Source organism: Dama dama, chromosome 20, assembly GCF_033118175.1.
Source record: "Dama dama isolate Ldn47 chromosome 20, ASM3311817v1, whole genome shotgun sequence".
Lineage (NCBI taxonomy): Eukaryota > Metazoa > Chordata > Mammalia > Artiodactyla > Cervidae > Dama > Dama dama.
In genome coordinates, this window is record NC_083700.1 from 2,203,310 (window position 1) to 2,324,445 (window position 121,136).

The 121,136-nt window shown below is 42.6% G+C and overlaps 1 protein-coding gene and 1 pseudogene across 1 annotated transcript; both read right to left on the bottom strand.

Moving 5' to 3' along the window:
- Positions 1–9,256: 9,256 nt before the first annotated feature.
- LOC133040036 (calmodulin-1-like) lies at positions 9,257–10,293 on the bottom strand (annotated as a pseudogene).
- Positions 10,294–39,134: 28,841 nt separating this feature from the next.
- On the bottom strand, positions 39,135–98,513 carry ILDR2 (immunoglobulin like domain containing receptor 2). The gene is made up of 9 exons (XM_061121770.1): positions 98,321–98,513; positions 81,371–81,703; positions 80,002–80,121; positions 56,035–56,181; positions 54,814–54,990; positions 46,334–46,447; positions 42,277–42,493; positions 40,491–41,166; positions 39,135–39,243 (listed from the first exon to the last, which is right to left on the bottom strand). Exons 1-9 carry the CDS (start codon positions 98,511–98,513, stop codon positions 39,208–39,210), a joined length of 2,013 nt encoding a protein of 670 aa, XP_060977753.1. The 3' UTR covers positions 39,135–39,207.
- Between the last annotated feature and the right edge of the window lie 22,623 nt (positions 98,514–121,136).

Genomic DNA, 121,136 nt, shown 5'->3' on the forward strand with positions numbered 1-121,136 from the left:
CCTTATCCTCTGGATTATTATGCTTTATTGTCTTTCTTTTTTCCTTTACTGGAATTTAAATTACTGAACCAAACACATGCTCATTTTAGAAAACTCAGTGTAGATATTTACAGAGTTAAAGTAAATATTTTTCACTTCACTAAAATTCTAGCTGCATCAATGTTTTAAACATAAAAATTAAAGTTTTAGAAGAATTTATAATTTGTGATAAGCAAGGCCATTTTAACTAAGAACATAGTCCAAAGCTGTTAAGAAACAAAATTAAAGTATTTGATCGCATAATCATTTTAAAAAGCTGTATGGAGGAAAATGTCATAAACCAAGACTGATGGAAAACTGGAAAAATGTTTTTACAAAACAAATGGTAAAAAGTTAAACTTCCTCAATTATCAAAGAGTTTATATGTGTCGGTTTGAAAAAAAAATGACTAATCCAGGAGAAACATGGTCAAAAGAAACTAATGTTTATAGAAAAAAGCACACGACCATCCACTAAACAAGTGACAAGATATTAAACTTCACTCATAATTAAATATATGCAAATAATAGGAACTACAATGACAACAAAATAATTTTTTTTTTTTACTGATCTGATTGGAAAATAGAAATGTTTGATGACTCCTAGTACTGCAAGCCTGAGGGGAAAATGAGCAGTCTCATAAATAATTAGTGGAAATGTACATTGGTGCATTCTTTCTGGAGGATAATTTGACAACACCTGTCAAATTAAAAATATCCCTCCCCTTTCACTAGTAATCCTTCTGGCAGAAATTTACCCAATACATATAGTTGCAATTATTTAGCAAAAGTATGTTCAAGAATGTTTATTGCTACATTGCTTTGCAATACCAAAAGGCTAGAAAACATCTAACATTCAAAAGAAGGGGACAAGTTAACTAAATTAAATATGGTGGAATAAGAACACCTTCATGGAAAGAGCATGGTAGTTCTGTGTCATCAAAAACAAAAGAACAAGCAGCAGCTCAATGTGTAACATTTTTATAAGAACCAATAAATAGATGCAGATATTATGAATATATACATTATATATATAAAGTATAATGAATATATACATGTGAATATATACATTAAAATATTTTTTCTGGAATGAGTTACAAGAAACTGTTATCAGTGGGGTGGGAGCTGGTGTTAAAGAAAGAAAGGCGCGCTCACCTTTATTTTCCATCTTTCACTCATTACATTTTTCATCTTATATGTGCTTTGTATATGACACTAGAAAACTATCAGCTGCAGTTTCCTTTTCTCTGCTTCTCCCAATTGCAGTGCCCAGAGATACGTTTTACTTTTAGGGTTTTTTAATGTATACAGTCCTGCAATGTCCTTCTCCTTTTTTATATACCATTCACATCTTTCCATGTAAAGACATACTGAATAAGATTTCACAGTAAAAATATACGATAACATGGGGACTTCACTGATGGTTCAGTGGTTAAGACTCTGTGCTTCCACTGCTGGGGGCATGCATTTGACCCCTTGTTGGGAACTAAGATTCCATATGCCAAACTGTGTGTCCAAAAACAGAAATTTTTTAAAAATCAGAAAAAAAGAATATACTATAACTTATTTACCCTTTCTTCTATTTAGGTTCCTTCCTTTTTTTTTTTTTTTTTACCTTTTACAATCAATTCTATAAGACTATCATTTTGCATAATTTATTTGTATACTTCTGTATTTCTATAGAATCAAGTCCCCAAAGTGGACTTCTAGGTGTAAAGGTAGATGACATGAACACAGAGACCAAGTCAAACCACACAAGTCATTTAAAGGCTGTGCTCCCATCACATATTTTAACTTTCCATTGGACAAAAGCAAGTTACTTAATAGTGTTACACTCTGCTCATCATTCAGCCATGGCAAGGAGAGAAGAAGGAAGACTTTTGGAGAATACATGCAATCTGACTTAGTCTGACACATAAATAGAAAGGAAGTCTATATTTTTTGTTTTGTCTTTTTCTTTAATGATTTTAATTTCTTTAGCAGATGTTATTCAATGCCCCACCTCTAATCCACTTAATATTCAGCTTTACAAGACAGAGCTGCTTACTGCAAGTATCCACAACTCTGTCTGAGGACTTGTCTTCAGCCCAGCAAGGGGGACAAGCAGGATATTCTGGGAAGTTAATGCCCTGGAAGGAGCTAAACCAAAGATGGGAAGGGAATTTAATGGTACATAGAATTCTCAGATCTCAGTTGGGATGATGAGGCATTTCTGTAAAATCTTCCAGAAGCTCCCACCAAGACTGATTGCCAATGGCAGGAAATGGTAACTGCCCTGACAATGAACTCTTACTGGCTTCCTTCCTCTCCCTGAAGGTCACCTCTCCAACAAAGTACTTATGCTTAAAGTCCTGTTTGGGGGACCCAAATCAAGACTGTTCGACCACAAATGTTCCCAAATTAATTTCTTGTGGTTTGAAAGTTGAGTGTAAAAATACTTAGAATCTGTTTATAGGGATTCTAACTTAGTAGATCAAAGGGAAGGCTCGAAAGCAATACTTTTTAAAAATATTCCAGATGACTTCACTATTGCTGTTGCTATTCAGTCGCTAGATTGTGTCTGACTCTTTGTGACCCCATGGACTGCAACACGCCAGGCTTTCCTGTCCTTCGCTAACTCCCAGAGGTTGCTCAAACTCATGTCCATTGAATCAGTGATGCCATCCAACCATCTCATCCTCTGTCATCCCCTTCTCCTCTTGCCCTCAATCTTTCCCCGCATCAGGGTCTTCTCCAATGAGTCAGTTCTTCACATTCAGGTGGCAAAGTATTGCAGCTTCAGCTTCAGCATCAGTCCTTCCAATGAGTATTCAGGACTGATTTCCTTTAGCATTGACAGGTTTGTTCTCCCTGCTGTCCAAGGGACTCTCAAGAGTCTTCTCCACCATCACAGTTCAAAATCATCCATTCTTCAGTGCTCAGTTTTTTTATAGTCCAACTCTCACATCCATACATGACTACTGGAAAAATCATGGCTTTGACTTATTTGGACTTTATTGGCAAGGTGATGTCTCTGCTTTTTAATACACAGTCTAGGTTTGTCATAGCTTTTCTTCTAAGGAGTAAGCATCTTTAATTTTGTTGCTGCAGTAACCATCTGCAGTGATTTTGGAGCCTAAGAAAATAATATCTGCCACTGTTTCCACTTTTTTCCCATCTATTAGCCATGAAGTTGATGGGACTAGATGCCATGATCTTTGTTTTTTGAATGTTGAGTTTTAAGCCAGCTTTTTCACTCTCCTCTTTTACTTTTATCAAGAGGCTCTTTAGTGCCTCTTCATTTTCTGCCACTGGAGTGGTATCATCTGCATATCTTAGGCTGTTGATATTTCTCATGGAAATCTTGATTCTGGCTTGTGATTCATTCAGCCTGTCATTTCCCATGTTGTTCTCTGCATAGAAGTTGAATAAGCAGGGTGACAGTATTCAGCCTTGATGTACTCCTTTCCCAATTTTGAACCAGTCAGGTGTTCCATGTCCAGTTCTAACTTCCTGACCTGCACACTGGTTTTCTCAGGAGGCAGATAAGGCACTCTGGTATTCCCATCTCTTTAAGAATTTTCCATAGTTTGTTGTGATCCACACAGTCAAAGGCTTTAGTGTAATCAGTGAAGCAGATGTTTTTCTGGAATTCTCTTGCTTTGTCTGTGATCAAACAGATGTTGACAATTTGATCACTGGTTTCTCTGTGTTTTCTAAATCCAGCATGTACATCTGGAAGTTCTTTGTTCATGTACTACTGAAGGCTAGGTTGAAGAATTTTAATCATAATTGTGCTAGCATGTGAAATGAATGCAGCTGTACAGTAGCTTGAGCCTTCTTTGGCATTGCCTTTCTTTGGGATTGCAGTGAAAACTGCCCTTTTCCAGTCCTGAGGCCACTGAGGAGTTTTCCAAATTTGCTGGCATATTGAGCACAGCAGTTTCACAGCATCATCTTTTAGGATTTGAAATAGCTGAGCTGGAATTCCATTACCTCCACTAGCTCTGTTCATAGTAATGCTTTCTAAGGCCCACTTGACTTCACACTCCAGGATGTCTGGCTCTAGGTGAGTGACCACACCATTGTGGTTATCTGGGTTATTAAGGCCTTTTTTGTATAGTTCTTCTGTGTCTTCTTGCCACCTACCTGTTCTTAATCTCTGCTGCTTCTGATAGGTCCTTGCCATTTCTGCCCTTTATTGTGCTTATCTTTGCATGAAATATTCCCTTTGTATCTCCAATTTTCTTAAAGAAATCTCTAGTCTTTCCCATTCTATTGTTTTCCTCTATTTCTTTGCATTGTTCGTTTAAGAAGGTTTTATCTCTCCTTGCTATTTTTGGAACCCTGCATTCAGTTGGGTATATCTTTCCCTTTCTCCTCTGCCTTTCACTTTTCTTTTTTTCTCAGCTATTTGTAAGGCCTCCTCAGATAACCATTTTGCCTTCTTGCATCTCTTTTTCTTTGAGATGTTTTTGGTCATCACCTCTTGTACAGTGTTACAAGCCTCTGTCCATAGTTCTTCAGAGCACTCTGTCTGTCAGATCTAATCCCTTGAATTTATTTCTCATTTCCACTGTAAAATCATAAGAGATTTGATTTAGATCTTACCTGAATGGCCTAGTGGTAACTCCAATATACTGGACCTAAATGTCCTTTTGGAGATGACGTTAATTTCAGGTGAGTCCTTAACTTAAACTGATTATAACTTTTTGTTTTCACACTGCACTATAACAATGAACTTTGAAAAAGAATCCTGGAAAAAAAGGACCAAATATGAGATGGTTCTTCTTTAGAGAAAAACATAAAATTCACCCTTTACCTTCTTGCTTGACTTGCATCCTTAAGATTTCTATCCAAGGTCACTTTTACTTCTTGCCAGTTATTTTCCAGGTATATAAATTTTATTCCCACAGTCTTTTTTGGACTAGAAGGATATCCAATTACTCGATCCCTTAAGGTGGGGTCTCTGAGTCTAGCAAATCATGGAAAGTCCTTACCACTCCTAGGGTGAGATAGACACAGAGGGACCAGTGTGACCAAGCACAGCCAGACGTCTCTCTTCCACATGTCTCTGCTTTTACCTGGGCACAGCATCAGGGCCAATGGAGGGGATTAAACTGTGACACCCCCAAAGATATTCCCAAGTCTAATCCTTGGTGGGCTTTCCCTGGTGGCTCAGTGGTAAAGAATCTGCCTGCCAATGCAGGAGACAGGGGTTCGATCCCTGGGTTGGGTAGATCCCCTGGTGGAGGAAATGGCAACTCATTCCAGTACTCTTGCCTGGGAAATCCCATGGGCAGAGGGGCCTGGTGGGCTGCAGTCCACGGGGTCACAAAAAAGTCGAATATGACTTAGGGACTAAATAGCAATAATCCTTGGCACCTAAAAACGTGACTGTTTGGAAATAGGGTCTTGGCAAATGTTTTCAAATATCTCAAGAAAAGATCATTTTGGATTTAGGTAGACACCAATGACCAATGTCCTGTTAAAGATTAGAGAGGGAGACTTGAAACACAGAAACACACAAAGGAAAGAACCTTGGGAAAATGGAGGTGGAGAGTGGAGTGATGCATCAAAAAGCCAAGAAATGAACACCAAAGATTGCCAGGAACCACCAGAAGTGAGGAGAAATGCATGAAAGGCATTCTCCCCAAGAGCCTCAGAAAGAATCAACCCTGCTGACACCTTGATTTCAGACATCTGGCCTCCAGAACTGTGAGAGGGGAATACATTTACAATGTTTTAAGCCATGCAGTTTGTGGCAATTTGTTTTAAGATCCTTAGAAAACTAATATAGCAGAGAAAAAATAGGGAAGAAATACCTGGTCTTTGCGTTTCCCAGTGGCTCAATGGTAATGAATCCACCTGCAAGATAAGAGATGTGGATTCTATTCCTGGGTTGGGAAGATCCCCTGGAGAAGGGCATGACAACCCACTCCAGTTCTTGCCTGGAGAATACCATGGACAGAGGAGCCTGGGACTCTACAGTTCAGAGGGTCACAAAAGTCGGACACAACTGAAACGACTTAGCTCACTTAGATGAGCCATGGCCTTTCCCTTCTCCTGCCCTCCTGATCTCCGCCAATGCTTTCCACTAACAAAAGTCAAAAGGCAAGTGAACCACAGAAGATGCAGTCTGCAGAAAAGGGTATAAAATGTCCTTTAATCTAGGGTGAGGTGGGGGTGAGGGCAAACTGAGAATATGAGCACTATACAAGAAGTAAAAATCATTATAAACAGTTTTTAACAAGGAGAGGAATGGAAGCATAGCAGGAATAGCTGGTAAATGGCTTCAGGGAAGACATAGGCCATGAAGGCTAAAAGCATTTCATTTGCTGCTGGGCTGTACTAAATCGCAAAGTTAAAAGAGAGCTTCTGGCTCGTCCAACCCAAGTGTTTGCTCATTCTGTTTACAAAGAAGCAAGTTCACAGACGTGTCCACCTCCACACAGTCAGTGAGGGAAAGAGTTGGGCCTGAAACTAGGTCAGCCAGATCCTAGTCAGTTTTTCGTTTGCTGGTGTAATGTATTTCTCATCCAGAGAGGAAGGCCAACCTGGTGCTTTAACTTTCTCTTTTTTTTTTTGAGATATTTTCAGAAATAGCAGCTCTCTGTTTCAGGTGGCATCTCAAGCAGAACTCAAAACAATACCACCAGAAGCAGTTGCCCCATCTTCTCAGGACAGAGTGTTACTGATTCAGAGGACTCTTTCCCAGACGGCTGTGCTGTGAGGCATCCAGTCAAGTGTGTTTCAGGGCAGCTCTGTAGCTGCCCACACTCTGATTCAGGGAATAAGCATACTTACACTAAACATCTAGTAGGTACCAGGCAATGGGGATGCAATGCTCAATCACACACAGTCCGTGTCCTTAAGGGGCTTGCAGTCTAGAGGGGAGATGAGGAAGTAAATGAATGTGGTAGGGATGGTCAGTGAAACTGAGTACCTACCTTACCCAGTGAGAGATGCAGAGAGGCTGCTTAGCCTGGGGGATTGCAGAAGCTGCTTTTTCCTCAAGCACCAGAGAAGCTCATGTACAGAATTTTCTTCATTTTACAGTGTTTGTTTAACACACTTTATTTTTTTTTTCTTTCTTTTACTTTTATTATTATTATTTTGGCCCTGCCATGAGACATGTGGAATCCTCATTCCTGGGCCAGGGGTTGAACTCACGCTACCTGCATTGGAAGCACAGAGTCCCAACCACTGGACCACTAAGGAAGTCCCAGACTTTAATTTTTAGAGCAGTTTTAGGTTCACAGAAAAACTGAGCAGAATGTACAAAGGGTTCCCACATATCCCTTGCCCTCATACATGCATAACCTCTCCCACTATCAACATCCTGCCTTAGAGTGGCACATTTGTTACAATACAGAACCTAAGTTGACTCATCCCTGTAACCCCAAATCCATAGTTTACATTCACGTTCACTCTTGGTGTATATTCTATGGGTTTTGACAAATGCATAAGGACATGCACCCATCATTGTAGTACTATGCAGAATAATTTCACTGCCTAAAATATCCTATGTGTTCTGCCCATTCACGGCTCCCAACCCCCAACCTCTGGCAACCACTGAACTCTTTACTGTCTGTATAGTTCTGCCTTTTCCAGAATGTTATGTGTTTGGGATCAGAGAGTATATAGCCTTTTCAGATTGTCTTCTTTCATTAATAATATGTTTTTCATATCCCTCCATGTCTTCTTGTGGATTCATAGCTCATTTCTTGTTAGTGCTGAATAATATTCCATTGTATGTATGTGCCACAGTTTATTTATTCATTCACCTACTGAAGGGCATCCTGGTTGTCTTCAAGTTTTGCCAATTCTCTGTAAAACTGCAACAAAGATCTGTGAGCAGATTTTTGTGTGAGATAAGTTTTAAATTACTTTAGATAAATAGCAAGGAATGTGATTACTGGAGTATATGTTCAGACTGTTTAGTTTTGTAAGAAACCTTCAAACTTCAAAAGCAGTTATACCATGGTATATATGTATTTTAAATGACTTAATCTTGAATCCAGCAGTACCTATATGAGGTGTGTTTTCAGAGACTTCAGAAAACTTCCCTGATCAGCCATTAGTTGGAAGATGCCTCTCATACTGTCCTCATATTTCATCTAAATAGTTTGAGTTTTTGAACTCTGTCAAAATACAAACTCTTGTATAATTGGTAACAATTTTCATTGTCATCGATTGTGTATACCTTGAAGAGGAACAAATGTTCTAAGAGAGCTTTGATTAAGCAAAATACAGTGAAAATTAAGGGGGAAAACTGCAGTATATATAACAAACTGGTCTGTATATTTCCTCTCCCAGGAGTATTTGCTGTATCCAGGGTTAGAGATCTGTTCGCTTAATCTAATAAGTGGAGAAGGAGCCAACAGCCAGCAGGCACTGGACTAGAACTGGGCACGCAGAGGTAAAGAGAAGCAATCTGTGTCCTTGAAGAGCTAGCCACCCAGGCATGTACAAACACAATTTCGACATAACATGATACATACTATAATCACAAAACTGATTTTCAAGTAGTCTGCCTAGTTGTCAATTGATGTGTCAAATCATGTCTTGCAATCTGTGATGCAGAAAATATGGTTTGCTCAAATAGAGGTGTTAAAGCACCATCGAGGCTCACCGGTGAGCATGACTTACTCAGCCTGGAGGGTCTGAGAATTCTTCAGAGAGGAGACAAAGTTGGGGTTTAATATTCAACAATACATGTGACATTTCTTGGCAGAGGAGAGAGACAGGTTTTAAGGCAGACCGTTAAGTGCGTGTGAGTGAAGATGTGAAGTAGGAAAGAGTTTGGACTGTTTGAGGGAAGTGCTTCAATGTGGTCAGAGAAGAAAGTATCTGAGCTGACGGCAGGAGGGGTGGATGGGAGGAAGCAGGATGAAATGCAGGCAGGAGGCAGCATGTGAAGGACTTTATATCACAGGCAGGAAGCTAACCTTGCAGTAGTCCAGTAGGATAGCCATGAACCGTATGGCTCTTGAGTACATGAGATGTGTTCAATGCAACCGAAGGGCAGAATTTTTTGTTTTACTTCATTTATGTAAATTAAAAATGGAAATAGTATAAAATAGAAAGATGCATAGGTAACACGCTGAAGTGATTATATTTTAGATGGGTTGGTTAAATACAGTACACTATTAAAATTAATTTCACTTGTTCCTTTTCAGTTTTTAAAAATGTGGCAACTAGAACCTTTATTTTTTTTTTAATTGTAATTTTTTTATTGGAAAATAAATATACAACTTGGAATGGATTTGAGGCAAATTGTGCCATAAGCAGATTTTCTTTAAGTGGCTAAAACAAAGTTTAAAAAGCAAATTAACAATAAAAGAAAGTGTTTCTGGTATAGGACCAGCAGTACAAAAAAATAGTGTACGGGTACCTGGATAAAACACCTGTTTTGCAATAATGCAACTTTTAAGTACATATTGTTGACTGTCCGTAGTCCATGCAGAGTTACAACTCCACACTTCAACAACAACATGCTGAAAATTCCTAAAGAAAATTACTCAAAAAAAAAAAAAAAAAAAGGCACAACCCAGATGTTCCCTCATTTGACCAACTCCATCTAAGTTTAGATGTGCAGAAGGGCTTAGATATATCCAGAGTAAGCCACACGCAACATGTTAATTGATCAATTTTCTAAAATAAGGTTTCAGGACAATGACAGTAAGATAAGGGAAGAAAACTTGGAGGAATGAAGTCCTAATTACTATACATGCACATTTTTTTTGACAGTAGAGGGAAACCTTTTACAAATAAGTTACAAACAAAGAAAAGGCAAATAAACAATTTTGTGCAAGAAATTTAACACATTCTGTACAACGTCTTCACTTTGCTGTCATCATTTGTACGAACTCTTCATAGTTTACTTGGCCATCTCCATCAATATCTGCTTCCCTGATCCTTTCATCAACCTCTTCATCTGTTAACTTCTCTCCAAGGTTTGTCATCACATGGCGGAGCTCTGCTGCACTAATGTAGCCACTACCATCCTTATCAAACACACGGCATGCTTCTATAATTTCTTCTTCACTGTCTGTGTCTTTCATTTTTCTTGCCGTCATTGTCAGAAATTCCGGGAAGTCAATTGTGCCATTGCCATCAGCATCTGCTTCATTAATCATGTCCCGTAATTCTGCTCTGTGGGATTCTGCCCAAGAGACCTCATTACAGTCCCCAATTCCTTTGTTGTTATAGTTCCATCACCATCCTTGTCAAATAGTGAAAAAGCTTCTTTGAATTCTGCAGTCTGCTCTTCAGTCAGTTGGTCAGCCATGCTGCAAGCGCTACCCATCTCCGGGACGCAACCACACAACCACTCAGCTCGCTCAGTCCACTCGGACTCTGCTGCTGCTGCTGCTAAGTCGCTTCAGCCGTGTCCGACTCTGTGTGACCCCACAGACGGCAGCCCACCAGGCTCCCCCATCCCTGGGATTCTCCAGGCAAGAACACTGGAGTGGGTTGCCATTTCCTTCTCCAGTGCATGAAATTGAAGAGTGAAAGTGAAGTCGCTCAGTCATGTCCAACTCTTAGCGACCCCATGGACTGTAGCCCACCAGGTTCCTCCGTCCATGGGATTTTCCAAGGAAGAGAACTGGAGTGGGGTGCCATTGCCTTCTTCACCACTCAGACTCTAGAACCTTTAAAATTATGTGTTCAGCTCACATTATATTTTTGTTGGACTATGCTGCTATAGGCAGTTGGAAGCCACTGAGAAATTTTGTGCAAGAAATGAATGTGATCAGATTGGGGTTTTATTTTTTAATTAATTTTTTAAAATTTTTTAAATTATGAAAGTATGGTGACACATTTACAGGAGACTTGGAAAATACAGAACAAAGTTGCATGTAGTTCCCCTATAACAACTATTATTTCAAGTAGATAAATTAAGGTTTTTAGTTGGAGTTTCAATATCAAACCCTCAAAAATTAATAGAATGAATAGACAGAAAAGTAGAAGGATATAGTAGACCTGAAAAGCACTATGAACCAATTCAACATAATTAAGATTTATACAATTTTCACACAACAAAAAGGTACAAATGTATTCAAGTTTCCATAGACTATAAACCAGGAGACACAAAACATATCCAGAGACATAAAAGAAGTATATACAGTCTGTTCTCTTATCACTGTGTAATTATGTTAGAAATCAATATCAAAAGATACTTGAAAATAAACCACATATTTTCAAGTGCAATGTGAGATCTTTGGTTTAGCCACAGAAATCTTTGATTTAGCCAGAGAGATCTTTGATTGAGCTATTGAAAGCCTCAAGAAGGTTAAAAGACTGAAAAACCACAGAGAGCAATTGCAGAGAAAGAAACATTTAAATGAGAGATTAATATAAAAAATGAGAAATTAATATAAAGATACTCCAAAAACCCCATGTATTTGGAAATTAAATGTCCACTTTTAAATAATGGGTGTTTCTAAGGAGACATAACAAGGAAAATTAGAAAATATTTGTAACAGAAGAAAAATGAAAAGAGAATGGACACTAGTATAAAATTTTCTGAAATTTGAACAAAATCTGTACTTTAGTTAATAACACTGTGAAAGTAAAAGTGAAAGTCGTTCAGTCATGTCTGACTCTTCGTGGTCCCATGGACTATAGAGTCCATGGAACTCTCCAGGCCAGAATACTGGAGTGGGTAGGCCTTTTTCCCTTCTTCAGGGGACCTTCCCAACCCAGGGATTGAACCCAGGTCTCCACGTTGCAGGTGGATTCTTTAGCAGCTGAGCAACAAGGGAAGCCCAAGAATACTGGGGTGGGTAGCCTATCCCTTCTCCAGCAGATCTTCCTGACCCAGGAATCGAACCAGGATCTCGTGCACTGCAGGCAGATTCTTTACCAACTGAGCTATCAGGGAAGCCCTAGAAGTTTCTCATTCAAATATTTTTTAAAAAATCACTAAAATAATACATTTTCTAGACTTTTAGCAGTAATACTAGATGCCAAAATAAATGGAACTATATCAAAGTTTTGAGTGACTATAAATTACAAATCTAGTATTCCACTTATATTAAGTCAAACAAGTAGACTCAAAATGTCATAAATTTTTTAGCTAGGTAAAAATTTATAAGTTTTCTAAAATATATATATATTATACTTACTATATATATATATATATATACACACACATACATATATAAAAGCTTTTCTACTACACTTGATAAAGCCTTGAGAAAGAACAACAACAAAAAAAGATGGAGAAATTGGAAAACATAAACTTAATGAAATGGGAGCATTGAATATAAAATAGAAAAAAATGAAACAAACTAGATAAAAGTAAAAGGTCATCATATAGTCCAGTTGTTTTTAAACATGACTGTTCATTAGAATTACCTCTGGAGCTTTTGAGAAAATAAAACAATACCTTGGCATTTGTATTTTTCAAAAATTTCCAAGATAATTCTACTGTGCATCTGGATTTTTAAAAGTGTTTACAGGTTTTTCCATTAAATGGTTGTTTTAGTGATATAGAAGTCAATTATTTTCTGTTAACCAATCATGACACAATGGTATTAAAATGAGTATTAGTTACATAGTCACAAAATTAAACTCAACACTTAGAAAACTAAGATCATGGCATCCAGTCCCATCACTTCCTGGCAAATAGAAGGGGAAACAATGGAAACAGTGACAGACTTTATTTTTTGGGGCTCCAAAATCACTGCAGATGGTGACTGTAGCCATGAAATTAAAAGATGCTTGCTCCTTGGAAGAAAAGCTCTGACCAACCTAGACAGCATATTAAAAAGCAGAGATGTTACTTTGCCAACAAAGGTTTGTCTAGTCAAAGCTATGGTTTTTCCAGTAGTCATGTATGGATGTGAGAGTTGGACTATAAAGAAAGCTGAGCATCGAGGAATTGATGCTTTTGAACTGTGGTGTTGGAGAAGACTCTTGAGAGTCCCTTGGACTGCAAGGAGATCCAACCAGTCTATCCTAAAGGGAATCAATCCCGAATATTCGTTGGAAGGACTGATGCTGAAGCTGAAGCTCCAATATTTTGGCCACCTGATACTAAGAGCTGACTCATTGAAAAAGACCCTGATGCTGGAAAAGATTGAAGGCAGGAGGAGAAAGGGACAATAGAGGATGAAATGGTTGGATGGCATCACCAACTCGTTGGACATGAGTTTGAGTAAGCTCTGGGAGTTGGTGATGGACAGGAAAGCCTGGCGTGCTGCAGTTCATGGGGTCGCAAAGAGTCAGCCATGACTGAGCAACTGAACTGAACTAAACTGAATCACAAAATTAAAAGTTTTCACAGTTAATAGCCAGACAAAAGATAAAAGATAATTACAGTATACTGTCAGGCTAATCATGTTTCCATTATGGCTTGCAATTATAATCCGCCTGCAGTGCAGAGACCTAGATTCAGTCCCTAGGTTGGGAAGAGCCCCTGGAGAAGGGAAAGGTTACCCACTCCAGTATTCTGGCCTAGAGAATTCCATGGACTGTATAGTCCATGGGGTCTCAAAGAGTCAGATACAACTGAGCGACTTTCACTTTATAAAATAATTACACACAATTTAGGGGGTTAGGTAGAGTGATGTGGTAAGTAGAAGTGTATACCTGCACATGTTTTCATCCACCTAGCCAGTCTATGTCTTTTGGTTGATGCATTTAATCCTTTTACATTAAGGTAATTATTAATATGTATGATCCATTTTCTTAATTATTTTGGGTTAATTCTTTGTAGGTCTCTTCTTTCTCTTGTGTTTCCTGCCTAGAGAAGTTCCTTTAACATTTGTTGTAAAGATGGTTTGGTGGTGCTGAATTCTCTTAAATTTTGCTTGCTGGAAAGCTTTTGATTTCTCCATCAAATCTGAACCTGAGTCTTGCTGGGTAGAGTAAACTTGGTTGCAGTTTCTTCCTTTTCATCACTTTAAATATATCGTGCCATTCCCTTCTAGTTTGTAGAGTTTCTGTTGAGAAATCAGCTGATAATCTGATGGGAGTTCCTTTGTATGTTATTTATCATTTTTTCCTTGTTGCTTTTTGTCTTATCTTTAACTTTTGTCAGTCTGATTATTATGTGTCTCAATGTGTTCCTTCTTGGGGTTATCCTGCCTAGGACTCTCTGTGCTTCCTAGACTTGGTTGATTATTTCTTTTCCCATGTCAGGGAAGTTTTCAGCTATTATCTCTTCAAATATTTTCTTGAGTCCTTTTTCTCTTCTTCTCGGACTCCTGTAGAGTGAATGTTGATATGTTTAATGTTGTCCCAGAGGACTCTTAGGCTGTCTTCATCTTTTTCATTCTTTTTTCTACATTCTGTTTTATGAGTGGTTTTCCACCATTCTGTCTTCCAGGTCGCTTACCCTGGAAGTTATTCTTCTATTGATTCCTTCTAGTGTATTGTTCATCTCTGTTTGTTTGTTCCTTAGTTCTTCTAAGTCTTTGTCAAACATTTCTTGCATCATTTCCATTCTTTTCCCAAGATCCTGGATCATCTGCACTATCATTATTTTGAATTCTTTTTCTGGAAGATTGCCTATCTCCACCTAATTTAGTTATTTGTCTGGGGTTTTATCTTGTTCTTTCACCTAGGAGATAATCCTCTGCCTTTTCATTTTGATTAACTTTCTGTGGTTATGGTTTTCATCCTGGAGGCTGTGGGATTGTAGTTCTTCTTACTTCTTCTGTCTGTCCTTTGGCGGATGAAGCTGATGGGAGGAATTGGTGGTGGAAAAAACTGGGTCTTGTTCTGGTGGGCAGGGTCATGCTCAGTAAAATGAATCTGATTATCTGCTGATGGACGGGGCTGCACTCCCTCCCTGTTACTTGTTTGGCCTGAGGTGACCTATCCCTGGAGTCTATAGGCTCTATGGAAGGGTTAACGGCAATCTTCAAGAGGACTCACTTGACAAAGTGCACCTTCTTTGTGACCCCCAGGACTGTGGCTGCCAGTGCCTCCATCCCCACAGCGAGCCACAGCTGACCCACGCCTGCAAAGGAGACCCTCCTTCACGAGCAGGTAGGTATGGTTCAGTCTTCTGTAGGGTCACTTCTTCTTTCCCCTGGGTCCTGGTACACGCAAGATTTTGCTTGTGCCCTCCAAGAGTGGAGTCTCTGTTTCAGCCAGTCCTGTGGAAGTCCTGTAATCAAATCCCACTGACCTTCAAAGTCAGATTCCCTGGAGACTCATAGTCCCCTTACTGGATCGTCAGGCTGGGAAGCTGGAGATAGAGCTCAGAACCTTCACAGCAGTGGGAGAACTTCTTAGGTATTATTGTTCTCCAGTTTGTGGGTTGCCCACACAGCAGGTATGGGATTTAATTTTATCATAATTTCACCCCTTCTACCATCTTGTTGTGGCTTCTCTTTTGTCTTTGGAAGTGGGGTATCTTTTTTTGTGGGTTACAGCATCCTTCTGTGGATGATTGTTCAATAGCTAGTTGCACTTTCTGTGCTCTCACAAGAAGAGATGAGCACACGTCCTTCTATGCCACCATCTTGATTTAATCTCCTAGGTTTGTTGTTGTTCAGTTTCTCAGTCATGTCCAATTCTTTGTGACCCCATGGACTGAAGCACTCCAGGCTTCCCTGTCCTTCACTGTCTCCTGGAGTTTGCTCAAACTCATGTCCATTGAGTTGATGATGCCATCCAACCGTCTCATCCTCTGTCACCCCTTTCTCCTCCTGCCCTCAATCTTTCCCAACATCAAGGTCTTTTCCAATGAGTCGACTCTTTGCAACATGTGGTCAAAGTATTGGAGCTTCAGCTTCAGCATCAGTCCTTCCAATGAATATTCAGGGTTGATTTCCTTTAGGATTGACGGCTTTGATCTTCCAAGGGACTCTCAAGAGTCTTCTCCAGCACCAAAATTCAAAAGCATAAATTCTTGGGCACTCAGCCTCCTTTATTTATTTATTTTTTTCATTTATTTTTATTAGTTGGAGGCTAATTGCTTTACAATATTGTAGTGGTTTTGTCATACATTGACATGAATCAGCCATGGATTTGCATGTATTCCCCATCAGCCTCCTTTATTGTCCAACTCTCACATCCGTACATGACTACTGGAAAAGCCAGAGCTTTGACTACACGGACCTTCGTTGGCAAAGTCTCTGCTTTTTAATATGCTATCTAGGTTGGGAAAATCCTCTGGAGAAGGAAATGGCAACCCACTCCAGTACTCTTGCCTGGAAAGTCCCATGGAGGAGCCTGGTGGGCTATAGTCCATGGGGTTGCAAAGAGTCAGATACAACTGAGAGACTAACACTGAACACTGAATAGTAGGTTTGTCATAGCTTTTCTTTCAAGGAGCAAGGGCCTTTTAATTTTGTTGCTGCAGTCACCATCCACAGTGATTTTAGAGCCCAAGAAAATAAAGGTTGTCACTGTTTCCATTGTTTCCCCATCTATTTGCCACAAAGTGATGGGACCAGATCCCATGAGCCTCGTTTTTTGAGTGTTGAGTTTTAAGCCAGCTTTTTCACTCTCTTCTTTCACCTTCATCCAGAGGCTCTTTAATTCCTCTTCACTTTCTGCCATTAGGGTGGTGTCATCTGCATATCTGAGTGGCCTTTTATAATTACAATTCTGATAGTAGAGCAAAGGATGGCTTGGTGAGAGAGTAAGGTGACCAGTTAGTAGACTATGGCTATAGTCCACATAAGAGCCTACAAAGGCGTAAAAGAGCAGGGATGGAATGAAGGAGCTCTATTGCAAAGATATGTAGGATGGAAATCGGCATGGCTTAGTGATGGGCTGACCACGGAGGTCTCTTGTACAACGAAGAATTTGGTTTTTGTCCCTAGTTTCTTGCAGGTAATCTTGAAGTCTGGAATTTCCCAAGTGAGAGTAGTGTCTTTATTCTTCACGGTGGGGCCCTTGAACCACAACTGAGTTATGCTAATAAGGTGACTCATGGTAAGCCCCTAGAAAGTTTCAAGATAGGGACTGGCCACACCAGAAGGACCAATCATGCAGTTTGGAGGTTGAGGCTTTGAGCCAAGTGATATATGCTAGACCTCTGAACTTTGGGGAGGGGAAGAGAGATTAGAGTTATTTCAATCACATGGCCAAGGAGTCCAGCAACCATGCCTCTCTAAAGAAACCCTAATACCAGTAAAAACTCTGGACACTGAGACTTTCATGAGTTTTATGGCTAGTGATGCACATTGATGTACTGGGAGGGTGAGGCATCCTGAAGACACAGAAACTTCACATTTGGGGTCTTCATCTGTGGTTCTTCTTTGTGCTGGTCCTGATTTTTATCTTCTTATCATGAACTGTAATCAGAAGCATAGCACTTTCCTGAGGGTCATTCTAGCAAACGATCAAATCTGAAAAGGTCATGGGAGACCTACCAATTTATAGCCAGTTGGTCAGAAGTGCATGTGACATCAGTCAGTTCAGTTCAGTCGCTCAGTCATGTCTGACTGTTTTTGACTCCATGGACTGAAACACGCCAGGCTTCCCTGTCCATCACCAACTCCTGGAGCTTACTCAAACTCATGTCCATTGAGTCAGTGATTTCATCCTACCATCTTATCCTCTGTCATCTCCTTCTCCTCCTGCCTTCAATCTTTCCCAGCATCAGGGTCTTTTTTAATGAGTCAGTTCTTCACATCAGGTGGCCAAAGTATTGGACCTTCAGCATCAGTCCTTCCAATGAATATTCAGGACTGATTTTCTTTAGGATTTGATCTATTTTCAGTCCAAGGGACTCTCAAGAGTCTTCTCCAACACCACAGCTCAAAAACATCAATTCTTCAGTGCTCAGCTTTCTTTAGCATGTGACATAGTAACCCCTGAACATGTAGCTGACATCTAAAGTAAGGATAGTCTTGTGGAAGAATGTGCACCTAGCCTGTTAAATGTAACTTGTCTAGCTAGTGCAGGATTGTGTGGCAGGGTGAAAGCAAATAAGTCAACGATGACTTTAGTTTTTAGATTAAAGGTATAACAAACCCAATAAGAGATGCAGGTCTGAGTCAGAGCAGAGGAAGGTGAATTTGGTATTATGCTTGTCAACTTTGAAGAGTCTATTGTCCTCAGGGTTGATATGTCTAGAAAGCAACACAAGTGGGGTTCAGGAGAGTATGGGTTGGGGACAAAGATTTGATGGTGCCCAACTAACAGGCTGAAATAGGAATCTTTCTGCTTTATTGTCCTCTAAGGCGCCTTGCTCCTTCCATTCACTTCCCTCCCACTCTACAGTCTTCCTGTGTCTTTGTCTTTTCTACACGTCCCCTCACCCCTCCTCCACCTCCAAGTTATTCCTTTCTCTTCCCACTCTGGCCTGAAGTGGCCCTTGGAACTGCCTTCCTGCCCAAATTTGAGCCAGTGATCTGGAGAGGCTTGACAACCAGAAGGCTCTAAGCACACCCTCCCCCACCGTGTGTGCAATTAATCCTCAGCTCTCGCTGATTTTTATCTGTTATCTGCTAATGACTTTGCCCTTTCTACCTTTTCTTCTGCCTGGGGAGGGCACAAGTGTGATTCTTTGCAGGTAGAGTTCGTCTTATCACTTTTGCATAATATAACATGATGAAAGGTCGTGTTTTTAAATGCCAAAGACATTCTTTTTTCTTCCCAACAAATATTTGAGCACCTAGTATGTGCTTAGTATTAAGAATATGAAGATGGAAAGACATGATTGTTTACAGTCTGAAGGAATTTGAACACTTACTTGCAAACCAAATGTTTCTGATCATGTGACTATGTGTAAATTGTAATTGAGGAGGTAACCATCTTAGAGTTGACAAGGGTGATACAGTCAAGATGAGTCATAAGTCTCTTTACTGTCTCAAGTGTTTGTCCATAGGGACTTCCCTGGTGGTCCACGGCTAAGACTCCACACTCCCAATCCAGGGGGCCCAGGTCTGAACCCTGGTCAGGGAACGAGACCACATGTCACAACTAAAAGTTCTCACGCTGCAACTGGAAGATCTTGCACACTGCAACGAAGACTGAAGATCCTGTGTGCCACAGAACAGACCTGGTACAGACAAATAAAGAAAATACTAAAAAAAGTTGTCCATAGGAAGAAACTGGGTTTCAGAAAATAAAATATTTCTCCGTTTTTGGACTTTAAATATTTGGACTTTAAATTTTTATATTTTTAAAACATTTTTTACATTCTTTCATTTATTATATTTCATGTACATGTATATTTTTATGTGAATATATATTCACATTTTATGATATGTGTTTTACATATTATATATTCTATATCAATAAACTTTTCCCAGGTGGTGCAGTGGTAAAGAATCCACCTGCCAGTGCAGCAGATGCAAGAGACATGGATTCAATCCCTGGGTCTGGAATATTCTCTGGTTTAGGAAATGGCAGCCCAGTCCTGTATTCTTGCCTGAAAAACTCCATGAACAGAGGAGCCTGACAGTCCATGGGGTCACAAAGAGTCAGACATGACTGAGTGACTCAGCATGCACAAACTTTTCCTACACAGCTCTCTTTCCCCTTGCTCTGACACTTCTGTGAATATGGAATGTGGTCTAGGGAAAGAGGAAGAATTATTTGGGACAAGCTCTATGAAGGTAGAATGCAAACAAATCTATAGGAGCTCCAAATATGGTCACTTGTCACACTTGTCATAGCACAATGCAAGGACTATCTCTATTTCTTGCTACTCTGAACCATTCAAAATCTGACAACATTATGACCTGGTAGCCAATTAGAATGCAGGATCCCAGGTCCCAGCAAGACCTACTGAATTAGAATCTGCATATTTAATAAGAAACCCATGTCATTTAAACTCACAATATAGGCTCTTGAGAGTCCCTTGCACTGGAAGGAGATGAAACCAGCCAATCTTAAATGAAATCAACCCTGAAGTTCATTGAAAGAACTGATGCTGAAGCTGAAACTCCAATACTTTGGTCACTTAATGCGAAGAGCCAACTCACTGGAAAAGACTCTGATGCTGGCAAAGACTGAAGGCAAAAGAAGAAGGGGGCAGCAGAGGATGAGATGCTTAGATAACCAACTCATCACTAACTCAACGGACATAAATTTGAGCAAACTCCAAGAGACGGTGAAGGACAGGGAAGCCGGGCATGCTGCAGTCCATGGGGTTGCAAAGAGTGGGACACGAGTTAGCGATTGAACAATAGCAACAGTTTGAGAAGCACTACTCAGAGAGTTCCACATGGAATTTTCTGAAATGCTATCATTACACAAGGGGAATTAGATTTCAATCGCTCTGTAAACACTGACTGCCTGGTAAAGACTCGATGCCATGGTTGGCATGTTTAATGAGCTGGTGAAAAGACCTGAGCCCCTTTGGCTTGAGCACATCCTCCCACTTCAAGTATGGAGAAGACTCTTGAAAGAGGGACCTTTGTTCAGCATAGTTGTGCAGAGATGGGCTGTGTATTGGTGGTGGACCTGAGCAAAATGTTGATACTTCAGTTTCTTTGAATGGAGGCTGGGGAGAAATGTGGTCCCATGAGAAACAATGCCTGTCCATCAAGGACTGAATGGCAGGACACTTATAGAGCCCAAAGTTTCCCTCCCTTCATGGTTTAAAAGGCAACTTTCCCTGGATTCAGAATTCAGATGATCCCTATTTAGGTTTCAGCTTTTGGGGTTTTGTCAGGGATTGAGATTGGTGTCTTTAGACTTGGGGACTAATGGTTGGGTTGTCATCTGGAACTTGGTTATATTGTAATTATTCATAGTCACCTGGGGAACTAGGTGCTCATGGAAAGTACACTGGTTAAGAAGTACGGCTGGTAGTTCCTTGCCAGGGCCCTCCCTGTGTTAATTTTCTGTGGCTGCACTAATACACTACAACAAATTTGAAGGCTTAAAACAGAAGTTTACCCTCTCCTAGTTCTGAAGGCCAGAAATTGGAAGTCAGTCTGTCTATAGGGTCATGCTCTCTCTGATGGCTCTATGGAAGAATCTTTCCCTGACCCTTCGGTTTCTGATGGACTCCAGGTGTTCCTTGGCTTTTGGATGCACAGCTCCAATCTCTTCCTCCTTCTTCAGATGGACTTCATTTCTATCTTTCTGCATCTTCTCTTCTGTCTCTTACACTTGTCATTGGATTTAGAGCCTACTCAGATAATTCAGGATAATGTCATCCTGAGACCCTTAACTTCATTACATCTAGAGATTATTTTTCCAAATAAAGTTACATTCACAGGATCTGGTTTAGAATACAGGTATATTTTTGAGGGAATCCACAAAACAATTCACTATTGACTCTAATAAGCTGTGTGGCTCTGGACTGTTGTTATTTAGTCACTAAGTCATGTCTAACTCTTTTGCAATCCCATAGACTATAGCCCACCAGGCTCCTCTGTCCATGGAATTTTTTGCAGGCAAGAATACTGAAGTGGGTAGCCATTTCCTTCTCCAGAGGGTCTTCCTGATCCAGAGACTGAACCCACGTCTCTTGCATTGGCAGGTAGATTCTTTACTGCTGAGCTGCTCTGGACAGCTAGCTACACAAAAGACAAGCCTCGGGTTTCTCATCTATGAAATGAGATCTGCATTAACAATAGTGCTAATATTTTCTGGTTCTTTTACTTGAGTGCTCTATCCCTAGGACAATTAAAGGGAATATCATTGAGTGTGTGTTTTAAATAGCATCATCCTTATGGTTCTGGGCTTCCCTGATAGTTCAGTTGGTAAAGAATCCACCTGCAATGCAGGAGACCTGGGTTTGATTCCTGGGTTGGGGAGATCCCCCTAGAGTAGGGACAGGCTACCCACTCCAGTATTCTTGGGCTTCCCTTGTAGCTCAGCTGGTAAAGAATCTGCCCACAATGTGGGAGACCTGGGTTCAATCCCTGGGTTGGGAAGATCCCCTGGAGAAGGGAAAGGCTACCCATTCCAGTATTCTGGCCTGGAGAATTCCATGGACTATACAGTCCATGGGGTCGCAAAGAGTTGGACATGATCAAGCAACTTTCACTTCACTTCACTTACGGTTCAGTGTTTTTATATTAATTCTCTAAACAAATATTTGCCCAGGACACAATTCCCAGAAAGGTGTTGGACTCCAGTGATGAACAAAATATAGGATTACTGTCCTCGTGGAGCTTATATTCTATGGAGGTTTACATTCTCTCCTACTGGAGAAGAGACCCCATGAAGAAGTAACCAATAAATACTCAAGTTAATTAGGTAATACTATGTTCCATGAAAGAAATTAGGTCGACAGGCTGACTGGGAAGACTTCTCCAAAGAAAGGACATTCAAGCTGAGATATTAAAAATGAAGAAAAGTCAAGAATAAGATGGTTCAAGAAAATGAAAGGAGGCCCGTATGACTGGAATAGATCTTTTGAAGCCTCCATGTGAAAAGTGATCTATGGAGAGCAAAGCTAGCAGCATCGCTGACAAAGCTTGGAGGGTTTTGATGGACGAGATGTCAGTAGCATGCCGTGAGTGCCCCTGTAGTCCTATAGTCATGGACTGCAGAGGCATAAGTCTGGTATCTGGCTCAGGGAAGATGTTGGTCTTCATAACTTGCCTAAATCCAAAGAGTTAGAAAATAGCAAGAATGGGATTTGAACCCCAGAAGTCTGACTCTGGGCCTGGACTTCACCGCTGTGCTAGGGTAGAAGAGTGAGAGACGTCTGTGATGATCTCCTAGGACTCGGCTCCTAGGACTCAGATGAGGCCATCAACACAGGTAGAAAAAGCAGGTGAAAAAGCAGGACTTTTGTTTTAGGGTTGATGTGGTTAGTGCTAAGTTATTTTTACTCCTATGTTAAAACTCCCAGTTTATCTCTAAGGGAATGTAAAAAAAAATTGCTTCTTTTCTACTTTCCTACCTTCTTTATTATACTTTGTAGTAATGATTAACTCTGATTTTTCGAAGGCAATACACCAAAGAAATCTTATAAAGAAATTGTATAAAGTGATAGGTGGAGGGAATTCCCTGGAAGTGCAGTGGTTAGGACTCAGTGCTTTTGCTGTGGTGGCCCAGACTCAACCCTGGTTGGGGAACTAAGATCCTGCAAGCTGTGTGATGTGACAAAAAAAAAAAAGAAAAAAGAAAAGGAAAAAAAAAATAGATGGAGGACATCTAAAATAGATTGAAAATCAGAAATGAAGCTTCATAGCTTTGTCTGATCTATTTGGCCACCTTCTATCCTTAGCAATTGGAGTTGATGGCTTGTGGTGGGGCGGGGGGAGCGGGTGTACAATCTAGGACTAGCGGGAGTTCAGACTCCATGTGTCCGATGCAAGCTAATTGGCAAGCGCCCGGGTGTTTCATGTCCTCTGAGTTTGCTAGGTTCTTGGCAGCCACACCTATGACTGGGCATAAACCCTGCTCCCTTCCTCCTGACCCACATCAGTCTTGCAGTCATTGGGTGCTCCAGGAGTATCACAAAAGTTAACCAAGAACTTCTTCAAACAGCTTCTTCTTCATCCGTAGCTAATGGTGAGCAGCTTTTAAACAAAGCTGCTTATTCAAAGCTTATTTAAAGCTTCTTATTCAAAGAATCACAAGCAAAAGAGCTGCCAACCCAGAATCAGTCTCCCTGGATAGCAGGTGCCACTTAAGATATCACATTTTTCTTGCTGGTTCTCTCCCCTTATGTCCCTCATCCTGAACAAAGGCTGCTTTTGCCCCTTATGGCCCAGGCAGTTTGTTTTTTGTATTCAAGGCCTGGTTTCTGAAAATATCAGAGGTTTGACTCACAAAGGAGAGACAGTTTTAGAATCTTTTATGATCATTCTCCAGTCCAAAAAACTGGGTTTCTAAGACACAAACGGAGGACCAGCAAGAGTTTTCTTTTGTATCTTCTCTGACCCTCTCCCAGGGTTGCTTGGACTCATCAGTCTCAGATAACACATTTGTGTTATCCAAATAAAGTCAGTGACATAGAAAATAATACTATAATCACCAAAGAGGAAGGGAGGTGAAGGGTTAAATTAGGAGTCTGGGATTAACAGGTATATACTACGCTATGTAAAATACATGAACAGCAAGGGTCTACTGTATAGCACTGGGAACTGTATTCAATATCTTTTAATAACCTATAACCCTTTCTCCCCTCTCCAAAATCTCCCAGCTCATCTTGACTGTTACTTTTACTGTCTTTTCTCCCACACTCTGCTCATTCCATGTGAATCCACCACGCCAGGCCAGGGTTCTCTGGGTTCTGCCCTCACTCATTGTGTGCATCAGTCACTCAGCTGCGTCTGACTCTTTGCAATCCCATGGACTGTACCCTTCCAGGCTCCTCTGTCCATAGAATTCTCCAGGCAAGAATACTGGAGGAAGTTGTTATTTCTTTCTCCAGCAGATCTTCCTGACCCGGGAATCAAACCTGAGTCTCCTGCATTGCAGGCAGATTCTCTCCCGTCTGAGCCACCAAGAAATGCCTCACTCATCACCTTGTTTTATATCACAAGTTGCAGACACTGAGCTGACTGTTCAGAATTTGGTGCAGATTGAAAGAGAAAGAGGTTAAGGGGTGCTCATAATCCTGATATATTCAACAGAACACACTGATTTGTTGAATTTTAAACTAAAAGAAACTGAGGCTCAGATATGGTGGAGAGGAAGGGGGCAGACCTAGAGACTGTCAGTGACTGAGCAGATTTCTCTAGCAGCTCAGGCTTCATCTTCCCCACAACCTGGACAGGATGTCTTCCAGGCCTCTTGAGCTGTCCAACCCTGCTGTCTCTGTCTTGGATACACAGCTTATAATCTTTCATGGTTCTCATGAGCTTGGGGATAGTAATGACTGGGCTAGGCGCTGATGGAGACACACACAAACATCTTGGGGCCCAAAGGCTGGCTGCTTCTTTCATGTCTCAGTCACAGCAGCATAAAAAATCCTCCATGGATGTAAATCCTCAACTGGAGTGAAGAGCTGAGGTTGGCAGCCAGTATATAGCATCAGGTGTTTCTAACTCCAAAATATTTGGCCTGTCACCCATGGCTTATAGGTGAACACAATCCCGATCTCCTGCCTTCCAAACATCTCTAGGTTTACATGTCACCAAAAAAGAGACTAGTTTCTTGGCAAGTCCCTTTCAGAAGTTTTCAAACTTCTGTTTTAGCAAATGGTTATGAGGAAAGCCTCAAGGTGACCGAGATCATCTGCCCTGGCCAAGCTGTGACCTGGGTATGGAAAGGTTTGCACATATTCAACCAGCATGAGAGTAACTGCTTTCCAGCCCTTCTGTATTCAGAGCTTTCAGAACATCATAACATGAGCTCACTTTGGTTGGTTTAGTTCAACTAACACTGGGAAATTTATTGTGTACCACATACCAGGATGATTAGAAGGAAACAGGAAAAGCATACTTTCAAAAAACTTGCATTTCAGTGGGTGGACAGGCACAAAAAGGAATCATTTTGAATTCATGTTGATTGCAGTGACAGCTTCACTGACAGAGAAGCTTGGATCTGGGGCTCTTAGCTCAGCCTGGTGAGAGCAGGGATTCCTAGAGGGTGTGACAACCAAAATGAATCTTAAAATGTGTGTAAGGAGGTGCCCAAGGAGGAGGAAGAAGGCATTCTACAATAAAGGCACAAAGATGCAAAGCAATGCAGTGCATTTGAGTCCTACAAATGATTCTGCATATGAGAGCACAGCAAAGAAAAGAAAGAGAAGTCCAAGTAGAAAATGGCAGTGAAGCTGCAATGGCAGGAAGAGGCTGGATCACAGAGCCTTGTACTTTCTAAGGCACTTAACCTTATGCCGAGAAGACTGTGGAGAGCCAGAAAAGCTTTAAGCAGGGAGCGACAAAGTCAGACTTTGATCTTGCCGGGTATCTTGATTTTAACTGAACTATTTATTTTAGTTTTTGGATTAGGAAATATTTGCATATCTGGACTTTCGTAACTGAGGGTCATTATCAAGGTGTAATATGGCTTGTGTGAGAGTGTTTGGACTCTCCCTCTTGGATGAACTATGTGTGGCTGATTTTTTTTTTTTTTGCCTGGATCCAGGGGCTCTGGTACCCACCCGTTGCTGGCACACAGCCCAGTACCCCATCCTCTGTGCCGGCCGGCTCTGCCTACTGTCAGGCTGCCTTCTACTACAAGCCAGAGTTGACTGGCTCCTTTTCATCCCTTACAGTTCCTACAGTGAGGGTCTTTGGGTAGACCTTTTTCTTTCTTATACTCTGAGGAGCATTTGGCAGCTATATGTATATATACATATATATATATATGTATACATGTATGTATGTATGTATATGTATATATATATATATATATAACAAACCTAGGTCTCCTTAAGTCAAGAATTGAAAACTTTTGTTTGTTTGTTTGTTTGTTTCAAATTTCCTTGAGAGAAAAACAGTTTCTTGGAATGAGAGATACATTTGCTGTGATGAAGAGTTGTTTGCCAGCTCTTGAAGATTTTTCCTTCTGAAGCACTGAAAGTAGACACAAGAGCCCTCAAACACCCGGAGAAGAGGTTTCCTTTTGAAAATGCCCGTGGCCTGCTCTGAGTGATGAGAGTTTGGATCACTGTGAAAATCTACCTTTGTTCAATGGACTTATTTAAATCTGAAGAATCTCTACGGGTGCTCTCCAAGTTCTCCTCATGGGGAGATCCTGGACATGGCATTCACTTTTCTTGAGGCAACATCTCTCAATAAATGGATTTTCCCCTCAAGAACCTGCTGCTTTAAATCTGTTAACACTTGGTTCAGTAAGTATTCTGTTTCAATTTCTGTGTCAAATGCTGAAATGGAAAGGAAGAGCAAATCTGCGGTCAGATGTATGTGAGATATTGGAAGCAATAAGTTTTTTGAAAAGATATATTTAAAGTTACATAATATAATGTAAAAGTTGTTTGTATAGACAACACACTTCCGTAAATTTTCTATAGCTGTACAAATATCAACAAATGTCTTAGCAGCCTTGGAGGTCTGGAGAGGCACGACCCTGTTCACCTGTGGCTGAGACCACATGCATGCACACAGGATGAGCAGAAGTCAAAGGAGGGCTCTGAGGGACAAATGTGAGAGAACATGTGAGCGAACACAGCCGTGGTCTGAGGTGGAGACGCCTGGTGCCGGTTCAGCCCACGTGTGCCGCCCCCCACGAGGGAGGGAAGCTCAGAGGTGCTGGGCATCTTGAGAAGAGGAAATGGAAGAGGAAGCGGGACCAGAAAAGTGTGTGCGGTCCGTGAACACTCACCTTTATGCATAAACTGTGGCGTGGTGAGCTTCAGGGATTCTCAGTAATCCAGTTAGTTCTCCTTTCCCGCTGGTACAGAAAAGAATGAAAGTGCACAGAGAGACTAGAATTCCCCAGCTCTGCGAAAAGGAAAGGAAAGGAGAAGGCATTTTTGCCCAACATCAAGTATTTCTCTTAAAACTAGCTAGAATTTCTGACAACAAAGAAGGTGAATTATGAGGGGGACAACACTGGAAGCAGGAGAGAATAAAGAGGGAATATTAGACTGACTCAGGACAGAGAGGAAAAGTCTTCACTAAGGCAGTGACCCAGAGACAGATTTCTGAATTTAGAATGAGTAGAGGGTAACCAAGGAGATACACCAGTATGTGGAAGGCTCTGGCGGGATTTTCACTGAATTGCAAAGAAAACAGCCTCCCTAGTGCCCTGCATAGGGATGTTACACCCAAGGGGTTTTCAAGGCTCCATGACTATAGAAGAAACTTCCAGGATGCAGGAGTGGATGCCTGTCCTTCTGGTGTCCTGTCTGCCCCACATCCCTTTTCCCACTTCTGTTAGTAACACCTTCTTCTTTCCTCTGGAGAAATATTCTTATCCCGTGATCCAGTCCATCACCAAATCTCAACTCCCCAATCAAAAATGGACTTGCTGTCTCTCCGAAATGGACTTGCCGTCTCTCCAGCCACAGGATGAGCTCAAAGAAGGGCACATTCCTCACAACGGTTCAGTCAAGCCTTTCCCCAGATCATTCCCATAAGGAAGGCCCTTCATCTATCTGGGGCCACATGAGCTGAAAAATTGTAACTCTTGAATTGCTTTTGGATATATTCCTGCCTTGTAGAGAAGGTCTGTCCTCAGTGGGAAAAATATAAACATAAAAAGTCAAATAGATGTGAGTGATAGATGGAGAGAGAATCTGAATACATACAACGCAGATTTACCCACAGTTCCTACAGCTCTTTTCCATCCCTTGATCTATCCCAGGGTCTTTCTGATAAACAGCCTCTCTCTCTTCCTTTTTTTCCCTTAAGCTAGTCTGAGATAGCTTTCTGTTATTTTCCACCAGAAGATTTTTTACTAACACTTGTGCAAAAGGAAAGTAACTTCAACTAGAACTTCAGCGGCTCTGTCCCTGGCATGATGGAATAAGAAAAGCCAGTTGCCTGACCACAGAGGTTATGGGGGAGGGGGGAGGGAGTGGTAGTCATGTCCATTATAAATGGATTCATTCAGTGGAACAAAGGGCTTTTATAAGAACGGTGCTGAATAGAAGTTGGCATCTCTCTCTCTATGGTTTTGCTCTACTGGAGACCGAACATCTCATGAAAAACCAAAACAAGCCAAGAAAACATTGGTGCTAGGCTGCTTCACAAAATATGTAAATAAAATACAAGAAAACATGTCTTGAGAGCAAGGATTGCTTTTTATAAAAAGTGCTTTCATGTAAGAGACTATGGAACTTTTTCCACTTGTTTTTTAGAGACAGCATAATAGTGAGAGCAAGAGCAAGTGAACAAGCAAAGAAGAAAGAGAGAGAAATATTGATTCAAAATTTTTTCAGCCAAAAGCCAGGGAATAGACTATCTAGATCCTTTGGCTGCACAGTTCAAGGATATAATTTTTGCTTGCTAATGGTAAACTGACTTCACTATAACTCTGTAGCCACAGAAGTCCACCCTGAAAATATAACAGGGCAAGATCTAAACTTGCAGAACATATACAAGGACTCATCACTTCTACATAAATAACTCCTAATGCACTTAGTTTGATTTGCCAAAAGTGAATTCATACACGGTGTTTTAAGAATACATCTCTCAGACAACGTGAGGCACAGTTACTTCAGCCACTCAGTCGTGTCCGACTGTTTGCGACCCCACGGACTGCAGCACGCCAGGCTTCCCTGTCCATCACTAACTCCCGGAGCTTACTCAAACTCATGTCCATCGCGTCAGTGATGCCATCCAACCATCTCGTCCTCTGTCGTCCCCTTCTTCTCCCGCCTTCTATCTTTCCCAGCATCAGGGTCTTTTCCGACGAGTTGGTTCTTCACATCAGGTGGCCAAAGTATTGGAGTTTCAGCTTCAGCATCAGTCCTTCCAATGAATACTCAGGACTGATTTCCTTTAGGATGGACTGATTGGATCTCCTTGCAGGCCAAGGGACTCTCAAGAGTCTTCTCCAACACCACAGTTCCAAGAGCATCAATTCTACCTTGAGTCCTGGAAAGTTAGCACCCGAGACGCGCCTTTAGATGTCTGCCACTAGATGGCGTGTCAGGCTAACTCGCTCCCCTTCTCGGAGCAACTTGCTAGCCGCCTCTACACCTCCTGCCGTGTTTGGTGAGTCATTTCAGGCCACCTGATAAACACTCAGGAAATGCTTAAGACCAATTCTGCAGAAAACATAACTCACCTAAATGGTGTGATGAGTATTATTAGGATGCCTCTGCCAAGATTTTTTTCAGAGCCTGAAATCAGCCTACTTCTTTGTTTCTTGAATTGAATGTATTTAAAAATATGACTTTGGGGGCTTTTCTGGTGGCTCACTGGTAAAGAATCCACCTGCCCAGGCAGGAGACAGGGATTTAATCCCTGATCCGGGAAGATCCCACATGCTACAGAGCAACCAGGCCCGTGTGCCCCAGCTGCTAAAGCCTGTGCACCCCAGAGCCCGCGTTCAACAAGAGAAGCCCGTGCACCGCAAGTATAGACTAGCTCCTGCTCACCACAGCTAGAGAAAAGCCCACAAAGCAATGAAGATCCAGCACAACCAGAAATAAATTAAATAAATTAATAGAATTATTTTTTAAAATATGACTCTTACATTAAGCAAATGGAAATCAGTAGGGTTAAAACATTAAATAGTTGATTTTTTTCCCCACAACTGCCTAATTCTAATCCTACGGGTCAAGCCCTTCCTTGCTTCATGAATGAAATCTAGATCCGTACTTTCTTTGGTCACTCTTGAATAATACATGGCATTCTATTCACCTTCAACTCACCCAAATAGTTTTAGTTCTATAATTCAAAAGATGATTCTTTTATAAAGATCAAACCAGATAATTTGTAAAGTTAAGACTTCTTGCTCTCCCCTATTGTAGGATCATTTTACTTTAGAAGTTTGCATTAGAGAGAAATGCATATACTTTCTAGATTTTCCCACTTAGCACTTCCATTCCTTCTTCCCTCAATCACTTATTCTTTCTGGATCCTCCAGGGCTGCTGTGTATATGTATATAGATGTGGAGTTACTATGGAGAGAACAGGACAGGTAAAGAGAAGGAGCAAGAAATATTTTTCTTGAATGGCATCAATATAATGTGACATTTTACCAAACATGAATTCGCAATCAAAAACTCCAAAACATGTAAGGAGATGAGAAACCACAAGTGAGAATGAGCAGACCCATGAAGACTGCAGATATTGGAATTACTGGGGATAAAGTGTAAAATTAATACATTTAATATATTCAAAGAAATAAGAGGAAATTGTATAGCAGTAACAGCAAAACACTATTGCCAATGACCATACTGATTTGAAAAAGAACTAAGTTGAATTTTTATAAATGCACACCTTACAGAAATTTATTAATTAAAATTAAAACTCAAAGGAAGGAGATTAGAGGAAGCTAAAGAGAAAAAAATGAAATGGAAGATAAACTTGACGGAATTACCCAGAAGAGAGCACAGAAAGATAAAGAGATGAAAAATGCAAAAGATAGATTTAAACAATATGAATAGAATGAAAAAGTCTAATAAACGCTCAAATCAGAATTCTCAAAAGAGAGTTTAAAGGGGAGAAGAAATAGCTGACATATTAATGCCTGAGAGTTTTTCATAATTAATGAAAAACCCACAGATTCAGGAAGCACAACACATTCTAATGTAAATAAGTAAATAGAAATCCACAACCAGTCACATGTTGATTAGGCCAAAAAACACTAGAAACAAGAAAATCTTAAAAATAGCCAGAGGCTGGTTATTTATGAAAGAAAGATAATTAGATTGGTAACTGCCTTCTCAAATCAACAACAAAAGCCAGAAGGCAGTAGAATAATATCTTCAGTTCACTGAGAGAAAATAACTATTGATTTAAAATTGTATACTTAGTGAAATTATCTTTCAAGGAGAATGAAGTAAAGATTTTGTTTTAAACAAATACATACTGACAGAATATCCTACCAATAGACCATTACTAAAGAAAACTTTCTTCAGAAAGAAGGAAGAAGACTCTTACACTATCATTGGGAATGTAAATTGTCACAGCCACTATGGAGAACAGTGTGGAGGTTCCTTAAAAAAGTAAAACTGGAACTACCATATGACCCAGAAATGCCACTTCTAGGTATATACCCGGTATATACCATACTTCTAGGTATATACCATAATTCAACAAGATGCATGCACCCCGATATTCATTGCAGCACCGTTTCCAGTAGTCAAGTCATGGAAGCAATTAAAATGTCCATCAACAGAGGAATGGATGAAGATGTAGTACCTATATACCATAGAATACTACTCGGTCAGAGAAAAGAAGGAAATAATGCCATTCACAGCAACATGGATGGACCTAGAAATTGTTATAATGAATGAATGAAGACAGAAAGAGACAAATGGTATATGATATTGCTTATATGTGGGATTTTGAAAAGGAACTTATTTACAAAACAGAAGTAGAGTCACAGATATATAAAACAAATTAATGGTTACCAGGGAATATAGAGGCAGAGGGATATACTGGGAGATTAGACTGACATATACATACTACTATATATAAAATAGGTAACGAATAAGTAACAACTACTGTATAGCACAGGGAACTCTACTCAATACTTTCTTTTGTGTGTGTGTGTGTGTGTGTGTGTGTGTGTGTGTTTCTAATGGTCTCTCTGGGAAAGGATCTTGAAAAAAAGAGTAGGTATATGTATATGTATAACTGATGCAATTTGCTGCAACAACACAATATTGTAAATCAACTATACTCCAATAAAAATTAAAAACAAATAAATACAAAAAGAAAAGAAAGAAGGGAGAAGATTTCAAAAGCAGATCTGAAATGTAGAAAGAAAAGATGTAGGTGATTCTAAACAAACACTTAATAAGTCAATACCATATTTTAAAGTGGAAAGGAAAGATAGAAATTTAAAAATGGATAAAATAGCAGGAAGTTCAAAGGAGGTAATCAAAGTTAAACTGTTTTAGTGTCTATCTTTAAGTTAAATCTACATGTAAACATTTTTAGTTAACTATTAAGAGAAATGAGTCCAGATGCTTCAAGCAAGGACAGAATTTTCATTCAACCAGGCCCCTAAAGTCTAGAACTCCTTTGAGAGGGCCTGGCCAAGAAGAGAGGATTAAGAGTTCTCTGGGGGTAATTATCACTTATTTTGCTAACAAAGGGCTTCCCTGGTGGCTCAGCTGGTTAAAAAAAAAAAAAAAAATCTGCCTACAATGCAGGAGACCCTGGTTCAATCACCGGTTTGGGAAGATCTCCTGGAGAAAGGGAATGGCAACCCACTCCAGTATTCTTGCCTGGAGAATTCCATGGACAGGGAAGCCTGGCGGGCTACAGTCCATGGGGTCACAAAGAGCTGGACATGACTGAGTGACTAACACTCAACTTTCACTTTGCTAACAAAGGTTTTAAGTTGCCTTCTTTAAATTAGGATGCTGTGGAACTTTCCAAACCTCCTCAGAATTTAATCTTCCCAAGACGGTTTACTTCTTCCCTTCCCCAAATGCCATTTCTAGCAGGCAAATGCTTGGACCCTTTTTGCAAATGAACTAAGAACCATCCCATTGTCCCATCATCTGTCCTACTCCTCACCTCCTGAGTGTTAGTCTGTGCAGACTGGTGAGAGTGGCCACAGAAAGCTTATTAAAATCTATAAAAACATACACTGCACTTTGTCAGTACTTGCCTCTAGTCCCGCAGTGTTCGTTCTCCATTACAGTACTTAAGAAAATCTGAGGAGGTCATGTATTGTATGATTTTTTTTTTCTATTCAGATCATTTAATGATAGATCATGATTAAACATAGTTATGATAAATCATGAGTTCTTAATAACCAATGTAGGTGAAAACGCTTTATTTAAACATTACCACCAAATTCACTTTATATGTCTGATATGGAAAAAAAAGTCATGGGCAACAGTGATACAGACATTTCAGTTTTGATGCCACAGACAAGGCTCAGAAACAACTGGGCAGGCAACTATCATGAAGTGGCTTTCTGACCTTTCTTGACTTGTTGTCACTTCTATTCCCTTGTCCTTTATTCCCACAAAGAAAAGTTTCATTGGATAGTGCTTAATACACTTGTTAATATAGAGTGACTTTTTTGGAAGCCAAGGTAAGAGACAAGCTATTTGTAGCTCTTTTAGCCTTCCCAAAAGAAATGGGCCAGACTACATGGACCTGTATCCAGCCTCACCCCAAGCCTTGGAATTCTGAGTCTACAGGAATTTGTTATTTGGCTCAGAAATTCCTTCTCAGGAAGGATTCTAAAATCTAAAGCACATTTTTATCAAAACCTTTTCTCAGCTCCAGCATGGCTAATGAAAGTCTCCTTGAGTAGAACTGACTTCCTCTCACAGCAGCATTTGAGGGCCGATGCTTGGCAAGATGAAGAACCCACAGCGCTTGTCTCGACAGGTTCATTCCAGTGATCTCATGAGTGAGCATCACCTCCAGGACTCTTCTCCCAGATGTTGGGCTGATTCCAGTCCCACAAGTATTGTAGGAATTGGAAAGAACCCTTGAGAGACAGTCAGAAGGCCTGGCTCTACGATTTAAAAAGTCATTTGACAATAGGCACATCGCTTGGCCTTTGTCAGTTTCAGTTTTACTTTATGTTTGATGGGACCAGCACATCCACCCTGCCTTTACCATAGAGGTCACTGTGAGGAATCAATGAGATAATGCATGTGAAAGTGTTTTGTAAACAGTAATACACCACAGAAAAATACAAACTTTATTCCTATCACCCTCCGGCAGTGCTAAAACTCAGGCTGCTGCTTAAAGCAGCTCACACTATCTTTGCTCCATCCTCACATTAAAAGTCCCTTACTCGAAGCTTCATTGAACAGTTTTCCAGGTGAAAAGGAGGAAGGATCCTGACAGGAAAAAACTAGGTACTTTTTTTAAGTACCTGGCCCCCATTTTGGTGAATTTGGATCTCTACATTCTATAAATCAATTTCAAAATCCTATAAGATTGTGGCAACATTTAAATCTGATGTTGGAAGGATATGTAACATAGATTTTATTATGTTTGCTCATTCAATTTGGGTCTTAAGGAGAAAGTGTTGACCAGTCAGGCTGCGATCTGAATCTTTCAAAAAATGATTTCTTTTTGCCATTCCCCCAAGGTCTTGTTTCTTTCTATTCATGATCTAAGTTTTGCTCAGAATGACATCAGGGGAATGAGAAAGTTACCTGCAATTCCTGTCAGATCCGAGACTGTCACGACAGGATCTCTATTCCAGGACTGGAAGCGTTGGGAACAGCCTCCTAGGGTGGGTTCCTAGCCATCCTTTCTCTCTGCCTTGCACAGTGCTCCTACCCCTGGACCCTGGTAAGCCAGTCACCGCCATCCTCGTGAGACTGCTGGGGGCTTCACCACTGTCAGGCCCAAGGGAGGGTGAGTGACTGCACCAGGACATCTGAAGAAACATATTCAAAGCCCAAGGAACCCTCAGGACTAAGTGTTTGGGGCACATGATGAGGTATGATCTAGTGTAAGATTTTCCAAATACATGTGATCACAGGACTGTCCTGAAATAATGTGTTAAAAGTACAAATCCTAGCTCCAGACCCATCCTATTAATCTTCTGGGCAGGGCCCAACACTACATTTTTAGCAGCAATCAGGTAACTTATATGGTTAGACAATTTGGGAAAATGCTAATCCAAAAGAAAAGACTCAGTTAGGTTTTTGACTTCTCTAATGGCAGCAGTGGTTTATTTCTCCATCTTTAAAGAAAAGAGAGGCTGGGTTACAGCACAATCAGTGGCCTCAGCCTCTCTCAAAGGCTGCCTAAGGATTACCTGTATGAAGTCTTTCAGGCTAGAAATATTTACAGGTGTGGCTAGGTCTAGATGTTTCTTAGGCTAGAGTGACAGCCATTTCCGATGCCCAGTTTGCACAGTCTGCCTGGTGTGGAAAGGGAGATGGGAAAACCATCATCTCTGCAAGATATTCCCTGTGTGAGTGAAGGTGGGCAGCAATACTCCATGGCTGCAGAACTGAACCCCTGGAGGAGCAGATGGAGAGCACCCCATGAGCGCCAGGTCCATGGCAAATGCTCCCAGCTTCCTCATGAGTTTCTGCATGAGAAACTAAAGAAGTTCATCTACCTGGCACCTGCCTCCTTGCCCCCTCATCCAACACGTCCCTGACTCAGCTGTGACTCACAGGCAAACACTCTCCGGCATCATCCTACCCAGCCCTCTGCCTCTCACCCCTCCCCATTCTAACGCACCTCTTTCAGCTCAGATTTTTTAACACTGGCTTTTCAGATCACTAAGCATGTCTTTAAATAGGATGAATGGACAAATACACACAACACTTAGATATCAAAATATACCCATTTAAATAAAAAAAAACTTTAATTCTCTGGGTTTGTTGTAATTTATCCATAGCAATATTTCATATTATACGTATAAAATCTCCCAATTCTTTCTTGGGGATTTCTTGTTTCCTCTATTCAGTTGCAGGGTCCCCATGGACAGAGTGGGCTTTCCGGGTGGCTGTGGTAAAGAATCCAACTGCCAAAGCAGGAGACGCAGGAGATGAGGCTCAGTCCCTGGGTCAGGAAGATCCCCTGGAGGAGGAAATGGTGACCCACTTCAGTATTCTTTCCTGGGAAATCCCAAGGGCAGAGGCGCCTGGCGGGCTACAGTCCATAGGGTTGCAAAGAATGGGACCTGACTGAGTGAGTGAGCACACACGCATGCATGGACAGAGATCTTGTCTTACACAAGCCTAATCTTTTACCCCCAATAAAACAAAGGAAGGAAGCTAACATGTGTAAGCACTTTCTACACAGGACTAGTCAGGGGGAAAGGAACAGAAGGATGTGCTGAGAAAAGCCAGGGTGCTGAGGATGGCCAGCTTTGCCTTTACTTGTCCGGTCAGACTTGTCTCCTGTCCACATACCCAGAAATGACTGTTTGCTCTCTTGACCAGAAACCTGGAGGTCTGAGTGATGTACGCAGCCCTTCCGAGGACAACCTGGTCCCATGGACCCAGGTTACTTCAGTAGCCTGTTATCATCTTTGTATTTTTTATTGTCTGCCAGTAGTTTTGTTGCCTTCAGGTTTCCGATTTTAATTCTTTCCCATGGCTCCCTTCACCAAAATCACAAATGCCCCCGGCTAACGAAAGCAGTATTTTTGGTCTCTGCAGCTGGTGCTACGGGGCTCTTTGGTGGTGAATAGCCTGACACAGTGCTCAGTATAAAGAAATAATAACTACTTCAGCTACCCAAGATTCTCCAAAATTGCCTGAGCAATTTAAAATCCAAAGCTGGTGACTAAGAATTGGTGTTTTAATCATCTTTTCCAGTGGAAATGGGGCCCAAACAGACAGATGAGACCTAGGCTTTCGGACGACAAGGACACTAGCAAGTCTATAAGCTCAGCACCAGGGTTATGGCTTGTGTCTTCCAGCCCTTGGAAGTGCCAGCAGTGGGCTGAACTGTCCTCCTGGTTCAACTCATACAGGCCAAGGCCATTATGAAGTCCTTTGGCAGGCCAGTTCTACCCCCAGCAATGATATCAACTCATCCTTTTGACCCTCACCCAGCCACTTATTTATTTCATTGCACACACAGAACTGGTTTGGAAATGCCATGAATTAAATGGACATCAGTGCAATGGTACTCTGAGAAAAGGGCCTAGCCCCAGTCAGGTGGTTCCAGAGAAGACCAAAGAGATGCTCAGGAAGAAAGTTTCTTCAGCAGTTGTCCATGGATCCACAGACAGAGGATGGAGCACTGCTGAAGCAGAGGGACAGAGAGACCAAGCAACACTGTCTACCAGTGATCTGACCTAAACAAGTATCCCATCACAAGAGTGTGGGGTGGAAAGCTTTGACAAAAGTCTACCCAAGAAAGTAGGGACTCACAGTCACCTAAGGTTAGACAGAGTCTGGGGTTTGGGGGTTAAATATTCACACAAGAAAAAAAAAGTCAGCTTTTTCCTTGAAGAAAAATGAACATTTAAACAGTGGACCAGCTTCTCATGCCTTGAGTTACAATCAGCAGTTTGGGCTGGGCTCAGCTAGGCAGTTCTTCTTTTGGTTTTGGCTGGGATCACTCAAGTTTGCAATCAGCTGAGAGCTGATAGGCTGCCAGTTAGGGTGATGGGGGTAACTGGGCCGTTTTTCTCATCATGCAGCAGGCCAGCCAGGCTAATTTACCTGGTGGTGATGCAAGGTTCCCCAAAGCAGCAAGAGAGGACAAATTTCCTCATGCACAAGAATCTGTCAGTTTCTACTTCTGTCACATCTGTTATTAGGCCACTGGCTAAATCAAATCACACGGCCAATCCCAAATTCAAGGGGTTGAGAAATAGACTGCACTTCTTGATGAGAAGGGAAGAGTTTGTAGCTTTTCTAAAAAATTTAAACAATCTATACAAATTATGAAATCCAAAGAGACCTAGGCAAAATCTATCCTTTAGGCAGGGGTGGGAGTAGAAAAGGGCTTCGCAGGTGGTGCTAGTGGTAAAGAATCCACCTGCACTGCAGGAGACATAAGAGAAGCAGGTTTGATCCCTGGGTTGGGAAGATCCCCAGGAGGAGGGCTTGGCAACCCACCCCAGTATTCTTGCCTAGAGAATCCCATGGACAGAGGAGCCTGGAGGGCTATGGTCTATGGGGTTGAAAAGAGTCAGACACGACTGAAGTGACTTAGCATGCACACACGGAGTAGGAAGTGCTCCTTCCTGAGAAAGCAGTATCCCTCATCTCCGAAGAGCATCTAGAGTGGCAGCCTGGTGATGCCCGTTCCACACTCAGGTGTTCTGGAATGATGAAACTGGGATGGGCAGGAACAACTCATGGTAAATGAAGTATAAAACACACAGAAGAGCCAGCGGAGCCTGTGGAGGAAATGGCCCATATTCAACATATAGTGAGACCATACATTCTTTTCTTCTTAGATTCTTTCTCATTTTTCTTTCTTTTGCATTATTCTTTTCTCCTCCTTTTTCTTCCCCCTCTTCTCTTTCATATGTGTATCTTGAGCATTTATCAAAAGGCACCTGATGATAACCTAATCAGAGTGCAGAGGGACATGGGGCTCTGTGTGTGGCACCAACCTGTGGACAGCCCAGGAAAGGGGAGGACGAGAAGAGCCCTTGATGTCCAAGACTCACGTCGCTATGACAAAAGAGAAAAAGCAGTTCATGTTCTCAGAGTGGAGAAAGAAATACCACTTTGACAGCTCTTGTTTTGTTCCAGCCAAGAACTGTCATTCAGAACAGCAAATTGAAGTCATTTCTGTGATTGTCCAGCAGGTCATGGTCACTGAGCTCACCACAGGCCTGAGTGCACTGTAACAACAGTCATTGACTAGTGACTGGGAAGTGATGGGGCTAAAAGGTGTATTTTGCCTGAAGCTATCTTCTGCTGTGGGTAAAGGCCTTCTAATAGTAGTAATCGATTCTGTCTCTAAGCCCAGCACAGGAGGTATGGAAAAGCAGACTGTAGCACAGGCATTATCTGGAGATTAGCAGTCCAGAGCTGACTCTCTTTCAGAAATGGAAAAGGAATCCTGCTTTGGCTAAGGGAGGAGACAGGGCAGGATGAACTCTGGGTGATAAACTCCATGTGTGGGAATGTGTTCACCTGTAGTTGTTTTCTTGATAAGTTTCTCAAACTAGTTAGATGGGCACTGAGGTTTGGAATCAGCCTCCCTTAAAGGCTGCCCCCCCATCCCTTGCCAAAGCAAAGATCAGCAAATCTTCCAAGGTGGTGGCCCAAGAAGGTCCCGGGCCTGCTGGCTCTTGGATTTGTGTCTTGTCCCCATGTTCTGTTTCCAATTCCCAGTCATTCAGAGAGTTGTCTTGAAAACAAATATCAGACCACAAGGGACATCCTGGTTGGAAAGTCACTCTGGGGAAAGAACAGAAAAGGCTTGATTAAAGAAACACAACAAATGGCTCTCTGGGAAGAATCCACACCTGTGCAGAGCCTAGCACACTCTGACTTTTAGGACATTTCATTAAGCTTGTGACTACTGCCCCTAAGCCTCAATTGGTGCTGAAGCCAACATGCATCTCATAGAACTTAGTTCCACGACCACAGAAAAACCTCTCACCCCTTTAGAGATATCTAAAATGTTTACAGTTCCACAACAGTTGGTGTGGATGGTGCACCATAAATCTGACATCACCTGAAAGTTCCTTCTCTACTCACAATACTTGGGTCATTGGAGGTTTTGTTTTGGAGGGGTTAATAATCATGCCAGAACCTTTTTATGTCCATGTTCTCTCCCTGTATTATACACTAAAGCAAACGTGCTGCTGGGAACCGTGAGAAAAACAAAACGACGAGAGAGGCAGGCAGTAGCACCCAGCCTTGGAGAGGGCCTCTGGAGCACAGAGGCGCCCTGGAAACCCACAACAACCTGTGATTTGTCTGCCAACAATCTCTGAGGTTCAGAGCTCACATTAGGCGGCTGCAGGATTCACTGGGCAGCTCTTGGTATTTAGAGGGAAAACAATAAAGGCTAAATAAGGCCACTTACACAAAAGACAAATGAGTTGGGCAGGGATGGAAAGATTTCCTTCACATATACAGGCATAGTACAGTTTACACTCAATAAAACGTCAAAGGAAAAAAAGAAGTGAGCTGTCCTTCATAAATACCAACGGCTACTGACCTCTGGAATGTGGACTCTTCCGGCATTTGATGCAAGTTACAAACCCTCACTCTAAAGGGAGGAGGCGGTAGGGAGGAGCGCACATATAAGCATGCATAGAGCATAGATAGTCCCACCTCAAGGCCTGTGGTGGGAATGACCCCCTAGAATCCCTGATACCAAATGCTTCTTAAAGCTGGCCATTAATGCTAATCTGCTGCACCTACATATCTGCTATTTCTGCTTTTTTTTTTCAACGCTCCGGGCTCCAAGTCCAGTTACTTCACCTGGTCCTGCCTAGGTAGAAGGAGGTGGGGGACAGAGCAGCCTAACATTCGGATTCCCCAGGCAGGAGGGCCTGCTCTCTCCACCCGGGCCCCACCCGGCGTCTGCGCATCTATGGCGGGCCCTCCCGCTCTGTTCTCCTTCCTCCCCAGCCCCGCGGCCCCGGGATGGCGACTGTGCCCGCCGGCCCCCGGGGAGGCCGCCTGGGCCTCACCGTCTTCTTCACGGGTGTCTCCTTCTTCCTCTTCTTCTCCGAGTTGCTGTGGTAGGGCAGGTCGCGGCCGCGGTAGGACGGGCCCCGGCTGAGCTCGAGCTCGCTGTAGGGAGGCAACGTGTCGTCGGGCGTGTCCTCCTCGTCGCCCGGAGGCGCGCCCGCCTTGTAGGTGGCCGGCGGCGACCAGGCGTAGTAGGAGGCGCTGCGAGGGCCGAGCTGCGAGCTCAGCTTCGACGGCGTCTCGAGGCTGCCGCCGCGGCTGGCGCCCTCCGGCCGCACCTGCCTCTCCAGCCCGGATCCGCGGAACGAGTGGTCGTACTTGGGCGCGGTGCCCGGCGTGCGGCTCACCAGGCGCGGCAAGTGCGCGTCGTCCGGCGGCCGCCGGCGCGGGGGGCTGTAGGACCAGCCGCGGTCCGCGTCGGTCAGGGGCTCCCGGCTGCGGCTCCGCGGCCCATAGTACTCCTCCAGCGAGCCGTCCTGATAGAGGCCCCCGTGCGCCCGCGCCTCCGAGCGCTCGAAGCGGCTCCCGCATCGGAGCTCCTGTTTGTTGCCGTCCGCCCTGCTGGACCGCGGGCCGTAGGAGTCGGCAAAGGCCGCGAGCTCATCCATGGAGACGGCCGGCACCCCAGCGGCGAAGTTCTTCCGGGACAGCATCTCCGATTTGGAGCGCTGCTGGCTGCGGGCAGAGGAGGCGCCGGTCAGTCCTTGGAAGGCCCAGGTACCCAAGACCTGTCAGACGCGCGAGGCAGGGAGCTTGCGCTGGGATCTAAGGATCCCATCGTGTCGGGCCTCGCTCAGGAGTTTGCGCGGCCCGAGACCCGGCTCTGCTCCTGGCTGGATGCATGACCCCAGGCGCCTCTCACGCCTCAGAATCACAGCCAAGTCAAGGCGTCCGTCCATCTGGTGAGTTAGCCTTAAGGATTAAGGGGTTGTGTGAATAAAACTACTTTGTGATCTACACGGTGCTGAAACACACGTGGGGCCTCCTTTTGGCCACTATGGTATGTCCTGACTCACTTCTCACACCCTCAAAGCCGGCATGGGCGATGTGGCCTGCTGTCCAAACAGCTGTGGCCCACGGAGCCCTGTGATATTTGGTGATAAAGAGAGGCCTTTTCCTTCCTCAGAGCGGAGGGCAGGTTACCTCGCGGGGCAGCAGGCCAGAGGGACCCCGCAGTTGGTGCTTTGAGAGAAGAGCAAATCTACTGTCCTTCAATATAAAGGACAGGTGAGTGGGGAAGGCGCTATCAGTGGGCATCAGCCACACCAAACCAGGCACACATCTTGTCCCTTCACATTCACTGACCACATGACCCTGTGTAAGTTCTCAGAATTTTTTAAGTTTCAGCTTCCCCAACTTAAAACTGGGAGAACATTGATAGTGCCTGCCTTTTAGAATTATGAGAATCAAATCCAACAGTATAATTGGCATTTGACCTTTCACAAAACAAATGATCAAAAATGAGAGAGATGATGGGTGGGGTCTTTTAGAGGTTACAAGATAAAACATGAGAAGGGCAAAGAAATGTCAGCAGGGCTCATTAAGGGGTCTAGAGTACCCTCTTCAAAGAGCCTTGACTGATTACTTCTGCACATGGTGCCTCGTGTTCCCTTGCTTAATACATGTGGGAAAGGGATGTTCAATAGCCACAGGGAGATGAGGCAGGATAACCTAGAAGGGCAGACAGAGCCTTCTTGGATCCTTGCAGCCTCAGACCCATCCTGCCTCCCAGCTTTTGCCTCCTCGCGCCCAGCACCAGAGCTGCCTTGCCACAGTTACCCTCACCTGTGCCTGAAGCTCTCCCGATCCTCTTTGTCATACTCCACGGCCGAGGGCCCCCGGCTTGCCCCACTGCTGCCTCCCACGACACCTGACCAGTAGTCGGGATTGCTCTCCAAGTCCCCAGACACAGGGAACTGCTTGTTTCGCATCTGATGGTAAGATTGGCGGAAACTGCTGTCCTCCTCATGCAGAGAGCTGAGTTCCGAGATGGTGTTGTTATCTGCAAGGACAAAAACGAAGCATGACAGAGCTTTCTTCCTGGAGGACAGATCAGGAACTTGGTTAAGGGCTAAGACTGGAAGCTTTGGGAAACTCCCACCCGAGGGTCTCAGTCCTGTCCAGGGTGGGTTGTAGACCTGAACTAATGGTATTTGTGTTCTCAGCTCAGCAGGAACTGGCTTCAGTTGGAAGCCTAGTTGCCTACAGAGAGGGAGGCTTCCCACATGCTCTGTTCTTGGAATAGGAAAACAATTGTTGTTGTTCCACCTAAGGCAGGCTTTCCAGAACTTAGGCTCTCTGCAGCTGGTCTCCTCCTAGTATATCATCATCCTTGCTCAAATGTTTTGCTTCTTCTTGTTTAAATCAGTGATGAGCCATGATGATCCCAGGCATGAGGCAAAAGGAGCAAAAAGAGAGAAAAGCCATGGATCACAGTATCTTCCCTGCTGTTATCTGCGTCCCAAGATGGAGCCTTCAGAGTCAGTCCCATGCCATGCTTCACATGCACCCCATCCCAGCTGCTGCTGTGCCCCTCCCCACAGAGCATGGAGTCCATAGGACGAAGAGAGTGTGCACACCCTGCTTCTGGATGTTCATCCAGGAACCTGGAATATTTTCCCTGAACAGTACCAAGTCCATTTCTGTGGCCTGAGTAGACCTCTTCACTCCCCAGACTATTCCAAGTATATGTGGCCTTGGATGGCCAGGATAGCTGTTTGGAAGTGTAGGAAGAAAACGGGAAGGTTAGGCTGCACTCATGGTCTATGGGCCTCCACTTATGCTCTGGTCCCAGCCCAAAAATGTAAAAAGGGAGGGGATGGTCATAACTTTCTCATTTTTTAGGGTGGCCAAAAGCACTTGTGAATAAGGACCTTTCTGGAAAGGAGAAAAAAAAAAGAAACTATTTATTTATAAAACTTTGAAATGGATTGAATTTCACATTACTTAAAAAGTAAATCTAGCAAATCTATTTGTAATGTAACTGAATCCATTTGTTTTCTAAAAATCCTTTGAACTTCAAACTATTATCAAAATCAACAATTATAAGGCGTAGGGCCTGGCTGCCGAATGAGAGGTACACTAAGATCAGATGTGGGAAGCACAAGTGTGCGTCAGGTTCCCCTCTACCTTATCTCCTCCCCATCCCCAACAGTCCTTAGAGGAGCAGAGGAATTTTGCTGGTTCCCACCCATGAAGGGAAGGGAGGGCCTCCCTGCATGGTGTAAACACAACTTCCTTGTCCTGTTTGACCAGGACACAGGGCTGCCCAGGAATGCCAATTCAGTTTGGTCATGTGATCAGTTGGTTTTGAATTATAATCTAAGTCTTTTGCTCCTCGCAAGGAGAATGGTCTAGTGCCTGCCTACTTTAAAGGGAAATAACTCAGATCCTATTGATTAATAAAATCTAGATTCTTCCTTTTCTCACGATGCCAGTGAATTCCAGTCTTCTGGGAACCATACAGAAGAGAACTTTAAAATGCACCAAGTGTGTTTATTGAAAAATTACATTATTGGCTCAGAATTTGCCTTAAACTTCAGGGAATAATGGACATTTTTCATCTCTTCAGATAGTGAGGAAGAGCTGTTTCTCCATTCATATGATGGATGGTCCAGGCTGTATGCTGTTCTGAAACTTCTGCCACAGTGAACATGAACATCAACATCCCCCACTTCAGAGACACCTAATAATGGAACTCTAGGGCAGGAGAGGCAAACTTTTCCTGTAAAGGGCCAGATAGTAAATACTGTAGGCTTTGCAAGTCTTACTGTCACAACTGTTCAACTCTGCTATTGCAATATGAAAGGAATCATAGATAAGACAAGTAGATTGGCATGGCTGTGTTCCAAGAAAATTTACTTCAAAAATAGGAGGTGGAACATATGTGCTCTGGGAGCTGTGGTTTGCTGATTCCAGACTAAAATATCCCCAGAGTAACCCCCTACTTAAAAAGAGTAGGTGAATGAGGATCACACATTCTGGGAAATTCATGGGCCTGACCCTGAAACTCCCATTTCTCACAGAATCTATTAGTCCTTTGCCACACCTGAAACTATGTGTGGCTCATTTTATGAGATGAGTTCTTCAAGACTATCCCATGGCCACGATCCACCCCAGGGTTTACTTTGCTCTTTAGGGATAGAACCTCTCAAAGTAAAGAGAACTTAGATTTCTACTTCATCTCTGTGCAGTTATTATAATGTGAACCTGCAGGTTCCAGGAGCTCTGGGCTCCAATTCTGGCACTGGCAGTAAGTACCGGCACTGGGTACTTTCCCTCTCGGCCTCCCTTTCCTCCTCCATAAAATGAGGGAGGTAGATTCAACAATCTCAGTCTCCTCCAGCTCCAACATCCTAAAGTCCTAAGAGTTAGAAGGCTGTGATCTTTGAATATAAACTGCTACTGCAGCCATGGCACCATCCACAGTTGGCTCCAAAGTTTCTAGTTGAGCAGAAAAGCACAGGACGGCAATCCGCAGACCTCGGTTGTAGTCCTGATATTGTCACTTCAACCTTCTGGGCTTTTGTTTCTTCATCTGTTGACCCAGGCCACCCCTTGGACTCTAAGATTCCTTCTGGCCAGCCAGGCCTCTGGAGACCACTTTAATCCAGGCTGACGGGAGACATCACCTAAAGCGGGATCTACCCTTTATTTCTAACCTCTGTTTTTCCTCTGAGCTGTGAGTTCACAGATTTCCTCCATGGGCTCTTTCTCCGCGAACTCTGACTATCTCTACTGTCTGTCCCCTTATAGGGATCCATGACAACACTGTTACAACTCGCTTGTCAAGCGCAGTGACATCTGCATTCCTGACACTCCAATCTGGAGATGGTCTTTTTATAGCCAGTGTGGTGGGAGGAGGTAGCAATGGATGCAACTCAGACAGGATGAAATTAGAGTTGCAAACTGGGAGGAATATGTTGTCCTTAATCTGAATAAAGTTCCTCTAGTCTGGGACTGTTTTCCCAACAATGCCATTGAGTCTCGGGTTGGTTCCAAGGCAAGGAGGGTTCAAAGAGAGAAGCGTAGTGACCACATTCCCACTCCTGCCAGCACCTCTGGTAATTAGCCCATCCATGTCAGACCTGCCCTGTGTTGCTTTTCATGATAGATACTAATCTGGAGTCCAAATCAAGAATCAGCTATGTCAGCTGCAAAGTCTCCAAGGTCTGTGGGTGAGTTAAGGGTTGGGGCCCTGCTGCCTACAGACTCAATAAGTAAAACATTCTTTTGACTTTTTGCTTGCCCCTCAGTCTCTGCCACTGGGTATCTGAAAGGAATGTAGGCATCTTTTTTACGAGATTCATTTGGCAGACTTGTTCTTTTACTTTCATTGATACGGCAAGTTGGCAGCTGGACTGTCATTCGAGGCTAGGGCCTTTCATGTTGGAAAAAACTGGGCCTTTCATGTTGGAAAAAACTGATACTGAAGCTTCCACATTGTAAGCCATTATTTTGAATATATTTTAAAGGAAGTAGTAGGGAAAGGCTGTTTTAATAAAATGGTTCCAACCCCACTGCACAGCCCAGCAATACTGACTGCCCCATGGAAAGAGGCAACAGAAGCCAAGATGGTACATGATTGCACTGTTCTTTTCTTTTTTAAATCCTATTATAGTTTATTACAGGATATTGAATATAGTTCCCTGTTACCACCCTATTATTCATACCAGAACCCCTTTTTTCTTTCCTCCGTGTACTCAAAGCTACTTTCTTTAGGGTGGTGTCACCAGCACTCCTACTAGTTCTGACCCTGAAAGCTGAGGGCTCCCCATGTATGGTCACCCCCAAATCCCTTTTAGCATGATGCACAGATCACATGAAACTAACAGATGCTCACATCTGCTTCTCATCCTTCTGGCTGGATCAAACTGGGCCAGCTCCTTCTCGACATAGTATAAGACCTTCATGGAGTCTCTCTCTTTATCAGCTTGGATCCGGTAACCTTTGCGAACTGTTGAGAAACAAACAAGATAGCAAGCTGAAAAAAGTCAGGAAAAGGTGACTTCCATGTAACTTACTGGTGAAAACATGGGTCCCAGATATAACAGCTCTTTCTGAAATCACCCAGAAATAGTAACCTATTCTTCTATATATGGAACCATACCCTTTACCAGATGGCTCCATTAGAATGGAGGATTGGCACATCAACGAAAAATTCCGTTCCAGTAACCTGACCTCTCCTTCCTACTTCCTGACCTCTTACTGCTCCACTTAAAGATCATCTTCTCAAAGTCTGGGGGAGTATACTCACACTAAAAAAGACCACTTTCTAGACTAGGGATACAGATCACTCTACAGTCTGAGGATCATACCTTCACTTGGTGGAAGCACATGTAGCTTTAAGACAGATACCCAAACGTCAGAGACCGTCACACAAGTGGCCTAAAAACTTGTAGTTGCCTGGGAGATTGTACAAAAATTCCATAACTAGGTGATGCATACAAGCTAATATTAGATATGCAGGCTTTACACACATTAGAACAAAATAAAATGCAAAATACATGGATTACTAGTTATGGTTCCATTATTATTTCTTTAGCATTTTCCCCTTAGGAAAGGGAATACCATATTTTAGACATGATTAAGTCAACCTGCTGCAGTGTGGTTACAGGCAGGTGCTATTTTCAGGGCTTAATAAAAACAAAACAGAAATAAAGCATGAGAGAGAATACCATCCTCCACATTCTCATCACTCATGGTGTCAGAGACAAAGGCTGCTGAAGCCCGGTATCACTTAAGCATCAATCTAATGCAATACCAGCCCCAAGGGTGATCAGACACAGGCAGATCTAATACTCACAGATAAGACAAAGAGAAAGCAAGAAAGAGAAAGGACTGGGGTGGGGACAGAACAGCAATGGTGACAGACGACACTCGCGGGCACTGGAACGTGCCAGGCCCTGTGCTGCATGCCTTCCGTGGTCACTGAGTCCTCAAAACTGCAAAAGGAGTTAGCTGTCAGCAGCCACATCTCACGGACGAGGAAACTTTGGTTCAGAGAAGTTTTATAACTTGCTCAGCAATAAGTGGCAGTGCTGGGACTGGAATGGAGTCTGAAGGAAGCCCAACCACACTGGGCTTCTTATCTGTCTGGAGTCTGGGGCCAGAAGCAGCAGAGAGAGACAAAAGAAAGACAAAAAGGAAAAACCCAGAGGTGGACCTTGGGCATCTGAGGCACTATCCTACCATGTGGCCAGTCAGGACCATACAATGGGGATGGAAGCAGATGACCCACCCGCAACATTCTCTATTCCCAGAGCAGGGAAAATGCCATAAAGAAACCAAACAACTGCATGCATCTCTGGAGAAAGTTCTGCGTTCTGCTCTCTGCTCTCTGGTTATGTTCCCCTGCTGTGGACATAGCCCCCTACACAAGCATGTATGTGAAAGATTAAAATATCATCTTTCACCGACTCTAATCACAGCCTTGGTGTTGAAAACTGGGAAGACGCCCACACACCCATTTGCAGGTGCACTGGTTTTCTATATAAGCACAGGATGGGCAGTCCACATGCAGCTTCAACTGTGGAATTACTTAAAAAATTAATGAATCTCAGCACACGCTTTTTAGTGACACCTTCTCCCAGAGGTTAGATCCTTAATCCTTATGCAGAAGCAATTATTAGCAGAAATGGTTTTATTTATCATCCTCCGCACCCTTCCATCTCTGCAGGGGCGTTTACAGAGAGGCACAGACAGTTCAATTAAAATGCAATTATCCCACAGAACTATGCTATGTCTGTTCTGAGGCATTTGTGCCTGATGGATAAAACACAGGGCTGGGGAGTGGGGAACTGGGCACCCTGTGGACCACAAGGACCTCAAATAAGTGGTGACCTATCCAGGACTCAGTTTTCATGCCTACAAAATACAACTAATAATTTTCACCTTTTAAATAATCTTATAAGTCAGAGAAGACAAATACATAAACCAAAAAAGGAAAAAAAGAAAGAAGACAACAAAGACCAACTCAGTGGAGCACTTTGCATTCTTTGTAATTATCAGGGGCAGCACAAACAACATCTCATCCAAAAGTCTTTCTTTTTCTCTAGCTAGAAAAGTTTTCTCTTTTCTCTCTCTATCCAACCCCCAAATTACAAATCATTTACTTTGAACTTTCATCATATGTCCCTTAATATATTCCTATTTGTTTCAAATGATTTGTATAAATGTCTAATCTTCTGAAAGATTCTTGAGGGGAAAAAATGCTTATCATTCTAGCTCAGTGTAAAGCCCAGGATGGTGCTCTACACAGAGTATATTCCTAAATAAACATAGTATGTTTAGTTGAGCTGAAATGGTGCCAGCCTGGGGATGGGTGTGAGGTTAATGCTTTCTTAAGAAAGATTATTTACAGTAGAATTTCTCTCTCTAGATTGTAAACTTCCTGAGATCAAGGACCAGTTCTCTCTGTGTATCTATGATTCCTGAGCACCTAGCCTAGAGCCTAGCACATTGCAGACACCCCAAACATGTGAGTTTGTATGAATGAATGAATGAAAGGAAAATCAGGAATAGAAACTGCATTACAAGGAATTACAAAGTAAGGCAGAAGAGACATGCAATGGGTTTGTTGGAGAATTTTGAACACGAAGGGGAAGCCTTGAATGGTAGCTTGAAGGAGCAGCAAGGTTTAGGCAAGTTTTGTTATTTTTATTGATGATTGTATTTTTAGTCTGCTTCCCTAGGGGCTCAGAGGTAAAGAATCCACCTGCCTGTGTAGGAGATGCAAATTTGATCCCTGGTCCAAGAAGATCCCCTGGAGAAGGAAATGGCAACCCACTCCAGTATTCTTGCTTGGAGAACCCCATGGACAAATGAGCCTGGCGGGCTACAGTCCCTAGGGTTGCAGAAGAGTTGGACACAACTTAGGGAATGTAAACAACAACGTTTTTAGTTAAGAAAAGGAGCATGTTTACAGGCCTTAAAGAAGGGGTCTACTCTACCTGCAGCTGTGTCTTTATCTAGGTGTTCTTAATATGTGAAGCACTGTTAAGGCAGACATTCAGTAATACTTAAAGGGGGAAGAGTACTGCTATATGTGACGATGTACCAGCCGTCCCCTGGTGGTGAGAGAAGGCCGCCACCTCAAGCAACAGTTGGAAATCTCCCTTAACTGCAACTTGGATTGGAGCTTAGATTGCTTTCTGTGTCATTATAACAATTTATGCTCCTAATTATGACACAGACTGATCATGTATGCATAGGTTATTGTGCCTCTGAAAAGTTATAGTAACCATTTACAGTCTCAGATGAAGATGTCAGCTTTGCCTTTCAGTACTGGCATTATAAAGAGACATTACTGTGCTATGTATTGGCTTGGCCAAAAAGTTTGTTTGGATTTTCCTGTAACATCTTATGAAAAACCTGAACAAACCTTTAGGCCAGCCCAGTACTTTCAGCTTTTATTCTCAGTCACACCAGCTCATAATTTCAGAAATCTAAATCAGTCTCCTTTGTCAAAAAGGACAGAGTGGAGCACTGGTAGACTCCAGAGGCATCGTCCGTCTGGTTTCAGCAGTTAGAAAGCTGGGCCCTTCTCCCTTGAAAAGATTTTTTTTTTTAATCAAAAGCTGTAAATTTGATTGGGCAGCACACTATAACTAATCCTCTCATTGTGGTAGGAACTGACTCTGCATCACATATATGGTCAGGAGCAGAGAAAACATCAGAAAACCTTTCTTGATCCCTCCAAGCAGATGAGCCTTTGCCTTCTCTGAGCTGACATCAGACATCAGTCTTATCACATGCTCCTTTCTATTTTTCACTCATTTTATTTCCATTCACAAGCCCCCCAGAACCATTCTGCTGGACTGTAAACTCCTTGAGAAAAAGTTTGTAGGCATTCATTAAATTTTTCTTGATTTGAAAACAGAATGGTGTCGGGCTGATTTTTATCTGTAATTTAGATCAGAGAACTCTCTGAGGTGTGGTGATATTTTAAAAAGAAATATCCTACAATATTTAATAACAAATATCCTACAATATCTTTATTGGCCAAAGACCAGCATTTTTTGGAAAATGACTTTTTTTCCTGGTAATGTTTCAGTTCCGGGTCAGTGGAAGACTTATTTCTGTTTTGAATTTCAGCCTGGTCCAAGTCCTTTGGTTGGTGTGGTTTTCATACTTCAGCTCCTCTAATTTACTAGCCTCACCAACTTTGATTTTTACTGGAGAAGGAATATTGGGATATTCATTTTGATGCCAAATTTAAAAAATTCTTATTGTTAAAAGATTAGAGCTGGAAAAAAAAAAAAAAAGATTAGAGCTGATAATTCTGATCCAATTAAGATTCAACTATTTTTCAGCTAATTTCCCCTTTAACACCAAATCCAATTTGTAGAACTTGCAAAAGTGTCTGAGGCAGATATCCATGGGTTTATAGCCTTGTTCTTCCTGTCCTACCTTAATAAGCTAAGGAAGACTGTTTATGGATAATGGAACAGCTGCCAGATTCCACCCCCAGGGTGATAGCAGCTCAGCTGTGGGAGAAGTGATGCTTAAAATTTGCATATTCTCTGTATACATACAGTAGGCATATATCCTTATTAGTTTGAAAAATGACATTTTAAAACCCTACTTGCCTATTCAGTTCTTTTGTAAGAAGGATGAGTGGAGACCAGGTAGATATGAAAATAAAATGGATTCAAGCAAGGGAAGAGATGATGGCAGCAATGACTAGGACAGTTGAGTAGAGATGGTCCAATTCAAAGTTATTTTGAGAGCCTATCTGAAGGACTTGGTGACCAATTGGATGAGAGAAGTGAGGAACAGGAAGGAAAAAGGATCAAGTCCCTGCTTCTGGTTTGGGCTACTAGGTGGATAACAGTGCCATCCGCTGAAATAAGAAATGCTGGAGTTGGTCTGAGGTTGAGAAACAGCAGATGAATTCCCTTTCCTAGATAGAGGTTGAATTGGAAATGCTTGAAAGACATTCAGGTAGAAATGTCCAGAAGGCAGTTGGATATGTGGGACTGAGGAGCAGGAGAGAGGATGCACATAAAGACTGGCAGTCATCAGCATACAGATGATGACTGAGGCCATGCACAAGGTAAGATTTCCCAGGGAGAGGACCTTGGACAAAACAGAGACACCAACATCTAGGGGATGTGCAGAGATGAACAGCCAGCATATAGCGAAATGGCTAGGGAAAGCTACAAAATACAGTGTTGAGGAGGGCAAAGAATATGAATGTATCATCAGGGGTGGCAAATGCTGTTGAGAAGTCAAGAGGGGCAAGCTTTGAGAAGCATCCATTAGATTTAGCAATAAGCCAGTCTTGGCAAGAGCTGGTCTTTGGAGAGGTAAAAGTGACAGCAAGACAGAAGTTAGCTGAGCAGAGGAAAAGGAGACATTAAATATTCAAAACTCTATCAAGAAGCTTATCTGTGAAGAGGGGAAAGTGGACAGGGACACAGCATTAGAGGACTAAGGGGTTTTGCAAATTGTTGTGTTTTTATGCGAGAGATCTGAGCATGTATTGAATGCTGACAGGAAGAAGTCACTAAAGAAGGAAAGGCCAGACACATGAGGTGGGAATGGGGTGGGATTTGGAGATTCAATAAAAAGAGAACCAAAGCAATGGATCCAGAGCAGGGCAGAAGGATACAGTCCTTTTTTTTTTTTTTTTTTTTTGTAAAGAGGTAATAAATAGCTGCTATGAAGAATGGGAGGAGGAGTCAGGATTCCTTTTCTCTCTCCCCCATTTGGTAACTAACTGGCTATACTATATATAGCTCATCAAAGATGCCTTTTCAACTATACAGAACATTCAAAGAGTATTGTGTACAAATGTAATCTGAAAAATTACTGCTGCTAGATGATTACCCTAAAATTGAAGTAGCATAAAAATATAAAAGAGGCTAAATTTACATCTTTTAAATCAGCATTTCTTAACACTTCTAACATTCTTTGAAAAACAATCTACATGGAATGCTGGCTTAAGCCACCTTTCTTAAAGGAGAAATAGCTAAATGCCATCAGTAATTCTGTCCATGGGACAATGAGTACAGAAATGTGCCTGGTAGGGATCATGAAGAATTCACTTCTGACTCAGTAAGCCAGGTAACATGAGCCAGACTAGCTGTGGCCAAAGCTGGTTGTGCATCCTCCCCTTTTTCCTGGCTAACAGAATTCTGACTGTTCATTTCTGAGGTGAATAGGTGTTTTGGCCTCAGAGATGAGACTTGGTGGGTCCAAGTCAATATGGTTTAGGAATGGAGACAGGACATAATTCTTGCCAATAAAATGACATGTAGAAGTCTGCTGGAAGGGAAGGAGACTTAATGGAAAAGCTTTCCTCCCTCTTGGGCAAAGAAGCAAGGAAGAAGCGTATCTTTTCCATCTCTTAATGCATATAATATCTGAGACTATGGCAGTCATCATGGGATCTGGAGGGGAACTAGTCCAGGAGAACAGAGGATGCACTCAGGATGCTGAACGAAAGATGGAAAGAAGCAGGTCTCTCAGTGATGCCACTTGAACTCTTCCATTAACCAACCCCAGAACCACCTTACCTTGGAATTTCTCACTATGTGAACTCATATTTTTTTCCTATTTTTTTTAAGCCACTTCTAACTACAGTTGGTTAGCATGGCAGGATGGAGTCAAAATGATTGAACTGCAACAAGCAGGAACTGGAAAAAAGTTGAAAACAGGAGAGAAGTATTTGCCATCCTATAAATAATAATCATTTTATTAAGAGAATCTACTCAATAAAAACTAAGGGGGAAGGGTCCTGGTGGGAAGGAAAGAGAAAGAAGATTGGGAGAAAAAGGCAGAGACAAGTCCTATTAATGCCTCTTTTGCCCTCTGCATCCTTTGGGAAAATGGACTGTATTGTTTTTATTTCTCTAATGCCCTGTGTGTCCTTGATGATTAACTTTTACTTCTCAGTCTATGACTCATTCCCGATCTCATACATCAGAATTCTACTAATAGTTTCTGAGAGAGAAAAAACACAAGTACCAATTACTCACTGAGGATACCCACCCCTTCCATGGTGGAGCACTGACAGGTCACTAAACGAACTAGACATTCTCCCCCGCTTCCCACTGAAGTCTGTCCAGAGCCCTCCAGGGGAGAAACCTCTGTTTCACCAACCCTGTGGCTCATTTACATCTAGGGATTTAAAAGTCACCTCCTAAATATATTCCGTACACAGTTCTGACTGTTAGTTCTCTGTATAGTCCTGTTCAGATGCCTCCAGGAAAGCTCCATTTTAACGGCCCTATACGCTTCTACCCTTGCCTATAACAACAAATTTATCATGCCTTCAGTGGCGCTAATCATCATCCAAATAAACTCTCCTTACCAGGTATTTCTTCTCTGTCTAGGATATACACCACTAGACAACTTGGGCTCATCCTAAATATTTCCAACATCCGATTGCTTGCTCTGTCAAAGTATCTCTCAGATTTACCACTCAGCTCCCTCTGTCTGCATCATAATGTCCCACCTGAAACCTATTAATCACACCTCGGCTCAAGGTCTCTGGTTCTCCTCTGTCCTACTCAGCACTTTGTCAGCATGTCACCTCGCCACTCAGGAGCCTGGCTGCAGGGGTTCTCAGTTACTATGGCACCAACCCAGGCTCTTCTGGAGGGGCTCCAAGGCCCTGCCTAGTCTAGCTCCACCATATTCTTCCATGGTCTGCCAGTCAGACCAACAAGCTGGTCAAACACACACACTGTTCTTTTAGCTCTGGGTTTCCACTATGTTGGCCTGTGAGTGTCTCTGCTTTCCTAATCCTTCTCACTCCTCTAAGCCCGGGTCTAATCTCACCTCCTCCCTGAAGACTTTGTAAGCATTCCAGCTCTTTCTTCTTTGAACTCCCAGTACATATACTGTAGCACCTAATTGTCTAGGAAAGGTCCATTCTCTTTGCCTGGCTGGGCCATACTGCTGGTTAGACAAACCATGTCCTACACTTCTGGGTGTTCCTCAGAGGACCCGGTAAAGTCCTGAGCACTAGGCCTGGAAGAGATAACTATTTATTAACTGAATGATCAACATTCAGGGATCAACATTCAGAGACAATGATCAACACTGTCTCTCTTTCTTATGATTTTAGTTATTGTGGGGCCCAGGAAGAAAGCAAGGGGCAACTATGTCCTATAGCCCTTGGCAAGCTTGACATGCATTTCAGGAGATATCTGATCCAGCTGTCAGGATCCCATTTCCGGAATGGAGATACTCATTGTCCACAGAAGCAGTGGACAGTTTGGATGCCCACTGAGCTGACGGTTCTTATCAGCAAGGAATCAGAGCGGAAGCCCAACAGGAGCAGGGGGCAGAACAGTCTGGAACTGCATTTACCACTGTGGCTTCCTCCAGTGGAGTCACTTGGTGCCAGGGGAGGTGGATGCGGCTTGTCCATCAGGATGCCAGATGAGGGGGCTCCTCCCAAGGGGACAGAGGGGATGGAGTAAGGGCCAGGGACACCGGAGACAGAGGGAGGGTACCCGGCCTTTGCTGCTTTCCCTGCTTCATACACTGTGGAGGGAGATGAAGAGCAAGAGAGATTACATCGTTCCACCCTCCACAACCCTCATATCAAGAATCCCTGAAGATGCGCTTAGGGAGCTCCTGGATGTATGTGCCGGCGCGGGCTCACGTATGTATGTGTGTGTTCTACTAGGCCTGACTTGATTCATTGGAAGCACGCTCCCCAACTCTCTTGGACTCCTCCAGCAGTGACATAAGGGATTATAGTGTTTAGTGGTACCTGGCAACTGAGTAATTCAGTGGTGCTGGGAGCTGTCACAGCATCCTCCCCTGGGGCAGCAGCAGCCCACTCAACCACCCTGAATGTGGGCTGCCTCAGCCTCTGTAGAAGGCCTAGCACTCGGACTGCCCAGAGGATCCAAACCTCTTCTAGAGAGGTGAAGCCAGCCATGCGCTGACACATGGCCCTGCTCTTTGAGTTCAAAAGCAGAGCAGATAACCTGATGCCTCACAGAATCCACAGTGTTCCTAAGGATACTAAAGATACATATTGTGTCTCTCTCCTTCAAGATGTTTACGGCAGGGGTGCCAAACTTCATGCCTATATGGGCTGCCAGGGAGGTAAAATTGTGAACCCCCAAATGAGGACGAGTTCCTTTGTGGACCATTTTGTCATAGGAGTAAATAAGACTCCTCTGTGGCTGGAGGGGACCCAAAGGCTGTACTTTGCACATGCTGCTGGTAAAAAGAAGAGTTCTCTGCACGTGAGAGGCATGGCCAGGGAAAGTGTTCTCTAGTTTGGATGCCCAAGGAAAGGGCAAAAGCCTTACCCCACAACCTCACCATCCTGAACCTGCTCTTCCTTTCATCAGTAGTGTTAAGAGAACTCCAAATGTAGGGACATAAGTGTAGATCAGAGGCATGGAGAGGTGCCTGTGTGTGAGAAGACAAACGGGAATGGGCATCGCAGGAAGTCAGGGGCTCCCAGCAGAGGGCAGTCTGGGATGATGCGTGCTGGGGTGGAAGGACAGGTGGCGGACGAGGCGCTCAGGGCACAGAGCTGTCTGGTGGAAGGCGGCGTTTCTTACTCACAGGCCCGAGGGCAGCAGCAGGAGTCGGGGCAGCATGGGCAGCGGACGTAGCAGCAGCAGCTGTGAGGACAGCACTGGCACCAGCAGATCCCCACCAGGACGAAGGACAGGACGACTCCCAGGACCACCAGGCCGACAAACACCCACTCTGCAGGGATGCACAGAGAGACCTGCACTCGCGGCGGCCCCCGCTGGGGCCTCCCTGGGAGAGGGAGCGTGTAACGGGACACAGAGCCCCCAGACTCAGGAGGGGCTCTGACTCTGAGAGGTGCAGGCCCTCCCAGGGCTGGGCTGGGGCATGGAGGGCAGGGACGGTTACCCAGGTCATACTGAGCACACATCATGTCCACTATAAAACGCTAGGAGCAGTTTCAGGACCCCTTCCCAGGGAGAGGGCTTACCTTACTGACTGGTGTCAGAATAGGTAGGGGACAAGAGCAGAGAAATTCCTGGCTGGGGACAGGAGACTTTGCTTGCTGAGCTACAAAGTGGTGATTTCCCTGAATATGTATCTTTTGTAGTCAAATTAATCTTATCCCTTAATAGTGTAAGTCCTGAGAAAAAGTTCTCCATGTCTATGTGGTCTAAATCAGAACACCTCTAGGCGGTCCAGGTCCCTTATGTAGCCATCTGCTTTCTCTGCTGACTGCCTCTTGACGCCTTTCCTGTGCTCAGCATCCGAACTGAGATTAAAACCATTTCCTAGAAAAAACTAGAGACATAGGCTCTGATAGAGAAATGCTGTCCCTGTCCCCTAAGAATGGTTTGATCACAGGCAGGCTGACCGCGCTACGTAGCCAGCAAAGCCACGGACTACAGTGGTTCAGGCTGTGTGACCAGCAAGGCTAATGTGTATATCTGACCATGTTTGTTAACATCAGCTATTTTCACAGCTCTGCCAGAGACTGAATATAAATTTAATTCATTTGTCCATCCAACAGATAAAGAGAAAGGAAACAAATTCTATTTGGCTTAGATAAAAATGACTGTGGCCCTCGAGTGACTTGATGTCATGCTTTTGGGACTTGGCTATAAGACCTAATGTCCTGCTGGGGGCCTGGGATGGACTGGAATGAGCCATGATTTCCTTTCAAAGCAAAAGATTAAAGCAATTCATTTTGATTGAAAACCATCTACCAAAAACCCCTTTGCAACCAATTTCAAGTATACATTATTTTGTTTGAATTTTGATTATTAAATATTTCTTCAACAAAATAGGACATTCATTTAGAGCTTGAGAATATGACATTTTGGTTAGATAAAGGGTTTTGTGATAATGATAAAGTTATTTGACCTTTGCTTAGAACATAATTTTCTCAGAGAAAACACACAACTTCGATTTCCTAAGTGTCCCTCTTCACTCACCCAATAGAAATACACTCAAATTAACCAGGTCACCCTCTCTTCAGGGCGGAAGTGAGAAGGCCAGAATGTTCTGGAAGAGCTTCTTGCTGAGGACAGTAGATAGTTGAAGGCTTTGGCCTTGCCTTTGCACTAACATAATAACACAATGTGACCTGAGATAGATATGGGCCCTGAGGACTAGAAGAGCTGTGTGGTATGGTAGCTACAACTTGGGTCAGGCAGTCAAGGATTAAAGACTGGCAGGTTGCCCTGGAGAAACAAAAAATGTTAGCCATGAAAGGATTCTTGGAGTCAGAAGGGAGGGAAATTCAGAGGACCAGGACCAGATATGAGAAAGACAATAACTTTTCCTTGGGACTTGGAGATACAACATGTAGTTTGAAGCAATGCAGTGTAACACTGTGGGTTTTTTTCTGATGAAAAAATAAGTACAAATTGACTGAACTCTGGATAAGGTGGATCACAAAGAAATATCTATTTGTGATCTTGGGATCAACATCAGTAAGAAGAATGTCTGTGTTTGGGTTAACCCGCTAATGGGAAAGCATCTGAAGATTTCACAGAAGAGTGAAGCTCAATTGTGAGGACTCTGGATATTTCTTAAAACTTGAATCAAGTCTAAAACAATCGCCAGGATTATTTTATATCTTTCTGTTGCTCTCAATTATTAGTCAGCTCTTAACCCTTTGGCAGAAGCCCTCCAAAGCAAAACTGAATCTCACCCTTTTCTACTTTCTGTGTTTGGATATGTCCTCTCCCGTAGTTCATTCTTGTTTCTCTCTGAGCTCCTTCCATGATGGGCTATAGTGCAGCATCAAACTATTGCTGGCTTGTCTAGCTGATATGTTCAAAAGAAGCTACAGAAAAAGACAGAGGTGTGCATTTGGTGCAGGTGTCCTTCACATAGGGTCCGTGGACCTCAGGGATTTAGGAGGTCAGAAAGTCCTAAATTGCTTTGTTATTGCTTTGTAATTGCTTTGTTATTATATACAAAGCAATATAGACTGTATAGAAAGCAATATAGATCTGTAAATGTGTACTTTTCAAGGTAGGAGGGGTACATAGCTTTCATAAGTTTTGAAAAAATGTTTTGGTGAAGTTATAAAAGGCAATTCCAAGTAACATGGTTGTACAATAATGAATGGGTAAATATTAAACTTGGGCTTCCCTGATAGCTCAGTTGGTAAAGAATCCACCTGCAATGCAGGAGATTCCAGTTCGATACCTGGGTCGGGAAGATGCGCTGGAGAAGGGATAGGCTACCCAACTCCAGTATTCTTGGGCTTCCCAGTGGCTCAGCTGGTAAAGAATCTGCCTGCAATGCAGGAGACCTGGGTTTGATCCCTGGGTTGGGAAGATCCCCTGGAGAAGGAAAAGGCTACCCACTCCAGTATTCTGGCCTAGAGAATTCCATGGACTCTATAGTCCATGGGGTTGCAAAGACTTGGACATGACTGAGCGACTTTCACTTTCACTTTCAAACATGAAACTTAGGGAACAAGGAATGCAGATAAATAACAACTCCATTAAAGATACTTATAGCAACTGGGCGCAACTAAGATACTGAGACTGTCAAAGGGCCTGCATACCCGACATACAAGGACTGGGGCCCCATCTCAGCCTATTTTTAATCACCATTATTCTTTTAGGGCCTAGTAACAGAAGCAATACAGTTTCAAGACTCTTCCAATGGGCTCAGTTCATCCTGGAAAATACCACAGACATATATAGACAAATGTGCAAATAAGTTAAAGGAGCAATTAGTAACTAATGCAGAAGCAAGACAGATGGAGGGGTAGCAAATTAAGCAAATACAGAGTTAAATGACTGAATACCTGGCATAATCTCCACAGCAAAACTGGGCAAGAGATCAGCAAGCAGCCCTGTTCTGCCTAGAAGAGGTGGAAGGAAAAGAAGAAAAGCGGTTACTCCAAAGGCAAATACAGCCTGAAACCTGGCTTTAGTTGGTACCATCCCTACATGGGGCCACTGATCCCTGCTCTTTGAGTGATGAAAGGCACATTCCCAAGGCTGGGCTCAGTCAAGACAATGACCTTCTCCATCAATCCTTAGCAGCCATTTAGGAGAAATCTGCACCTAAACCAGGCAGAAGCAGAAACAGAACTTTCTTTCCAACTATTATAGAAGGAGGAAATCTTTGCTTCAAATACAAAAAATCCTGCTTGACACATACAATCTCCATTCATCTATACATCCACACATTTTATTGGAAAGTCAAACACATCTGTATCTAAATGGTCAACCTACATCTTCATACATCCATATACAGCCCCATGTCCATATAAAAACAAAAGTACATATTTGGTTTTGACTCAGAATTATCTCCCTACATGATTCTATTTATTGACTAAAGATATGTCAATGATTAAAATTTTCAAAGGGAAGGAAAAGATACAGCTAGATCAATTACACATTCTTCCACATTCCTTCTGGACTCAGAAACACTCTGTACAGTGTATATGGGACGGCTTTTCCATATGGCGCCCACAGCTGGTGTGGTGTGGGACCAAGTGCCTTCTGCGTGACATGGCACAGAAGCCTCTGGGTGCTGTCAGACTCGGGACTCTGGGAAGCAAAGAGCTGTGCAAGAAACAGCACCCTGGGAGATGTGGGGAAGGCGATCAGTCTTTTAAAAACTGGCCTGATTTATCCAGAAAGAAGGGCTGAATGCTTCCACCATGTTCTCATATCCAGGTAAATGTAAAGGCCATGATAGAACTTGTGCCCCTACCAGGTTCTATCACATGCAGCCTTGTGAATAAACAAGTTCTATTAGGTAACTACTAGCAAACTCTACTCATTTCAGACTTGTGACGGCAAAGGTCACTATGGTTCTTAAGCCTGCAACTGAATCTGACTTCATTTATGGGCATGACATATGCTATAGAATAGCTCTGTCCAGTAGAAATTAATGTGAGTAACTGGCAATTTTAGCATTTCTGGTAATAGCATTAAAATAGCGCTTTTTTTTCCCTTAAAGTTGAAATTAGTTCTCCCTCTGGAAGACCCCAGCATTGGATCCTGCCGGGGTCCCGGCCTCATGTCCTCCTGCAAGAGGAGATGGCTGATCCTTGGCACGAATGCATTGGTTATGCAGTAACCCTAGCAAGACAAGCTGGAGAGGTGGTTCATGAAGCTCTAAGAAATGCAATTAATGCTATGATTAAAAGCTCCCCAGTTGATTTGGTAACTGCTACTGGCTTCCCTGGTGACTCAAATGGTAAAGAGTCTGCCTGCCAATGCAGGAGACCCAACTTTGATTACTGGGTTGGGAAGATGCCCTGGAGGAGGAAATGACAATCTACCCCAGCATTCTTGCCTGGAAAATCCCATGGACAGAGGAGCCTAGCAGGCTACAGTCCATGTGGTTGCAAAGAGTCAGACATGACTGAGCCACTAACACAAACATACACTGATCATAAAGTTGAAAAAATGCTTATCTCTTCCATAAAGGAAAAGTATCTGTGGTGTTGGAGAGACTCCTGAGAGTCCATTGGACTGCAAGGAGATCCAACTAGTCCATTCTAAAGGAAATCAGTCCTACATATTCATTGGAAGGACTGATGCTGAAGCTGAAACTCTAGTACTTTGGTCACCTGATGCAAAGAACTGACTCACTGGAAAAGACCCTGATGCTGGGAAAGATTGAAGGCAGGAGGAGAAGGGGACGACAGAGGATGAGATGGTTGGATGGTGTCACCGACTCGATGGACATGAGTTTGAGCAAGCTCCAGGAGTTAGTGATGGACAGGGAAGCCTGGCGTGCTGCAGTCCATGGGGTCGCAAAGAGCTGGACATGACTGAGTGACTGAACTGAACTGATACATCTCACAGTTTCATTGGTGAGTAATCTGTGGCAGTTGGGGGAAAAAAAGGTGTCTTAACTGGCAACCCTACATGGATCATTGACCCTACTGATAGAACAACTAACTTTGTACACGGGTGCATACTAAGTCACTTCAGTTGTGTCCAACTCTTTGAGACTCTGTGGAGTGTAGCCTGCCAGGCTCCTCTGTCCTTGGAATTCTCCAGGCAAGAATCCTGGGGTGGGTTTCCATTCCCTTTTCCAGGAGATCTTCCTGATCCAGGGATCAAACCTGCCATGAGGTTGGCTATTTATCACTAGTGCCACCTGGGAAGCCCCAACTTTGTACATAGGTATGTTTTAAAATTTTTAATATTGTAATTACTGTTTGTGTATTAACTGAATGGACTGTTCGATATGTTTTTCACAAGCACATAAACTTTAGAGACTTTTGTAATTTGTAAAGTAAAATGTGCTATGCATAATTTTCATCAGCTATGGCAGAGAAGGATTATTAGTGTTGTGGACTTATCTTGTGTGGTGGAGTGCCCGGTTCACCATTCTTTTCCTCACTGTTGAGACCACATAAAAATGTATGCAAGCAACGCTGCTGCTTTGAGATCAATTAAGGAACGAACAAACTCAGTCTCAGAGACTTGTCTCTCCTAGGTTGAATGGGTTCAATCTAGGATGAAAAGAAGTTAAAAGAGCATGGATTTTAGAATATGTGACCTTATGACCTTAGACAAGTTATTTAATCTTTCTAAGCCTCAGTTTTGTGTTTTAAATTTTATAAAATGGGCATATTCATGATACCTGCCTCATAGAATTGTTGATAGGACTCAATGAGTGGTACATTTATTATATATTATATATATATGTATACATGTATATATATAATATAGTGCCTGGCACAAAGTGAAAGGTTAAAGCGTTAGTTGCTCAGTTGTGTATCAATCTGTGTCTCCATGAACTATAGCCCATCAGGCTCCTCTGTCCATGGAATTCTCCAGGCAATAATACTGTAGTGGACGGCCATTATCTTCTCCAGGGGAATCTTCCTAACCCAAAGATTGAACCTGGGTCTCCGGCACTGCAGTCAGATTCTTCACCATCTCAGCCACCAGGGCCCAGCACAAAGTAAGTATATAATTCAGGATATATTGAAGGAAGCCTGATGGAATTGCCAGTGAGAATTCAAATGATTAGACTAGTTTGGTGGGAGGACACATAGTTGTTATATCTTTACTAACAGAATTGTTAGAGCCATAAAGCTAAGATGTAGAATCTATACATGATGGAATGTTGAGGAAAGATGCTTGTAACATCATATAACATAGAGATTATACTACAGTGTATAGTATGATCCCATTTTTGTTAAAATTAAAACTGTATTCATGGAATTCAACATTTAAAAGGTATAAAATGGCATGCAGTGCCAAGTAGGCTTCTCACTTCTGAGCCCAGCTTCTCAGGACGCATCTCTAGAGGTGACCATTGTTATGAGTTTCTGTGAATCCTTTTAGAGATGTCTCATGCCTATAGAAGCATCCTGTATGTATGCATCTGTACATTCTATCCACTCTACCCCCCATCATTTAGGGAAAGGATTGCATACTGTACACACAGTTCTAGGGGAGGAGGGATGAAACAATTCATATGAAAAACTTTGTAAACAGTTATATTATAGAAAAATATGTTTGCTGAAAATAAGTTCTATCTCGGTAAATTTGTGTTTTGTTTGAAAGATTTCCTTTTGTAGCTCTTTCAATTGGCTTTGTTGTAAATAAAAAGGTATGTTGTTTAAATTTTTAAAAAGATGAAAATTAGCTTCATAATATTTTCACTTCTATCAATGTAGCCAAAATATTAAGGCTTCAAAGGCTCAGTGACCACACATCACTATTACAAAGCACAACTCCAGGCGTCTGGTCTCTTTGGCTCGCTTAGAAGACAACTTTTCCTGTTGAGGTGTGTTAAAGAAAAAGTTACCCATGTATGTGGCTTATATTTTGAGTCTAAAGGACATAGCTGGTCACTGATCCTCTCCTCTATCAAATCACTCCACAGAAAAGCAGCTCTGACAAAAGTCAAAGAAAAGAGGAGCTCTTCCAGGACTAGAGGAAGATGTTGTAGCAGAGGTAAGGTGTAAGGGAGTCAGGTGAGAAGACTCTGCTCACTTTATTTTTCTTGGCTCTCCTCAACTGTACAAGGCCAGTGTAGTGAAATGTATCCTGGCCATGTCTCCTGCATGGTCCCACATTTGAAAAGTTAGTCAGGACCAGAGTGCATTACAAGGAAAATGAAGCACAGAGTGGGCCCCTAGGTTAGCTCTGCTTTAGGTTTTGGCAAGAAGGGTTTCCTTCTTGTGCAGCTGACATGGTAAGAGCAGTCTGCTGCTTGCAAGGTCTCTTGGAAAGACAAGTTGGGGCCAAGTAGGTCACTGGAAAATGGCATCTTGAAGGAGAGTTCTCTGACTAGCCTTTGGCCTCAGCCTTCATGGAAGGCTGAGAGGTAACCGTAAAGTTTACATGTGGTCCAGTCCAGTTCCCTATGAGAGACACAGATACGGGGCTAAAGTCCAAGCAAGTGATTAAGAGCATCCATTGGTCTCATATGGAGTGTTCTGTGGACAAATATTTCTTGGAAATCAACAAGGTAATAGACAGGTGGTCAAGGATTTGGGAATTTAGGATCTTAGACATCTCTTAAAGGAATAATTAGTATTAATTACCAGGCGATAGCCAATGATCAAAAAGTCAATATACTTTGCTTTTTATCAAGACAGTTATCAGGTACTTACTTAAGAGTTTTGTTTTTTTTTTAATATGCACAATTAGCACTTCTAAATATATCTCTTATTGTATCTAGTAAAATGAGACATTTATTGTGTTTACTCTCTAGTTCTCAAGCCTACCAATGTTTTAAACATCCTTTTATGTGCTGTAGCCCAAATCATTAATTACATTCATAATAGAAATGTTACCAATGATACAAGCTATTGATTTGTATACAATTTTTCACAGAAAATTAGCCACGTGATAATCATTAACTATAAATATAAAATCATTAACTATAAAAAATTGAAGGAGGCTATGGTGCTCACACCTATTATATAGAGCATGTTCTACTGGAGAAAGCAGGGGACTGGGAATCAGGGTAATGAAGGCAACTTTGCCATGAGTTTACTTGCTGACGGTTAACAGGCAAATTCCTTCCTCTTTCTAGGATCCAGTTTTCTCATTAGTCAAATGAAGTAGTTGAAGGAAGAGATCCATATATAGGGAGACCATACATCTTGGTTTGTCTAGGATAGTCCTGGTTTATGCCTGGTATAATTATTAAGAACACCCCTTTTTAATTTCAAAGTCTTCTAATTTGGACACTTATTTATATGGTCACCCTATCCATAACATTCTCTGCTCTCAAATCTGATACTTAGTGATTAGAGTTGCAAACTCAACTCTGTACATTTATATGGACCAGTAGGTAATGCAAACAAGTGCAGATGCCCTTCTGTAATACAACCAACAGCAGTTAAGGGTATGGCATACAGCATATCATGTCTGTAGGGGCCGCTCCTGCCCACCTCTAGACAATTGTTACCTCACAGAGATGTGTCTTCAAGGTTGCAAGTCTTCCTATTTTTCAAGATTAGCCAGACCTCAGATTTTTACGTAAAAATCCTGATTTTCAGATGTTGGCAACTGATTCATAGATTGTTAAAAATCACTGGGCAAGACATACAAAATATGTTTGGGGGCTATAAAACCTAGAGATCATGTGCTTGCAATCACTGAGGGATATATACGAAAGTGAAAGTGAAAGCCACTCTGATGTGTCCAACTCTTTGCGACCCCATGGACTACAAAGTCCATGGAATTCCCCAGGCCAGACTACTGGAGTGGGTAGCCTTTCCCTTCTCCAGGATTTCTTCCCAAACCCAGGGATCGAACCCAGGTCTCCCACATTGCAGGCGGATTCTTTACCAGCTGAGCTACAAGGGAAGCCCAAGAATACTGGAGTGGGTAGCCTATCCCTTCTCCAGTGCATCTTCCTGACCCAGGAATGGAACTGGGGTCTCCTGCATTGCAGGCAGATTCTTTACCAACTGAGCTATCAACACAGATATAATTATGAGGGATAAAACACAAAAGCTGGGTTTCCCCAGAGACTGTTTAAAACAACATCTTAATGGTGTTCTGACACTACTTCTACACACAGAATGTTAGTGAATATAAGCTCTAGGCACTAAGTTCAAATTGAAATCTGAAAGCAACAGTTTGACACACCGAATTGTTAGCCCTTATTTCTGGGGAGCTGGAATGGGCATCATGGAAGAACAATGAAGGGGCTTTCATTTTTTAGACTTTTTATATGTGTAATTAAAAAAACTTACAATAAGAAATATGGACAGGAGGTTCACAAAACTTGTCACTCCAACAGAGAGACATGCATCGGGCTTCTCATTCTCCCTGAAGCAACAGCCAAAAGCTGAAGTTTCAGAAGACGATAAAGCCGTCCCATAATGCACCCATGCAGTGTTAGCCCCAGGGTGGTGTCAGTGACAGAATTTGGCAGTAAAGTGGGAAAAATTAAATGTCTTCAAAATTCAGAACATAGTAGGAGTTTGGGGATAGCTGGTAATACCACCATGGTATGTCAACAGTAGGGAGAAGAGGGGGAGAGAGAGAAAAGCTCTCTGGCTTTTATACCATGACCTATATTTTCCCGGAGCTAAAGGCATTTTAAAAAGTGGATTAATACTGAAATCCTATATTTCTGAAAGTCATTTTGCTTTCAGCTTCTTGCTTAACAATTTCTAAGAAATGCTGTTGTCAGTTAGAAATGCTTTAACTTTTCTTCCCATTCTCTTCTATCCTATCACATCCAATGAAGGTTTGATCTTTGAGAGTCCGAACAACTGCAGTAAATACATTCCAGATTTCCACCGCACTTTACTAACACTTGTGAATCACTGTCATTCTTCTAGGATTCAGTTAAAGAGTGGCAATTAGAAGTTACTTTAATGTCTAAGAAAAGGACAGAGAACAGACCCGGCAAATAGAAGGCCACCTTTACTCTTTTCAAACCCAGCTCAAGTTATGAGTAGAAAATAGTTTTCATGTAAGCACTCAGTTTTCCCTTAACCTTGCAGAATCCATTATTTTAAAGACACTTCCACATGAATAGACCAAATGAATCAAGCATACTGATAGTTTGTAATGCACATATCCATGTGCCAGTCTCATACCACACCATACCATCAGAAACCTCACAGCCCAAAACAGTCACATATTTTGGGCTGAATGATGAGGGCAGAAAACAATCATTGTGAATAAAATAACTTACAGATTTTAACTGTATAATTTCCCATTTCAGCTGTTTTCTGCCACTGACAGCTTGACGTTATCCCCAACTAAACTCTTGGTACATATTCCTGAGAACAAGCTCAGTTTTGGAATGTCTCCAATTCATTCATTCAATCAATAAAGAAATGTGTATTGTGCCAGGTGGAGACACAGAGAAGAAGACACGATCCCTATGCTTGAAAGTCACACACTTGCCCACGCAGCTTGTCCAACAGTGAGAGGTTAAGAACTCAGCTTTGCTTATCTGCTTCTGTGCCATATGACTTACCAAGGTCAAAGGACTATCTTCCTGCCAAATTCCATGTTTTCATCAGCTTTTGGGGGGCATTTTTGACATCAGGTTCCCGCTAGTCATGAGGCCTTCCCTCAAAGACACAATCCTTGCCTGGTTTCCCACTCTTCTCCTACCCATGGCATTATTTTTGTATATTTACAACAGACCATGTCCTGGTAACATCTCCCCAAGGTTCTAATCCCTTTTTCTTGGCTGGTCAGGTCCTCAATGCAGGACGTACTTACCTTCTTTACTAAGATAACTAGCTAATGAACTTCTGCTTCTCTCAAATCCATACCACACACAGTCTACAAAACTCTGAAATATGTTCTGACAGTCCTCTAAGAATACTGCTCTGAGAGGGTACATCCTCCTCCATGCACCTGATGACCACTGTACACACCTTCATGGGAACACATCTTGGCTGCAGTGATTCCTTTACAGGTTTCTCCACTAGCAGGATGGAAACCTCTCTGGGGCAGGGACTGTGTCTGTGCGGCATCCCTAAGAGCCTGGCACCAGGAGACACCTTACCCATTAGGACCTTGACGTTCTCCCAGCAGCAAATCCCCAGTTTTCTATGCTAGACTTCTGATTTACTGCTCACCATAGTGCCTTTTATCCATCCCAGATGGAAATGGGTTCATAAAGAGAATCTGAAGGAACTGCCCATTCATTCAGCACTATGCTATGTACTGGAGAATATTTAGCAGTCCTGAACTCAGGGGTCAATGTCAGGAAGATCTTCAGGTCACTGAAATATCCCCAAATGCCATCTTGCCATCTCAGGGAAGTGAAGCACCACCCTACCCCAGCCTTACAAGTTGGAAGCCACCAGGCTAAGGTATTTTCAAGGCAATTATTACAGAGAGATTCAATATGCTCCCCAAATTGGTTTTTGTCTCTAGTCTTAAAACTTAAATCCAAGTTCTGTTCTAAGCCTTTGAAGTACAATGGAAGGTACAGAAGTTCTAGATGTAGGACAAACTTGTTTTCAGATTTTTAGATCTGCTACTTAATTACTTGATTAAGTAATTATAAGACACATTAATAAGTAATAATAAGACACATTATGTTATGCACTGGAACTTATGAAAAGGGAAAACAGTACTTCCTTTCATCCATGTGATGCCAAAACTGCTGACAACATAGATACCTCCATCCATTTCTCTGAAATGTACTAACTTGGAGTCCTGCTTGGGTTTCCCAATATATTATAAAATGAACCTTCTGTTCAAGATAATCTAGAATGTTTTTCTTCCCCAGATCCTTGAGGTTCCCTCCTTTCCCCTTCTGCTTAGTGCACATCTGGGGTTCATCATATTTCCAAGTTTTCCTAAGATTCCCTGGATCCCTTTTCAGTGATGTACTATATCCACCCCTATTGTCTCAGCTCCTAACCCTCCAGAATGTTTCTCTCCTAAGTCTCTGAGAAGATCAGATGTTTCTCTCTGGTCCTTTAAAGTTTAAAGTTGTTTCTATGACTATTTGGAATCCCCCCAAATTGGAAATTTCCCAAGGGCACACACATCTGTTTTTATTCTATATTCCCATGGCAACCATGCATTCAATATATACAGTTTATGATTATGCATCACAAATGTGGACATAGCTTCTCATTTATATGTATTTTTAAACTATGTAAGCATTTCATGTGTGTATTTTTTCTTTTTGTGTCCCTTTCATTTTAGTTCACTTCAAATTATAGGGAGTAATTCTGACACTGAATTCTCTCCACAAAATGACTAATATTAGACCATCTGCAATTAACTGTTAATAAATGCTTCAGGCTTTTTGGCAGTGGTTGTAAGCTTAGCCTAAGGCACTGACTTCTAGTCACACAGAATTCTAGAATCAGACTGTATTGCTAGAAAGGATTTCAGAGGTCATCTAATCCATAATCCATTTCACCTTTTCAAGAACCTGAGGTTCAGGGAGCTTAAAAATCTTACCCCAAGTCACATAGCTGACTAATAATCAAACCAGGAGTAGAACCTGAGTCTACTCACCAGTATTCTTGCATTTTTCCCAATATCTCACTCCGCCTCAAGCTTTGCTTATTCTAAATTTAGAAATGTTAGAGATGTGAAGCATTTCTAGTCTTTGCAATGAGAAATGCAGAAATCTGTGTTTGTGGCATTATTGCTCTACTTACATAACTCAAGTATAATTTTTGGGTTGGAGATGGTTAACAATTCAACACCTTTTAAAGTTGTGACCAGAAAATAATTACTGAATACATAACACAGTGTGAGCTAATTAAAAGGTATTCACTGTGCTGCTACAAACTACTAAAAGTAATAGTAAAAATGACTGTGAAGCACTGTCTTTGCAAAGTGCTATAGGGATCCAACTCCCTAGTCTTAGAGTGAACAGATGCAAAGGTATTATTAGTAATATAACATGCTCAACTTGGCATGAGACGAAAAAATGCTGAAGACAGGTAGATTTGACTCCAAAAGGACATCGAGGAGGGTGGGATTTAATGGAAGAAGGAAACTGAGTTTCTTGGTGCCCACTGTGATTTCCTGAGCTCACTGTGCTCCATCCATCAGACCAGGACAGACGCGAAGGTACCAACATGGCTAGGTTCCTTAAGCAAAACAGCCCAGGATGTCCGAGGCTGACCGCAGGGGCACACAACGTGATAGGCCTTGGGTGGTCAGAGCTCTGCCCTCGCCTCCATGGCCAGCCTCCTCTCAGTGTGAGGGGCTTGAGCATGGGGCATCTCCCAGAGCAAACTCAGAGGCACTATCCCGTCGTGAACGAAAAGCGGCACGCTCCAATAGCAGCAGCTGGCTTTGGAGAAAAATGCCATCACTGTCTCCTGACCGACTTCCAAGGGCTGCCATTCTTTCTTTCCAGAGCTGAGCCGATTTTCGGCGGCGCCCACCCCCCGCGGGCCCCCAGAGCCTCCCCTCTGCCGGCCCGGTCCCCGCCCTCCCGCGCACCAGCTCAGCGCGCCCGCCGCCGCCGGGAGCCCCGACTACAATGCGCCAGGCGAGCTGCCCCAGCTGCTCCGGCTCCCGCCCGGTAACCACAGCAACCGCGGGCTCCAGGAATGCGCGCTGATTGAAGGCCCAGCTTCCTCCCACAGTGATGAGCAACAAGTGAAGCAAAAATAGTGAGGCGGGATCAAGGCTTCGACGGAAGACGGGGGGAGGGGACAGCAGCCACAGCTCGGGCCGGTGGCTGTGGGTGAGGGGAGGGCAATGAGTGCCTTCCAGACTTCGTTTGTTCTCTTAACAACCCAGGGCAGTGAAGGGCCTAAACGTCCTTTACCCTTCAGAAATCTTCGCACACATTTTTCAGTGAACAAGTAGCACCGCAAACCACCACCTCTTTGCTTGCTTCTACTAAATGGATGGAGACGTACACAGTCCTGTAAAAGCGAAAGTGTTAGTTGCTCAGTGGCGTCAGACTCTTGGCGACCGCATGACTGTAGCCCACCAGGCTCCTCCATCCATGGAATTCTCCAGGCAGGAATACTGGAGTGAGTTGTCATCCCCTTCTCCAGGGGATCTTCCCGACCCAGGGTCTCCTGCATTGGCAGGAGCTGCCAGGGAAGCTGGTGCACATCCATAGGCTCCCTAATTAGAATGCCTGCTAACATCCTGGGGTCAGCAGGTGAAGGTGAGCTGAAACTAATTTGCTCCCAGCTCCTCTGGCTCTTCTGTTCTCTATAATCAAAAAAGAAAGGAAAAAAAAAAAACCTTCCTGGTGATCATGTCTAAAGGTGGGATGATCATCACACCTGTATGTCTGTTGTCTCGATATTAGTTACTTAAAGTCTCCCCTTTTTACTCTCAAGAGTATCTTAATTTGGACAAGAAATTATAAGGTTGCCCTATCTAAGGTCTTTCCAAGTCCATCCAGATCCTAATCCAAGTCTTAGGCGTTCCCCAAACCCTTCCAGCCTTCATCGAGTGGCTTGTATGACCTAATCCTTGTATGTAGGTCAGATAGCAAACACTGTATTTAACTGACAAACAGGGGCTTTCAACAGCCACCAAAACTAGCAACCAAAAGATTGCATGCTGGGACAGAACACCCTGAAACCCACTAGCAGGAAGATTCCCACGGGGCTGATTAGGGTCACCACTGCACAGGGCCGCACAGATGTCATCAGGAAAAACATGAACCTATTAGTAACAGGATCGCCAATTCAGATGGCTCATTAAAAGCCTCTGCCTACGGAACAGGCTAAAGGAAAATCGGCTCTCTAGGACAAGTCCGGAGCACAGAATTCCCTAGAGTGTTCCCTCAGAGGGGGTGCCACACTGCAAATGAGACGTGGGGGACGGGAAGAAGTAGGAGAAGGAAACTGACATCTTGCTGTTGCTGTTTAGTCATCAGTTGTGTCCACCTCTTTGGTGACCCCCGTCTGTAGCCTGCCAGGCTCTTCCGTCCATGGGCTTTCCCAGGCAAGAATCCTGGAGAGTGAATAGCCATTTCCTTCTCCAGGGGATCTTCCCAACCCAAGGATCAAACTTCCCAACCCAAGTCTCCTGCATTGCAGGCGGATTCTTCACTGCTGAGCCACCAGGGAAGCCCCGAGCTGACATTTAACTGAGTTTGTGTTCTGTGCTATTTAATCCTCACATAGGTTTGTCCATGTTAACTTTTGTTTTTCCTCCCTCATTTTTACAGATAAGGAAACCATGACTCATCAACATTTAGTTATTAAAGGTTACATGGCTGCACTGAATCCACATAAATGTGACCTCCTCAAAGCCCATGCTCTTCACAGTGGACCATATCCAGTATCCAGATTGATCTTTGATCAAGATCAGGGTTTTGCAACCTTAGCACTATTCACATGTGGGGACAGATAAGCCTTTGTTGGAGGTGGGAGGACTGTTCTGTGCATTGTGGGATATTCAGCACTCTCCTTGGTTTCCACCCGCTAGATGCCATAGCATCCCACAAGCTGTGATGACCAAAATGTTTCCAAATATTGCCAAATATCTTCTGGGGGGCAAAAGTGGCCCCTCTTGTGAATCAGTAGCCTAGATATTTAATATCAATACACCTTTTAACTTTTCTTGTATTGTTCTCTCATTGCCTCAGAAATATAATACTTATCTTTATCAAAAGACGGTAATTTATATAGGGACAGAACAGTGCCTTTTATTTATTTTGTATCCTCCCTGTGTTAGGGACATAGTATGCAAAAAAGACTGGTTCAAAGTTAAATCATAATGCAAATACAAGTCACACTTGAAGCAAAACTGACTCCATTCCATGATGCTCATCAAAGAACAAGGTGGTGCTTGCGCAGTAGAGAGGTGTGAAGGCCATCAGAGGCTTCTTGCAAAGAGTGAAATGCATGAACCCCAGTCGCTGGAGCAACCACAAACCCCACTCCACTCCTCAGATGGTAGAAGGCTCACTGACAGCCATTAAACAGAATCAACTTCTTATTGACGCCTGGCTGATTTTTCTGCCTCTTCCTTCTTCTCCACTCCTTCAACATATTACTCTGGTTCTTCTCAAAACCAAGATCAACAGAGGCATGTAGGTAAGCTCCGGACAGAGTAGGCCAGAATTAAGAGAGAGGGCTGGGAGAAAAGCCAGTGGATCTGGGTCCTAAAAAGCTCTCTCCCGATATTAGTTCTGTGTGTCCGCTTTCATGGCAGCCGGAGCAGTTATCTCGACTCTTCTGGAAATCTGAAGATGGATAGGATAGGTCCACCTTCCAAGAGGAATCAACTCCACTTTAAGTTTTTCATTTGAAACCAAGATAGCTGAAATATAATCGAGTCTACAAATGAAAATGTAGGAACGGCCCAAATGGAAGATGTTCCAGAGGAGTAACCTCCAGATTTATGGCTAGAGCGTGGCTGTAATTAATTCCTTCTCTCCTTTTGGCCAGGAGTAAACTTTTCTTCTCCTCCAATTCTTTTCTCCTCTTCCTCTGTTTGTAAATCTTAGAGAGAAACAGCAGCAGCCACTCTCAGAGATCAAAGTTTTAGCAGGCAACAAAGACCTCTGAGGAGTCTGTTGCCATGGGAACTCTCTGAGCTGAAGCCCTTCTAATCGGCAAATCTCCTTGGTTAGCAGCACGGGCTGGCAGCGAGGAAGAGAAGGGGGAGGGGGAGTCTTGGCAACAGGTAATCTTTCTAAACAGCCAGAACTAATGGGGGAGGGGGGGAAGTACAACGGGATTCAAATTGAGGCAGCGCAGACAGACGGGTGAGTGCCTGAGTATTTCTGCACAGCTATAGAAACAGACTCCTATCAAAAATCCCTAAAGTGGATCACTAGTTCTGAGATGTCCCTCCCTAGAATTCCCTGATTTCTCATTATGTTCTTAATGGCTTTTTAATGCTAGTAGGCCAAAAAGTTGATTTTAGACCAGAATAACAATTTCAGGCATAGTACTGTGAATAATTTGATTTTTTAAAAATTTAATGCATGCCTGTTTCTCCACCTCTTGTCGAGGTAATATGTACTGTACTTCAGGATAAATCACAGGAGGAGATGGAAGGAAAAATAGAAGCATGACAGGAAAACATAGGTAATTCTGCTGCATTACCTTCACAGGGAAGAATCAATTCCAACTGAGCGCCTACTCACAAGGACCTGCTGGGAGCAAGCCTATTTCTAGCCTCCTGGAATAGCATTGCATTTGGTCTAAAAAGAAGCAGAAATTGGTGAATTCCACAAAATATTAACAGTGTGTGTTTTTGCCCGCCTGGCATTCTTTTCTTCTTCATTTGGAAACAAATGTCCATTTCTCTTTATGAAGCTACTCAGCTACTCCTTTTCCCTTCAATTCATATGGTTCATTTGGGGCTGGTGGTACCCTATATTCCTCTCAGAATGCACAGCCCACCCCCAACAATAGGACTTTGGCTACACTATGGACAGAGGCAGTTGAGATCAAAGGTATTAACGATCTGCTAGGGGTCACATTTGGAGACAGCCTGCTGGAGAATGAGTCTAACACAGAGGAGATGGAGATATTTAAAACATAATCTGGACACTGGAACTCAGCCAGGCTTGAAGTTAGGAACACCCTTGGAATTACTGGTTATGGTAAAGAGTCTGCCTACAGTGCTGGAGACCCAGGTTTGATCCCTGGGTCAGGAAGATCCCATGGAGAAAGAAACAGCAACCCACTCCAGTACTCTTGCCTGGAAAATCTCATGGATGGAAGAGCCTGGCAGGCTACAGTCCATGGGGTTGCAGAGAGTCAGACACGACTGAGCGACTTCACTTTCACTCTTCACTTTCATGCACTGGAGAAGGAAATGGCAACCCACTCCAGTATTCTTGCCTGGAGAATCCCAGGGACGGGAGCCTGGTGGGCTGCCATCTATGGGGTCGCACAGAGTCGGACACGACTGAAGTGACTTAGCAGCAGCAGCAGCAGCAAGCCAAAAAGTTCCCCTAAGACAGTTTGAGAATCTATGCCTTGCAATTAAAAGAGTTCTGAAGAACACAATAGTTAGCTCTGGGTGGTGAATTTTTTAAAAGATATTTTCTTCTCTTGTGTTTTCTGTTTTGTTTGGTTTTTATAACAAAGAGGTATCACTTTCCCTAAAACAGAAGCAGTATTAAACAAAACAGGACAGCAGTATTTGGGCATCGCCCTAGATAGAGAATTAATTCTGCGATTTGTGGGTATTTTAGATAAAGTCAAAATTATAGAAAGGACGCTAAAGCCATCTTGTTTATCCTGATAACCCAGGCAAGAGAACCTGTTCCATGTTGAAACATGCTCATAAAACAGGCTCAGGTATTGTTATTCTTTTCTCAGTCCAGAGGCACAAGTGTTCATTGCGCCATATTTTTACTGGGGCCCTTTCCCTCCTTTTTTATTTTGGCCCTTAAAAAACAAGCTATCACATGAGACATCAGAAAGAAGGGGTCAGGCCCTTACATTGTGCATAGAAAGAAGTAAGAACAAGGTGAGCTGCCTTTAGATTTTAAAATAGCAACTTCCCTACTTGAGGCTTCCTGAATGGTGAAGTCCTTTTCCTGCCAGCTGGAGCTGCCCAGGGGGACTTTATTCCTATCCTAACAGTGGCATGGTTCCAGGTTATAAACAGATTGTTCCTGATCCTAGACCAATGTCTAATCTCAGGGTGGCAGATTTTCTGGACACTTCCACCTTCTGTAACTGTCTGCTGGTATGGCCCTATGATCCGAAACATATCTAAATATTTCTAAGGTACCTGTCACTATCATCTCAAGGCACCCTAAACACCACGTGCATTTCTTCAGAATGACTCTACCTTCTGAATCATCAAAAAGATAACAAAGTGTTCAGTATAGTGTTTGAGTTTAATGGTGAATCAGCAGTTATCCTCGCATTTCTCTAAATCACATCTTTGGATATTTCTGAACCTCTGAAAGAAGCATCAGCAGCAATTCGTAGATGGCTCAGATGTATGGGGAGAGAAGGTAGGTCATACTCAGTGGGGAGGACGCAGTGCAGACAAGGACAACTCTGTCTTTGAAGTGAGGGCCTAGGTTAATGATTATAGGCCGTTTCACTGAGAAATGAAATGAAGCACTAAAGCAAATCTGGGACAAGTAAAAACCATTACCTAAAGCAGCAGTTACATTTTTGAAAACATGATTGATGCCAGGGAGCATTCTATAGCTTTGTAATATAGACAGGTTGTGTAGTATTGTGGCTTCAACCATATTTCCTGATGGTTCTGTCACTAGGAAAAATTTAAATACCTAGATAAAGAATCATGACCAATGAGATTAAACGATGTTATATCTCACTTGAGACTGTAAACATTTATTGTATTAACACTTCATAAGTCAACAAATATATACGCAGCATTGACTAATATTTAAGACGTAGAAAGTAAGTATTAGTTACAGATTCTGCCCATTTATCATTTAAAAAAACATTCACTTAAACTTCTTTATTCTAGAAACTCTGCAAACCAGTGCAAATAGATGAATGAGAACTGGTCCTGGCCATTGAAGAGCTCATGTTCCAGTGCTACTGAGAAGGGTCCAGTGTTGTAAGGGAAATTAAGACAAATATACACGCAGTACCAATGTCACCACTCACATGAAGTCAAACCAGAATATAAGACTGATAAGGTTCTGTCCTTGGCCCTTTTCACTTTCTATAATCTTTTTGGGTGACTCATCTATTCTTTCATGGTTGTGACTATCATTCATGACTCTCAAATCTATTATCTCTAATCCCTGTTTTTCCACTGAATTCCAGACCGTATTTCTAATTGTCATCAAGACATCTCACACTCCATGTATTAAGAACCAAACTCATTCTCCTGCCTCTCTAACCTGGTTTCCAATCCGTAGCCTCTCTCTTGGTTGACAGAACAGTTGGCTACCCAGTTAACTATAAATCATGGTGTCCTTTTGACTCATTCCTCTCTCTCAGAATCCATCACTTCCCTCTCAGAAATGTTTCCATGCTGTCTGTTCTCAGTTCATTACTCTGGTTCAGAATCTCATGCCCTTTCACGCATGCTGCTGCAGTACCCCATAACTGATCCCTCTGTTGTAGTGCTCCTCTCTAATGTATTGTCTACCCTGCTACTTTTATTCTGATCCTGAAATCTAATTTCATTGCTCTGTGGTGGCTTCTTCACTGGCTCCCCAAAGTCTTCAGATGGAACACAAAGTTCTTAGTGTGACATATAAGACACTTCATAACCTTGCTCCATTAACTTTTCCAACTTCACCTTTGTGAGTATAATGAAAAAAACAAATTCTTCTTAACTTTGCCTCTGATTTATTCCTTTAACTATCTCCCTTACTAATTGGTCATCTGAAATTCTACAGTTTTCTATTCCTCATGCTGTGATCATCCTCTAAGAAGAGCTCGTTCCAGTTCCTACAAGCCTCCATCAGGTTTACTCTTATTCTTGTGGAATCAGTTCTTTTAACACTGACCTACCACAGAAGACCACAGTGCATCCCCACTGGCTTCCTTTTGAGTGAATGCTATCCTGCATGTTCTTGTGAGCAACCTGTAACCCTTTTATCTCTGTCATGAGGACTGAATTACCGGGAAGTCGTTTTCTCATTTATCAGAGTAGTCACATCACTCATATTCATCTACTTTTTAAACCAATAATTTTAAATTTGAAATAAAGCTAAAAAAATAAGTGAGTTGAACACCTTTTCCTATAAATACCTGATACAATAACTCAAAAGAAATCTTCCACCTTCTTAAGGACATAGAAATTAATACTCCTAAGAACATTGCATCTTCAGATGTCTCTTTGATTGTTAACAGTCCTTTCTTTATCCTGAGACAGACTCCCTCCCTTTGTAACTTCCACTCCTGGGTCTAGTTTTACCTAGCTGCATAGAGTAAGTTTCCAGTCTCTCCTACACAATTTCACTACAGATATCTGGAGAGACTTCACATGCTCCCTTTCCCAAGTCCTCTTTCACAAGACCAAATCCTCCCAGTTCCTCCAACTATTCCTCATAGTAAGTTCAGTGACCACAAGCGGCTCATGACAGTTGTAGTCAGCAAACTATGGACCATTATCTTCCTATTGAGGTCTTTATCTCCTTGAGGTTAACTTCAGAAATCAGGCTGCTCTCTTGGTCTCACATAAAAAGAATACCTCATGAACAGGCCTGCAGTATATAACCATTAAATAATTAGAATTTTAAAAAACTGTGACAATATTTTGAAAAATTCCATAATGGGGTGTCAAGACCAAGAAGATTCAGAATGTTGCATTTGGAAAGTAAATACTGCATTCAGAAAATTCTCCTAGATTTCAGACTAACACCTTTAATTAACTAACACAACCAGTGTTGCCCTAAAAAGTTTACATGGCAAATTTACCATGCTTTGAACATTTCTAATTAATGTGGGATACTGGCTTCCCCAGTGGCTCAGTGGAAAAGAATCTGCCTGCAATGCAGGAGACGCAGCAGGAGTCCCGGGTTGGATCCCTGGGTCAGGAAGATCCCCTGGAGAAGGAAATGGCAACAGACTCCAGTATTCTTCTCTGGGAAATCTCATGGACAGAGGAGCCTGGTGGGCTACAGTCCCTGGGCTTGCAAAAGAGTCGGACACAACTTAGAGACTAAACAACAACAATAGCAGAATGACGTGTTTCTCCTCCCTAAGAACTCCACTGTGTATCTGTTTATCTCACAAATGTGCTGCTTCTATCTGATTTGCAGCATCCACATTTGGTCTTTCTGATCCCTTTTTAGGATAACACTAATTTTTCTTATCTTTTCTCCCATCATTGCTGACCCTTTTCATCCGAGCCTTCCTTTCACCCCACTTTTGGTCCTGAGGATAGCATCTTTGCCCAAGTTACCCTGTATGTTTCAAACCAGAGGAATGCCCTTCATGTACTTCAGCACATCCTCTAATGACAAGGCTTTCACTCTGTTATTTCCCCACATTTGCAGAACTGGGACCAAATTATTTCAAGTGGTTTTTACCTGGCCTCCTTTTCCTTCACAAGCAATTACTTTGCTGCAAATGGTTGCACTGGCCAAATAACTTGTGTTCACAATTAGCTAATTGCAGGCTCAATGAGCCGCTTGTTCCTTCAAACTTGACCATTAGAGTTGTGTTATTAGGCAGAAATTTATCTTTTTATTTCCTACAGATTTACAGAGGCACAGCAGATCCTGAATCTGACTGTCCTATAGTCTTTTACAATGTCAATATAAACCTTTTACATTTTTATTCCCTCTTGAATATATGTCATATTTCCCGTTCTTTTACAGATCACAGCAGTTATTCATTGCAGCATGCCAGGCTCCTCTGTCCTTCACTATCTCCCAGGATTTGCTCAAATTCATGTGCTTTGAGTCAGTGATGGTACCTAATCATCTCACCCTCTGCTGCTCCCTTCTCCTCTTGCCTTCAGTCTTTCCCAGCATAAGGGTCTCTTCCCATGCCTCGGCTCTTCACATCAGGTGGTCAGTGTATTGGAGCTTCAACATCAGTCCTTCCAATGAATATTCAGGGTCGATTTCCTTTAGGATTGACTGGTTTGATCTCCTTTCAGTCCAAGGGACTCTCAAGAGTTTTCTCCAGCACCACAATTTGAAAGCATCAATTCATTGATTATTATTAAAGGGTTAATAATTAATAGTTACCTCAGTCCATTTTGTAAACTGTAAAATTAAGGCAACAGTAAACCTGATTTGCCAGTCATGATAGAGTAAAACTAAAAATCCTAAGTAGAAAATTCCATTTTCTCCCTGGGCACTGAATTTCTCACAGCAGGTAAAAATTAACCTTTAATTTTATTTGCCCTAAAAGAAAGCACCTTATTTATGCCCCCAAATTGTTATCACCTGGTTTCTTAGAAGCTACAAAAAATGTAATTTCTTTTGAAAATCACTTCAAGGATGTACATTTTATCCTACAGTTAATGTTGTTTCTTAATTTCTGTATGTTTTATTCCAATTTTCTTGTTCAACTAACATTTATAGAGCATGAAATATGTGCTCAGTTCTTCAGTTTCATACAAGGAGGTCATTTCCCACTGACATTCTTCTAATCCACAAAAGAGAAAAGTAGCCGAAAGTAATGAGTTTTCATTTATGAGGGAATTAATATTAATAAGGATTAGATTATATTTGCTTTGAGACTAATTCAGGCACTTTTAGCTTTCAAGAAATTTGCCCTCCAATTAAACACTAGTAGGTCTACCCCAGAGCTCTTTTCACTGGGTACCTTTTATTATTAAAAGTGCACAGCCATCTTTCCTTAGGATTGCCTTAAGGGGAGATAACTGAATGATGGGAAAAGATTCCCAGAGGCCTCAAGAGATCCTAACACACCAGTGAATTCCTGTCTCTACCCTGCTTTAAAGGTGTCTGGCATTTTCCTCACTAGTAGCATACGTAAATAAGCAGAAAGAAATCAGGGTTAAAGGCACAAGTGGAAAGGAGGAGAAAAAAACTAAGAAAGCAGAAGAAACATTTAGGCAATGCGAAAAAGGGGATCATAGCAGCCAAGAAGCAAAATATAACAAATACGGCTACTGCTCATAGAGACCATATTCTAAAATCAGTTTGTGCACCAAAGATAAAGCCTGTGTGTGCCACCTGTTGATACATGCAGGGAGAAGTGAGAAGAAGGAGCAGTGCAAGTGGTCTAAGATGAAAATGTTGCTGAGGGCTGTCACCTACCCAGCACCAGTACCTCCACGGAATCCTCGTTCTTGCCCTCCAGGTCATCAGGGGTGGTGATGATGCAGTAATACAGTCCGCTGTCTCCCCACATGAGTTTTCCAATTTGAAGATCTGCATCTGTTATCACAAAGAGAAGGATCTGGTTCTAAATTCTGTCCTTTGAAGAAAACAGTGAGCAACAGAGGGTGGGTGGAAGTGGGGTGTTTCTGGGTGTCTGCAGTGTTCTATTTTTTTACCTGAATGGTGGCTGACATGATGTTTGCTTTACTCAAAACAAACAAACAACAAAGCAATAGTAAAAACTAGCATCCCTAAGACGAGAGAATTCACACCCAGAAACTGGTCTAGTTGCAGGCTGGTTTCAGGAATAGAACACTTGCTTTCAACCAGGCTTCCAGAGGCCCCTGAAAACCAAATAAATTCCAGAATTAACCTGGACTCCTGGAAATAAGCTGAGTTCACAGGAAGTGAAAAGTGTTAGTCACTCAGTCATATCTGATTCTTTGCAACCCCATAGACTGTTAGCCTGCCAGGCTCTTCTGTCCATGGGATTTTCCAGGCAAGAATACTGGAGAGGTTTGCCATTTCCGTCTCCAGGGGATCTTCCCAACCCAGAAATGGAAACCGGGTTTCCTGCATTGCAGGCAGAGTCTTTACTGTCTGAGCCACCAGGGAAGCCCGACAGGTTCACAGAGTTCTTCAAAATTCCAACAATCAAGTAGGTCATACCAGACTTTGGACCTTCTCTTCTCCAAAGCTTTAGGGACCAGGAGAAAGAGTGGAACAGATGCAAAACTGCCTGGGACTTGGGCTGTGCACCGACCTGGCTCTGCAATTAGACACATCATCCCTTTCCCAGCAGAGAACTTCTTAGGGAAGTTTACTTTCTGAGTCAAGGGCAATAAAGGCTGGTGTCAGGTGTAAAGTATTTGATTGAGAATGCTTTCACTAGAACCCATTTCAATTCAGTGCTGATAATAAATTTATTAGAATAATAAATTTATTTATTTTTATAATTTATTTATATTTATTAAAATAGATATATATAAATATAAATATATTTATATTTATAAAAATAAATATAAATTTTATATTTAATAAAATTTATTAAAATTATTTATAATTTTATAATTTATGTATTTTATTATAATAAATTTATTATAATAATAAATTTATAAATTTATTATTATAATAATAAATTTATTATCAGACTAAAGGTCAAGCTCATGAAAGCTTCTTGATGCTATCATCTCCCATAAAATCAAAGTCTTGAGAGACTGAAAGGGTGCACGGCCGACGTCCTCTTGCACCTGTGAAGAATGAAACCAACCTCCCTCCCATCCCTTAAAAACAGAAGCATTTTTACCGTGAACAATCGTGATCTCTCTGCCCCTGTAGAAATCTCCCAGGGTCACAGTCGAGCCCTGTTTAGAAGCTACCACTCGAACAGTCCTCCTGCTGTCTAAGCAATCCAAGTAAGGGTCCCACTCCAGGTTTCTTTTACTGAGAGACTGGGCCCGTGGAGAGGACATGCCCAGGGACTCCCCCACGCGATCCTGGCAGTAGGACTTGAACTTCCACTGGACGACCGCCGGCTGGCGGGAGGACGTGGAGAAGCGGCAGTGCAGCACAGCGGGCTGGAAGAGCATGGCCACCTTCCTCTTGTCGGGCACTGTGACCTGGAGGCCTTCAGCCGCGGCTGCAAGACAGAACGAAGACGTCCAAACAGCGTCTGCATCCTGGGCCTCCCCTCACCCTACACAGGCATGCCCCTCTGCCCTGCCTTCCTCACCTGTCCCTCGCCTATCACAATGAATAACACAATATCTACCTGGTTGCCCTGTCCGGAAATCTGCACTCATTCCCAATACCCAGTTGGTCACAAAGTCCTGTCAACGTGACCTCTTAACATCTTTAATATTTCCATCCCCCTCTTTAACCCCACTACCACTGCTTCCATGCATGTTCTCCTCATTTTTTGCCTCTAATTTTGCAATAATCTCTTGTCTGGTCTCTCCACCTGCAGTTGCCCACATGCATCCATTCTCCTTGCTGTAAGTTCAGGTTATCTTTCTTTCTTTTTTTTGTTTAGGTTATCTTTCTAAATCTCCTTCTCAAAATCCTTCACTCATCCTCCATGGCCTTTAGAACAAAACCCAAAGTTCTCAGCAAGGCATTTAAGGTGCTTCATTGTCTAATTCCTCCTGAGCCTCACTTCTTGCAGCACCTCTGTTTGAGTATCAACTTCAGAGGACACCAAACTAACAGTTTCCCTAAGTGGGATGTGCTATATCACACCTCTAGATCTTGGCACATAATGTTTCTTGTTTATGGAAAGCTTTTCCCTCACTTATCTTCCTGGGAAACTCTTCCTCATCTTTTAAAACACAGTTCAAAGGCTTCTTGTCAAGCCTTCTCTGACCAGTCAATCTATTTATCACTTCCTCCTTTGTGCCATAGTGTCCCCAGCATTCTCCGCCAGACATTTACTATAACAATTTCACAAGTTCTTATTTTCACGCCATCAGACTTGTCAGGTCAAGTAAGTAACATGTCTTATTTAGCTGTCCTGGCTCCTGAAGCCCACAGACACTATAAACTGTTTGATAAATGAGGACAATGAATCCAGGAAGTATGAATTTAGGAGGAAGTGACTTCCCTTCTAGCTGGTGACCAAGCAAAGGAGACAGAGATTAAGGGGGAAAGAAAGCTTTGAGAGAAATGGAGAATTTCAGATCAAAAGCAGTAGACCAAGTTCAAAAGCTTTGAAGGTGATCCAAAAAGAGGTGGGGGGAGACTAGAAAGCAGATGAGAAGTTTAAGTGGTTACAAAGATCAATTTGAAGCTTGGTGTCCAAGAAAGAGAGGGAAGTTGCTATGAATGAAAGCCCAGGGGAGTGTTTGAGAGGCAAAGGGCTTCTATGAACTCAATGGTAAGGTCTAGAAACTCCAGACAAAGAGAACATAACTTCTTCAGGTTACTGGGAGAGTTAAGAGTTTCTAGCTTGATCTAATTCTGCTTCGAAACAGAAGCAGAATCATGATAAGAAGCAAAAAAAAGGAATATGAATAGAAAGATAGGATAAAGAGGTCCAGAGGTGAAACCAATAGGCTGCCAAGCCACTTTCAGGTAGCTTGAGGCAAAGAGTTTTACCCTAGAATTGCCGGTGGACTTCAGAGGCAGAAGGACTAGTTTCCTAGCGGGGCCTACTGTCCTTCATTACTGCCCATGGTCACGATGACATCCCACAAGGCAAACTCACTCTCACAACCTGAATATGCACTTATTCATGACTCTTTATAGAGTCATGAATAATAGCTTTATAGCTCGCTCAACATGGGCAAGATACCATATTTGTATTCACTTCTGATTTCCAGACTAGTGCCTCTCTTCCATAAACGCATTGTGAAAACTAGGTTTTAATTCCTGTTAGGAAGAAAAGGTTTCTGCATCCTATGGAATTGGGAAGTGAATACAGCAGAGTATTTAAGATTTAGTGTTTGAACCTTAAGTTCTGGATAGCTACTATAGAATAAATAAAGGAGTGGGCAAGTAAATGAATGAATGACTATTAATATGAAAATTTCTAGGATTTCACATTTATGTTTAAATGACATTAACAGCATAGTATAGTAAAAGAGCATTGGAATCAAAGAGATAAGGCTTTGAATCTCATCTGGCTACACACTAATGGTAAGGCCTAAATGAAGTCTCTTAAGCAGCCTTCACCTGTAAAATGAGCCTCATGTTCCTTAACTCAACAGAGTTGTTAAACCTTCTCTCTCTGGGTGCCTGCAGAGAGAGGACTCTTTACGAGCACCTTGACCATGACCCATAGATAGTACATCTCAAATGAGAGCCCTCCCTTACCTTTCCTGCCTTTCCCCTTGACTCCCATTCAGAGGCTCTTGAATCTTGATGACCATTCATCACCAAAAGGTTTGATTATAGCCAGATTATGTAGATCAGTGACATCAAGGGGAAGATAATTTCCATCTGGAAGCTCAAAAAAGAACCTCCTAGGCCCTGCTGCTTCCTTCCACCACCCCCAAATGCTGGTGTCACTGATTCTGTTCTTCCCAACTCACACATCTAGAATCTAGATGAGGAAAAGACTTGTGTGTGTGTGTGTGTGTGTGTGTGTGGTTTTTTACAGTTTCTCCTTGAATTCTACTGCATTAATTTTTAACCTTGTAATTCTTTAAATCCTTATTCACAGTCTGATTTTCCAGGTAACAAACAGGACAAAGAGGTGAAATGACTTCAGTGAGCAGTCGCTGAGGCTGGATGACCAATCACAGGTATCGACCAATCACAATGCTGGCTGTTGACCAACCACCTTTCTTCTCTGCTACCTATTCAGGCTCTATTTGAGAAATGAAATATTTCCTAGCCCTTCCAGGATAAATGAAACCAGCAAAGGAGGCAGGTGCAGCACAAAAAGTGTTGGGGGAAGGGTTAAGTATAGGGTTTTCTTCATTAGATGATTACTAAGAATAACCTCCTTCTCAGCTCTGTTTTCTGTTAATGAGATTAACCACTTGACCAAGCCATGGGACACCATTAATTATTATTTTTTAAAATCGTGGACTCCCTTAATTATTAACAGAGGTTAATTAACTCAGTTTATGTGTATGTTTCTTCTGACATACACATAAGCTCATTTTCCAAAGAATAAAGAATATGTTTGCAGAAACATTTGCCTCTTTATAGCACGATAGTTAAAGGCATGGATTTTAGAGCGAGTCCTCATTTAGAATCCAAGTCTTGCCACTTCCCAGCTGCATGACTTGCAGCAGATTACTCCTCTTAGGAGTTTCAGTTTCCTTACTGGTAAAACCAGAATAATAGTAAGTACTTTGTGGAGTTGTTTCAGGGTGAAATAAGATTTTATCCTAAGCATTTAGGATAATACTCATGTAAAGTAAGCACTCAATAAATGTAGTTGTTGCTGCTGCTGTCAATAACAATCTGTTGACTTCTGTAAAGCCATACAACTGAGAGCTAGGTGTGAGTTATAGGGCAGAATGGGCAGACACTGTGAAGGAATAGTGATTGCAGACTGGGTAACTCGGTGTTGAACAATGACTGAGTGCACAACACAGTCGCATTCACACCTTCTAGCAGTTGGAAGCAGGGCACCGCTGAGTGTGTGTGCACACACACAGACATTTCTACATACGCAGGGATAATGGAAATCCTGGGAATCTAAGCTAGGGATACATCTGGATAGCTGGAGAGGACAGAACTAGGAATTTCAAGGAAATGTCAGTTTATTGAACATTTTAGGACCAGAGTGAAGAGTTAGAAAGCTAAAGAAGTCAATCCCTGCCTGAGCTCTAGAAGCTTCAAAACTGTAGGATAAACGCCACCCAGGTCCCAAGCCTGTCCTGGCCAACCCTGTCAGATACCCTATTTCCACTGGAGGGTGAGGCCGAGAACTGCTCTTCTGGCCCTAATCCTGGGTTCTGGGTGAGGGCTGCAATTCCCACACCCGCTGAGCCACATGTCTTTCCCTCAGTCCATGTTTATAATAGGCTGTGTTTCCACCTGGCTTGCAATCCACTGGGACCAAAGCCTTGTCCTGAGATCCAGCCCTGCTTGCTTGGGCCCTGATATAAGGCCCTTCTCCTGAGGACTAGGTTTTGTTTCCAATATGCTCACGCATGACTGATCTATATCTGAAATTGTAAAGTGGCTATTCACTCAACTTCAAAAAACACCTCTTATGGCATCCCCACTCCTATCCCAGATCAGGCCCCTCAGAGTCATAGCAAGTCTGGATGAAGACCAAGACTGGCGGTCTCCTATGGACACTGAGGTTTAGGCCTGGGAACACTCCCTCTGACTCTAGTTCCCGAGAGATCTGCCTTGGGGCTAGGTTAGTGTCCTGAACTCGAGTCCCACCTCTTATAGATTTTTTTGCTTTTCTATGTCACCACTCATCAGATGTCAAAAACCTAGTACTTCTTATGCTGGTCTATACAGGCTAATGAGAACATCTTTGAGTGACAGGTAAATAAACTGAAATTTTTCAGCCACTTTGTAATGTTCACCTGTGCATTTGATCTAAGAAATCTTATTCTCCCATGTTTCTAACTACCAGTTATGTCTCAGACCCTCAACTTCATGAAACCTCATCTGCATGTTTAACAGATACTTCAAATTAGACAGGATTTCCCTGGTGGCTCAGACGGTAAAGCTTCTGCCTATAATGCGGGAAACCTGGGTTCAATCCCTGGGTCAGGAAGATCTCCTAGAGAAGAAAATGGCAACCCACTCCAGTATTCTTGCCTGGAAAATTCCATGGACAGAGGAGCTTGGTAGGCTATAGTCCATGGGGTCGCAAAGAGTAAGACGTGACTGAGCGACTTCACTTTCTTTATTCAAATTAAACATACATCACTTTCTCTTTTCCCACCTCAACTCTTGCTCATAGCCTGGTCTTCCTTGTCTTTCTAGCTCTTTTGCCAGTACAGCCCTTGTTCTGTCACTGCAGATAGAAATTAAAGCTTTGATCATTTCCTCTCTGTCTCTACCCACTTTCAGTTGTCACCAATTCCAAATCTTTCTCCAATTTGACTCTTCTCTATTCCTACAGTCATTCCCAGTGGGAATAAATCAGGTTTCTATTCCTCATACCAGGAAATAATTGTGAAAGAATTACTATATATTAGAAATTGTGTTACGTGTCATTCATGTAGCATCTTAATTCTCTCAAAAAATCCTATAAAGTAGATATTATCATTACATCCATTTTATAGATGAAGAAACTGATTCTCAGAGAATGTATGTATCTTGCCTAACACATGAGGGTTAGCAAGTGACAGATTTGAAGCTAGGCGTCTATTGTTGTTTAGTCACTAAGTTGTGTTTGACACTTTTGCAACACCATGGACTGTAGCCTATGAGGCTCCTCTGGCCATGTGATTTCCCAGACAAGAATACTTGAGTAGGTTGCCATTTCCTTCTCCAGGGGATCTGCCCAACCCAGGGATCAAACCTGGATCTCCTGCATTGGCAGATGGATTCTTAACCACTGAGCCACCAGAGAAGCCCCAAACCTAGACTGGGCCCAAAGCTCTTACTAAAGTCCTCATTACCTTCTTGGTTTTATAATAGCCTCTTCAGTGGTCTCCCTACTTCCAGCCCGGTGCACTCCCCACAGTTTCTATATCTAGAATATTCTTTCAGAAAAGACAGTCTCCTGCTTTAAGGCTCAAAAGATTCCCCATTCCTTCCAGGATAAGGTCCAAAGGCCTTGACATGGCATGTAAGATTTTCTCCATGATTTGGCCCCACACTCGTTCCAGGCAGACTAAGAGGTTTTCCATTCTTTTATTATAAACATGTTATTCCCGAGTTTCTGGGAGGTGGACAGAGAGAAGCACTGAGTTTAGGGCATGCACACACATGAGAAGCAGACTCTGGCATAGTGGGAAGGCTGGGACTCGGAACCTGGGCACTGACGCCAGAAAGGATTTGTGTTTTGAAGCTCTTATAAAGACATTTACAGAAGTATGGGAAGAATCCATGTTTCATGCTACAAAATAAAATAAGTATCCCCCAAAACTGGAAGGAGACTGCTTAGAGAAGACAGCAAAAGACAGAAAAAGAAGGTAAGTAAGGGATCATACTATATAGAACATATCTGTAAAAATTAGGATTCCTGACCAAAAGAAGCACCAGATGATATATTGAAGATTGAAGATTATAGGTGGTTTTCTATATTTACAAAAGAAGGAGTCATCATTCTTGGATCACCAGACCATTCTTCCAGTTTATACTGTGCCCCTGATCTTCAGGAAAACTGCCCTTGACTATCTAACTCAAATTCATTCAAAAACATGTTTTAAAATACAGTGTTAAGTTCTGGGGAAATAAATTTAAAAGACCAGCTTCTGATCTTGAAAAATTCAATATAAACTTGGTTTCTAACTCTAAGGTCCCTGAGGGCAAGGACCAGGATTTGGTGGATTTCAGTTCAGTTCACTCACTCAGTCGTGTCTGACTCTTTGCGACCCCGTGGACTGCAGCACGCCAGGCTTCCCTGTCCATCACCAACTCCTGGAACTTACTCAAACTCATGTACACTGAGTCAGTGATGCCCTCCAGCCATCTCATCCTCTGTCGTCCCCTTCTCCTCCTGCCTTCAGTCTTTCCCAGCATCAGGGTCTTTTCCAATGAGTCAGTTCTTTGCATCTGCATTGGATGCAATACATTGGAGCAAGTATGCAAGTATTGGAGCTTCAGCTTCAACATCAGCCCTTCCAATGAATATTCAGGACTGATTTCCTTTAGGATGGACTGATTAAATCTCCTTGCAGTCCAAGGGACACTCAAGAGTCTTCTCCAACACCACAGTTCAAAAGCATCAATTCTTCAGCATTCAGCTTTCTCTATAGTCCAATTCTCACATCCATACATGGCTACTGGAAAAACCATAGCTTTGACTAGATGGACCTTTGTTGGCAAAGTAATGTCTCTACTTTTCAATATGCTGTCTAGGTTGGTCATAACTTTTCTTCTAAGGAGCAAGCATCTTTTAACTTCATGGCTGCAGTCACCATTTGCAGTGATTTTGGAGCCCCAAAAAATAAAATCTGTCACTGCTTCCACTGTTTCCCCATCTATTTGCCATGAAGTGATGGGACCAGATGCCATGATCTTAGCTTTCTGAATGTTGTGTTTTAAGCCAACTTTTTCACTCTCCTCTTTCACTTTCATCAAGAGGCTCTTTAGTTCTTCTTCACTTTCTGCCATAAGGGTGGTGTCATCTGCATATCTGAGTTTATTGATATTTCTCCTGGCAATCTTAATTCCAGCTTGTCCTTCATCCAGGCCAGTGTTTCTCATGATGTACTCTGCATATAAGTTAAATAAACAGGGTGACAATATACAGCCTTGACGTACCCCTTTCCCTATTTGGAACCAGTCTGTTGTTCCATATTCGCTTCTAACTATTGCTTCCTGACCTGCATGCAGATTTCTCAAGAGGCAGGTCAGGTGGTCTGGTATTCCCATCTCTTTCAGAATTTTCCACAGTTCATTGTGATCCACACAGTCGAAGGCTTTGGCATAGTCAATAAAACAGAAGCAGATGATGTTTTTCTGGAACTCTCTTGCTTTTTTGATGATCCAACAATGTTGGCAATTTGATCTCTGGTTCCTCTGCCTTTTCTAAAACCAGCTTGGTGGATTTGGTTGACTCTGTATCCTCATTATACAGCAAGGCCATAAAATTGAGCTGAAGCTCACAAAATGTGGAATGAATCAAAGAATGAATGAAGAAATGAATAAGTGAATCCAAAGGGCCTTTCTCAGCAGGTGGTCCTCAGTGCAGAGAATGGATTCTGATCAATAACTAGAAAAGCTGCCTAAAAGTAGAGTGATGAGTGACAGCTCAGAGCAGCAGGCCCCATCTCACTAATCACCAGGGGTGCCTAGTTACCAGGCCTGGGAGGATCAGCCACAAGTATAGACAGCACCTCCTTACATATGGCAAAATAAGCTCCTGCCCCAATTCTCATGTAAAAAAAAAAAAGGATTCTATACAGGAGGAATTGTGTTCTTGCAAGGATAACAAAAGCAGTATCTACAGCAATGCTGTTCTTATTTTAGCACTTTCTTTTTTTTCAAAGCAAGTCCCTTTTCCCCACTAGTTGTAAGCTATTCCTGCCAGCATTTTTGAGATGCAGATCTATAAGCACAGCCCCATTTTAGAGAAGTAAAGATTGCTGCTGAAGATCATGGAAAATTATTATCACCACAGACCGGCATCTTTAGAAATTTTATATCAAGCTCATCCATCCTTTAACTCTTGAAGCCCTCAGAATTGCCCATTCACCAGCATATCTTGGCTTTCAGAGCCCTGAGTTTTTCTTCATTCAATATGACAATACATATCTTCTTTTTCCTGACTTCAAGTTAGATCTTTAAGGAATTCATATTGTTGTCTTCACATTTTTAATACACTGTCCCAATTTCCTATGACATTGTTTTAGGAACAATTGATAGGCAGGTTTTCTAAGCGTAAGAGATGAATAATGAGTGCTGAAGCATCTCCTCTAGGTTTGGTCCACAGTGTGTCCATCCCTTAGTACTGTCAGCATGGAAAACAAAGCATTTTGGGAAATTCTGACCTACAGGCTCAATTTTTAAAGACGACACACAACCTGAACCTTTTAACCACCAGAAATAGAAACTATTCATCTTTTGATATAGTTGGGTTATATAATAAAAAAGGCTTTACCAAGAATCATAAACATTCCCTTAGTGCTTGCCTATTTTCTAAGCCTAGTTCTCCAGTTTGCTTATTGGTCCTGCAGGTTAATCAATTTTCTTTCAATAAATTTCTTTCTGTCCAATTGCTTAAATTGAACAGAATCAGTTTCTCTTGTTTGCTACCACAGTACCTAATGGCTTGATCCATTTTAGGGTTAGGGTAACCAGATGTACTATTTAGAGATTTCTTTTAAAAAATATTTTAAAAATATGACAACATTCTTTCATGTTTTCTTCCCAAGGGTCCTAAAAAGCATCAGTGTCTCCCCCTTTCTATCGGGCTAAAGTAAACACTGGTGTCACCCTTGCTCAGGAGGGCATTGCTCATGGCCTACTTATTATTTGCTGCCTATAAGTCCGGCCCTTGTGCACACAGAGCTTGCCATTCATTAAGCATATGTCCTGTGTGTCCCACTGAGCCTTGCTTTCCCACTCTCTGCCACCACTGTGCAAATGAAAGCCAGAAGCACATCTCCTTTCTATTTGATTTGCTCATCTTCCAGAGATCTGAAGCAAGCTCATGGGTAATGTCTAGCTGGCTTACATGCTGTTCCAGTTCCTACTAAAAGAGGTCAGTCTACCCTGCACGGCCCAGGAACTGTGGAAGCAGTCCTGATTCAATCAGGTGGGTCAGACTCCTTGGATGGACCAGCCATCTGGGCAGAGAAAGCTCCTGTGAGAGAGCTCTTCTCCACTTTCATCAACTTGTTACCTGTATTTCCAGTTTAGATATCTTACCCAAGCTCCAGACCCAAATATATAACTTCTTTTTCCATCCGGATGTTACACAAGCACCCCAAACTCATCATTCTATAGCTGGAGATGCTAACTGTCCACTTCTTTTAAAAACAGAACCTTCCAGGTTTTAATCTGGCCAGCCAAGACAGCCACATATTATATTTCCTAGCCTGCCTGGTAGCTAATTATGATCACAGGACTAGATTCAGGACATAGGTGAGGAGGGGTGATGTATGTGATTTCCACGTCACCTCCCTAAAAACAAACTACTTGATCCTCTGTTTTCCTTGCTTCTACTAGCTGAAAAATACCTATCACTGGAGCAGTCTTGGGAGCCACATATGGGAACAGTAGACTCAGTCCCACTAGTTCTCTTCTGTTATAGGAGAGAGAAAAAAACTATTTTATGTGAGTTTTAAACTATTACTAGGGTCTCTTTGTTATAGCATCTTAGGCTTACTCTAATATAATGCAAAAAACTGAACCTGTATCTCCCTCCCTTACATGTTCCTCCTCCTATATTAGTTCATGTCCATAAATGGCATCCCAGCAATCCCAAGACAGGAACCTGGAGACATCTCTGATACTCTTATCTTTCAACTTCCACACACAACCAAGCCAGGATTACTGCCTCCATCTCTTGTCATTGTCTACTCCGGTCATCGTCACTGCACCACCGGAGCTCAGAATCTCATCATGTCTTCCCTCTCTTTCAGCAAGGGTCTTCTAGCTGGTTTTTGCTGCATGTCTGTCTATATCTAATCTACCCTCCACATTGAGGTTCAAATAATATTTCTAAAATGCACATCTGGTCATAGCACTCCTATGCTCTCACGCTTTCTAATACTCCCTGTAGGCGTTCAGAAATACAAGGACTCATTTTAGATGGGGGCACCCTCTTCCATGGGGCTTTCCTGGTGGCTCAGCTGGCAAAGAATCTGCCTGAAATGCAGGAGATTCCGGTTCAATTCCTGGGTCATGAAGATCCCCTGGAGAAGGGACAGGCTATCCACTCACTTTAAAAAAAAAAAAAGTAAAATATTTGTACTTTTCAAATAACATCATGTCCTCTTTTGATTCCCGGCTTTTGCACATGCTGTCTCCTCTGTAAATTTCCCTTCCCTCAATCCCACTCTTCCTCTAGTAACACCTACTTATCTTTCCTGACTTCCTCAGCTATCACTTCCTATAAAAGCTTCTTCTTGCTCTTACTGCAGTCATAGTACCCTAGAGGATCATATCATCTTGTCTAAGAATTTTCTATTTAGTCATCTGTCTTGGCCATTATTAATAACAACAAGCTCTCTCCCAAAGGCTTTTAAAAACTGCTACCTAGTAGGTACTCAACACATTCAGTTGAATGATTTAAGCCAGTTGACAGATTGGATTATTTGTTCCCAGTTAGTTTTCTCTCTTCACCCTTACATTGTTCCCTGTAGGCAGAGTACACTTACCACTCCATACACTATGGCTTGGCCAGGTGAGACGTTTGGCCAATGCAATGTGAGTACATGTGCCATAAGACTTGTCCAAGCAGAAGCTTAAAAGGCATTTGTGTCATTTGGCTCTGTACCCTCTCCCTACCAGCCATGAGTCCTCACCAGGAGAAGAGCATGCCCACACTGTGGCTGCTCCTTCACCCTGGGTCTTGGAATAAGAAATCTGGAAATGAGGCAAGTCCACCAATTCTAGCCAATTCACAGTTGATCTGGAGCTGACTGCAGCTCTCATATAATATGAACAACTAAATGTTTGGTGTTGTGAGCTATTGAGATTATGAGGTTGATTATTGCTACATCAAAATGCTGACTAATATTCCTATTTGGGGGCCCATAAAAAGCATTGAGAGCATAATATGTGCCAAATACTGTGCTAGGAATTGTACATCATTTCATTTTAATGATCACAACAACCCTACAAGGTAAGTTAGCTTTCCCATTTTAAAGCTAAATAAAATAAGGTAAACTATTAATTTAGCATTTAAATCCAAGTCAGTTTGAGCCTTATCCCTCTCTCCCAACTGCCTCCTGATGAGCCCAGGGCAAGGGAGGAGTGATGATGCAGGATTCCAGCTGAATGTGAAGGTTCTACTCCTAATTTAGAGCAATACTTCCTGCAGGGCTTCAGCCGCTGGAGGAGAACAGGGAAGCAGCATGTTCTGAGTTCTTCCTTGTTTCTTGGCCCATAAAGAACTCTAGTCATCCAAGATGCCGTCTTTCATTTCCAGCAAGCCAGAAGCTATCTTAAAGACCAAGATTTTAAACCTACATATGCTCCCTCTTGTGTGGCTCCTGGACGCACAGCACCATCCGCTAGTCCCAGATGGGCTCTGACATGCCAGCTGTCACAGGGTCACACCTGATGCTCTCCTGTGCCTCTCTGGAGCACTCCTCATTCACTCCTTTCCTGTAGATTTTAGGATTTAATCAGAAATACTAAATGCTATTCTTTACCACTTTTCCCTGTAATATTTCCCTGAGTTCTGTGAATTCTGAGCCTCATTACCCAATGCCCTATGACAGATAACCACGTTGTACTGTTGTTAGTCTCTAAGTCATATCTGACTCTTTTATGACCCCATGGACAATAGCCCACCAGGCTCCTCTGTCCATGGAATGTCCCAGGCAAGAATACTGGAGTGGGCTGCCATTTCCTTCTCCAGAGGATCTTTCCAACCCAGGGATCAAATGTGTGATCTCCTGCTTGGCAGGTGGATCCTTTATCACTGCACCATCAAGGAAGCCCAGACACCTGGATTTGTTCCCTTAAATCAGGAGTTCTAGTTTCACCCACATTAACTAGAAAATGTTTTCCTTGGATTCAGGCATTTGAACAACCAAGTCATATGTAAGTCAGTGACATTATTTCTTATTTTTAATCAATAAGATACAATGGACTTAGACAAGTCATTTACTTCCTCTGAGGCTTGTTCTTCTTATGTATAGATAGATAGTAACCAGCCTTACTTAGAAGGATAAAAAGAGATTTTAAAAAGTCATAAAACACATTAAAAAAGTATTGCGAGCGTACTCAGTCATGTCTGACTCTTTGCAACCCCATGGACTGTAGCCTGCCAGGCTCCTTTGTCCATGGAATTTTCCAGGCAAGAAAACTGGAGTGGGTTGCCTTTTCCTACTCCAGGGGATCTTCCCGAGCCAGGGACTGAACCAGTGTCTCTTGCATCTCCTGCATTGGCAGGCAGATTCTTTACCACTCACAAAACTAGAAAAGCATTATAGTTTCTAAATAAGCAAGAGCAACAATTAGATTGTACCTTTCTTTATAATTCCTAATTGGGGGAAAGTCATTATAAGAGCCAAAATAATTGGAAGGAGTAAAGAGGTGAGTGTGTCCTGGAACAAAAAGTTGAGACCAGAAGGGACATTTGAGGACCACGTTGGCTAGAGCAGGATTCATCCCACCTGACCCAAAGCACTTGACTTACTTCAACAGTTCCCAATATAACAACATTTAATTGTTTAGAGTTGATCCTATCCTGTCCACCAGGCACTGGGTGCTACTCGTTCCTCTGAAAATGCTAACAAGGGCTCTCCCTTCCCAGCTGCTGTTTTTCATTCCAATCATTAGTGGTCAGAGAAAAGCTGAAGATAACTGGGGCTCCTTCTGTGGCTCCTCACTGAGGACCTTTTGTTTGTTTGTTTGTTCAGTTGCTAAGTTGAGTTTGATTCCCTGTAACCCAATGAACACCAGGCTCCCCTGTCCTTCACTATCTCCCAGAGTTTGCTCAAATTCATATCCATTGAGTCAATGATGCTTTCTAATCATCTCATCCTCTGCCACCCCCTTCTCCATTTGCCTTAAATCTTTCCCAGCATCAGGGTCTTTTCCAATGAGTTGTCTCTTCGCCTCAGGAGGCCAATATATTGGAACTTCAGTTTCAGTCCTTCCAATGAATATTCAGGGTTGATTTCCTTTAGGATTGACTGGTTGGATCTCTGTGCTATCCATGGGACTCTCAAGAGTCTTCTCCAGCACTATAGTTCGAAAGCATTGATTCCTTGGCACTCAGCCTTCTTTATGATCCTACTCTCACATCCACACATGACTACTGGAAAAACCATAGCTTGGACTAGATGCACCTTTGTCAGCAAAGTGATGTCTCTGCTTTTTAATATGCTATGTAGGTTTGTCATAGTTTTCCTTCCAAGAAGCATGCGTCTTTTAATTTCATGACTGCAATTACCATCAGTAGTGATTTTGGAGCTCAAAAAAAAAAATCTGTCACTGCTTCCACTTTTTCCCCTCCTATTTACCATGAAGTGTTGGGACTGGATTCCATGTTCTTAGTTTTTTGAATGTTGAATTTTAAGTCAGCTTTTTTACTCCCTTCTTTAACCCTCAACAAGAGGCTCTTAAGTTTCTCTTTACTTTCTGCCATTAGAGGGGTATCATCTGCATATCTGAGGTTGTTGATATTTCTCTCAGCAATCATTCCAGGTTCCTATGCAATATTGTTATTTACAGCATCGGACTTTACTTTCTCCTCCAGGCAAATCCAAAACTGAGCGCCATTTCTGCTTTGGCTGAGCTGCTTCATTCTTTCTGGAGCTATTAGTAATTGCCCTCTGCTCTTACCCAGTAGCATACTGAATGCCTTCTGGCCTGGGGGACTTATTGTCTGGTGTCATATCTTTTTGCCTTTTTATACTGTTCATGGGATTCTCACAGCAAGAATCCTGGAGTGATTTGTCATTCCCTCTTCCAGTGGATCCCGTTTTGTGAGAACTCTCCACTATGACCTGTCTGTCTTGGGTGGCCCCGCACCGCATCAGCTCATAGTTTCATTGACTTACGCAAGTCCCTTCGCCATGACAAGGCTGTGATCCATGAAGGGGCACTGAGGGCTCTGTAAATCTGACTTCCAACTCATCAAAATTAAAGGGAGAAAAGTTCCATACCAAAGAATCTTAGAGCTGAAAGACATGACCTCATTCAAAAGATTATAATACCAAAACAACATTGTAAAGCAATTATCCTCCAATTAAAGACAAAATAATAAAAAGAAATGGATTTTTAGAAGATAATAATATATGCAATCCCATGTTCACTGCTACTTTATTTACAGTAGCCTATAGTCAAGATATGGAAACAACCTAAGTGTCTGTCATTTAATAAATAGATAAAAAGATGCCATACTATATATTTATACATGTGTGTGTGTATAATTGACATTTATATCCATGCACACACAATGGAATATTATTCAGCCATAAAACAGAATGAAATCTTACCATTTGTGACAACATGGATGGACCTTGAGATCATTACGTTAAGTGAAATCAATCAGAAAGACAAATACTGTATAATCTCACTTATATGTGTAATCTTTAAAAACAAAAACAAAAAACCAAGCCCATGATATAGAGAACAGATTGATGGTTGCCAGAGGTGGGGGCTGGGTGAAGGGGGTCAAAGGGTACAAACTTCTAGTTTATAACTAAGTCCTGAGTATATAATGCACAGATTTCTTTTTCTTGGGCTTCAAAATCACTGCAGATGGTAACTGCAGCCACGAAATTAAAAGATAATTGCTCCTTAGAAAAAACGCTATGACAAATCTAGACAGCATACTAAAAAGCAGAGACATCACTTTGCTGACAAAGTCCATATAATGAAAGCTATAGTTTCTCCAGTAGTCATGTACAGATGTGAGAGTAGGACTGTAAAGAAGGCTGAGCACCAAATATAGATGCTTTTGAATTGTGGTGCTGGAGAAGACTCTTGAGAGTTCCTTGGAGGGCAAAGAGAACAAACCAGTCAATCCAAAAGGAAATCAACCCTGAATATTCACTGGAAGGACTGATGTTGAAGCTGAAGTTTCAACACTTTGGCCACCTGATGCAAAGAGCAAATTCACTGGAAAAGACCCTGATACTGAGGGCAGGAGAAGACAGAGAATGAGATGGTGGGATGGCATCCCCAAATCAATGGACATGAGTTTGAGCAAACTCTGGGAGATAGTGAAGGACAGGGAAGCCCGGCGTGCTGCAGTCCAAACCAATATAATGCACACCCTGGTGACTAAAGTAAAATAATACTATGCTGCATATTTGAAAGTTGCTAACAGAATAAATGCTGAAAGCTATCACAAGAAAAAAATTGTAAGTGTATAAGATGATGGATGTTAGCTAAACTTATTGTGGTGATCATTTCATAACATATAGAAATATGGAATCTTGTTGTACACTTGAAACTAATGTTATATGTCAATTATATCTCAATGAAATAATAAAATTACATGCCAAAAGGAAAAAAAAAAAAACAAAACCAGATTATAAGACCCAGATCCCATGGATATACAGTTAATCTGTGGAGATGGGATTGGAATCCAGTCCTCAAATCCTAGGTTGGAGTTCTTTCCACTAACCAAGTCCTGGTACTAACACCATAAGCACTAGGTACTGTCACTAAGACTATAGTATAGTACTAGCATGGAGTTACACTAGGACTACTAGAACTAATACCCAAGTCTGTATAAGCTAGACACTCAGCAGAATTATGAGTCTAAAATCTAAGGCGTAAATGGGATACTGAAACAAGCCCCCTTTCCTAGTCCAGAGAAAAGCATCCAGGCTCATGGTAGGAAGCGGAGAGAGTTGTGATAAAGTGCTGAAAGATGCTCCAGTACAAAAAAGGTCTCTTCTATGGGCAAAAATGGACATTGGAGGGAAGGGAGTTGAAAGGATGGAAAAAGGAGATAATGGAAGTTGAGGTAACAGTTCAGTTCAGTTGCTCAGTCATGTCCAACTCTGTGACCGCATGGACTGCAGCACGCCAGCTGCTGAGGTGTCAGCAATCTTTAAAAGGGTGCTCAGGGCTGGTGCACTGGGATGACCCAGAGGGATGGGATGGGGAGGGAGGTGGGAAGGGAGTTCAGGATAGGGAAACACATGTACACCCATGGAGGACTCAAGTCAATGTATGGCAAAACCAATACAATATTGTAAAGTAAAATAAATTAATTAAAAAATTATTAAAAAAAAAGAAAAAATATATATTATCAATACAAAAAAAGAGAAAGAAACCCCTGCCTCTCTAGGACTAATAACATTTTAATTCTCTATACGCAAGCCTATTCTCATACTACCTGAATGCAAAAAAACCAGGTAACAACCCTTCCTGGATACTTCCCTTCCTGCTGTATGTAGCACCCACAACACTTGGTGCATATCTCCACGGTCGCCTTTGCAAGCAGAAAGAAATACAGAATTTTTGCATTGAAAGACCAGGAGGTCTTTGCAAGAGGTACTCCCTAACTGTTCAGTTCCCTCACTGAGGTCACCAGCACCACACTGCAAGTTGCTGGAATGCACGGCTGTCTTACACATGCTCAACGCCTGGACGTGACAGGAACTCAGCAGCTGACTGTGCATGAGTAAACATGTTAACTCAGCCATCACCTCTTCCAGGAGTTGGTTTCCGAGTTGCTCGACTCCCACCCCAGGTTTGAGGTGGGTGTGCCTCATGCATGCCCTTACAGCACCTGCGTGGCTCTCACGGCTCTCACTGAAGGACTTTTTAGCTCCATATCAAAATTATCTGAAAACTCATTTGAGTCACTGATTAGACTGACCACTCTTCAAAGGGCAAAGAGTATGTCTTTTCTCTCTGTATTCTCAGCACCTATCAAAATACTTAGAAACCGCAGGTATTTGGTACATGCCTGGAGAATGGATGAATGAATGAATCAATACCACCAAAAAGGTGCCAAAAGAAATGCTAATAGAATAAGCACTCTTTATCACTGAGAGACCCAAAAGAGTCTCCAGGAAAATGCACTGCCTGCTCCTGGAGTATGTTCCCAGAGTGTCACCACAGTTCTGGCGTTTCTCACAGCTGCTGCTGCCGGAAAGGTTGAAATGCCACCCATATTCAGGAACAAAGACATAGTGAACCCTCAAGTCTTATTGCTAGATGGCACCTGTTGCTAAAATAGCAGCTGGTAAGCATTTTATTTTGTGCAAAACAATGAGGACAATAACAACAACAAAACAGTCTATTGCAGGAAGCTCCCTCACACTGACAATGGGAAATCAGGAGGCTAAATATACAGCAGAAAGAAATACAGAATTTTTGCATTGAAAGACCAGGAAGAAGCTGCTAGAGCCTGAGGGAAAAAAACCTGAAGTGTTGATTAGAAATTGCTCAGCCTGCATTAAAACAGAGAAACTGGTGGGGGGCAGGGGAGGGTGGATGGGAGGAGAGTAGGAGAAAAGGAGAGAAGTGAGAAGCGGGAGGAGAGAGAAAGGGAGGGAGGGGGAGAATGAATGTGTTTTTTTCCCCTCTGGCTCTCTGACTCATTTTTAATCTGTCCTTTCCTTTTTCCCTCCCTTTCCACCACCCCCTCAAGAGAAAATTCATTGATTGGGCTGGACTAAAATGTCTTACCTTTCCTCTCCTGGTTGCTCTGTGAACGAAGAGTCTGAATCCATCTCATCCTTGACTGCTCCTCTCTCCTCCCCGCCCCTCCCCAGCCGCCATTGTTAGCTCCTGCTCTTGGCTGAGACTGAAAGGCTTGTCCACCGTGGGATGAAAGGGAAGCGGAAGCTAGGACCAGGGGGTGCCAGTGGGAGATCAGTGGGATCTCTGGAGCCACCTCACTTGCAGAGCCTGGAAGTTCTGGCCCTCTGACAGCTGGGATGGCCCTGATAACCTGTTGCCTGTTTCCAGGCAGGAGCAATATCTCCAGGTGCCGATGGGAGAAGAACGGGCCCGGGGCTCGAGAGAACTGGGTTCTGGCACCTGCTCCAACACAAACTTGCTCTGTGAATATTGCTTTTCTGGGTCTCCATTTGTATAAATTGAGAGGACTGAACTAGACTGTTCCTTCCAGGGACCATTGCATTAAAAAGCTTTCAGCCCTCTAGCGTAGGCTATACCTTCCTCTTCTGCCCATGCCCTACAAGTCCTTAGAGAGCTTTTCTAGGGTACACCCCAGGGTGTCTAGAAGAGCATCTCTGAATCAAGGACCCCTCCGCAGATGCCTAGCAGACTTTAGGGAGGTGATAGAGGTTCAAGGCCAAAGTTCCCCTCAAATATGATAACTGAGAAGCAGAGGCAAATTAAGGACATTCAGAATCAGTAAGGGTAGAAGTGGAAGGCACTAGGAGGCCAAAGGAGTGGGGAGGCATGGATCAGCCAAACCCTGAAATTAGAGATGATTCAGATTTGAATAATGTGGGAGGGATGAACTCAGAGCAGCCAAGAGAAGTGGCTAACTCTGCTAAAGGCTCCCCCAAACCTAAACCTAGCAGGGGGCAAGAGCCAGTGTTAGGGACCCTTCATTAGGAATAGGAAAAAAACTGAGGCAATCTATAATCTTACTCCGAAACTAAGGGAAATAGTGGTTTTGTCTTTCTTCTTAACTGTATTATTGACCCTCTTTCAATCACTTGCCTTAGATTTTTAATCTTGTTCCTCTTTTCCTGCTGACTTGATTTTTCCCAGTCTTCAATGCCCCGAGAGGGGACACAACTTTATTTTTGGTGCTATTTTACACTTTCTCTCTTGCCCTTCACTGCCCCCTCTTGTCCTCACCTTTCTGCTCCATCACCTGGTTTCCAGTTTGCTTTGAATTGCTGCCTCAGACCCAGCCCCTGACTATCCAAGCCTTCCTAACCCCTCCATCCCCAGGCAGGGCTGCCCACCCCGCCTGGCCACCTGTCTCTCAGCCTCCCAGATCACCCTGTGGGAACACACCTTTGGAACTCGAGCCTTTCCAGATCCCAGGAGGGTGACAAGAAAGTTCACCAAAAGGGAGGGGGAAATATGGAGGTCCAAGCTCGATGAAGTGACTCTAACGCTAAAGAGAAACCCTGCCTTCTGAATATCTCTGCAAATTATCTTTATTAGGAGGCGTTTCCACTTGTTTATCGGAGGAAGGCTCTTCTCCTCTATGGAACCACTCCCCAAATGCTACCAAATGAGTGAGCGCAAGGCCCTCAACTCCACAACCAATCAAGCCTCCATCCCAGTCTCCTTCCTCATTCCAGCTCCCCTGCACCCCTGGGAGCCACAGAAGAATGCCCCTGGGGCTCCGGGTTCTCCAGGGAAGGAATCAAGGAGACACTCGTGTACCTCCAACCTCCAGAAAACTAGTTCTCTTAATTAATCAGTCTCCCCTGAGCTTTCATTTTTTTTTCCCAACCAGGTTTTCCCCAGGACTCACATAATACAAACTCCGGATAAGACTGAGGAGAACCGTGGAATGGAAAGGGAAATGCACATTGGCAAGAACAATCTCATATCTCGAATGAGTCAAAACACCTGCATCTCTGGCCGGCTCACTTGATTCTCTCGGCCTCCCCCATCATTCTAATACACACACACACAGAGACACAGACACACAGACACACACACACTCGGGCTTGTCTCGGCCTCCCCCATCATTCTAATACACACACACACAGCCCCCTCCCCCACTTACCACCATTCTGCCAAGCAGCTTTAAACACAGTCTGGGGGGAGCTGGGGATGGGGTGGGGAGGAGGGTGAGACTGTACCAGTACCGGAATACATGTCAAGTTATCCGTCTCGGTTGAAAATGTCTCTTACCTGTTAGCCAGAGGAGAGCAACCCAAGCCATCACGACTCTGTCCATTTCCCCCAACTTCCCATCCAGATTAAGGAGTGAGGGAAGTAGGAAGCGGCAGAGATGGAGGATCTATGTAACCGAGCGGCGGAGCCGCGGCGCCGGGTGCGAGCGGGGCCCCGGCGGCCCTGGGCGCAGCCTCCCGCCGGCCCGGCAGCGCAGGCGGGGCCCCGGCGGCCCTGGGTGCAGCCTCCCGCCGGCCCGGCAGCGCCGCAGGCTGCACGCGCGTTGCCGCGGGCTCCCGGAGTCCGCCCCGCGCTCGGCGGCGCCTGCCCAGCCCGCTAGCGCACCCGCACGCTCGGGCAGCGCAGCCCGCCGAGTGCCTTCCCGCCGCAGCGCACGCCGCGCGGGGGAGCTCAGCCGCCGGCCCCCGCCCCGCCGCCCCGGGCCTGCCAAAGTTTCTCCGTCACGCGCACGCCCCTGCGGCCGGGAGGTCAGGGCCGAGAGACAAAGTACAAGGGGGCGGAGGTGCGGAGGAGGCGGCTGGGCGGGCTGCGCCGAGCGGGGAGCGATCAGCGCCGGCAGCTCCTAGCGAAGCCAGCGTTCGGGACCAGAGCCAGAAGCGGGGTTGTGGACTCGAGGAGGGAGTCTGGGTACGCACGTGGCCAGGGCCATTCTGACTGGGAGAGAGGGACCTGCGGCGACTTGGCATAACTTGTTGGCGAGGGTGTGGGCTTTCACTGAACCCCCTTGCCCCACCCCCATCCTGATCCCTTATTAACAATGCCCAAAACCAAGGGGCTCCGCAGAATTGGAAAAGGTATGCGAGAACCTGCATCCAAACTTTCTTCTTTTAAAACGTTATGAGGTTAAAACATTATGACATAAGGGCATGCAGCTCTTTAACAGAAAATATGTAAATATAGAATGAACTGAACAATTATACGGCTCACATTTGTCCAGCATGTAATCACTTCTCGGCCTTTTGTCTACAAAAGGGTGCACTTGTGGCTCAGATGGTAAAGAATCGGCGTTCGATCCCTGGGTAGGGAAGATCCCCTGGAGTAAGAAATAGGTACCCACTCCAGTATTCTTGCCTGGAGAATTCCATGGACGGGGGAGCCTGGCGGGCTATAGTCCATGGACCCGCAAAGAGTCGGCCATGCCTGAGCGAATTTCACTTCCAGTTTGCAGGGCGTATTTAGATGGATCACTTCAGTCTTAAAAAGGATTTGTCTGTGTGTGTAGGAAAGGATCCTAAATGTACGTGTTTCGAGACGACCAAGAAATATATACATTAACAAACATGTATCAAGCATCTACTAGGTGCTAAGAGCCAAAGCTACAAAGATGAGGAAGGCAGATTTTCTGCCATTAAGGGGCCTCATCTTGGGTCCAGGAGAGGAAGGAAAATCAGACCATTAAACACAAAACAAATACTGGTGGTAAAGCAGAGCATATATTGATGGTGGAGGTATGGAGAAAGTGCCCCTGGAACATGAAGGAAGGAGCCATTCAGTGGGGGTGGGGAGTGGGGGGAGTAAGCAACACCAGTAAAAAATGAATTAATGTCTCAATTGGTGTTTATAGAATGGGCAGAATTTGTTATGTTGAGGGATTGGTGGTGAAAAGGGGACAGGACAGGGGAGTACTGGGCAGAGGAAAGAAAGGAGATGAGGCAGAAAGGTGTAAAATTGCTCTGAAAACAGAGTGGTTCTAGGCTTGAGGAGAGTTCCTGGAGAGAGACTCTACAACCTTTGGAATGAATGTACATATACATGAAATGAGGATGAGATGTGAATATCAGAAATGGTGAGGATTTACTCTGGTCTTTCATGGCTTCCAGACATCTCAATTCCCTTCTTATTGTAAAGGATGGAAGCTGAACTAGAGCTTGAAAGCCAAAAACTCCAGAGCAGTCTCACCAACCAGGAACCTTCTCACTCAGAGCTTTTTTTTTTTTTTTTTAAAGCAGGCCTCCCAAGCCCAAGCGGACAAGTCAGACTACAACATGGTGGATCATCTGATTAAGCGAAGGGCAGGCTGCTTGGAAGCCTATACTGGAATTGCCGAGGAATTGATGGGAAACAAGGAGAATGTACACCCAGATGTGATGCTGGTGCAACCCAGAGTAGAATTTATCCTGTCTTTCCTTGATCACTCAGAGCTTTTTGAACCAGGAGCACGTGAGGCAAGAAGCAGAATCAGTGGAGAATCGGTTTTGCCACCGAGGGGACAGCAGCCTCCAGTGTTCACAGGTCAACGGTGGCAGATAGCAGGCCATCAGACTACTCTGAGGTGAGATCTTGGCTGTGTTCTTGGTTGCAAAGCCTCTCTGAGTTCCAGTTCATTTTCTGCACCTGGTTCTTCAGGCTTTTCAGCAATTCTGTGAGCTATGCAATGTCCCCTTGTACATTCCCTCTTTGCTTGATTTAGCCAGAGATGATTTCTGAAGTTTGCAATTAAGAACCCTAACTAAGATACTGTGTGAGAGAAATGTGAGGGATTGTTTTCTTTCAGATACAAAAATTAAGAAAGAAAATAGAAATAAAGGAGATACGTAACAATTATTGGTTTAGATGCTCAGTTGTGTCCAACTCTTGTGACCTCATGAACTGTAGCCTGCCAGGCTACTCTGTCCATGGGATTTGCAGTTCCATTAGGTTCTAGACATAGTCCTAGATGTTTTACAAGCTATCTCGATTAATCCAAATCAGGAAACTCGGGCATAGGGAATTTAACTTCTCTAAGATCAGCTACCTAATAAATGGCAGTGGTTAGATTTGAGCTAAGACTTTTAAAAAATAATTTACTTTTAAAATTGAAGGATATTGCTTTAGAGAATTTTGCTGTTTTCTGTCAAACATCAACATGAATCAGCCACAGGTACACATATGTCCTCTCCCTCTTGAATCTCCCTCCCGTCTTCCTCCCCATCCCACCCTTCTGGGTTCTTACAGAGCCCCAGCTTCAGTTCCCTGAGTCATAGAGCAAATTCCCATTGGCTATGTGTTTTACATATGGTAATGTGAGTTGCCAACTTACTCTCTCACCCTCTCCTCCACCACACCCTGAGTTCATAAGTCTGTTATCTATGTGTGTTTCTCCAAGGCTGCCTTGTAAATAAATTCATTGGTAGCATCTTTCTAGATTCTATATATATGCATGAGTATACAATATATATCTTTCTCTTTCTGACTTCAGTTCACTTCAGTTCAGTCGCTCAGTCATGTCCGACTCTTTGTGACCCCATGAACCTCAGCACGCCAGGCCTCCCTGTCCAAAACCAACTCCCGGAGTCCACCCAAACCCATGCCCATTGAGTCAATGATGCCATCCAACCATCTCATCCTCTGTCGTCTCCTTCTCCTCCTGCCCTCAATCTTTCCCAGCATCAGGGTCTTTTCAAATGAGTCAGCTCTTCGCATCAGGTGGCCAAAGTATTGGAGTTTCAGCTTCAACATCAGTCCTTCCAATGAACACCCAGGACTGATCTCCTCTAGGATGGACTGGCTGGATCTGCTTGCAGACCAAGGGACTCTCAAGAGTCTTCTTCAACACCACAGTTCAAAAGCATTAATTCCTCGGTGCTCAGCTTTCTTTATAGTCCAACTCTCACATCCGTACATGACTCCTGGAAAAACCATAGCCTTGATTAGACACACCTCTGTTGGGAAAGTAATGTCTCTGCTTTTTAATATGCTATCCATGTTGGTCATAATTTTCCTTCCAAGGAGTAAGTGTCTTTTAATCTCATGGCTGCAGTCACCATCTGCAGTGATTTTGGAGCCCCCAAAAATAAAGTCAGCCACTGTTTCTACTGTTTCCCCATCTATTTCCCATGAAGTGATGGGACCAGATGCCGTGATCTTAGTTTTCTGAATGTTGAGCTTTAAGCCAACTTTTTCACTCTCCTCTTTCACTTTCATCAAGAGGCTTTTTAGTTCTTCTTCACTTTCTGCCATAAAGGTGGTGTCATCTGCATATCTGAGGTTATTGATATTTCTCCCAGCAATCTTGATTCCAGCTTGTGCTTCCTCCAGCCCAGAGTTTCTCATGATGTACTCTGCATATAAGTTAAATAAGCAGGGTGACAATATACAGCCTTGACATACTCCTCTTCCTATTTGGAACCAGTCTGTTGTTCCATGTCCAGTTCTAACTGTGGCTTCCTGACCTGCATACAGGTTTCTCAGGAGGCAGGTCAGGTGGTCTGGTATTCCCATCTCTTTCAGAATTTTCCACAGTTTCTTGTGATCCACACAGCCAAAGGCTTTGGCATAGTCAATAAAGCAGAAATAGATGTTTTTGTGGAACTCTCTTGCTTTTTGGATGATCCAGTGGATGTTGGCAATTTGATCTCTGGTTCCTCTATGCCTTTTCTAAAACCAGCTTGAACATCTGGAAATTCACGGTTCACGTATTGTTAAAGCCTGGCTTGGGGAATTTTGAGCATTACTGTAGTAGTGTGTGAGATGAGTACAATTGTGAGGTAGTTTCAGCTTTCTTTGGCATTGCCTTTCTTTGGGATTGGAATGAAAACTGACCTTTTCCAGTCCTGTGGTGACTGCTGAGTTTTCCAAATTTGCTGACATATTGAATGCAGCACTTTCACAGCATCATCTTTCAGGATTTGAAATCACTCAACTGGAATTCCATCATCTCCACTAGCTTTGTTCATAGTGATGCTTCCTAAGGCCCACTTGACTTCACATTCCAGGATGTCTGGTTCTAGGTGAGTGATCACACCATCGTGATTATCTGGGTCATGAAGATCTTTTCTGTACAGTTCTTCTGTGTATTCTTGCCATCTCTTCTTAATAACTTCTGCTTAATATCTTTCTGACTTATGTCACTCTATATAATAGACTCTAGGTTCATCCACCTCATTAGAACTTAGAAGTGTTCCTTTTTATGGTTGAGTAATATTCCATTGTGCATCTATACCACAGCTTCTTTATCCATTCATCTTTCAATGGACATCTAGGTTGCTTCCATGTAGATTTGAACTGAGATCTATTAACGGCAAAGCATATGCCCTTTGCATTATGACAGGGACATCTAGACCAGAGGGTTGACATAACGAGGTATGTTTATTGTCTACAAGTTATTTATGCACACATACTGAGTATGTGTCTGTGTGCTGGTGGGCACGTGCACACAAAGCATGAAAGAGAGTCTCAATAATGTTTAGTATCTAAGCATACGTAACAAGGATATTTTATGCAAAACTTGAAAGATGGTGCTGTGAACATGCTGCACTCAATATATCAGCAAATTTGGAAACCTCTGCAGTTGCTACGGGACTGGAAAAGGTCAGTTTTCATTCCAATCCCAAAGAAAGGCAATGCCAAAGAATACTCAAACTACCACACAATTGCACTCATCTCACACGCTAGTAAAGTAATGTTCAAAATTCTCCAAGCCAGGCCTCAGCAATACGTGAACCTCTGAACTTCCAGATGTTCAAGCTGGTTTTAGAAAAGGCAGAGGAACCAGAGATCAAATTGCCAACATCTGCTGGATCATCGAAAAAGCAAGAGAGTTCCACAAAAACATCTATTTCTGCTTTATTGACTATGCCAAAGCCTTTGGCTGTGTGGCTCACAATAAACTGGAAAATTCTGAAAGAGATGGGAATACCAGACCACCTGACCTGCCTCCTGAGAAACCTGTATGCAGGTCAGGAAGCCACAGTTAGAACTGGACATGGAACAACAGACTAGTTCCAAATAGGAAGAGGAGTATGTCAAGGCTGTATATTGTCACCCTGCTTATTTAACTTATATGCAGAGTACATCATGAGAAACACTGGGCTGGAGGAAGCACAAGCTGGAATCAAGATTGCTGGGAGAAATATCAATAACCTCAGATATGCAGATGACACCACCTTTATGGCAGAAAGTGAAGAAGAACTAAAGAGCCTCTTGATGAAAGTGAAAGAGGAGAGTGAAAAAGTTGGCTTAAAGCTCAACATTCAGAAAACTAAGATCATGGCATCTGGTCCCATCACTTCATGGGAAATAGATGGGGGAACAGTAGAAACAGTGGCTGACTTTATTTTTGGGGGCTCCAAAATCTCTGCAGACGGTGACTGCAGCCATGAGATTAAAAGACGCTTACTCCTTGGAAGGAAAGTTATGACCAACCTAGACAGCATATTAAAAAGCAGAGACATTACTTTCCCAACAAAGGTGTGTCTAATCAAGGCTATGGTTTTTCCAATAGTCATGTACGGATGTGAGAGTTGGACTATAAAGAAAGCTGAGCACCGAGGAATTAATGCTTTTGAACTGTGGTGTTGAAGAAGACTCTTGAGAGTCCCTTGGTCTGCAAGCAGATCCAGCCAGTCCATCCTAGAGGAGATCAGTCCTGGGTGTTCATTGGAAGGACTGATGTTGAAGCTGAAACTCCAATACTTTGGCCACCTGATGCGAAGAGCTGACTCATTTGAAAAGACCTTGATGCTGGGAAAGATTGAGGGCAGGAGGAGAAGGAGACGACAGAGGATGAGATGGTTGGATGGCATCATTGACTCAATGGGCATGGGTTTGGGTGGACTCCAGGAGTTGGTTTTGGACAGGGAGGCCTGGCGTGCTGAGGTTCATGGGGTCACAAAGAGTCAGACATGACTGAGCGACTGAACTGAAGTGAACTGGGCATAAGAGCTGAGAAATTGCAAATGGGAGGTGGACTGGATGAAGGAAACCTGGATTTACATGTAAGGTGGAAAGTGAAAGCCCATAAAGGTGAGCTTTGAATGTGTGCTTATAGTTTGTACATCAGCAAGGAGTCTGGACACTGGGAAAAGAGCTTGTGCCAGGATTTATCATAGGACACGGGAACTTTGTCCACCTTCCTGGGAATTTGTTTTCTGTGTAGGGCCCTGCTTGTCTGTCTTCTAAGTAGGGAGGTACAGCTGTTCAGGAAGTGCCTGAATGGATGTGGTCTGGGCCATCCCTAAGGGGATTCTACTGCTGTTGTTTAGTCACTTAGTCATGTCTGACTCTTTGCAACCCCAGGCTCCTCTGTCCAAGGGATTTCCCAGGTAAGAATACTGGAGTGGGCTGCCGTTTTCTTCTCCAGGAAGAACTGCTAAACTGGACTAAGTTACAGTTTATGCCCCTCCCCAATACACATATTATTACCAAGGTAATGGAGGGTTACAAGGAACTTTAGGTACACCCAATGATTAGCAACATGCAACCTAAAGACAGAGGTAAGAGGAGGTTGAGACAATGGCATTATTTTGCTGAATTGGTGTTCATAGCAGGATATGCCACTAGAACCCTGATACTCTTCCAAGCGTGGTTTTTTAATTTCCAGTGTCAGAATCACATGAAGTGTTTGCTTAAATGCAGGTTCCCAGGCTCTACTAAAAACTTTGAGGTCAGAAACTTTGGGTGGGATCTGGAAATCTGCATTTTAACCACCTTCTTCACATGCTTCTAAAGCTCACTAATGTTTAAGAAGCCCTACTTAATCACTTTCTTTGTTTTCTGGGGAAGATGTTGACTTGATGTTTGCCAATGAGCCTCAGATTCAGATCCAGTTAATCTCTAATTATTTATCCTGGTCAAATAGGACAGGACTCCCATAGAGATGCATCTTTCACCACCAAAGGAAGGGTCTGGATCCCCAACACTTCAAACTTTCTCCTGCAACCCAGAGACAAAAATGTCAGAACATAGGCCCGTGTGGGACCAGATCAGGATTCCTAGGAAGCCACAGCTGGAATTGTGTATGATAGGAAGAGGGTGTGGACTGACCGGTGGCTTCAGCAAAGCTGCACCCTTTAGAACAGAATTAGGACATGGAGAAAAGAGAAGTGAACCACCGCAAGGAGACAGGCTGGTAGCCGGTAGCAACCACATAGTTATAAATATAATGCAGCTGAATCCTCTTTAAAACATGATTTCATTGCAGGCACATAGGCATGTATGCACATGAATTCTGAGAAATGTAGGTCTTTTTAAAGCACACAGATAATATCGCATTTCTGCTTCTGTCCGATCTGGTCTTCCAGGAGGAATCTATGAGGTGTGACCTTCAAACAGATACTGTGTTTCTTATCTGAGTTTTGTTTCTCTTCCTTCCCTTGTGCTGCCTTTTCAGTTTATCTTTCCCATCCCTCATCTCTTCAAAACCACCTTCAATGAATTATAATTTTTTTTAAAAAGTCTAAATTAATGTGAGAAACTAAATAAATAAATAAATATGATCAAACAAATACTGAAGACTCTAAGCACCCTGTACTAGAAACTGGAAACATTTTCAATCTCAAAGCCCTTTCATATTGAAGAATAGATTGTTTCATTAAGAAAATGCTTTAAAGAAAGGAAATGCAAATATAAAGTGCATGATGCCAAAGAATTTTAAAAAAGCTGTACTGCCAAGAACAGTAAAAGATTGGGGGAACATACTGAAAATTTCATGAACTTGAAGCAGATTTAACCCAAGAACCTGCTGTCTCAGGCTTCAAATAAAACTGCAGTGGTTCTAGGGGCAGGGTGGTACAGAATTAGATGATGTCAGCTTGCCTCATCCTGAGGCCAGACCCCACCAACAGTAGGCACCCCCCACCTGGGTTAGCTCTCTATGTTTTCCCCACAGAGGTCCATCCAAGGATAATGTGCAGGGGAAAAGAGCAGAACATCAAATTATATTTAGAGCACGGTCCCAAATATGGAAAATGCATTTAAAGGAGTCAATGGAAATGACAAAAGAGTAATAGTGGTTATACCAGGGAGTACAGTCATTCCTTTGTATTTTCTTCTTTAGATTTTCTGTATACCCTAATAGTTCTACAATGTAGAAACTGTTGCTTAGACAGTAGGTACAGCTATGCCACAATTTACTCAGTCTCTGGGACATCCCTGGAGGAAGGAGAGAGCCAGCAAGAAGAGATGACGGGTTTTGTCAGGCCTGTATCGTTAGCCAGATAAAAGCGCCCAATGTATACCTGCTCTCATTCTGTCTCAGTCATGAGCTGTTAATCCAGTTAATTATGAGTGGTTGAAGCCCTGGGAGCCCTTACTGACTGACAGTTCAACCTATAATTTTTCTGAGTGACAAAGCCAAACATGAAGTAAGTCTGCTGCTCTTTTATGAGCCCTATCTTTGGTTTTTGCTTTTGTTTCTGTTTTTGTTTCAGTGTTAGCATCCTTTGGAAATCAGAACGGCATTGACAGACCCCCAAATTAGCAGCAGAGCAGATTCCAGTAATCAAGCAGCATCCTTTAGCCCAAAGGGGGAATGATGAAGGGAGCCTGTCTTCCTGTGTTTTATCAATTCTTTGGGTTCTAGGTCTTGGTGATTAAGCTAGAAGATTGCTTCTCAGCCCTAAACATTCTCCTGGAGGCCTTCTCACTTGGCACAGGTCTAAGATGGACCCTAAGGGCAGGAAGTGAATAAGTATGTCGTCCAATCACCTCACCCCCAGAAAACAGGCAGGTAAGGCAATTGGGAAAACAGAACCAGAACACTGAACATCATGAAAGGAAGCTGCTCAAACAACAGAAGGGTCATTTGTGGGCTCTTGAAAACTAGTGTTAAGAAACAGCAGCCTTGACTTCTGTGTTGGAGTTATAGCATGAAGCTGTCTCATAGATTGTTAATTCTGTACTCCTTTCCCAATCCTGAGTGAATTCCCCGTACACAAAGATGATCAAGATGTTTTCTCTCTGATTTCAACCTGTTCCAAGGCCTATGTCCCTTTTCCTCATCTTCTCTTCTCTCTTTCTTGAATTCATTCATTTATTTATTCCATACACATTCATTGAGCACCTACTATATTTCAGACACTATGCTGCCCAGAAATTCAAGATGAGTAGGTATTCTAAGATGGATGAGTCACAGCCTCTTCTGTCAAAGAGCTTTCAATTGAGCCGTAGCCGTATGTGGGTGTGGCTGTGTGTGTGTGTGTTGGGGCGGGTGAGACAGACACATGGCCTTTGAATGTGATAGTGTGGCAGGACCAACATAGGGACATTTGTGGGTATGGTGGGAGCACAAAGGGAGAGGGGTCAGTTACCTGTGGGGGTGCCAGGCAGAGGTGTCATCATGAAAAGGTGACCCCTGAGCTAAGTCCTAAACATGATCTGGGCAGAGTTTCTAAAAGCAGAAATGGAGCAAAAGGTAGAGCAGATGCACAAGCAATGGGCTGAGGTGAGAGTGGGGCCTACTGCCAGGAGTGTGAGTCAGCAATGAGGCTGGAAAGGCAGGCTGAGGTCAGAACAAGGGGAGCCAGCCTACAGGCCTGGACTTAACTCTGTAGGCAATGGACCACCATAAGGATATCTAAGCAGAAAAACAAGATCAGATGTATATTTCACCCAAGTTATTGCAGCCACAGGATGTAGGATATATTGGTGGAAAGAGAGACAACAGGCAGGGGCCTCTTCAGGGGGAGAGCTCATCATAAGAACCCAGGAAGGAACAAGCACCAGAACTCAGCTCTAGGGTGGCAGGAATGGGAAGGGAACTGTACGTGAGAGAGACACTACAGGGAGACACAGGAGGTGGAAGCACATGACCTGACAAGAGGTTGTATGTGTACAGACTGAGCAAGTTGAGAAATCAGCCAGACTTAAGGCTGAGTGACTCAGGAATGTGGTGTGAATTCGGGCAACATCTAGAGAGGATGGGGAGCTTGGAAATTCCCCTTTTTTGCATTGGCAAAGCATTGTATAATAAACATCCTTGAGCATCTATAATGAACAGCTTGGAATACTCGTGTTAAAGAAGCAGGGATCTCACAGAGGTCAGAGCCATTCATGGGCTGTGTGACCTCGGGAAGCCCCAATTTCCCATTCTGCAAAATGCAGAAGATCATAGAATCCATTTCATGGGGTTGTTATGGAGGGGAGAGATCAGATAACCCCTGTGCAGTGTTTAGCAGGGAGTCTGACACAATAGCTTTCAATGAATGTTAGCTATTATTACTATTATTAGCACAGGTTGGAGGATGCACTCTATACTATCAGGGCCTTAATTTAAATTAGCATCAGGAAAAAATAGCATAAGAAAAAGTTCTCTTAAAATGCTATGTTTTCTGGGGTGGTTTCATACTCACTTGGCTGAAAATCACACCTCATAATTAATATTTTTAAAAAGTAGAAGCCATCCATATTTCTAATGGCTTCTCTCCCATTTAGACTGAAATCCAAAATTCTTAGACTGACTTTGTAAGCCCTGTATGATTTGGCCCAAGCTCCCTCTGTAATATCCTCTCTGAGCCCCTCCCCCGCCTTGCTCACTTCACTCCAACTACAGACTAATTTAGCTATTCCTCAGACATCCCTGACACGTGTCCACCTTGGAGTCTTTGCACTTGCTATTCCCTTGATTGGGAGTGATCTTTGCCTGGTATCTTCATGGTTTGCTTCCTCACTTCCAGAGTTTACTTAAATGTCATTTCCTCAAATAGGGCCTTTTCTGACCACGCTAAAGTTATACCCTCCATCAATCCCTATTTCCTTATCCTGCATTGTCTTTCTTCATTGGACTTATTGTCCAATAAAATGTTCAGATAACATATTATATACATAGTTATTATTTATCTTTATTTTCTGCCTTCCTCATTATGTTATAAGCTTTGTTCTGTTCTACTTATTATTGTGCCTGAAGTAGAGCCTGGCACTGCATAGACTTGGAACAAACATTTATTAAGTGAATGAAGCACTTCCTCTTGGAAACTCTTAGTTTCCCTAGTTTTCTCCCTGCTTCCTCAGACATCCCGTCTTCCTTACTTTCACTAAGTTTTCTTTTTCTAGTGAAAGTCGCTCAGTCTTGTCCGACTCTTTGCGACCCCATGGACTATTCAGTCCATGGAATTTCCCAGGCCAGAATACTGGAGTGGGTAACCTTTCTCTTCTCCAGGGGATCTTCCCAACCCAGGGATCAAACCCAAGTCTCCCACATTGCAGGCGGGTTCTCTACCAGCTGAGTCACCAGGGAAGCCCAAGAATACTGGAGTGGGTAGCCTATCCCTTCTCCAGGGGATCTTCCTGACCCAGGAATCGAACCGGGGTCTCCTCTTTTGCAGGGGATTCTTTACCAGCTAAGCTACCAGGGAAGCCCCATTCTTTTTCTAGTTCAGTCGCTAAGTCATGTCCAATTCTTTGCAACCCCATGGACTGCAGCACGCCAGGCCTCCCTGTCTATCACCAACTCCTGGAATTTACTCAGACTCATGTCCATCGAGTCGGTGATGCCATCAACCATCTCATCCTCTGTCATCCCCTTCTCCTCCTGCCCTCAGTCCTTCCCAGCATGAGTGTCTTTTCCAGTGAGTCAGTTCTTGGCACCAGGTGGCCAAAGTACTGGAGTTTCAGCTTTAGCATCAGTCCTTCCAATGAATATTCAGGACTGATTTCCTTTAGGATGGACGGGTTAGATCTCCTTGCTGTCCAAGGGATTCTCAAGAGTCTTCTCCAACACCACAATTCAAAAGCATCAGTTCTTTGGCACTCAGCTTTCTCTAGTCCAGCTCTCACATCCATACATGACTGCTGGAAAAACCATAGCTTTGACTAGATGGACCTTTGTTGACAAAGTAATGTTTCTGCTTTTTAATATGCTGTCTAGGTTGGTCATAACTTTTCTTCCAAGAAGCAAGCATCTTTTAATTTCATACTGCAGTCACCATCTGCAGTGATTTTGGAGCCTAAAAAAATAAAGTCAGCCACTGCTTCCACTGTTTCCCCATCTATTTGCCATGAAGTGATGGGACCGGATGCCCAGCTGGCTTCTAAATGCTGGTATTCCTCAGGACTCCATCGTGGGTCCTTTTTTGTCTCTTCACTCTCAGCCTAGTGATCTCATCCGTTTCCATGAGTCTGTGTCCCGCTCTGCATGGCTTACTTCCAGATTCTTTGTTAGCCCAGAACTCCAGATAGATAGCTGATTGGCCGCTTGGCATCTGTACTCGAATGTGTAATAGGCATTTCAAAGTGAACACACCCACAACTGGGTTCTTGACTCCCCTGTCCTTGCCTTGCATGTCACAAACAAAAGCCTGCCACCCTGTAGAATTTCTGAATAGGAAGATCCATGTGGCTGCTCAGAGGGGAGCACTATCCTGTTTACATAGGACCTTACTTAAGTAAAACCAGAAAAAAATCAGTTGTAACAAAGAAGGAGAGGAGCAAATAATGGTATTATGAGGAGCAGACTCTCTTTGGTACTAATACAGTCCTTGCTGTTTTAGAAAAAGACACCACTTGCCACTGTGTTACTCAAATCAAAATCCTAGTATTCCTCCCTTTCTCTCACTTCTATAACCAATCCTAGTTATATTTTTATAGTTCTATTTTTCCACAAAGTACAATTAAAACCATGGTCACCTCTCCATGTCTGCTCCATGTCTCTGTTCTAGGTCATCGTCATTTCACATGGACTCCTTAAGGAAGCTTTTAACTAATCTCCTCATGCCCATTCTTGATTTGAAACTGTTCTCCGACTAGCATCAAGAGTGACCTTCTTAAACTCTAAACCATGTGACACTTAAAAAATCTCTTAAATGATCACCAACATCCTTAGGATAATACTTGAACCCCTGATACTGGCCATGTTCAAGTCCTTGCTGGTCACTCCATCCTAAGTACCACACTCCACCTGACTGGATACACTTCGGCAACACCAACCAATCTTCTGTTTGTTCTGAGGATTCACCAAGCTCTTTATTGTGTGAGGCTTTTTCACACACTGTTCCCTCCGTCTGGAATGCACTTCTTCAACTCTTAACATGACTAGCTCCATACCTTTGCATTCTTTCTCATTTTGAATGACATCTCAGAAAGATTTGCCTCTGATCACCTATCTAAACATTTAACAGTTAAACCCAAGTATTATTTTAAGTGTTTAAGATAAAGCAATCTGAGCCAAGATGGAGTAACAGGAAATGAATTTATCAACTGTTCAAAATATATGAAACAATCTTTTCAGAAACTGGACATCAGGGAGCAGAGGCGAATAATCCCTGAAAGAACAGAAGCAAACAGAGTGAGCCCTGTGATTGCCCCAGGTTGCTGCTCCAAGAGAGTATCCAGAATGCAGAATCAAGAGTAGTAACCTAGGCAGAGCACTGTGGTCTCCTTGAGAGATGGAGTTTGTTGTCTAGGCAGGCCAAGGCGGCTAGAGTTCACAGGGCAGAGTACCAGACAAAGAGAGCAGCGCGAAGAAGAGCTCTGGAAATCTGCTGAGGATCTCCCTTGGAGCTGCAGCTGAATACTGATCAGTGCGTGTGTGGGAGGAAACTATACAGTGCCAGGGAAAGAACAACCTGAAAGGACTGGAAGGAACAATCCTTGAAATTCACACAGGGCCAGAAATAGTCTGTTTCCATTAGCCAAAGTGGAAAAACCTGCAAATTCATGGGTTCTCAGACACAGTATTCAGAAACATGTTTTATCAGCAGAGGAGAAAATTAGTCCTAAAGGTTGCTCTAAATCTGAATAACTAAGCATAAAAGCAACCCTCAAAAGGAGGTAAAACCAGACTCAAATTGTGTCCAAAAACATAACACAAAGCACAGGAATATTTATTAGAAAAATATGCAGCATCCAATAGGGTAAAATTTACAATGGTCATCCAACCAAATATTGCCAAGCTTACAAAGAAGCAGGACAAAATAAAACCCGTAATAATAAGAAAAATCAACCAGTAGAAACAGACCCAGAAATGACACAGATGATGGAATGAGTGGACAGTCAGTAGTTACTATAACTACATTCCATGTTAAAGGTAGAAGACGGTTACAGCATGTTAAGTAGAAATATGGAAGACATAAGAAAGATTTAAATAAAATTCTAGAGGTGAAAACTAAATGATCTGATACAAAAAAATACACTGGATGAGTTTAGTAGCAAATTAGATCTGGCAAAAGAAAAGGTTAGTAAACATGAAGAAACAATAGAAACTGCAAAATGAAACACAGAGAACAAAGACAGAAGGAAAAACAAGTGAACAGAATATCGGTTAATTGTGGGGCAACTTCAAGGAGCCTAAGGGGGTAGTAAGAGAACTTTTGGGGGGTGGATATGTCTATTATCTTGATGGTGGTGACGGTTTCACAGCTGTACACATATGTTAAAACATCTGGTTGTATGCTTTAGATATATGTATTTAATTTACTATACTTCCATCATGTCTCAACATTGGTATAAAAAAAAAATCTGAAACTAAAATCCCAGATAATAACAAGTGGAATGGTGTAGCAGTGAGTTGGGATACTAAGTGAGGGGAAGCAATAGTTTTCTAAGCTTCTTGTCTGTTTGAGAAGAATGGGTATGGATACCTACTAACTGTATAAGTTGTTATAAAAATTTGTTTTAAAACAAGTATCTTAAAAATATAGATAGCTACTGAATGAAGCAAAATAGAAAGTATGACTTGAAACCAGTGTAAGAAAAAGCAGACTAAAAAATAGTGATCAGTCCATCTAAAGCAGAAAAAAGAAAATTAAGAAACCTAGAACGATAGTAAACAGAAATTGAAAATACTTGAATGAAGCTTTTTATTCAAGAAACTAGAAAAAGAACCACAAAATAGCCTGAAGGAAATAAGACAGAGGGACTCCATAAACTTAAAGCAGAAATAAAAAGGAACAGGAAAACTGTAAAGTTCATCAATAAAACCCAAACCTGTTTTTGTTTTTTTAAGATCAGTAAAATAAACATTTGCAAGAGGAAAAGAAGACAGGAGGTAGTAATAACATTAGGAATGAAAAGGGAAAGCAATATTAGATATGTTTTAAATTATAAAAAATATTGTAATTATTTTATGCCAATAAGTTTTTTTAAATCAACTTTATTGAAGTATAATTTACACACAATAAAATGCACACCTTTTAAGTGTATTATTTGAGAAATTTTGATAACTATATGCCACTTGTAACTACTACCACCATAATCAAGGTATAAAATATTTCTGACAACCCAGGGCTTCTCTTGTCAGTCCTCAGTCAATCCCCTTCCTCTGCCTCTTAGCCCTAGGTAACTGCTGATTTGAGCAGCTCAGTGGCTCAGTGGTAAAGAATCTGCCTGTCAATGCAGGAGACACAGGTTCCATCAGGGTCTGGGAAGATTCCCTGGAGAAGGAAATGGCAACCCACTCCAGGATTCTTGCCTGGGAAATCCCTGGGGCAGGCGTGGAGGGTGGGGGGTGGGCAGGGGCAGTGTTGCAAAGAGTTGGACATGACTTGGTAACTAAACAACAACTGTTCATCTTATTTCTATTCGATAGTTTGCCTTTTCTTGAGTTTTGTATAAATGGAATCAAGATATCTATCTACCCTTTTATATATTCCTTTTTTCACTCAACAAAATTATCCTGAAATTCATCCATGTTAAATATCAACAGTTTATTGCATTTCTTTCCTGAATAGCAGCCTAATAAGTGTGTGTGTCACTCAGTCGTGTCTGAGTCTTTGTGACCCCATGGACTGTAGCCCATTAGGCTCCTCTGTCCATGGGATTCTCCAGGCAAGAATACTGGAGTGGGTAGCCTTTCTTTACTCCAAGGGCTCTTTCCAACTCAGGGATCAAACTCAGGTCTCTTGCATTGTAGGCAGACTCTTCACCATCTGAGCCACCAGGGTACCTAATAAGGATATATCACAATTTTAAAATCAGTTCCTCTTTTAATGAACATATGGTTGTCCAGTTTGAGGCTCTTACAAATAGAGCTGCTATGAAAATTCATTTCCAAGTGTTTATTTTTTTTTTAATTCCTCCTAAATGAGTGGAAGTTCTGGGTCTGATGGTAAATGTAAGTTTATCTATATAAGAGACTGTCACTGTATGAAAATCCTAGTTGTGTCACATCCTTGCCTACATTTTATAGCAATATAAGTGAAAACCAAAATGAAACAATTTTCTAAAGGGGAATATTACCAAAATTAGCTGAAGGAAAGTAAGGAAACCTGAAGAGTAATAACCATGCAAAATACTGAAATGGCAATCAAAGGTCAACGACATTCTCCATAAGATATACTAGGATCAAAGTGTTTTATTAGTAAAGTTCTATCAAATTGTCCAGGAATAGATAATGCTATTGTTCTTCAATGTGAACAGAGAAAAAGATGGCAGTTCATTTTACGAGCCTATTACAATGCTTATACCAACATTTTGTAAGGATAGCATGAAAAAAACCCACCATTTAATATCACTTCAATCAAGGAGGCAAAAATCCCACATTGGGTATACTTTAAAAAATAAGCAATGCCAAGCATGATTGAGAAGAGGTTATAGTAGTAGTAATGGTAGGATACTTTAACAGAAAAATCTAGCAACATCATTTACTATACTGAACAATCAAAGGATAAAACCATATGGTCATCTGAGAAGATACACAAAAAGCATTAATTTTTTTTTTTAAATCTTGTTCTTGCTTTTAAAACATATATATACAACATGCATACACATATTTAACAAACTGAACACAGATGGATGTTTCTGTGGGAAGCACATATCCAAGAAAATCCAAGAAAATTGACTGTCACTATTTGAACCAGTTTGAGAATTCAGCAGTGTCTAAATACACAAGATTAACACTAAAATCAATACCTTTCTCTACACATCAGGAGTAACTAATTAGAAAACATAATGGAAAAAAGAAACAAATATAATACTTCTATATACAGTCTAGGAATAAAACTAACAAAGGAATAAAATGAATCAGACCTATATAAGGAAATCTATAAAACTTTATTCAAGGGCAGTATTTAAAATCTCAGCCTTTTACTGTAAGTGTTTCCTTTACAATACTTATGAAAAACCGTGTTTTAAAAAACCATATTCTGAGCCCATTATACAGAGTGAAGTAAGCCAGAAAGATAAAGAACATTACAGCATACTAACACATATATATGGAATTTAGAAAGATGGTAACGATAGCCCTATATGCAAAACAGAAAAAGAGACACAGAAGTACAAGACAGACTTTTGAACTCTGGGAGAAGGTGAGGGTGGGATGTCTCGAAAGAACAGCATGTATATTATCTATGGTGAAACAGATCACCAGCCCAGGTGGGATGCATGAGACAAGTGCTCGGGCCTGGTGCACTGGGAAGACCCAGAGGAATCGGGTGGAGAGGGAGGTGGGAGGGGGGATCGGGATGGGGAATATGTGTAACTCTATGGCTGATTCATATCAATGTATGACAAAACCCACTGAAATGTTATGAAGTAATTAGCCTCCAACTAATAAAAAAAAAAAAAAAAGAAAGAAAAAAAAAGAATCAGGGCAGAAACCAAATCAAATCATTCTGGTTGGTTCTCTTGCTTTTGCCATCTTACCTGCCCCTCCCCCCATCAGAGTGTAAACTTTTTGAAGGAAAAGATCTCATTTGTGGTGTTCCTCCCTCTGTCCCCCTCCACCCAAGACCTTCTACAATCTTGGCACAGAGTTGGCCCCTTACAACTGTAAAGCATCTATTTCTGCTTTATTGACTATGCCAAAGCCTCTCACTGTGTGAATCACCACAAACTGTGGAAAATTCTTCAAGAGAAGGGAATACCGGACCACCTGACCTGCCTCTTGAGAAACCTGTATGCAGGTCAGGAAGCCACAGTTAGAACTGGACATGGAACAACAGACTGGTTCCAAATAGGAAAAGGAGTACGTCAAGGCTGTATATTGTCACCCTGCTTATTTAACTTATATGCAGAGTACATCATGAGAAACGCTGGGCTGGAGGAAGCACAAGCTGGAATCAAGACTGCCAGGAGAAATATCAATAACCTCAGATATACAGATGCTGCTGCTGCTGCTAAGTCACTTCAACCATGTCCAAATCTGTGCGACCCCATAGACGGTAGCCCACCAGGCTCCCCCGTCCGTGGGATTCTCCAGGGAAGAACACTGGAGTGGGTTGCCATTTCCTTTTCCAATGCATGAAACTGAAAAGTGAAAGTGAAGTCACTCAGTCATGTCCCACTCTGAGCGACCCCAAGGACCGCAGACTACCAGGCTGCTCCATCCATGGGATTTTCCAGGCAAGAGTACCAGAGTGGGGTGCCATTGCCTTCTCCATATATGCAGATGACACCATCCTTAGGGCAGAAAGTGAAGAACTAAAGAGCCTCTTGATGAAAATGAGATAGGAGAGTGAAAAAGTTGGTTTAAAGCTCAACATTCAGAAAACTAAGGTCATGGCATCCAGTCCCATCACTTCATGGCAAATAGATGGGAAAACAGTGGAAACAGTGACAGATTTTATTTTCTTGGGCTCCAAAATCATTGCAGATGGTGACTGAAGCCATGAAATTTAAAGACGCTTACTCCTTGGAAGGAAAGTTATGACCAACCTAGATAGCATATTAAAAAGCAGAGACATTACTTTGCCAACTAAGGTCCACCTAGTCAAGGTTATGGTTTTTCCAGTAGTCTATAGGGATGTGAGAGTTGAACTACAGAGAAAGCGGAGCATGGAAGAATTGATGCTTTTGAACTGTGGTGTTGGAGAAGAGTCTTGAGAGTCCCTTGGACTGCAAGGAGATCCAACCAGTGCATCCTAAACGAAATCAGTCCTGAATATTCACTGGAAGGACTGATT

Coding starts and splice junctions, on each gene's coding strand:
- ILDR2 (XM_061121770.1), bottom strand. CDS start 98,513: ATGAGGCACACCCACCTCAAACCTGGGGTGGGAGTCGAGCAACTCGGA. Junction 46,448..54,813: donor CACTGGAGGAAGCCACAGTG/GTAAATGCAGTT, acceptor GTTTCTCAACAG/TTCGCAAAGGTTACCGGATC. Junction 39,244..40,490: donor AGACACCCGTGAAGAAGACG/GTGAGGCCCAGG, acceptor TTCTTTCCCCAG/AGTGACTTTCCAACCAGGAT.